This window comes from Syngnathus scovelli, chromosome 21, assembly GCF_024217435.2.
Source record: "Syngnathus scovelli strain Florida chromosome 21, RoL_Ssco_1.2, whole genome shotgun sequence".
NCBI classification, from domain to species: Eukaryota; Metazoa; Chordata; class Actinopteri; order Syngnathiformes; family Syngnathidae; genus Syngnathus; species Syngnathus scovelli.
Window position 1 is genome coordinate 2,410,141 of NC_090867.1, and position 144,179 is coordinate 2,554,319.

Sequence of the window (144,179 nt, forward strand, 5' to 3'; positions counted from 1 at the left end):
TTCAATTTCTCCTTGTAGCTCAAAGAAACGCTTGAGTACTGCACCTCTGCTTAACCACCGCATGTTAGTGTGGTATGGTAGGCCAGCATGGATGTTATTATCACTGAGAAATGTGTCAACTGATGGTGATTCAGCGCTCTGATGAAATTGACAGTTTTCACAACCACACTCATAACATGGTCCATTTGCAGTGTTTTGCAACATAACGCCTCTTGATGCAAAATACAATCTTCTTCTTATTATCGTGTCTACAAGGCAGTTAGTTACAAGGCTGTCCCTTCTCATTAAACTCTAAGTCCGATGCTGTGCAGGGATGTTCCAGCAGGGGTCATATGAGGAGGTGCTGCATGGTCTGTGGTTCAGTGCCACAGTCACACTCAGCGTTCCGATTATTCAGATGTCCCCATTTGGCGAGAGTGACTTTTGCACGTCCAACACCAGATCTTAATCTATCTAGGCATTTCCGCGTTGCATATTTGGTGTCTGCTCCTGGGGGCAGTGCCTCGCTTGCCTTAAGCTCCATTCTAGTTTCTGGTGGAAGATTGTCAAGTCTTTCTTCCCACTCTTTCACTGCTTATGCTCGGTGTTCCGAGGGGTGGGACACTTTTCAGAAAACTTTTCGTGGACTTAAGGCGGCTTTTGGCTGATACATGGCCGAAGAGAGGATGTCTTTGGTCAGTGGACTGTTGTTGCCGCTCTTCCTTGCTTGCTGCTTGTCTACGTATCTCTGGTGGGGCTATTCCTGCCAGGATGTACAGGCGCTCTGTAGGCGTTGGATTTAGACAGCCAGTAATAAGACGGCAGGTAGCATTTAGGGCGCGGTCCAGCTTCTTGGCATGGGCTGCTCGCTCCCATACTGGGCAGGCATACTCTGCAGCTGAGTAGCAGAGAGCAAGTGCAGTTGTCTTGAGAGTCTGTGGATTAGCACCCCATGTTGTGCCAGTGAGCTTGCGGACAATGTTGTTCCTCGCAGCTACTTTGCACTTAGTCTTCTCAATATGGGTCTTAAAGGAGAGGCATCTATAGGTAGACTGAGCACCCAGTCTGGGTGCTCAGTGTTCAACGGAGGTTCCTGACCAGCTGACCTTCAGTTGGCGCTTAGCTTCACGATTTCGCAGGTGGAAGGCACGCACCTGTGTCTTAGATGGGTTTGCATGTAGGTGGTTTTCCTCATAGTAAGGTGTTAGCTCTGTCAGAGCATTGGAGAGTCTTCCACGATTTTGAAATCAGTGGCTTGTGCACCTATACCAAGATCATCTGCATAGATGAAGCGACGTGTGTCTGCACTGTCGAGTTACATGGTGGATAGGATGGTAAAGGCCCAGACGAATTGGCTAAGATGAAATTCCAAATTTCAAAGCTTGATATGGAAGACCTGAAGAAGGGGGCCTGAGTAGGGGTTACTTAAAAGTTAGTTCTTCAAAATTAACTATTGTTAAATTGGTAAAGGGGAATTTGTTGGTTGAACCAGTAAACCTCCATTCCCATTCCAAATTTCACCAGAAGATGGTGCCAAAGTCAGATTGACCTAAAATAGTAAATTAATAGTTTAAAAAGTAATCGATTAGATGAAGACTTGTTCTGAAGCACAGCAACACACAATTTTGGATTATGTTATATTATTTTATTTTGCTATAATATATTTTGAAACTGCTTGAATATTTTAATTTGCTAACTAGGGAAGCTCATGCTCATCGTTAGGTAATGAGAATGAGACATGTTAATTACAGTTAGCGTAATTTGCAATATACTTTATTTTATTCTGCTTTGCAATATTTTATAGTTAGTAGCAACTTGAGCAACATCATAGCACTGATGTTTCATTTACACACGAATGTATTAAGAGTTGAGTAAGGACAAGGGGATGACAGTGATACCGTGGGTGGAAGACGGCAATCCCACACTTGAGCTTGACCGAGAGGTCACCAGCTTGTCAAACTACGTTTTGAAGATGCTTGAGTGTTTTAATCTGCTAATTAGGAGAATCCACGATCATAGTTATGATTATCTGTTAAACTGACTATTGTGAAAGCATGTGTTATTATTGTCACGATGTATAAATGTGAGCGAAGACAAGGGGGCGGAAAGGGTTAATGGTGATACTAAGTGGTGGAAGACTGAGATCCTACACATGAGCGTGACCCGAGGTCACGTTTTTCCAGTTAAGGCCCAAAGAAAATGCTGTTTGATGGAACACAAGTAAGAGAAAGAACCAATTGCAAATGTCACGTTGACACAAGTTGACAGACATTGCATGCTAAATCGAGCATCGGAAAATTTGGAAGTCGGAAACAGGATGAAGCATCCCTGAGAAAATGGTTACATCCCTGAGAACATGGTCACCTCCTGTGGTTGCATCCGTTTGAGATCGGCCGAGATGCAGGTGCAGTCTATTCTAGAAGCATTTGGGTCATCTGAGGACAATATATGACGTCATAGAAAAAAACTGGTACGTGACCAAGCTGGCATAGGACCCACGGGCTGAACTGCTATAAAAGGTTCGTTCCGACAAAGAGCGGAGCTCTCTCTCCCCCGGTGGGCTCTCCCCGTCAGGGGTTTACCCCTGCAGGCTACTGCCCGTGGGTTGAGGACGCCGATTAGACAAAGATAGATTTCATTCTTTCTGAGATTAACCCAAGGTCCCTTTAAGATAAATTTCTAGAGTCTGCGAATTGGACTTAGTCAAATTTTAAGACAGGCTAGGGGATGCAGACCTCGGTGCAGGAGAGAGGAGCCATTTGTAGGGCGTCGTCATCTCCCTTCTTTAGGCCAGCCTGTTCTTTTAAACAGAATTTGGATTTTTGGAACAAGAAGAACTGATCACTGGACTCTTCCACCAAACAGCATTTTAGACCTCTAGCCTCTTAGCCTTTTTTACTATATTTTTGAGTTTTCAATCGAGAGAACTTCGAGACGGAAACATTTTTGCTCTATTGTGATTGATGAGTGGAATTTTGGATGTGACGTCATGATGGCGCCGCGTATGGCCGCCACGGTGAGTCGCTCTGTTTCTTTGTCTTATTTTGTGTTTTCTGTGTCCTCTGCTGTCCATCCCGGATCACTTTTACCAGAGAAGCGCTGTTAAATATCGGCCATTGTGCTTCTGGTATTTTCTCTCCTGTTCTCTCTGATCCAGACTGTTTGACGGAGATTTTAGTCACTGCTATACAAGCTAGCAGAATGAAGACGACGCGGAATACGAGCTGGAGCCCTCGTAAAGCTGAGGCAGAGAGGGTTCCGTTCTGCCCTACCATCAATTCATCTGGCGAACGTCCGCTCCCTGGCGAACAAGATGGACGAACTAGTGCTCTTCACTTCAAGGAACACGGACTTCAGCAGATCCGCCGCTCTGTGTTTTGTTGAAATGTGGCTTAACGGACGCACCCCCACCACGCCGTGGAGTTAGCTGGGTTTCGGCTGATGCGTGCAGATCGTAGCGCGGAGGTCACCGGAAAATCAAAGGGAGGTGGTTTCTGTTTCTATATTAATGAACATTGGTGTACTGATGTCACGGTGTTGAAAGAGTCTTGCAGCCCTCTCCTAGAAACACTTTTCATAAACTGCCGGACGTTCTATTCACCATGGGTGTTCTCCTCGATCAGCATGGCGGCTGTTTACATTCCACCACACACATGTGCGAGTGAAGCCACGCAGATGCTGGCTGACCAGGTGACAGACATGGAGAAACTTCTACCAGATTCACTAATCATTGTTCTGGGTGATCTTAACAAGGCGAACCTCGCACACGAACTCCCCAGATACAGACAGCACATAACATGTCCCACCAGAGGGGCACAGACATTGGACCACTGATACAACGTAATTAAGGATGCATACCACTCTGTGGCTCGTGCAGCTTTAGGACTCTCGGACCACTGTCTAGTCCATCTGATTCCGGTCTACAGGCAGAAACTAAAAACTTCTAGGCCTGTGGTGAGGACAGTGAGAAAGGGGACAGTGGAGTTAAGGCAGGTCCTCCAAGCCTGCTCTGACTGCACCGATCGGGGAGTTTTTGAAGCTGCAACTTCAGACCTGCATGAACTCATTGACTGTCACATCATACATCAGTTTTTGTAAGGATCTGTGTGTGCAGACTAAGACCTTCTGCACGTACAACAACGGGAGGCTGCGCAAAGTCAAGGAGGAGGCCTACAGGAGCGGCGACCAGAACCTGTTCAAGCAGACCTGAAATACACTGAACCGAGAGGTCAGGAAAGCCAGGAGGTGTTACGGGGAGAGCCTGGAGAGACACCTCTCTGCCAATCCTGATCCCTCAACAGTATGTAAAGGTCTGCAGAGCATCACAGGCTTCAAGAAACGAACCCCCCGTCCTGTGGAGAGCCCAAGGCTTGCAAACCAGCTAAACAGGTTCTACTGCAGGTTTGATCGGTCCTCCCACACAAAAGGGCCTCCTGCAGCACAATCAACATACTCACTTCCCCCCACAACCGCTCTGTCCACACCTCCATCACCGTTGTCACCTACTCTCTCTCTTGCAGACGCCGCATCTGCACTCCAGATCTGCGAGGAGGAAGTGCGCCAGATGTTCCGGAGACAAAAGATCAGGAAGGCACCGGGCCCAGACGGCATGTCACCTTCCTGCTTGAAAGTCTGTGCTGAACAGCTGGCACCCACCTTTGCACGGATCTTCAACCATTCCCTGGAGCTGCGTGAGGTGCCCTCGTGCTTCGAGAGCTCCACCATTGTTCCGGTGGCCAAGAAGCCCGCCATCACAGGTTCGAATGACTATAGACTTGTCGCTCTGACATCTGTGGTCATGAAATCTTTTGAGAGGTTAGTGCTGAACCACCTGAAGGATGTCACGGGCCCCCTGCTTGACCCCCTCCAGTTTGCCTACCGGGCAAACAGGTCGGTGGATGATGCGGTCAACATGGGACTGCACTACTTCCTGCACCACCTGGACACCCCAGGATTGTACGCCAGGATCCTGTTTGTGGACTTCAGCTCGGCGTTCAACATCATCGCTCCTGACATCCTCCAACAGAAGCTCATCCAGCTCGCGGTGCCTGCCTCTACCTGTCAGTGGATCACCAGCTTCCTGACCAACAGGAGACAGCGTGTGAGGCTGGGGAGCATCACATCTGACACCCGGACCATCAATACAGGCGCCCCTCAGGGGGTTGTCCTCTCCCCACTGCTCTTCTCTCTCTACACCGACAATTTCTCCTCAGGTGACTCTCCTGTGAAGCTCCTGAAGGACGCAGACGACACCACTCTCATCGGACTGATCCGGGACGGTGATGAGACTGCGTACAGACAGGAGGTGGAGCGGCTGGTCCACTGGTGCAGACAAAACCACCTGGAGCTGAACCCGCTCAAGACCGTGGAGATGACAGTGGACTTCAGGCGAGACCCTTCACCACTTTCACCCTTCACCACTTTCACCCCTCACATCTGCAGTAATACTATTCTCTCCACAGACACCTTCAAGTTCCTTGGAACCACAATCTCTCGGGACCTGAAATGGACGGGCCACATAGACTCTGTCCGGAAGAAGGCCCAGCAGAGGCTGTACTTCCTGAGACAGCTCAAGAAGTTCAACCTGCCGCGGGAGCTGTTTAAGACCTTCTACACTGCCACCATCCAGTCTGTCCTCTGCACCTCCATCACTGTCTGGTTTGGATCGGTATCCAAACAAGACAAGCACAGACTGCAATGGACAATCAGGACTGCAGAAAAGATAATTGGGATCAACCTCCCATCTATCCAAGACTTGTACCTGTCCAGGACCAGGAAACATGTAACATCTCTACAGACCCCTCTCACCCAGGTTGCAGTCTGTTTGAACTACTTCCCTCTGGACGGCGTTATAGAGCTCTGTACGCTAAAACCAGCAGACACAGAGGAAGCTTCGCCCTCCAGGCTGTTGCTCTGATGAATTCACACCACTCTTAGAGTCTCAGAGTCACTGCTGTGCAATAACATCCTGGTACCCACACCCTACACTATTTGTACTATGTGTCCTCTCTTCATCCATTGCAGCCTGGTCATCCTGGAAGAGGGATCCTCCCATCTGTAGTCTCTTCTCAAGGTTTCTCATTTCCCCTAGTTGGAGTTTTTCCTTGCCCTCCTGGGATGTCTGAGAATATTTGTCATTTTTCACACGTCCTGAGTGTTGTTACTCACCTAAATGTTGAACAGAGGCTGTGATGTACCGAAGTCAAATTCCTTTTTTGGCACGCCAAAAACATGGCGAATAAACATTCTTGAATCTTTAATCTTAAATCTTGAATTATTGTTGGTTGTTCGAACAATTGAGACTTGTAATTATTTTTCTTCCTTATTCATTAAATTTCTACTTTAATAATAATAATAATAATAATACATTTTATTTGTAAGGCACCTTTCTGGTCACTCAAGGTCGCTTTATAATCATTTAATTTCAAATAATGATTATTTTGATGCTTTATATCTCTTTTGTTTCTCTATCATAGTCATACTGTAAACCGTTCTGTTCTTTTTAAAGTGACGGCAGCTTTAATGCTTGACATCAGGAAGTCTCAGATCTGGTTCCAAATAGTTATCTTAAACTCAGCTAGCGTGGGTGCACGCTTGTGGGAATAAACGAGTCCCCACGGTCTTAACAAAGACAGCTAAATCTATTCCGAGCGGTTAACAAGAGCCTCAAATCTTATAGGAAAGAGAGCCGCTGAAACGGCCGCGATCAATTTGATCCCGGGTCTCGACCAAGTAATTACTCAACACCAGGGTGTTTTTGATTTGAGAGGGACTGGCGTCCGGAAATGACGGAATTAATCTACCAATAGATTGGTTACTTGAACAGCGGTTAGACTCGGAACGAAGCTTCTTTCCGTGCCGGTTACTTACATTTGATAAGTGCACAATTTGACATGTGGCGCCTAACGTTACATAAACATTAAAGGAAGGGTGCATGTGGTGCCCAACATTTAATGGCTACGATTGATTAATTGCGAATTAAATTGCAATGTCGGATTTCATTCGTGGCTCAGAACCTGAGTGGAGTTTTTCTAGGTTTTTTTTCCCAAAACCTGTTAGAATTCCACTCTCTGATATCATGTCAGACGGCCTTGAGTTGGCATGAAAACAGTCTCTTTAAGAAATAGAGTTTTCTTGAAAAGAATCTTTTGTTAGACAGGCCTACGGTGGTCTGAGGGATAGTACTGTTGTGTGTAATTGACTAGTACCACTCATAATGTGATTTAGTAGTTTTCAAATGTACCTGTTGATTTTTCTAGCGCTGAGAATAGCAATTTGTGTTTAGCGGAGGAAGCACGAGAGCTTGCTTTCGCGAGTGTGCTAATACTTGGGGACTTTTAGTTTTTTTGCGTGATGAAGCAGAGAGAGCTTCACAGTCAGAGCCTGAATTTGCAAAAGAGGAGATCAGAGCGGGAGGCAGCTGCGCGCCTGACCCCGGAGGTCATCTCATCCGGTCGAGGCCCATGCGCTGTCCGTTGAAGGAGCAGCCGCTGAAGTTTTGAATTATTTGTCCAAAGACGAATGCCAGGGCATAGTTTTGGTTTTAATAATCTTCCTAATGACGACATTGGCTCAGAATGATCCTTGCACGTTTTTTTTGTTTGTAGTTCTTGACGGCTGCCGGTCCGCTGTGGACTGCGGTTTGCCGTAGGAGCACATCCTCCTCAGAGTGTCCTTTGAGGGAGGAAGTTTGGAAGGCTGCGCATTAAGAGGAGTCCCACCGTTGAGGGCATCAACAAAGCGAGGCGTAGAAACTCGAGTTGGTGGTCCTGTGAGTAGAGGCGACGCGAAAAGCGCCGTAGAGTAATTAGGAGCTGTGAGTATGTCCCTGAGCCCGATTCGCTAAGGGGAGGCTTCGGAAAAATGACAGCTCCGACCTACGACTAAGCATATATTGCTATTCAGAAGACAATGCCTAGCAGTAGTAGGGAAGCTGACCGGAGGGGTCTGACCCTGAGTTGTTAGAACAACGTAAGTTATCAGTTTGTATAATACCTGAATGGAGACGGCTTGGAAGAGCTGGCCTCTGTTGTTGAACAAGCATGTGAGCGGCGCCTCGTTGCAGCGAGAGTGTCGCTTTTTGGAAGGAATGAGGAGCATAGCGGAGAAAAAAACTAAAAAGGGAGAACGGAGCCGTCTGTTTTTTCGGTGGGGGCCGAGTGGAAATTAAAGGGATGGTCTGTGTTTCCCGGTGAATGTTTACAGCGAGGAAGTCCCCTGAGAGGGAAATTTAGGGACACTGCTCATTAGCGGATGAGTAAAAATGATTTAAGAATGCTTAGATTGCATTTTGGTGTGCCAGCTGGTAGGAGTTATTTGCATCGGACGCAAAAGGGCAAGAGATTGTTGGATTTTGTCCACAATTTAGGGAGCGCGTCATCTGCGCCTCACGGCAAAAGCCATTGCCAATCACCTGTTATCCAATTTACTCTGCGTCCTCGTTTGATTTCTTCAGATTTAGGAAAATGCTAAGACACTGAAGCAGAAATTAGACTTACACAGGTTGGTTGAGTTCAATCACAATTCTTGTTCAAAAAGCTCTGTTTTCAGGAAAGTACAATACAGCGCTGGGCCCTTCCAGAGCGGAAAGTCTCCATTCAGAAAAGGCAACGTTCAAGGTTCTTTGGTTAGCTTATATCAGCTGCACATGCCAGTGTGGGCCGAGTTTGATGGGTGATGAGTCTTTGGGGTGGGGCAAGTTCGCCATGGGAGTGGGTGCTGGTTATGTGCGATTCGGTGTGTGGGGGGGCTGTTGTCCTCCATCCCGTCTTTCGGCCTTGGCGATCATCTTTGGCCGAGTCCTTGGCTGGCTCCCTCTGGCACCTGCTGGTTTTATCTTCACGTGACCTTCCTGTGAACATTCTTCTCCAATTTTGGACATACACTGTCGTACCTCATTCTTTCAATTTTGTCATTTTGTACGAAATTATGTTAGCTTTTGGCTGTGACATCATTAATCTATTGCTGTTCTTTTGATACTTCATGTCTTTGCTTATTCTTAGTTTAATCATGCTTCCAACCGTATCTTTTCTTTGTTAGGCAAAATATTTCCCTCTGTGCAGAGCGTCCAGTAGTAATCAAAAACTGGCGTCTAGCATTAGTCAAAACATAAGATACAATCAAGTACTGAACGGGCAAGACGACGCTGGCCGTGTCCATGATTTAGAGAAAAAACATCAGGCATGCATTACACAGTTCCTTAAGGGTCATTAAGCTATTTAGGCAATATATCAAAAGTCATTTGTTATTTCAAAGTGTTCAGAAATATATATATCAGATCATAAAGTTATAAAAACCTTTCTCATCACCACTTATCAAAAATGTCTAGTTATGTCTTCTTTATTGATTTGGTGTGTAGGTATAATTATATGCTTAACATGTTTCTTTTATTTATTTAATATGTGAATATACTTGTCTGCTTATGTACTTTATTCAATTAGGTTTGAGCATATCTGTTTTTGTAGCTAGGCAGGACTTTTTGTATTTCGACCTCATTCCTTCAAGATCAAATTATGTGTAAACGCTTAAGTTAAAATTTGCAAAATAAGTGTAATAGAATTACAAAACAGACGATAGGACAGACATGTAAGACATGCAGGAGGCTCACTTGTTTGTGTGCGCACGGACGGTGCGCTTTCTGTGGTCTTGGGTGTTTGTGAATGTCTGTCATCCTTCTGTCCTTGTGTGCGCGGTGCGCGCGAACTTGTTTGTGTGCGCGCTGGCTTGTTTGTGCGCTATGCGCGCTGGTGCATGTCACATCAAGTCCTCATCATGCACAAGCAAATGGCAAAGCTGAAAAAGCTGTGCATATCATTAAGCAACTTCTGAAAAAATCCAGAGACAGCAAGTCAGATCCTTATTTAGCTCTCCTGAGTTATAGAGCTACTCCTCTTGAATGTGGACTGTCTCCTGAGGAACTCTTGACGAATCGGAGGCTACGTACAACTCTACCCTGTTACACAGCAATCGAAAAGAAGGAGACCAAACTACAACATCTGAAACAGAGACAAAAACAAAATTTTGACAAAGCTAAAAAAGATCTCAAACCTCTCACTCAAAATGACACGGTGAGGATTCATGATCAAAGTGCATGGAACAGAAAAGCTACTGTTCTTCATGAAATCGGTTCAAAATCTTATGTAGTGGAAACTGAAGATGGATATGTGTTCAGAAAGAATCGTCGTGACCTTCTCAAAACCAAAGCGTCTTTCCAGAAGACAACTTATGATGATGCAGCTGGAAGTAATGTATTGTCACAACAATTTGACAATATGCCTAAATATGACTCGGATGGAAATGTGCAGACTAACAACTGTGATCCTGTATCTTCCCCATTGAGAAGATCTGAACGTAGAGTTAAGAAACCTGTTAAACTTGACTTGTGAATTCCTGTTCAGTATTTTTGTGTTGGTTATAACTTCATATGTATAGACATAAGTAAAGAAAGGGGGATGTTGTGATATATGGTAAAGTGTAATACTCAATGTGACCAGCAAAGGTTTCCATGATAGTCAGTGATGTTTAAGAGCAAGAGAGAACGAACGAGGAAGAGACTTCCAGGTTGAGAGCGAGAAAGAAAAATGAAGTTGGAGCGCAAGCTCATTGTTCAAAACAAACATCTGGTCATTCTGAAAGCAGAACAAAACACCGGGAAACTCGCTACGGCCAAAATTACACAAATAACAAACCATAGATGCCTGCCGGGAAACTCGCAACAGCCAAAATTACAAAAATGACAAACCATACATGCCTGCCGGGAAACTCGCAACGGACAAAATTACACAAATGACAAACCATACATGCCTGCCGGGAAACTCACAACGGCCAAAATTACACAAATGACAAACCATACATGCCTGCCGGGAAACTCGCAACGGCCAAACTTACACAAATGACAAAGCATACATGCCTGCTGGGAAACTCGCAATGGCCAAAATTACACAAATGACAAAGCATACATGCCTGACGGGAAACTCGGCATGGCCAAAATTACACAAATGACAAACCATACATGCCTGCCGGGAAACTCACAACGGCCAAAATTACACAAATGACAAACCATACATGCCTGCCGGGAAACTCGCAACGGCCAAACTTACACAAATGACAACGCATACATGCCTGCCAGGAAACTCGCAACGGCCAAAATTACACAAATGACAAAGCATACATGCCTGCTGGGAAACTCGCAATGGCCAAAATTACACAAATGACAAAGCATACATGCCTGACGGGAAACTCGGCATGGCCAAAATTACACAAATGACAAAGCATACATGCCTGACGGGAAACTCGCAACGACCAAAATTACACAAATGACAAAGCATATATGCCTGCCGGGAAACTCGCAACGGCCAACGGCTTCCTCCTTGCAAGTATTAACACGCAAAAAAACAAACGCAAATGCTGGAAACACAACTCAGCTAAAAGTTCATAAATAAATCTCAAATGCCGGAAACATCAGCTCGGCCACCTGTAAGAAAAACACAATACAATAACACACAGTTCAACAAAGAAACAACTTCTACTGCTTTTCTTGCCTCTTCTAATGTCAATGGTAAAAAAAAAAAAAAACATATGTGTGTATGTCTCCTCCAATAGGGTTTGGCACCTGTATCATTGGGCATACAACAGCATTTTCAATATTTTGGGGCAATTTAGCAGCATTGGTCATACTTCTTGTTTGTACAGGAGTTCTAATTGACTGACCATGACCTCTTTTGCTATTATATGGGGCATGATTCAGGTCTGTTAAATTTGGATACATGTTTTGCATAGGAGCAGAAGCAGCTTCTCTTGCTCCTCTGCTTGAGACACGCCTTGAGCTGTGAACAGTGCACCTGCGCACTGGGTCCTCATTGTCTTCCGGTCTGACAAACATACTTGCGGCCTCATCAGTTTTAATCTTTCTATTCTTCGTCTTTTGAATTTGTTCTTTTCTTTCCTGTGACACATTCAACCACACTCTAGCACTTTCCAATTCTCTTATATTCTTTCCTTTCTCAGACCCTTTTCTTCCTAGCCTCACTCTCCTCCAAAACTTCTATCACTATCTTCCATATTGTAACTTTCCTTCTACTCCATTCTTTTTCTTCCACTTTGGCATATACCTCATGCAATTAAGAAATCTACCTACCATGTACTGTTCATCTCCTTCAAAAGGCCCTTTATTTTGGGATTTGCTGTTTTCATTTCCCATGTTAACTTGGTATTTTATGTTTTTTGCATTGTTTTATCATTATTATTATTTCCTTATTTTATTTATTATATATATTTAGGATCCTTAATGCAGATTTAAATTGGTTAATTTAAACAGCCATGGGTTTCCACCAGTGCTATTGCTTCAGTTAACTTATTTCAATCTTTCACATTCTCAATCACACGTTTTCTACTCTTAGCTCGGAGAGAAATGACAAAGAAGAATCTCGCCTCTCTTAAAAGGAAAAGAGGAAGCTTTGTTTTTCTTTGCCGTTTACCCCCACTGGGACTCGAACCCAAGCTTTCAGGCCTATTCAAGACGGGTGTAAACACTCCTATCAGCTTGGAAAAATGGCCAAAAAAGAATCTACACCCTTCTTTGATTAACGAAAAAGAAGTTCTGTTTTTTCTAGCCCATTCCTTCCACTGGGACTCGAACCCAAGCTGTTTCTTACCTTGGAAAAATGGACAAAGAAAAATGTACGCCCTTCTTTCATTAACAAAAATGAAGCTCTGTGTTTCTTAGCCCGTTCCTTCTACTAGGACTCGAACTTAAACTCTTAGCTAAGAAGAACAGACAAAGAAGAATCTATGCCCTTCTTCAATTAACGACAAAGAAGCTCTGTTTTTCTTAGCCCATTCGTTCCACAGGAACTCGAAACCAATCTTTTCAACTTTTGGGCTTCCTACTTACTTGTCCCCTGGTTCGTTGCACTTCCGGATCCCGTCAACCCGCTGTTGCCAGACGAAGGCAGACCTAAGATGCTGAACCAGCGAAGAATTCTGTTAGAGTGGTGCTCACTCTAACTTATTTTTGCAAGAACCACACGGGAGACAGTACGCCCTTTTTAAGCACTTGCAAGTGGAGAGTCATTCGTCGCTGTGCGTACAGCGATGGTCGAATGAGGTCTGACTCAGGCCTCTTGCAAGAGCATTTTTATTGAGAGAAACAGGGTGGGGGTGAGAGTGGGGGTGAGAGTGGAGGTGAAAGTGGACAGGATGGGGTTGAAGCCCCTGGACTTTGGTCAGAGCATAGCAGGGGGTGTTTTACGACGTTGTGAAAACAGAACAACTTTGATTGCTTCCTCTGCATCTGGTCAATCAGTTCAAAAGATCTTAGCACTTTGTTCTACTACTTTTGTTAAGACAGGACAAGCTAGGTTAATTATTACAGGTTACACTCCAACATAAGCATAGGATCAAACTAATCTATCAACCCTAACATATCCCTCCTGTTTATCATACGATGTCACCCCAATCAACAAATACAAGCAAGAAAATATAATGAAGAAAGAAGAATAGTAAAAATAATAATAAAAAAGACCAATAAAAAACACAGAAACAGTACATCATTGTATCCATCACTTGCGAGGCATTTTCGATGGTCAAATCATCAAGTTTCTGGAAAACATGCTCGGCTAAACAGCATCTACGCAATCCACGTTTCGCAGCACATTATAGTCATCACATCCGTCATGTCAGAGAAGTTGTATATGTACTTGTGCTAGGGTAGAAGATACAACCCTCGTCACAGCAGACTTCAAACATGGGATAACACAGGTCGTAAACAAGCACAACAATACCAGCACAACAAGCACAGGAACTACAAGTTTCAACAGCAACTGCTACCAAGCGCCAGAGAATAGCAATGAAAAGAAATCCCATTGATGTGGGATTTTATCCTCCTACATGGCCTGCTGTAAATTCCTCAGTGAGTTCATGGCATCCTTGATGTGCGTGTCGTTATCTCCTGGAATGTATGTGCAACAAGAAATCCCAATGATGTGGCACACACCACCTTGTTCTGCAGTCAAGTCCAGAACCATCCTGTTTTGCAAGACCATTAGTCCAATAGCCTGAATATCTCTGTTCTGTCCATTGTTGACTTGCCGTGAGATTCACAAAGGATTGATAACGATAGTTCAGTGTCTCGATGAAGAGTGATTGTTTTCCAACTCCGATCCAAGGGAAAAGCGCATGAACAATTTTGTCACCGATGGACCACACTTTGTGGCTGTCAGGGACATTCGCACCACAGACGGGGTAATGTGGTTCAAAGGTTGCAACAGCCCTGCGTCGATGTTCAGTTGTGTGCTGTCGTCAGCTGATGATGTTGTATCCTGTAGGTGTGGTCGGTCCCCCACCCGTGTCAAGTTGGCGGGCAGCATCGGACAACTCTTGTGACCACAAAGCCACGAGCCATTCATTCTGAATGAAGTAGGTCCCGTCCGATGGTGCAGCCATGTTGGTCGGTTTCCAGTTTCCTCCTGGAGAGCAGTCGTTAATGCATTCGTGGGTTTCATTTTCTTGGATAAAACACGTGTAGTCCATTCCACGTAGCCTTTTTGTTTAGGCCACTTGTGGCATCTATCGTCCTTCAACAGTCACATTGGGATTAATCCAAAAGAGTTCGATCACAGGTTTCTTTCTGTGAGTCCAGGGCGGTAGGGGTAGCATCACTGACTGTGACAGCACGGTGTTAAAATCCAACCCCTTCCACAGAGGCCATGCATTTCGCTTCAGCGACAGTCATTGTTCTCGCCTCCAGGTGAACTTGCGTGGAGGAAGGGGGGGTGGGGTGGGGGGGAGTTTGGAACACACAGCATCCCTCCTGTGTGTGTGATCTCACAGTGAACTTAACATACCGGTACCAAGTGTTGGTTTCGTATCGGTTTCTGGGGTCCCATGACCAGTCCACAAAGTTCTCATCATGTGACCATCTTTTTCCTCGGTCAACATTGTCACTTGGTCTGTTCAGATGAGTCCATAGACCATAGCACGTTCGCTCCAACCACAACGCACCAGAGGATCCACCTGGTATGTGGAGCCCCGTTGCTACTAGGATGACAGAGACACCGACATTTCCCATTGCCTAGCCAGAGTGGGGATCTTATGGATTCCATTCTTCACCAACATTGAGACGCCCCGCCCTAAACGACGAGGCCCCTTTATAGTCAGACTTCCCCCCACTCCGAAAATGGGGTACAGCACTCTCTGTAACGTCCAGCGGTTGAGTTGAAACTTTGCTGGGCCTTCCAGCAATGTTCAGTGCAGTGGGGGTAATCAGCAAGACTTGGAATGGTCCCTCCCACCATGGCTGGCCCAGTTTGTCCTTTTTGACGACCTTTATGTCGTCTCAGTCTCCTGGCTTGAAGCGGTTGTTGACCTGTGGGGAAGAAAGATCAGGCGGCAGTAAATTTGCATTTGACACATCTTTCAGTTTGAATGCTCTGATCATGCTATCTGCCAAGGACTGTTCTTCGTCTGTTCTTTGCAACTCTTGTAGTCAATTTTATTGCCCTTTTGAACTGGGCAGCTAGGAGTGTTTGCGGGAATAGTTTGAGCACTTTCTAATGATTCCTCCTAACCAAAGACCATTCATGACAGGGGCTATCCCATTTATTGCCTCTTGTTTTAAAGGAGATTCTCTGATCGTGGTTGGATTTGTACTGGGGTAATGGACGGTAAAGGTCCTACATCAGATGGACACTTTGTCCACAGTTTTTTAGGAAGCCCAGCCAATTCCCCCTCCTCCTTTTCATTCAAACAAGTGTTGATTAGCCAGGGAAGTGCATAAGCGCGTGCCCTTAACACCTACACCACTTCCTCATAGCTTATTTAGTCACTTTTCAATCATCTTCCGATTGCTTCAAGCAAAAGTTTGAAAAGCTTGAGAAAATTTTAACTTAATGGTATGTCGCCAAATGTATTAGAGAATCCATATGTCATAAAGTGTTGTATTATTACTATCTTTCACTATCTGTCTTACTCCCTCCCTCCTTCTGAGGCTTGGCAACGCCCATGCCTCACACTTTGTCAAAATTTTTTGGGAAGATGTATCCTTTACTACATATGATTGTATCATCATTTAACTTGACTTTCTTTCCAAAACGCTTCTCAATTTCCCAGTTCACACATCTGCATGTGTTACTGGTTCTCCATGTATTTTCCTTTCATTCAGGCTCATCAATGCTCATTTGCATCTCACACATGGTCTCCAAAAAGGAGTCCTTCTATCACATTGGTCCCAATATATCCAAGCTCTCCACACAACAGTCATATACCATTTTCAACCTAAGGTTCCTGATAGAACAATCCACCAATCCCCAAAAAAACTCAACACAAAAAAAAAAAATGCTGGCAAATTAATCAGAATATTTTCCTTGTTCTTAAATTTAAAGAACTCAATCTCTCAGATTTAGCTCATATATAGAAGTTTGTATAATCTTATAACACAACCAATCAATTATTCCTATTAAATGCAGCATTGCAATGTCTTAAATTCATAATTTTGCTTCTTCCAATTCCTGAAAGCATGTTCTGTCGTTTTTTTTCGAATTTCTCTTGAGGGCTCGACACTAACATGCACTAGTGTGGATCAGTTTCTGCCCGCAAACAGAGTTCTCTCTTTTCCTCTCATTTTTATTTTTCAAAATTGTTTCTGTTTTGCGGTGCAAATTGGATAGACCAAAGTCTAGCAAATTTCTTTGCCCTAAAAGTTTAGCCAATTTTCATAATTTTAACACATACGCACACACATGCGCGCAAAAGGTAGGTCCCAGCACCAATGATTCGTCACAGGCTGGCCATTTTCTGCAGTCGAGCATGAGCTGGTCCCACCCACGCACACAAGGACAGCACATTCCAATTTTTTATTAATCTTTTAGAAGCAATTTGCATTTCTTTACCACTTGATTTGCAAATTTTAACTTTAGTGTGCACACAATTTGATCTCTGGTCATTTGTCATTGGGCATACAAACAGCATTGTCATACTTCTTGTATGGACAGGAGCTCTAACAATCTAAAATCTTTGAGGATCCTCAGTGTGGGTTTAAATTGACCTTTCAACAAACTACTAGCCTGTGTTATTGCCGTGGATCAATACTAGAACGGCTTTTTAGTCAATTATCCTAGCAGTCACACTCAACCACACAACTTTCATGCAAACAGTTGTACTAAGTTCATCTTGTTTTTCCTTTTTTAATCACTTCACTGGTTTCTTTTATATCAAACAAATTCTTTTAGGTGCATTACCTGACATGTTTCGGCGGTTTCTTCCGCCTTCATCAGAGTGTCACCGATGTGGTTTTGACGCATCTTTATCAGCTTTATATGCTCTCTACAACCTGGAACAGCATTCTGGAGAGATGAATGAACAGCAGAGGGCGTGACTCACCTGTCAAATCTGACAGGTGAGCCACGCCTTCATCCATCAGCTGATAAAGACGCGTCACAACCACATCGGTTGTGACGCGTCTTTATTAAATGGATTCACAATATGTCACGCCATAAACTCACCCAGGCAGAACGCAGCATACTAGCAAAAGGACTCAACTACGCGATCACACCCTAAAACATACCCATCGATGGTTTCATTTTAGCCACGGAGTTAGCATGCGAAAAAATACATAATCCAGGACAAAAAGCAGCACTACACAATGAAGTTGCAGGTATTTTAAAAACGGCTAAATCACCACCCAGTAACATTACAAAACAGGAAGCAAACGCAATGATCACACTAGTAAAAAATAAAGACATTACAATCAATGTAACAGTTACTACAGGATGACACTTGCGAAGTAGTACAAAAAGATCCAACAGAAGACAAGAAAAATAAACTCAAAGCATTACTCAAACCACTACTCATTGAAAATAAAACAAACAAACAGGCATACAATCGCTTAATACCCACAGCAAACATCATCCCCAGAATCTATGGCACACCAAAAATCCATAAACCATCGTAGACAGCATAGGGTCAGTCACATACAACCTTTCAAAAGCACTCACAGAAATAATAAAACCACTACTAGGACTCACGGATCGACACTGCAAAAACTCAAAACAGCAGAACTCACACACATAAAGGTATAGAAGATGAAATGTTCATATCACACGACGTCATTTCACTCTTCACAAAAACACCCACACAGGCCACCATACACATAGTACATGACAGACTATCAGCAGACAGGACAAATCTAACAGCACAGGACATCACCCAACTACTCCATTTCATCGCCACCTCCACATACTTCCAATACAGAAACACAATCTACAGGCAAAAAGAGGGATTCCCATTGGGAGACCCTCTTTCTGCCATCATGTGCAATTTTTTTATGGAAGATCTAGAACAAAAGGCACTCTTAACAGGTCCGGACACATACAAACCCACACTATGGAGACGCTACGTCGATGACATTCTAGAAAAAACAAAAACAGGACATACACAACACCTCACAGAGCATCTCAACACCATAGACACCACCGGTAATATCAAATTCACCCATGAAGAAGAAACAGATCGATCCATAGCCTTTCTAGACATCAACATACACCACACAGACATCGGAGACATAAAAATAAAAGTACACAGAAAACCCACACACACCGACCAATACCTCCTCTGGACATCAGAACATCCCACTATACATAAACTGTTAGTACTCAGAACACAAAACGAGCGCACAACAATAATCACGGATCCGGAGGACATAACACAGGAAGAACAATACATACAACACGCACTCAAAAAATGTCAGTATCCACAATGGGCAATAACCAAAGGTGCAGAACAGGTAAAAAACAAAAAATACAAAACACAGGGGGAAAGAAAGAAACAAACACGGAAACAAGAACCCAGCGGAATGGTGACGTTGCCGTATGTGAGAGGAATTACGGAACGCATCAAAAGAGCCATGAAAAAATACAACATAAACACACCTATACAAACCGCATACAACACTCCGTCAAATGCTGGTCCACCCAAAAGACAAAGTTAACCTGGAAAATAAATGCAATTCTATATACAAAATTCCATGCAAATCATGCAATAAATCGTACATCGGGGCGACAGGGAGGAACTTCATCACAAGAAAAATAGAACACAAGAAAGAGTGTGAGAAGGAGACAGCCACAAGACAAACAAGAGCAATAAAGCTACAAGCATAACAGGAACACTACAAGTCAACCATTACCGATCACTGTAAAAGAGAAAACCACATCATGGACTGGGAAAAGGCCAGAGTCATCCGCACTGAAGAAAACTGTTGGGTCTAAATACGATTAGACATTAAATCACTCGCTGGAATGAAGAGGAGAAGACAACCAGAACAGGTTTACTCGCGAGGAGAACGATAGAGAAAGCAATCTCAGTTACAACCTCCATCAGTTCTGAGTCCTTCCTCCACGTGCCCCTCTTTTTAATGTTATGGTTGCCCTGGTTACAGAGGCGTTGCTACACTAAAGGGAAGGGGGATTGTGTCTGTAGCAACGCTGATTAGAAAAAGAATGTAGTGTGGTGTGAATTAGCACTTCGCTGTTGGCTCTTGACCCCCCGCAGAGGCCGTCCGCAGCTGTCTTCCTTCACAGTTGGCTGACTTGTCCTCGAGGTCAACAAATGCCCTAACGCACGTTGATTGCCGCTTTGCTGTGGAACAAATGCAACTAGACCTTTGCTAACTTTATCTACTTGGTAATTAACACACAATAGTAATAAGTAACTTGTCCTAAACATTTCAACACACATTAAGCAAACGTGAGGTAACCGGTATGCAGTTCCTTAAACAAACATTGAGTAAATATGGGATAACTTTTATGCAACTACTTCTAACTGTATGTAACCCTTAACAAAGAAGAATAGGTCTGATGAACTACAATCTATGAACCAAACCTACATCTAAATATAAAAGGAATGAAGTTCCTGTGAATCAAACAAAGAACATGTCACCTATGCAAATAAGCCCTGCTCATTGTTAGTGAAGGCCTCTTACGGGAACCAAAACACACAGACAACATAAGGACAGGAAGGATACAAATGGCTGACAGGGATCAAAAGACATCCCTATCACATAAAAGAGATAAAAGGAAAAGATAAACTCGTAAAGGCGAGGCCTCCAGGTCTGGCAGGCCAAAGCTTCACTTAAAATTATTCCAACAAAAACAAATATCAGCGTTGGATCAGGGAGGCCATTGAGATCCGCAAGCGGGGCCCGAGGACCATCAACAGGGATAAGGGAGCCTACATGCTCTCTACAACCTGGAACAGCATTCTGGAGAGATGAATGGACAGCAGAGGGCGTGACTCACCTGTCAAATCTGACAGGTGAGCCACGCCTTCATCCATCAGCTGATAAAGACGCGTCACAACCACATCGGTGACACTCTGATGAAGGCGGAAGAAACCGCCGAAACATGTCAGGTAATGCACCCAAAATAATTTGTTTGATATAAAAGAAACCAGTGAAACGGTTTCATGCAAACAGCTTGGAAAAACGGACAAAAAAGAATCTACGCCCTTCTTCAATTAAGAAAAAGAAGCTCGTTTCTTCCACTGGGAGTCGAACCCAAGCTATTCTTTGGCCGGAAAAACGGACAAAGAAAAATCTATGCTCTTCTTTGATTAACATAAAAGCTCTGTTTTTCTGCGCACGTTCCTTCCACTGGGACACTAACCCAAGCCCGATCCCTTAGCTAGGAAAAACAGACAAAGAAGAATCTACGCACTTCTTCGATGAACGAAAAAGAAGCTCTGCTTTTCTTAGCCTGTTTCTTACACTGGGACTTAAAGGGCTAGAGACATCCCTTTTTTTTTTCAATTAGAATTTGATAGAATGTATAAAGTGAACACATTTGCCGCATTGGAAATTAAAAATGGACACCGATTACTAAGAATAAAGCCGAAATGAAATGCCAGTTTATCGATCGGGTCCCGCACGAAGCCAAACTGGCGGCGCCATTACTGTGATGTCACAAGTTGTACATCTGGATGTCAACAAACCCAAACAACATGGCAGATGATAGCGACAGCTCCGTTTCTAGCGGCAATATTAGCATCATTTTATCCGATTCAGAAACCTCTTTTGACGCAGAATATGATGAATCTAGCAGTTCACTTGGGCTGAGCTGAGCACATTTTCTGAATTGTGCCCCTCCCATCACTCTGGTTAGGTTGGCATAGTAAAAAGTGCTCTTGGGGGCTTTAGAATGCCGAGTTGATCTCGGCACATGAAGACATGACCACCTGCAACGTTTGGTTTAGGTTTTATAAGCATTTTTAATTTTATTGCTTAAATCGCATTTTCTCGACGAGCTGAGCACGTTTTCTGAATTGTGCCTCTCCCGCCGTCCCTGTAGTTAGGTTGGCATAGTAAAAAGAGTAGAGTGCCGAGTTGACCACTGCGAATGAAGAAATGAACATCTGCAGCGTTTGGTTTAGGTTTTAGGCGCATTTTTAATTTTATTTCTTAAATCGCATTTTTTCGACGAGCTGAGCACGTTTTCTGAATTGTGCCCCTCCGTCACGCTTCGACATACTTTTCAAAGTCAAAGTCTCAAAGTCTCCTTTATTGTCAATTCCTCCGCATGTCAAGAGACACAAAGAGATTGAAATTACGTTTCTCACTATCCCAGGGTGACAAGACAGCGTTCACAACACACATACAAGTAAACAACACAGGAAAAATAAAACAAGAAGATGAACAATAAGAGTGATAGCACGCTAGCCGCTCCCGATGCACAGCAGAGTCCGGAAAGATGACAGTCAACCAGGCCACTGTGAACACGAGCACACAGCAGGCACGCACTGTCCGGTTCGTGGATCCTATCAGGCGAACTCAACCCATTTTGTCGTCCCGCGAACGAACGTACGCCAGGATAATGGAAGGCACGGCTAGGCGAGCTGGGTTGGCCGCAAACCTGGCCAGACGTCTCCGCGCTGGCCCCTCTTCTCTTTTTGTTTACATTCACTGAAGCTAAACGCGTACAACTTGAGACGTCATGAGACGTCACTTCCGGCTGGCGGCTCGGTGCAGTCAAACTCGTCTGTGCGGCAAATTTAAATGATATTTTTCAGAGCAACAGCTTCCTTTTCGTTGTTTCGAGCGTCAATTTATATTTATAAGCCCATAAGCTAACTAAAACCGATTTATACATATACCGGTGTCTCTAGGCCTTTAAACCCAAGCTATATCTCGTGCACCTCTATTTTTTATGCGTTTCACATCTTTTACTTTAGGGCTTTTACTTACTTGTCCCCTGGTTCGTTGCACTTCCGGACCCCGTCAATCCACTGTTGTCAGATGAAGGCAAACCTAAGATGCTGGCCCAGCGAAGATTTTTCTTCCCAGGTCTTTCTTTTCCAGGTCCTCCTAATGGACGCTGGCTTGTCGACAATGCAGCACGTCGTCCTCCGTCGATCAGCAGCGGGTATGAGGGTCCCGGGTTTCGGCACCAAAATGTTAGAGTGGTGCTCACTCTAACTTATTTTTGCAAGAACCACACGGGAGACAGTACGCCCTTTTTAAGAACTTGCAAGTGGAGAGTCATCCGTCACTGTGCGTACAGCGATGATTGAATGAGGTCTGACTCAGGCCTCTTGCAAGAGCATTTCTATTGAGAGAAACAGGGTGGGGGTGAGAGTGGGGGTGAGAGTGAAGGTGAAAGTGGACAAGATGGGGTTGAAGCCCCTGGCCTCTGGTCAAAGTATAGCAGGGGGTGTTTTACGACGTTGTGTAAACAGAACAACTTTGATTGCTACCTCTGGCAATTAGTTCAAAAGATCTTAGCACTTTGTTCTACTACTTTTGTTAAGACAGGACAAGCTAGGTTAATTATTACAGGTTACATTCCAACATAAGCATAGGATCAAACTAATCCATCAACACTAACAAATTCTCTCCCCAGTACTTTCTTTACTAGGTCCTGCTAATGGACACTGGCCCGTCGGCGGTGTGCAGCATGTCGTACTCCATCCATCAGCAGTCGGGTATGTTGGGATCCGTGTCACGGCACCAAACTGATAGTTTTCCTCGCTCTACCTTCTTTGCAAGAACCAGACTGGAGATAGTTTGCCCTTTTTAGCACTTGCAAGTGGAGAAAGCCTTCATCACCTTGTATGATACAGAGGTGCTTGAAAGCAGTCTGACTTTCACCTCTTGCAAGAGACTATTTATTGAGAGTGAATAGGTTTCGGGGGTCACCTTTGCAAACTTTTTATCAGTGCAGAGGGTCTTAGCTCTTTGTTTTACAAGGTTGTAGAAACAGATACCAGTGGAGCATTTTAGATAAATATGCAAGAATGTTTCCACATAATTTGCAACATTTCAACGACCACAGAGAATGTGGAAAGCTTCAACTGTTAACTCCCAATGCTCTGCATTGTGGGTAAGGGGGGCGGTGACGGAAGTGTTGCATGTTTTTTTTTTTGCTGTCGTGTCGCGGAGTTCGGTGGAGTGAAATAACGTGGCCGAATAAAGGTGTTTATGACAAGCTTTGTCGTATATTGGAATTTAAATGATAGCAGAGGATGGTTTCCGCCGAAGCTTGATGAAGCATGACCATACAAGTGCTGGAAAAATGAAGTTAGTATTTGGAGAATTGTTATGGAGTTGGACAAGAAAAAGCAAGCCCTCGCAGTGGCGCTCGGGCTCGTGGGAAGAGCCAGAGATACGGCGCTTGGAATACCTGCAGAAGACGTGCACAAGGATGATGGTATGGAAACTTTGCTGACAAAACTTGATGCAGTGTTTCTGAGAGAAGAAAAGGACCGTGTTTATGAAGCCTACTTGTATTTTGACTCAGTAGCTAAAGACAATGCCGTGTCCATGGCAAACTATATCATTGACTTTTGAGCAAAGATATAATAGCATGAAGAGGTACAACATGACGCTACCTGATGCAGTGCTCGCTTTCAAGCTTTTAGACACAGCTTGCCTGGAGGAGAAAGTCAGACAGCTCGCTCTGACCGCGTGCATGGAGCATACTTTTGTGTCCATGAAGTCTGCGTTAAAACTGAGTTTTGGAGGGGAGAAGGGAAGTGGAACATACAACGGGAGTGAAAGTCAAGATGCCGCGATCTTCATGGAGCAAAGACCAACAGGGCGTTTTAAGTGGAGGAGCGGCTAATTGTCCCAGCGTGATCTCCCCTGACAGCAGCCACAACAAGGAACCAACCCGCTCGACAAGTATGGTAGGTGGACCAGATGCACCATCTGTCAGAGCATGTACCACTGGGCTAAAGACTAGGACAGTCGGTGCATCTGGTCCGCCTACCATATTTGTCGAGCTGACAAAACGAAGTGAAGTTGACTGAAGTTGAGAATGTGCAAGAGTGTAACATAACTCTGTTCACTAAAGCGACAATAACAGACTCAGAAATCTTCCTAACAGAATCTTTAGGATCTGCTATCATTGACACTGCATGTACACGTATGGTCTGTGGCCAAAAGTGGCTGGACAACCATATGAAGGATCTAAGTAAGAGACAAATAGAAAAACTGATGCAGACTGAGTGTTCCAGCTCTCGGCCATTCAAATTTGGAGACGGTCAGGTTGTGTATTTGAATAGAAAAGTGAAAATTCCAGCAAAAATAGGACAAACTAAATGTCACATTGAAACTGAAGTGGTCCCAGTTGATATTCCTCTTCTTTTGAGCAAAATGTTTCTTAAAAGAGCAGGGACTGTGTTGGACATGGAGAATGACAAAGTGGAAATGTTCAAGCAACAGATGCATCTTGAGCTCACAAGTTCTGTTCACTATTGTGTGGACATTAGAGATGTACATATAGGAGAAAGCTGTGAACAAGACGATGTCCTAGTTGTAACTGCAGACATGTCCAAGAAGGGAACGGGTTAAAAGTTCTCCTGAAACTACGGTAGCAATTTGACCATGCCTCTGCAAACAGATTACAGAAGCTCCTCCAAAGTTCTGGAAATAATGATCAGGACTGTCCTGTCATCCTGCAGGAGATGATCAAAAATTGTGAAATATGCCAAAAATACAGTCGGACCAAACCCAAGCCAGCTGCAGGTTTGCCCTTGGCTTCGGAGTACAATGAGACTGTGGCAATGGATCTTCATGAGCTAGAGCCTGGTGTATGGTACCTGCACATCATTGACCACTTAACACGGTTCAGCGCAGGAAACATTGTGAGAACCAAGAAGCCATCAGAGATCGGTAACTTCATTCATTCTTGGACAAGTGTCCATGGAGCACCAAAACGGATCTACAGTGACAACGGAGGAGAGTTAAACTATGAAGAGATAAGAAACATGGCAGAAAACCTCAACATCGAGACAAAGACCACCGCAGCATACAGTCCGTGGAGTAATGGACTGTTGGAGAGACACAACATGACACTGACAGAAATCCTCTTGAAGGTCAAAAAGGAAAATGGGTGTGGTTGGCAAACTGCTTTAGACTGGGCTCTTATGGCTAAAAACAGTATGATTAATGTGCATGGTTACAGTCCAAACCAGTTTTTCTTTGGTTAAAACCCTAATCTCCCTTCTGTTTTAGTTGATCAACTACCTGCTTTGGAGGGAAATACACTGAGCACTAGAGTTGGTCAGCACATATCGGAATTACATGCAGCCAGGAGAGCTTTCGCTGAGGTAGAATGATCTGAAAGAACAAGAAGAACACTACGTAAACAGCTTAGGCCAGGGGTGGGCAAACTTTTTGACTTGCGGGCCGAATTGGGTTCTAAATTTTGACTCGGGGGGCCGAACCAGGAGTAGATGGATGTAGTGTTTGTGTGAAGTAGTATAAATGACATGTAAAGGTCATTGCATAAAAGGTTTTGGCCTTTCGTAGGTAGTAAAGCATGGATATTCGAAAAAAAAGCTTTTCGAACACAAATGCATTCATTAATAGCATTAAAAAAAATATTTCACCAAAAAACTATTATCAGTGATTCTCATTAAATATGACACTGTTATTATGAATAACAGTTTCCATCACTTCAGCGGCGGCAGGTCAGATTTATGAAAGATGTTTATAGTTATTATGAATAATTATAAAATGGCAAACATTCTGACCATCTTGGAGAATGAGTGAAATAATACATTTAAATAAATTAATGAAGAAATGAAAACGGCAACACAGTTATGGATATCTGAAAATCAGAGCAGAGCTTTAACTCACAAACACCTAGTGACAGAGGTGAGTAAACGGGAAACACTTCCTTAAAGTCGGCCTTAAAACTTTAAAAGTTAACATTCGTCGCAAACAGGTGGTGTATCAATGTCCTTGAGCATCCTGCATTGTTTGAAAATGAGAATGGTCGCTAGTTTCAATCCCTGCTGTTTGTACAAATTATTTTCAAAATGCATTTTTTTACAACAAACTCCCCTTCATTTTCAGTGGGAACAGTGTTTTTGGTCTTCCTTTTTTTGCTAGTGCATCATAGTCTGGAGTAAAATTTGTTGTGGCAATTAAAGGGAAATGTGCTTTTGGGAGTTTGCAAACATATTTTTTAAGGTTGTGTTAAACTTATAATCATATTAATATCTAGTATTAGAGTGCACGTGTGGATTGGTGGGGGGCGAAGAATGTGCAGGCAAACTGCATGAACTTGTTTTCTTGGAAGTGTTGTGTATAGGCCCAGACAGGGAGTACCGGTACGAGAGAACACCTCAAGGTCGGGAATGAGAACAACAGCACGTCTATGTGTCTTGGACTTCGCGGGAAATTCCAACCACCTGACCTCCGCGATAGCACCGACACGGGGAGGAGATGGCCATCCACCAATCATCTCACAATATTTTGCATGCTTTAATATTCATATTGTGTTTCTTTAAAACTGGGCAACCCGGAAGAATGTGTCGTCTTTTGGTGGTCACAAAAACGCACGAGTTTTAGTGTGAGGGACCCGGGACCCAGGCCTGTATTAGTGCGCTTTGTCAGGAATAAATGATTGGTAAATTTGGTCTGATTGATCTACTGGTCTTCTCTTTGACAGAACGAACTCGCAAAATTGTTAGGTGCGCCAGTGTGTGGATTAGGACATAGCAATTTATGTGTTAAGTGTTGATCGCAATTTGGAGTCAGATCAATAACTAGAATCCGTAACCTAACACAATTCTTAGGATAGAGCCGAGGTGTCCGTTTACCTAGATCTGAGACGGGGCTTTGTTGATGTTCACGTGGCTGAACGTCTGCTCATACACGTCGGTCGAGCCAAATTGTCCACTCTTTTTTAAACACTCGGCACTCAGTGTCCGCATTTCTTTTCCTTGGGCCACTCATTTTAATGGAAGGATTCCAGGGGAAGGTTTGTGGGTGGCTTTAGCGTAAAACTGTATGTGAAAGCTCAGCGCACAAATTACGAGAATGCTGACGTCACACCCCACACTAGAAATTCGGATCTGATGGAAATAGAGCGCGGAGTGCGCCGGGTCCGTACTACTTAGTACGTACACGCACTTGTGAGGGTGCACCGAGCTTTCTGACACGGCTTCCGCGAGTAAATGCGCGGACGGGCGCTTCCCCATCGATTGGGGAAACATAGTAATTGCAGGGAAAATGACCCCCCAAAAAAGTTTAATAACACACAAACCTGATGAACTTGGCTTTCCAATTGTGCAGCATCATCACACTGGGGTGGGTCAACCTTAATCCAGAGCTGTGTTCCCTGGATTTTCCCCACCAACTTCATCCACGTCGCCGTTGGCTCTCGATCGTCGCTCTTCGGACGCAAAGTATGGCAGCGGACAAAGAGGTTTGTACGGCTTCGTGCACCAACTGCACCCTTCTCTTAGAGAGGTTGTCTCTGCTAGAGGGACGTGTCCGCCAGTTAGAGCAGAATAGTGCGATAACAGTAGTTGTGGCGGACACAGACGCGGGCTGTAGTCAGCCCGCTAGCCCGGTTAGCATTAGCCCCAAGCGGCTTGCTAATCGCAATGAGCCAGGTAAAACGCATAGCCGTCCAAACTCATCTCGGTCTCCTGGCCCTCGCACTTTGGTCATAGGTGACTCCATTACCCGAAAGATTACGCTTAAAAATCCAGCCACAGTAATGTGTATTCCTGGGGGCAGAGCACCCGACATGGAAGCTAATCTTAGGGAGCTGACTCGCAATAGGCCTAGTCAACAGCGTAGTTCCACCAACACTAGCTACTCGGACATAGTGATACACGTCGGCTCCAATGATGTTAGGATGAGACAATCAGAGATCACAAAGAAAAACATAGCGAGGACTTGTGATCTTGCCAGAAAAATGAGTCGGCATCGAGTATTTGTCTCTGGCCCCCTGCCTGGGAGAGGCACTGATGAGAGGTTTAGTAGATTAGTCTCCCTTAATCGATGGATGGCTGGGTTCTGTAAAAAGCAGGGACTGTATTTTATATATAACTGGTCCTCCTTCTGGGGCCGCCCCGACCTGCTGAGGAAGGACGGCCTTCACCCTAACCGTGAAGGCGCCTTCACTCTTTCTAGGAATATAGATTACTGTCTGAGCCACTCATGACAGGTCACTTTAGAGCAGGCCAGGGCACAGGTGATTAGACCACCTGTGAGGATGGGTTTGGAGTCTGTTAAGTTAAAGTTAACTAGCGCTAGGCTAGACTTTTAGCATACACATAGCTCCTCGTGTAGACTAGAGCGCGACAGTTTGAATAGTGCTACAGTGCACATAAACACACTTTCTACTGGGGTAGTAGACAAATCCAATCACTCCGTCCCGACCGGTCTTGCTGATGAAACGGTGCCTGTTTTAGATAACTTCACGTGTAACAAATATTCACCATCAAATTCCCACGGTCGTTTCATCCCACCGCGCTAATAAACTTTTGAGAGGTGATGTTAGGCCTAGCGAACACAATTTTACTTGCATTCCGTTTAAAAATCCTTCGATAGATATGCACCCTGATCGACCGATTACACTTAAACTTGGTTTTATGAATATTAGATCGCTTCATACGAAAGCAGTTCTCGTTAATGACCTTATCACGGAACATAATCTAAACGTTTTTGGCCTTTGCGAGACCTGGTTAAAACGAAATTAACTGCTGCCACTTAACGAGGCCTCGCCTCCAAATTTTGTGAGCTCACACGTGGCGCGTCCTCAAAAAAAGGTTGGGGGTGTCGCCCTCATCTCAAATTCTGACCTTAGATTTAGGCCTCGCTCAATTCACGTATTTAAAACATTTGAAGTTCTCATTGTGCGATCCGCTGCTTTACGTCATTCTATCTTGCTGTTATTTACTGTCCACTCGGGGCTTACTCTGGCTTCCTGGATGAATTTTCAGAATTTGTGGCTGATCTAGTGACAAATGCAGATAATATAGTTATCATGGGTGATTTCAACATCCACATGAATTCACCGTCAGAACCACTGACTTTGGCATTTCAGACTTTAATCGATACGTTTGGTTTTATGCAAGCCGTACAGGCAGCAACACATAAGAATGGAAATACCTTAGATCTGGTATTATCCCGGGGACTAGCAACCTCAAATATAGCAGTACTGCCATACACTACTGTTTTGTCTGATAATTTCTTAATGAAATTTGAAATTTTAGTTCCTTGTCAAAGACAAGAGACCAATCAGAATTATAGCAGCCGTAATTTTAACTCCATGACTGCACCTGCGCTATCTGAGTTACTGTCGCCGGCAACCACCATGTTTCCCGCATACAGCGGCTCTATTGATAATCTAACAGATGAATTCAATGCGACATTATTAAAAGCCATCGACTCTGTGGCGCCGCTACGTCTGAAAACTCGCCGTAGATGGCCAACTCCGTGGTTCACAGATGAAACACGTACGCTTAAACAATTATGTAGAAAGCATGAGCGCAGATGGCGTTTAACCAAACTTGAGGTTTTCCATCAGGCATGGAAGGACAGCCTCCTGAAATATAAAGATGCGCTTATCTTAGCAAAAACTCGTTATTTTTCGCAAGTCATTAATCTCAATAAAAACAATCCTAAATACCTATTTGATACAGTGGCAAAGCTAACTCTGCGCCATAACCGTACTATCACTCAGAGTGATACTGCAACTAATCTCGGGGTAATATTTGACCAAACGCTCTCCTTTCAAAAACACATTAAGAATATAACCAGAATTGCGTTTTTTCACCTTCGTAATATTGCTAAGATTCGTCCGATCCTCTCGACCGGTGATGCGGAAACTATTATACATGCGTTCGTCACGTCGCGCCTAGACTACTGTAATGTATTATTCTCTGGTCTTCCTAAGTCCCTCATCAAACGTCTATAGTTAGTACAAAATGCTGCTGCGAGGCTGCTCTCACGGACAAGAAAATTTGATCACATTACCCCAATATTAGCCAACTTACATTGGCTCCCGGTCCATTTAAGATGTAACTTCAAGGTTCTTCTACTAACCTATAAATCACTGCATGGCTTAGCGCCTTCATATCTCGTCGACCTAGTTGTTCCTTATGTTCCGTCTCGTAACCTTCGTTCGCAAAACGCTAGTCTTTTAGTTACACCGAGGGCCAAGAAAATGTCTGCAGGTTCTAGAGCATTCTCTATTCGGGCTCCAGAGCTTTGGAATGCCCTACCAATGGATATTAGAACTACTACCTCAGTAGAAACATTAAAGACACGTTTAAAGACACATTTCTATGAGATGGCCTTTAACCAACTTGTAGTGGCCGATTCGGCCGGAGTTTGTTTTGTTCTCTCTGCCCACCCCCTCCCCAGCCAGGGCCCCTCCCTGGTGGCGTAAAAGCTGATAGCGGCTAGCTGGATTCTCGGGGACCAATTCAAGATGAGGAAACTGCAGCTCAACCTCCTTGAAGATACTGCCAGGACAATCGAGGGAACCTCCGACATCCATTTTTTCATTGATTTTCATATTATGTATTACTTGTGCCCTCTCTGCATCCATTACAACCTGGTGATCCTGAAAGGGGGATCCTTCCATCTGTGGTCCCTTCTCAACGTTTCTCATTTTCCCCTGGCAGGTTTTTTTTTTAGTTTTTCCTTGCCCTTTTGGGAGCTTAAGATCAGGGGATGCTTTGAGAATAATTGTCAATTTTTGGCTATGTGAAGCCCTTTGAGACTGTTTGTGATTTAGGGCTATACAAATAAACTTGACTTGACTTGACTTGACAATTTATTCAAGTTTGGCGTGCCGGATTAAACGGCCCCATGGGCCGGATGTGGTCCGTAGGCCATAGTTTGCCCATGTCTGGCTTAGGCCCACAGATGAAAAGTATGAGACAGGAGACAAAGTGTTCTACAAATGAGCTGACAGACCTACAGAGTGGAAAGGCCCAGCCATAGATATTGGACCGCATGGGTCTGTGGTGTTTATCAGGCATGGAGGTCTTCTGGTGAGTACACACCAGTCTCGGTTGAATAAAGTTGTTGCTCAAGATGAAAAAATAACAGAAATTCAAGATGCTTCCGAAAATAAAACAGATGCTGAGAATGACACAGGAAGTGTATCTGGCAACTATGATATTGAAAGTGCTCATGGAGACGAGGAAGTATCTGATAATCAAAATGATGCAACAGACAATTCTTGTCAAGCAGATGTGCCACCTGCTGAAATAGAAAGTAATGTAATTTGTGATTTAAAGCTTAAAAAACAGGACCCATAATCATTATTACCGTATTTTCCAAACTAAAAGTCGCTCTGGAATATACGTCGCATCAGCCATAAAATGCACAATAAAGTGAAAAAAAACAAACATACAAGTCGCACCGGAGTATAACTCGCATTTTGGGGGAAATTTATTCTACAAAATCCAAGACCTGAACAGACATGAACGAGCAACAACAGGCTAAACGATACGGTATGCTAACGTGACCTAAACACAAACGAAGAGCTGAGAACGGGCCTGACATAACATTAAGAGTTATCCAAAAAACTATAACATAAATTACACCTTTATCAAACCATCTGTGTCACTCCAAATCATTAAATCCATCGATCGTCCTTTATGTAAACAATGCCGCGTGTGCGCCGTGCCGCTGACGTCAGACTCATCGTCACTTGCAGTTCAAATTATTCCACAGGCCCATATAACGATATGTAAATTATATATCAAATACCTATTATATACACAACAATATTATCAAACCATCTGCGTCACTGCAAATCATTAAATCCATCGATCGTCCTTTATGGAATCAACGCCGCGTGTGCGCTGCGCTGCTGACGTCGGACTCGTCAGTTGCAGTTCAAATTCTACAGTCCCATATAACGATATATAAAGTATATATCAAATTCCTATTACATAAACAACAATATTATCAAACCATCGGTGTCACTCCAAATCGTTAAATCCATCGATCGTCCTTTATGGAACCAACGCGGCGTGTGCGCCGCACCGCTGACGTCGGACTCATCATTTGCAGTTCAAATTATTCCACAGGCCCATATTATGATATATAAAGTATACATCAAATTCCTATTATATAAACAACAATATTATCAAACCATCTGTGTCACTCCAAATCATTAAATCCATCGATCAAAATCTTCGTCCTTTATGTAAACAATGCCGCGTGTGCGCTGCACCGCTGACATCAGACTCCTCAGTTGCAGTTCAAATTTTTCCACAGGCCCATATAATTATAAATAACAATTTTATCAAACAATCTCTCTCACTCCAAGTCATTAAATTCCGTGATCGAATCTTTTGTCCTTTATGTAAACAACGCTGCGTGCTCGCCGCTGTCGTCAGTTGCAGTTCAAATTACAGTAATCCCTTGCGACATCGTGGTTCGTTTATCGCGGTTTCACTACATCGTGGATTTTTAAATTTTGAAAATTTGTGAATAATTTCACATATAAGTCGCTCCTGAGTATAAGTCGACCCCCCCACCCAAACTATGAAAAAAACTGCGACTTATAGTCCAAAAAATACGGTACCAGCAGTGATGGTATACAATGCAGTGCCAGAGTTTTAGACAGAGCAGGGAATGCCAAAGGGCAGTACAAAGATTGGTACAATGTACAATATTTTGAACCTAATGGTAGGATGGACAGAGACAGGCATTAGACATCTCACAAATAGACAATTTGCTCATGGAGTCAGATAATATGGATTCAGATGTTCATTTTGCCAAAGACATATCTTTTGAAAATGCCAAACAGCAGGAAGTTGAGAATTTGAAAACTAATAATGTTTTTGAGGAATTTCTAGACAAAGGTCAAACATGTGTTTCTGCAAGATGGGTCTGTACGTTGAAAGATACGGTGAATGGTATTGTACCAAAGGCACGGCTTGCTGCTAGGGTTTTTTAGAAAATGAACATTCAAGACTTACAGAAGGACTCCCCTACATGTGCATCAGAGTCACTCAGAGTGCTCCTAGCTATTTGCCAGTCAAAACAAAGTTAAAGTTAGAGACATTTAAAGTCCCAATGATCGTCACACACACATCTGGGTGTGGTGAAATGTGTCCTTTGCATTTAACCCATCCCCGTGTGATTTTGATCCATCCCCTGGGGGAGAGGGGAGCAGGTTCCCCTCTGGAAGGTTCATTCTATTGATATTAAATTTGCTGTTCTACAAGGAATGGAACTTTCAAAGATCATTTGAGTCCGTCCCCCGCGTGAGGCAGGTGTGGACAATGTACTCTTGAAACTCAAGAGATGTGTCTACGACCTTGCAGATGCCTCCCTCAACTGGTACAACAAGGTCAACGACCTAATGTTAAAAACTGGTGGTAGAGTGTCCAGAGTTGACCCAGCAATTTTCTTTTGGCCAAATGAAGATTCTTAAGTTGTGGGTGTACTAGCATGCCATTTAGATGATTTTCTCTGGGCAGGGTCAGAGCATTATGAAAAAAATGTAATTTTTGTACTCAAGGCTACTTTTCATGTTGGGCGTGAACAACATGAGAGTTTTTCTTATGTGGGCATGGACATTACAACTTTAGGTGATCAGGTGCTTCTACATCAACACAGCTACATTGAAAATCTGCAGCCAGTTCGTTTGCAGGCAGCTCGGGCTGTTCAAAAAGATGCTCCTTTGAACAAAACTGAGGCAGAGCAGCTTAGGTAAAAAATAGGACAGCTGTTATGGGTTGCCAAACAAACAAGGCCTGATGTAATGTTTGACGCGTGCAGCCTGGCATCTAACATTAAAAATGCTTCTATTCAGTCTATTCATGAAGTGAACAAGATCATCCGCAAATTGAAGTCGGAAAAGGTCACACTTGTTTCAATACTTGGGGAGGAGTGATGCTTTGAGTTTAGCTGTCTTTAGTGATGCTTCTCTTGGCTATCTCCCGGATGGAGGAACTCAGGGAGGAGCTTTAATTGCACTTATGGATGAAGAAGGAAAGTTCTCCCATTTGTTTTGGCAGTCTACAAAAAATGAGGCATGTGGTGAGAAGTACTCTAGCTGGAGAAACCCTTGCCATGTCAGATGGTATAGACAATGCAATGTTTCTGTCCAGGCTGTTTTCTGAGCTCACTCCTGGAAATGCGAGTCTTCCTGTTCTTCCTCTTATCTGTGTAACTGACAATCACTCTGTTTGATGCACTGAAGTTGACTAAGCAGGTTACAGAGAAGAGGCTTAGGGTAGAATTAAGTAGTGTTAAAGAGCTCCTACAGGCCAAAAAAATAAAACAGATATTTTGGTCAGAGACGAAGTCCCAGCTTGCAGATTGCTTGACAAAAAAAGGGAGCTTCTTCACTCATGCTTCTCAAAGCATCAGATGAAGGTTCATGGTTACTTAAATTTTTGTTTATAGATAGAAAATAAACCTTTTGTTTTGTAGTTCAAAAAGGTCTTTATTCAAGCACACTTTAAATGTTCTGTGTATTTTTTATTTTATTTTTAAGAAAGAGGGAGATTGTTAACTCCCACTGCTATGCATTGTGGGTAAGGGGCCGGTGACGGAAGTGTTGGAAGGTTTTTTTTGCTGTCGGGTCACGGAGTGCGATGGAGTGAAATAATGTGGCCGAATAAAGGTGTTTATAACAAGCTTTGTCATATATTGGAATTTACATCAACAAGTCAAGGTAAGGTGGAAGGTTTTAACAAAGTTAATGTTTCTAGTCAACAATCCAACATAATCATACGATCAATATAATGTCAACCCTAACACATCCTTTTCCTGAATTTCTTTTCCTCACGAGGGTCGCGGGCGTGCTGGAGCCTAACCCAGCTGACTTCAGGCAGTAAGCGGATGACGCCTTGAACTTCTTGGCAGTCGATCGTAGGGCACGCAAAGACGAAAAACGATTCGCACTCAACCTTATTGACAATTTGGAGTGGTCAGTCGGCCTACCATGTACGGGGAGATCATTTAAACTCCTCATAGGAAGGGGACAGAATCAAATTCACAATCATCGCATTTACCTCCTTTTTCAAACCATATATTATAAATTATGAATAATCCAATTGCAAAAACAAAGAGATGCCTAATATCCGTTTGATATGTTTGTTTGAATCCATTTTTATTTAGGTGTGCTTTTAATTCACATAGACATTAATTGCATGTGATTCATGATTTAGGGATTTTCTTCAGCCTGAGGTTATTAGAAATTCACAAATACTGTAAAATACATTTTAGAATACAAATGCTTGTGGTGCATTTGCATGTGTAACTGTTCTAACTGAAACATAACGCAATACTTAATCTATACTCGGGGGCAGCGCCATAAATCATAGAGACTCGTAAGTCTCAGTTGCTGACACAACCGTCACTCATGTTGGTAACGTAAAGCTATTTCTGAGCAATATTGAATTCAATTGTACAGGATTGATACGTTTTGCACATTTTTTGCATTTTTCATCCACACTGAAAATTACTCATATTACTGAAGTAACTTATTATTGGAGTCAGAAGTCAAACTACTGTACAGTTGGCTGAAGAGCGTTGGGTGCATAGAAAGTCGCTGGTGATCTCCTTGTAACCCCTGGCCTCAGTCAGACTGCTTCCTGTTGAACAAATGACATTCACATAATGGTTACTGTTGGGGAGGCCAAGTATTTGGCAGGATCTTTAAGTTATCTACAGTGGGCCTACTACACCTGATGGTGTATCGGTCGAAATACAGGATTGGTATTCAGTAGAGTTTAACAGAGACATGATGCAAATGATGGCTATGAAATATCAAAATATCATTAAGCTGCACAACAGTTGAAAAAACATCCGTCCGCATAGAACAGGGGTAACCAAACATTTTGCAAGGAGGGCCAGGTTTGATAAAGTGAAGGAGCCCGTGTGCCAATAGTTTTTCCGGACATTTTTTAACTACAAAAATTTCATGCAAATACACACTATTATAAAACAAATGTCATTGTCCCAATAGTCTTTATTTTTTTAAATGACAAAATAACCAAATATAAGTCCAACAATAGAACACTGCTCGGGTTCAGATTGGGTGGGGGGGGGGGGGCTTTCCTCCCAATCATGCCCTTCCAGGTCTCACTGTCATTGCCCACGTGAGCATTGAAGTCACTCTGTAGAATGATGAAGTCCCCAGAAGGAGCGCTCTCCAGCACTTCCTCTAAGGACCCCAAAAATGGTGGGTACTCTGAGCTGCTGTTCGGTGAATAGGCACAAACAACAGTCAGGACCCGTCCCCCCCACCCAAAGGCGGAGAGAGGCTACCCTATCGTTCACCAGGGTGAACCCCAATGTGCTCACAGCCGAGGGGCAATAAGTAGGCCCACACCTGCTCGACCCCTCTCACCGTGGGCAACTCCAGAGTGGAGGAGAGTCCAGCCCCTCTCAAGAGGGCTTGTACCAGAACTCAAACTGTGTGTGGAGGCAAGTCCGACTATGTCTAGTCGGAACTTTTCTGCCTCACACACCAGCTTGCGCTCCTTTCCAGCCAGAGAGGTGACATTCCATGTCCCAAGAGGCAGCTTCTGCAGCCGGGGATTGGACCGCCAAGGTTCCCGCCAGCTCACTACGCACCCGACCCCTTTGGCCCCTCCCACAGGGGTGAGCCCATGGGAAGGGGGACCCATGTTCCCTTTTCGGGCTGTGCCCGGCCGGGGGCCCCATGGGTGAAGGCCCGGCCACCAGATGCTTGCCTTCGAACCCCGCCTCCAGGCCTGGCTCCAGAGGGGGGCCCCGGTGACCCGCGTCTGAGCGAGGGAAAATTAAGTCCATATATTGTACTCTTCATAAGGGGTCTTTTGAGCCGTGGTTTGTCTGGCCCCTCTCCTCGGACCCTTTTGCCATGGGTGACCCTACCAGGGGCATGAAGCCCCAGACAACATGGCTTCTAGGATCATAGGGACACGCAAACCCCTCTACCACGATAAGGTGATGACTCAAGGAGGGGAGAAGAATTCAAATATGCCCAAAATAAAGATGTCGCCATAAACCGATTGTTAGCCTTGAAAATAACATTTTCTCGCTAAAAGCGTAAAGACAAGATGGCAGAGAGCGAACCAGTCAGACACCTACCTTCCTTGGGAATGGTCCCAGATTGATGGAGGTGTTCTCAAAAGAGAGACCAAAGTGAGGTCATAATTAGTGGTGCCCGATTCTCTAAAACCCATTGTCTACAAGCAACTACATGAGGAGATGGGACACCTGGGTGCAGATCGTATGATCTAGCATGAGCGTGCTTCTTCTGGCCTAAAATGAGACAAGAGATGGAGCACTATTGTACCCAAGTATGCCGTTGCATAAAAAGGAAGAAACCAAACAGGGTAACTAGAACACCTATTCAGAGCATTGAGACTTCTGCACCTTTTGAGATGATCTGCACTGACTACCTGCATTTGTACAAGTGTATTGGAAGAGAGGAATATATTTTTATAGTAATAGATAATCTCACTAAATATGCTTAGGTGTACGCAACAAGAGACAAGCCAGGAAAGACTGCAGCAAAGAAGATTTTTGATGACTTTATTATGTGTTTTGGTTTCCCATACAAGATAAATCACGGCCAGGGAAAAAAGTTTAAAAACAACCTCTTCCACAAGCTCCAAGGCTACTGTGGTATACATCATTCTCGCACTTCCCCGAACCACCCCCAAGCCAATCCAGTCGAGAGCTTCAACCGAACGCTGTGGGGTAGCTGCTTACATTGAAAGAGTCCTACAAATTGACATGTCCTGTCTTCCTGTCCTTGGTCTTCAAGCTCCTCAAAGGCTCCACATGTTTTATAAAATTGGAACTGAGAATGCATTTATCTGGTCCGCATCAGAGAGGGGTACGAATGGAAGATGTCTTTCAACACCGCCTTTCGGTCTCACTAACACGCCCGCTGTCTTCCAGGCACTCGTTAACAACATCCTCCAAGGTATGCTCAACCGCTTCGTATTTGTCTACCTCGACGATATCCTTATTTTCTTCCGTACTCTGTCGGAACACATTGTTAGGGTTGATAGATTAGTTTGATCCTATGCTTATGTTGGAATGTAACCTGTAATAAATAACCTAGCTAGATTAGTTTGATCCTATGCTTGTGTTGGGATGTAACCTGTAATAAATAACCTAGCTTGTCCTGTCTTCAGAGGTCAGGGGCTTCAACCCCATCCTGTCCACTCTCACCTCCACTCTCACCCGCACCCTGTTTCTCTCAATAAAAATGGTCTTGCAAGAGGCCTGAGTCAGACCTCATTCGATCATCGCTGTATGCACAGCGACGGATGACTCTCCACTTGCAGGTGTTTGAAAGGGCATACTGTCTCCCGTGTGGTTCTTGCAAAAATAAGTTAGAGTGAGCACCACTCTAACATTTTGGTGCCGTGACCCGGATTCTCTCATACCCGCCATCTGGCCGACAGAGGACGACACACTGTACACCGTCAATGGGCCAGCGTCCATTAGCCGGACCTGGTAAAGAAAGACCTGGGAAGGAAATTCTTCGCTGGGCCAGCATCTTAGGTCTGCCTTCGTCTGACAGAGGTGGATTGACGGGATCCGGCAGTGCAACGAACCAGGGGACAAGTAAGTTAAAGCCCTAAAGTTGTGTGATTTTGCTGTTGTGAAACGCGTAAAAAGTAGAAGTGCACAGGATACGGCTTTGGTTTGTCCAAGCTATGAGATACGGCTTTGGTTTGTCCAAGCTATGAGATACGGCTTTGGTTTGTCCAAGCTCTGAGTTTCGGCTTTGGTTTGTCCGGGCTATGTGATACGGCTTTGGTTTCTAGTCTCGGTGGAAGGAACAGGGCTAAGAAATAACAGAGCTTCTTTTTCTTAATTGAAGGTTCTTTTTCATCCGTTTTTCCAAGCTGTTTGCATGAAAGTTGTGTGGTTGAGAGTGTGAAAGACAATTTATTGAAAGGTCAATTTAAACCTGCATTGAGGATCCTCAAAGAAAGAAAAAATTTGAAAAAATTGTATACACCTAAAATACCAAATTAAGATGGGAAATAAAAACTGTAAATCTCTAGCTCTTGAAGGAGATGAGAAGCACATGGCGAGTAGATTTTCTAATTGTATGCAATACATGCCGATGTGGAAGAAAAAGTATGGAGTACAAGGAAAGATGAAAGTTGAAATGTAGAACGTAGTAGTAGACATTTTGGAGGAGAGTGTGGCTAGGAAGCCAAAGGGGTTGAGAAAGGAAAGAAAAGAAAGAGAAGTGCATTGTGCTAGAGTGTGGTTGAAAGCTTCACAAGAGAGAACAAATTTAAAAGACAAAAAATAGAAAGATAAAAAGTGATGAGGCCGCCATTCAATTAAGATTTGAAAAAGAATTCAGGTTGTACAGTGGCATCCCATTCAATGATGCAGCTGAGAGTGCTTATCAGCAACATCTTAAAAATGTGCTCCTCAATGGTCTCCCCCCTGAATTAGGCAACTGGGTGAGGAAACACTTGGTGGAAGCGGACACTGCTTGTGTTACAACAACCATGCAGTGGGCCAGAGACGCTGACAAAGTGACAAAAAAAAAGCGAAGGTTCTGATGTATTTCATCTAAATGAGGATGGTAATGATCTAGATATAGATACAACAGTCTTCTTCCAAAGTTCCCAAAGGGGCAGAGGAAGAGTTAGAGGTCAACAAGGTCGCAAGCCACCATTCAAATAAAACCCCCCATCAGATTCAGACAACTGTTGGAACTGTGGGAAACATAACACTGGTCAAGAAGTGTCGTCATAAAAAACAAAACCCATCAAAGGGCGGAGGAAGAGGCAGAGGAAAAGTCAAATTTTCAGCATGACAAGCTTCCTCCCCTTTGACCGCTCATGCTCATACAGAGAAAGAAATAATAGATGTCCATACAGCAAAACATGTCATTGTCAGATTATTACAACATTTTTTAGACTATTAGAGCTCCTGTCCATACAAGAAGTATGACAATGCTGTTTGTATGCCCAATGACAAATGACCAGAGATCAAATTGTGTGTGTACACTACAGTTAATATTTGCCAATCAAGTGGTAAAGAAATACAACTTGCTTTTAAAAGATAAATAAATAATTAGAATGTGCTGTCCTCGCGTGTGTGGGCAGGAACCAGCTCATGATTGACTGCAGGAAATGGCCAGCCTGTGACGAATCATTGGTGCTGGGACCTACGTTTCGCGCACGAGAGCTGTGCATGTGTGTGCGTATGTGTTAAAATGATGAAAATTGGCTAAACTTTTAGGGCAAAGAAATTTGCTAGACTTTGGTCTATCCAATTTGCACCGCAAAACAGAAACAATTTTGAAAAATAAAAATGAGAGGAAAAGAGAGAAATCTGTTTGCGGGCAGAAACTGATCCACACTAGTGCATGTTAGTGTCAAGCCCTCATGAGAAATTAAAAAAAAAACGACAGAACATGCTTTCAGGAATTGGAAGAAGCAAAATTGTGAATTTAAGACATTGCAATGCTACATTTAATAGGAATAACTGATTGGGAGATTGAGTTCTTTAAATTAAAAAACAAAGAAAAGAATTCCGATTAATTTGCCAGCAGTTTTTTTGTTTTGAGGTTTTTTTTGGACTGGTGGATTGTTCTATCAGGAACCTTGAGTTGAAAATGGTATATGAATGTGTGGAGAGCTTGGATAAATTGGGACCAATGTGATAGAAAGACTCCTTTTTGGAGACCGTGTGTGAGATGCAAATGAGCATTGATGAATGATTGCCTAAATGAAAGGAAAATACAGGTTGAATGGTTGAACTTGTTGGAGACTACTGTGGAAAATTAGTAGAGCGACTTTGAAGAAAGTGTGATTTTGAGTAAGTTGAATGCTAAGAGGAAAAAAAAAATGCTTTTGGATTGATAATTAACTAGAGAAAAAAACTGGAAAACCAGTAACACATGCAGAAGATGTGTGAACTGTGAAATTGAGAAGCGTTTTGGAAAGAAAGTCAAATTAAATGATGATAGAATCATATGTAGTAAAGAACACATCTTCCAAAAAAGTTTGACAAAGTGTGAGGCATGGGCGTTTAAAGCCTCAGAAGGAGGGAGGGAGTAGGACAGACAGTGAAATATAGTAATAATACAACACTTTACGACATATGGATTCTCTAATACCTTTGGCGTCATACCATTAAGTTAAAATTTTCTCAAGCTTTTCAAACTTTTGCTTGAAGCAATCGGAAGATGATTGAAAAGTGACTAAATAAGCTATGAGGAAGTGGTGTAGGTGCTAAGGGCACGCGCTTATGCGCTTCCCTGGCTAATCAACACTTGTTTGAATGAAAAGGAGGAGGGGGAATTGGCTGGGCTTCCTGAAAAACTGTGGACAAAGTGCCCATCTTATGTAGGACTTTTACTGTCCATTACCCCAGTACAAATCCAACCAAGATCAGAGAATCTCCTTTAAAACAGGAGGCAATAAATGGGATAGCCCCTGTCATAAATGGTCTTTGGTTAGGAGGAATCATTAGAAAGTGCTCAAACTCTTCCCGCAAACACTCCTAGCTGCCCAGTTCAAAAGGGCAATAAAATTGACTACAAGAGTTGCAAAAAGCAGACGAAGAACATTCCTTGGCAGATAGCATGATCACGGCCCTCAAACTGAAAGATATGTCAAAAGCAAATTTACTGCCGCCTGATCTTTCTTTCCCACAGGTCAACAACCGCTCCAAGCCAGGAGACTGAGACGACATACACGTCGTCAAAAAGGACAAACTGGGCAAACCCACGGTGGGAGGGACCATTCCAAGTCTTGCTGATGACCCCCACCGCAGTGAAGATCGCTGAACGGCCCAGCTGAATTCACCTCAGCCACTGCAAGCTACAGGGAGTGCTGGACCCCTCATTTCAGAGTGGTGGGGAAGTCTGACTACAAACGGGCCTCATCGTTTAGGGTGGGGCGTCTCAATGTTGGTGAAGCGAACAACGATCCCCACTCCGCTAGGCGAGGGTATGTCTCGGTGTCCCTGTCGTCCTAGTAGCAACGGGGCTCCCCCCTTCCTCCACACAAGTTCACTTGGAGGCCAGAGCAATGAATGTCACTGAAGCGAAATGTATGACATCCATGGGAGGAGTTGGATATCAACACCGCGCTGTCACAGTCAGTGATGCCGACCCTTCCCGCCCTGGACTTGCAGACGGTACCTGTGATCAGCTTTTCTGGACAAATCTCAATGTGACTGTTAAAGGACGAACATTGCCGCAAGTGGCCTACACAGAGAGACCAGCTGGAGTGAACTACACATGTTACATCCAAGGTAACAAGACCCACAAATGCATTAACGACGACTGCTCTCCAGGAGGAAACTGGATGGGAGCTTTGGACATCACCGCTGAGTGTCAGGATAAGAGAGCCATTTCAAGTGGTGAGGGCTCTCCGACCAACATGGCTGCACCATCAAACGGAACATATGTCATACAGAATGGCTAGTGGCTTTGTGGTCACAAGGTTTATCCGATGCTGCCCGCCAACTGGACAGGAGTGTGTGCACCAGTGTGGGTGACAGACCACACCTACAGGATACAACATCATCAGCTGACGACAGCACACAACTCTTCTGGACGTCGACGCTGGGCTGTTGCAACCTTGGACCCTCATGATCCTGTCTGGGGTGTGAATGTTCCAGACGACCATAAAGTATGGTCCGTCGGAAACAAAGTTGTTCATGCGCTTTTTCCTTGGATCGAAGTTGGGAAACAAGCACTCTACATCGAGACACTGAACTATCGTTTCCAATCTTTTGTGAATCTCTCGCTGCAGGTCAATGATGGACAAAACAGAGAGATTCAGGCTATTAGGCTAATGGTCTTGCAAAACAGGATGGTTCTGGACTTGTTGACGGCAGCACAAGGTGGTGTGTGCCACATCATTGGGACTTCCTGTTGCACATACATTCCAGGAGATAACGACACGCACATCAAGGATGCCATGAACTCACTGAGGAATTTACAGCAAGCCATGTCGGAGGATAAAATCCCACATCAATGGGATTTCTTTTCATGGCTATTCTCTGGCGCTTGGTGGCAGTTGCTGTTTAAACTTGTGGTTCCTGTGCTTGCTGTGCTGGTGTTGTACTTGTTTACGACCTGTGTTATCCCATGTTTGAAGTCTGCTCTGACAAGGGTTGTGTCTTCTACCGTAGCACAAGTACATATACAACTTCTCAGACATGACGGATGTGATGACTATAATGTGCTGCGAAACATGGATTCCGTTGATGCTGTTTAGCCGAGCATGTTTTCCAGAAACTTGATGATTTGACCATCGAAAATGCCTCGCAAGTGATGGATACAATGATGTACTGTTTCTGTGTTTTTTATTGATCTTTTTTATTATTATTTTTACTATTTTTCTTTCTGCATTATATTTTCTTGCTTGTATTTGTTGATTGGGGTGACATCATCGTATGATAAACAGGAGGGTACAGATATGGGGGTAGGGGCCGTCCTCTCTCAATGCTCCAGGCCGTACGACAAGCATCTTTGCACTTGCTTCTTGCGTCTGCTAACCGCGTCTTGACATTGGCAACCTCGCGCTCCTCGCTGTCAAGCTAGCCCTGGAAGAGTGGTGGCACTGGCTGGAGAGCACTGCCACTCCACTCATTGTGTGGACCGACCACCACAATCTACAATACTTACAATCGGCTAAGAGGCTGAACTCCCACCAGGCGAGGTGAGCTCTATTCTTTGGGTGCTTTAACTTTATGTTGTCTTACAGACCGGGATCCTATAACACCGAAGCGGACGTGCTTTCAAGACTGGCACAGGAAGAGGAGCACGCTTGGGGATCATTCTCAAACCATTCTCTTTGAATCCGTGGTAGTCGCGGCAGTCTCTTGGGACGTCGATGAATGTGTCAAAGGTCAGCCCGGCCCGAGTGCTTGTTCTGATGACTGCCTTTTTGTTCCCAACCAGGAGCTGGATAAGTCCCTCCGGTACATGTCCCCTAACAATCAGTGCGGTTGGGCCCAGCAACTGCCCTGGGTGGAATATGCCTACAACTTGTTCTCAGCTCGGCCACAGGCATGTCCCCATTCCGATGTGTGTTCGGCTACCAGCCGCCGCGTTTCGAACACCAGGAGCGTGACGCCACCTGCTCTTCGGTGCTGGTAAACATCTCCTCCGGACCGTCGCCGGCTATGCTCGCCAGTCCAACAAACACCGGATATCAGCACCTACAAACTGAGGAGGCCAGCGCATTTGGCTTTCTGCGCGAACTTTCCACTTCAAGTGGAGTCGCACAAGTTGGCACCACGCTTTGTGGGACCATTCCCCGTCCACAAGGTGATCAACCCATCTCAGATGCCCAAGGTTCATGAGGATCCATCCGACTTTTCGCATTTCCCAGGTGAGACCAGTACACGAGCGCACGCTGACTCCTGCGTCCACGCCTCCGCCTCGTCAACGGGGATCCTGTGTACATTGTGCGGACCTTAATCCAGTCAACACGAGCGTGGATTCTAATACCTGGTCGACTGGGAGAGGTACGATGACACCCACCGTTGGTTGAGGAGTTCCACCACCAGCATCCTGAACCAACCTGCCCGCCGGTTGTGTCGTCCACTCCAGGTGTTCTGGTGCCGCCAGTCCCAGTTTCGCCTCCTGATGTTAGGGATTCAGACTTCTCTGCAGAGTATTGATCTGCTGCGGAGTATAGATCCACTCCTGGTTCTCCCCCGCCTATCCGGCATCTGGGTCCTGCGTGATCGCCATGGATAGTGCTTACAGCCACACCCCAGCTATCAAGTCAATCGTCCACACCAGCTCTTGCCTGTCACAGATCCACTATTTAAACACCACACTCCTGCCACTCCTTTGTCAGTTCGACCTGTGCCTTGTTTTGTTGTGTTCTGTCTGATTCCCTGTTGACAACCCAGTTCCGTGCTCTGACCAACCAAGCCCGATCGCCGCCCGTCCTGACCACTTGCCTGTCTTACAACCAAGCCTGATCACCGCTCGTACTGACTGCCTTATGACCAAGCCCGAACGCTGCCTACCTCGATCAACGCCAGTGTAACAACCACGATTCATCCTCGACCCGAAGCTTCCCAAGCCCGACCCAAATGATCTCTATCCAAATGAAAGTGTGGCGCACTTGGTCGCCCTGCTCGTCTGTCAACCCTGATATTACGGCTTCACTAAAACTTTATACCGTTTGTCTCCACGGGGGTCAACGGGGGTGCTGGAGCCTATTCCAGCAGTCATCGGGCAGTAGGCGGGGGCTCACCCTGAACCGGTGTCCAGGCGATCGCAGGGCACACAGAGACAAACAACCATCCGCACTCGCACTCACACCAAGGGGCAATTTGGAGTGCTCAATCGGCCTACCAAGCATGTTTTTGGGGTGTGGGAGGAAACTGGAGTGCCCGGAGAAAACCCACATAGGCTAGGGAAGAACATGCAAACTCCATACAGAGAGGGGCGGAGGTGGAATAGAACCGGCACCCTCCTAACTTTGAGGCGGATGTGCTCACCAGTGTGCCACCAAGCTGCCCACATATTAACATATGTTTAGTTATTGTCTGCCAGGTAATATCTTATTAACACAGCCATTGTATTCCTTTGTTCCGACAAATTGAGCAGGTCTTACCTTAACAAACTTGCTGCCGAAACTGTCAGAAAAGTTTGTTAAGGTAAGACCTGCTCAATTTGTCTGAACAAAGGAATACAATGGCTATCGTCAATGGAGACATAATGAACACAATTCAACTATCTTATTAAGATATCGCTAGAATTATTTGTCATGTGTTGTTGTTATCCATTATTGTTGAAGCACTCTTTTTTGTTTTTCTGTAGGTCTATAGAAACGCACACGCACATGAACACACGCACACACACTCCCCCCCCCACACACACACACAGGCATACAACAGATCACCCATAGTGACAATTTCTTCAATAAAGAGTGGCGTAAGAGTCTAACCATTGTTTCCCTTTGTTCTGGCCTGACAACCAGGGAAGATTGAGGATACCTAAATGACCCCCTAAAACAGTCCTTCTTCAATGTCTCCAGTTGAGTTTCTGTCCCGAGTCACGCAACTGCGGGAGGCTGAGATAAAGCATGAATGGTTAGAACTGCTCTTACAGCTCTAAGCCAATCAGCAGCAAGAAAGAGATCAAGATGTTCCCATTGGTCTTGTCTTCTCTAATGGCCAATAGTGTGCTGTAAAGTCATATGAAAAAAGCATAAAGCCACGATGCACCAAATATATCCGCAACATTTGTTTTCATAAAAACCCGCGATACTGCAAGGCCACATTAGGCTATTTTTCCATTGCACTATTTTTCCATTGCACTATTTTTTCCATTGCACATTTTGGCAACAACGTCAGTTGGGTGCGTGCAGTCAAAGATCACCCACATCCACAGTATTTGGAGAAATGGAGACAAGTCATGGAGGAGGCATACGCCATTGCAAATGAAAATGCCAAGAAAGCAGCAAATTGGATTAAGAGACACTATGATACAAAGGTTTGGAATTCAGTGCTCGACCCTGGAACACGTGTTCTAATTAAAAACCGGACTTCAACGGGAAGACCAGGTAAACTCTGGGATTTCAGAGGATACAGTTTTCACACAGGGGTGAGACAAGTGGGAACCGATTTGCCAATTTATGAAGTACAGCTGGAAATGGGAAAGAGTTGTTCCAGACTCCTGCACAGAAAATTGCTTATGGCCTGTGACTATTTACCTTTCACACAGCGGTGAGACGAATCAGATCTGATTTGCTGATTTATGAAGTACAACCGTAAAAGGGAAAAGATCGTTCCAGAGTCCTGCATTGAAACTTACTTATGTCCTGTGAATTACCTTTCGATACACAACCAGACGTACGTCAAGGGAGACAAAGGATGCAAATGATGTCTTGACATCATTCTGGGGCTCAGCCTCAAGAGTCTGATAATGACAGGAGTTGAGTATGACGTTTATCACAAACCTCTTTGGGTCCCTACACCGACTGTATTAAATGAGTGCTGTTCAAGAAATGGAGTCTTAACATCGACTACAGGAGCTGAAGTTGAAGTTCCTCCTTCTGAACTAGCACAGCCACGAGGTGACTATCAACTGAGGGAAGAGGACACACCTTTTGCGCCTGGCTTATGAAGGAACAAGCATGCCTATTGCGCATCCTTCTGATGAATACTTGTCAGAAACCTTTCCATCCACTCTTGACGATGACCCCAAAAAGTTGATTTACCAGCTGCCACAAAGCGAAAGGCGCCCACCATGACGCATGACGCATGACGCATTACTTGCGACCAGCTTGTGTCCTTTCTTGTTGTAGTATCCAACTATAACCATCACTATCACCTGCTTACCTTGCACCAAGACACTGAACCCTGAATTGCTCCCAGTGGCACTTGGCAGCGCCTTTCATGACAGCAGCCCCCATAGGTAGAATATCTTAATTTCGTTGTACATCAGTTGTACAATGACAATAAATTAATTCTATTCCACCAAGCCTACGTGATGGACTGTTGACAGGGACTACGTGTTTGCTGATTACACATACAGATCCTTGAAGACTCTTTCTGAACTGTTTTTACAGTTGTCAACTAGTGGGCAGGGACTATGAGAATGGGCCGCTAACAGGTTTGAACCTATGACTCTGGCCTTTCTTATTTGACCTCTATTCGAGTAACAACTCACGGAAAGGGATTTAGATTTGAATCAATTTTTGTTCTTTATAGACTCACTATTAAAATACTTCTCATTCTGCTTGGGTGATCTTTGTCCGATATTAACATTTTTGATGATCTTGAACATTAAAATGAGGAACGTATGCCAGGATCCTGTTTGTGGACTTCAGCTCGGCGTTCAACACCATCGCTCCTAACATCCTCCAACAGAAGCTCATCCAGCTCGCGGTGCCTGCCTCCACCTGTCAGTGGATCACCAGCTTCCTGACCAACAGGAGACAGCGTGTGAGGCTGCGGAGCATCACGTCTGAAACCCAGACCACCAATACTGGAGCCCCTCAGGGGTGCGTCCTCTCCCCACTGCTCTTCTCTCTCTACACCAACGATTTCTCCTCAGGTGACTCTCCTGTGAAGCTCCTGAAGTATGCAGACGACACCACTCTCATCGGACTCATCCAGGATGGTGATGAGACTGCGTACAGACAGGAGGTGGAGCGGCTGGTCCACTGGTGCAGCCGAAACCACCTGGAGCTGAACCCGTTCAAGACCGTGGAGATAACAGTGGACTTCAGGCGAGACCCTTCACCACTTACACCCCTCACTATCCGCAGTAATACTATTCTCTCCACAGACACCTTCAAGTTCCTGGGAACCACAATCTCTTGGGACCTGAAAAGGACCGGCCACATAGACTCTGTCCGGAAGAAGGCCCAGCAGAGGCTGTACTTCCTGAGACAGCTCAAGAAGTTCAACCTGCCGCGGGAGCTGCTGAAGACCTTCTTGTTAGAGATTTGCTCACTCCAACTTATTTTGCAAGAACCACACGAGAGACAAGCAAGTCCTTTTAGACACCTGCAGGTGGAGAGCTCACACGTTGAAGGAGTGAAGTCTAAAACTCTCCCTCCTGCAAGGGCATATTTATTAAGAGAAACAGAGTGGGGGTAAGAGTAGGTTGAATAGGAAGCCCTTGTGCTCTAGTCAAAACATATCAGGGGATGTTTTACGACCTTGTGGAGGATGGGACAAGGTAGGTTATTTATTACCGGTTGCATTCCAACATAATCATACGATAAGGATAATCTGAAAAACCCTAACATCTCCCTCCTGTTTTATCATATGATTATGCCACCCCAAACAACAAAGACAAGTAAAAAAAAACATATGTACATGTATAATGAAGAAAGAAGAATAGTAAAAATAAAAAATAAAAAACAATGATAGCAACACTTTCCAGTGAAGATGAGGTATTACCTTAATACCCCAGATCAAACTTATTGTGAGAGCGAAAAACCTGCTGGCCAGATGTTATTAGTAGGAAAATTCTCACACGGTCCCTCTGCCTTAGGCGACCAGAATGCTATCAATAAAAAAATAAATAAAAAGAAAAACACAGAAACAGTACATCAGTGTATCCATTACTTGGAAGCATATTTGATGGTCAAATCAACAAGTTTCCGTAAAACATGCTCGACAGAACAGCATCTATGCAATCCACGTCTCATTATCATTATCACATCTGTCACGTCTAAGAAGTTGTATATGTGCTCGTGTTTTCGTCAGCTGATGATGTTCTAGTCTGTAGGTGTGGTCTGTCACACACACTGGCACACACACTCGTATCCAGTTGGCAGGCAGCATCGGACAACTCTTGTGACCACAAAACCACGATCCGTTCTGAACAGGCACGTGCACTCATAGGATGCAGGTGAGGCAGTGCTTCCAAACTTCTGGACGAAGTAGGTCCCGTCCGATGGTGCAACCATGTTGGTAGTAGAGCCCTTACACCTTGAAAACGGCTCTCTCATCCTGGCACACAGCGGCGATGTCCAAAGCTCCCATCCAGTCTCCTCCTGGAGAGCAGTCATCGTTAACGCAGACGTGGGTCATGTTACCTTGGATGTAACATGTGTAATTCACTCCAGCTTGTCTCTCTGTGTAGGCCACTTGCGGTATTGTTTGTCCTTTAACAGTCACATTGAGATTTGCCCAGAATAGCTGATCACAGGCCCCGTCCGCAAGTCCAGGGCGGTAAGGGTCGGCATCCTTGACTGTGACAGCACGGTGTTGATATCCAACTCTTGGATGTCGTGTCCCTGTAAAACAATGCTCTAGACTTTCTTGCTACGTTTCACACAATAATAATGATGAGTAAATCATCAGATACCTCTCGTGCATACACTCCAACAAACGTTAAGTATATGTGAGATAACTTGCATGAAGTCTACTTAACCAAACATTGAGTAAATATGGGATAACTTAAAAACTGTCCCGGTCAACAACAATTCGTAAATAGAAACTACAAGGTATAATAAAGAACTTCTCTTTAGCTAAACAAGGAACAACGGTGTCCTGTTCATAACTAGTGAGGGCCTCTCACAGATAAGACAAGGAAGGGAGTATAAGAACTCCCTAAAACCTGGCAGATGTGTTGGCCTTGAGCGAAGGTATGAGACCTCCGGTTCAGGCCGGCCAGCGCTTCTACAAAACTAATTATCCTGACATTTCCCCACTGTTTATAACATATTTGCTCAAATTCACACATCATCGTAAACAACCCCTTTTCTCGACTCTGTCATCGGATCGCATTCATGAGGACAAATATGTTTACACCAAAGGATAAACGTTGCGATGTCATCATTCAGAATCCCATGGATCTGGGAAAAGTCTGGTAACACAGATGCAGGAATTTTGCCATCAACATCATCATGTTGCCGCTCAGACATTAGGTATATCTGAGCAATCTCGTCCTCCATGGGCGATATTACTGTAGTGGCGAGACGATTAAACAGAGCACGAAGACACGGTATGCAACATCCATACAAAGTGAGCATAGCAGCAATACTGCAACTGATGGTAAAATTGAGGACACAATGGCGTTATACTTCCCAAAAGCATTCATCCACTTGTAGTGCTCTTTCATCCTCGTTTTGAGGGATCACAGGCCTGCAATCCGTCAGGCTCCCATCAGGGGCGGTGTTGTTGGGGATGAAGGTGCAGCATTGTTCTCCAAACATTGCGCAGACGCCTCCTTTCTCAGACAACATATCATGAGCATTGTGGTTCTGGATCGACATTAGGGAAGGCGTGGCTGGCTGTTCATGCACTGCCTCGAGCCCCGCTTGTGTCCGTTTGCCCAATTTCTGCATGTTGTAATGGATGTAATTTATCCTGTCTACGTTCTTGTTCATCGTTCACCAGCAGCAAATGGAGGACTCCCATCCCGCTGCAATTTGGTCACTTAATTCTTATTAATCAGGAACTCCTCTAGGGACTCCAATTGCATCAATTTCGGTCAAATCATCGTCGCCTCCCAAATTTAAAGATATTTTGGTTTTTACCAGCTTTTTCCCCAGATCTTGGCATGTTGATGTATATACAATTTCGCTTGACTACATTCTCTGAAAGTAATGGCTTCTTTTTTTTTTTTTTTTTTCTCTCAATGGATATTATATAGACTGCTCTGTCACACACTTCACAATCCAGTAGACGTGACAGATTTCACACAATCTTTGGTCAATGGCAACGGTACAACATAAATAATCGGTCGCAAATCCATACATATGACCTATTCCATTTTTTTTCTGTCTTTGCAGCTTGTTTTGCCACAAGCAATCAATTGTTTCTTTTTTCAGTTACTCTTATAGTTAGTTACCTGAAACAAATTATCCACATTCATTCTAGATATTCATTCCATTCTTTAACATCTACAGCGGTTGTTGACAAAGTACACATATAAACATAATACTTTCATGGCAGTCCAGATCCAACACAGCAGATCATCCTGCAAAGGTCAAATTGATCTTTTAAATTGAAGGCATTCAGTGTTTTTGTTTTTGTTGAAACAAGCTCTACAAAAAAAAAAAATGTTTGTTTTGTTTTGAAACTGTTTTGAATATGAATCAAATCCATATGTTGTATAAAGCTGACTGACCTGCCACACTATCCCTCCTCTTGAGCCATGTGACACGCACCATGGCTCAATATTGCTGCCCATTTGCATAGGTTCTTTGGTAGGGTAGGTCATTTATAGATGCCATTCTCTAATCTTGCCCCTTTTTTCGTCCATAATTGAATTTCACTCTATGGACTTTGTCGCTGCACATCTTTAAAAATGTTTCAGTGATTTAATCTGCTTCTTGTGTGTATAAAATTTGAAGTGTCTTTTGCGCTGCAGCTTTGTGGAATCTGTCTGCAAGCTTGTTACCTCTTGACACCTTATCAGTCTCATGTGTGTGTGTACTGCACACGTGCATATAGCTACTTTTCGTGGCAATTGGACTGTTTTGACAACTAGCTTAGCAAGTAAATGGATGGCCTCCCCGAATGGGGAGCGACTCAGCTAGCAAATGATTAGACATTTTCACTTTCTTGTAGTTTCTTTAGTTACTTTTCAATCGTTTTCTCATTGTTTATCACAAGAATCTTAGAAATTTGAATACGAATCAAAACGTATGTTTTATTTTACTCAATTGTATGATTTAGAGAATCCATATGTAGTAAAGTGTTGTATGACTACATATGATTTTATCATCATTTAATTTGACTTTCTTTCCAAAACGCTTCTTAATTTCTCAGTTCACACATCTACATGTTACTGGTTCTCCAGTTTTTTCTCGAAAAACTACGTGTTTCTTTTTAGCATTCAACCTGCTCAAAATCACTCTTTCATCAAAGTCGCTCTACTAATTTCACATAGTAGTCGCCAACGACTTCAACCATTCAACCTTTCATTCAGGCAATCATTCATCAATGCTCATCATATGCATCTCACTCAGTCTCCAAAAAGGAGTCTTCCTATCACATTGGTCCCAATTCATCCAAGCTAACCACACAACATTCATATATCATTTTCAACTCAGGTTTCCTGGTAGAACAATCCACCAATTCAAAAAAAGACTTAACTAAAACAAACAACTGGTAAATTAATCTGAATTTTTTTCTTTGTTTTTAAATTTGAAGAAGTCAATCTCTCAGATTTATCTTGCATTTAGAATTTTGTATAATCTTATAACACAACCAATCAATTATTCCTATTAAATGTAGCATTGCAAAATATTAAATTCACAATTTAGCGTCTTCCAATTCCCGAAAGCATGTTCTGTTGTTTTGTTTACTTCGATTTTCTCATGTGGGCTCGACACTTAACATGCACTGGTGTGGATTAGTTTCTGCTCGCAAACAGATATCTCTCTTTTCCTCTCATTTTTATCTGTCAAAATTGTTTCTGTTCTGCGGTGTAAATTGAATAGACAACAGTTTAGCACATTTCTTTATACTAAAATTTTAGCCAATCTTCATCAATTTAACACATACGCACACACATGCACAGCTCTCGCGTGCGGAAGGTAGGTTCCAGCACCGATGATTCGTCACAGGCTGGCCATTTCCTATGGTCGATCATGAGCTGGTCCCTCCCATGCACACAAGGACAGCACATTCTAATTTTATTTATTTATCTTCTAGAAGCAAGTTGCATTTCTTTTACCACTTGATTTGCATATTTTAACTTCAGTGTAACACAATTTGATCCCTATTCATTTGTAATTGGGCATACAAACAGCATTGTCATACTTCTTGTGTGGACAGGGGCTCTAACAATCTAAAAAGATTTTTGGTAACCTGACAATGACATGTTTTGGTGTCATATGGGAGAGGTTTCAGATTTTTTAAATTTCGAGACATGATTTGCATAGGACCGGAAACTCCTCTTGCCCCTTGCTTGAGCCGCGGCTTGAGCTGCGGCCTTGCACCTGCTCACAGGGGCCTTATTGTCTCCTGGTCTGACAAACACTTGTGACCGCATCAGTTTTCATCTTTCTAGCTTTTTTCTCTTGAATTCGTTCTCATCTCTTTGTGAAGATTCCAACCACACACTAGCACTTCTACCACTTCTTCCACATTTCAAATTTCCTTGTATTCCATACATATTCTTTCACTTCAGCATGTATTGCATACAATTAAGAAATCTACTCGCCATGAACTTCTCATTTCAAAGAAGAGCAGAGCAAGAGATTTACTGTTCTTATTTCCCATCTTAATTTTAGTAGTTTAAGGTTTTACAATTTTTTTTCAATTTTTTTTTCTTTGAGGATCCTCAATGCAGGTTTAAATTGACCTTTCAACAGATTACTAGCCTGTTTTATTGCCGTGGATCAACGATAGAACTGCTTTTTAGTCAATTTATCCTACCAGTCACACACTCAATCACAGCGCTTTTTTAGGCCTATCCAGGGATGGGTGTAAAACCCTCCCAAACAGCAGAGTGCGGTTGTGTTTCCCCGAGTTTCCGCCGATTGCGGTTCTGTCCCCGAGTCGCCGCCCGAGCGCGGTTCAGTTCCCCAAGTCGCCGCCCGAGCGCGGTTCTGTTCCCCAAGTCGCCGCCCGAGCGCGGTTCTGTTCCCCAAGTCGCCGCCCGAGCGCGGTTCTGTTCCCCGAAGTCGCCGCCCGAGTGCGGTTCTGTCCCCGAAGGCGCCGCCCGAGTGCGGTTCTGTCCCCGAAGTCGCCGCCCGAGTGCGGTTCTGTCCCCGAAGTCGCCGCCCGAGTGCGGTTCGGTTCCCCAAGTCGCCGCCCGAGTGCGGTTCTGTTCCCCAAGTCGCCGCCCGAGCGCGGTTCTGTTCCCCAAGTCGCCGCCCGAGCGCGGTTCCGTCCCCCAAGTCGCCGCCCGAGCGCGGTTCTGTCCCCCAAGTCGCCGCCAGAGCGCGGTTCTGTCCCCCAAGTCGCCGCCAGAGTGCGGTTCTGTCCCCCAAGTCGCCGCCCGAGCGCGGTTCGGTTCCCCAAGTCGCCGCCCGAGCGCGGTTCTGTCCCCCAAGTCGCCGCCAGAGTGCGGTTCTGTCCCCCAAGTCGCCGCCAGAGTGCGGTTCTGTCCCCCAAGTCGCCGCCAGAGTGCGGTTCTGTTCCCCTAGTTTTTTTTTTTTTTGGGACGTCGAGAGTCGTCCCTTGATGGGGGGGGTTGTGTCACGTCTCGTCCCCAACTGCTCCACTATGTGTCTGTTGTCTTGGTTTCTGTCTGTGTGCTCGCCCCTCCCCTCCTGTGTGTCCATGATCAGTGTGATTATGTAATACCGCTACACACACCTGCACAAGACAGTGATTCGCCACCGCAGCAGCAAACGCCATTGCCAGCTCCAACGCAGGCAGCCACATCACCTGCTGTGGTACCCCATGACTCAGCTGCAGAGACTCCTGCTCCCAGAACCAGGTCTGGGAGAGCTGTCATTAAGCCTAATAGGCTAGATTTATAAACGGACACAGATTTAGTCAATCGGAAACCCCTAATGTTATTTTTGTTTATGGACATTTTTTGGTAATTCTATGGGGGAAGTTTTGAGCACATTACGTTAAACAGTTTGAGCATTTAAGAATCTAAGAAACAGTAGTTATTTACATTATACTAATAATCACAAAGTTGTTTTTGTTTACAGTGTTTTTCTGTAAGCGGCTCGGCGGCGCACTGGGTAGCACGTCCGCCTCACAGTTAGGAGGGTGCGGGTTCGATTCCACCTCCGGCCCTCCCTGTGCGGAGTTTGCATGTTCTCCCCGAGCCCGCGTGGGTTTTCTCCGGGCACTCCGGTTTCCTCCCACATCCCAAAAACATGCTTGGTAGGCCAATTGATCACTCCAAATTGTCCCAAGGTGTGAGTGCGCGTGCGAATGGTTGTTTGTCTCTGTGTGCCCTGCGATTGGCTGGCAACCGGTTCAGGGTGTCCCCCACCTACTGCCCGATGACGGCTGGGATAGGCTCCAGCACGCCCGTGGGGACTAAGCGGTTTAGAAAATGGATGGATGGATGTTTTTCTGTAAGAGTTAGATAGGAACAGACCTTTGTCCACAAGAGGCAGAATTATCCTCTAAGGCAGGGGTCACCAACACATCGGTCATGTTGTCATCCAACTTGCTGAACAGCTTTGCTCCAGCAAGCGTTCCCAGGCTTTTTTCCACAGATGGAAGGATGTACTTTTCACGGCACACATACACATTCAAGCCGGTTAAATCCACACACAACTGCACCTTTTTTCTGTCCTTTTTGGGCATGACCACCATGCTATCACACCAATCAGTTGGCTCCTACACCCGGCTGATGATTCCCAGAGCTTCCATGCGCTGGAGCTCTCTCTTGACTTCATCCTCCAGAAGTAGTGGAATCCTCCTGGGGGTTTTCACTGAATATGGCACGGCATCTGGCTTGAGCTTTATAGTGTATATTTGTTGTAGCTTACACAGACCGCTGCGCAACTTGGGGTAACTTGCCTTGAGGGTCTCCATGTCTATGCTGTCGACTCGGATGAGCAAGCCAAGGGTTTTAATGGCTGGCAACCCAAGCAATGGCGTGCTCAGGTTTTTAACAACATAAACCTTCTCCATTGTCTGCTTGGCTCCATTCCTCAGCTGCAGTCTGGTGAACCAGTGGAATCCGTCCTGGACCAAACAAGGGCTTTTCTGGCTTTTTGAGAACAGGCTGCTGTGTGTTGGAAAAGATGTTACTAAACTCAGTCTGTGATACAGCAATAACATCCGCACCAGTATCGAGTTTGAAGGTGACATTTTTATCCATTATGGTTATATTAGCAGTCCATGTATTGCTGTCTGATGTCACCGAGCCCAGAAAGAAGCTTTCCTCCTCTTCCTCTATACCATGTACAGCTTTACCTGCACAACACACACGCTGGTAGTGACCTTTTTTTCCACACGTGTGGAACTTGGCAGAATTGGCAGGGCACTTGTGCTTAGGGTGAGGTGCGCCACCACATCTGTAGCACTGGGAGCCTTTTTGGTTTATGTTACTGAGTGGCTTAGCTCCATTACTTTTGAACTTATTGAATCTTGGCTTTTCTTTTTGCTGTTGGCCTTTAAATACTCTGTCTACAGAGCAAACATCCATCTGTTTTACACTACTGATGTCACTCCTCAGTGTGTTTTGCTGATTTTTAATCTTCTCAGATTCTCTTGCCATGTTAATAGCCTTTTCAAGATTCAAATCTTTCTCCATTTGCATGTGTTCTGAGAGTTGTGTGTCAGCCAGTCCAACCACTATCCTGTCCCTGGTTAGCTCATCATGCAAGGTCTCATAATTACAGTGTTCAGCTAATGCATGCAGAGCGATGACAAATGCATCAACTGTCTCACTTGTTTCATGTTTGCGCATAATAAAGCGTGCTTGTTTATAAACAATGTTCTTTTTCACTATAAAGAACGAGTGGAAACCATCTCTCACTTTAATGTAGTCACGCTGGTCTGCTTCAGTGAGCTTCAAGCCTCTCAAAACTCATCTACTTCGTCTCTCATAGAGTATATCAAGGTATTCACCTGATTTTCTTCGGAGCTTGCGGTGAAGTTGCTTGCCTGACGGAATCTCTCATATCTCCTTATCCATTTTGTCCACTCGTGCGGCTTGGAAAAATTACAGGGCTCTGGTCGTTGAATGCTAAACGTAGCACTGGGTGTGTTAGCCATCCTGCTAGCTCCTATCCCAATCTGCTCATCTTCTCCGTCACTCATTCGTCTTTCTCACCCGACTTGTCTTTTCCCTCCACGGTGGATGTTTCTCCGTTTGGATTACTCATTCACAGCACTTCTGACACCATGTTGTATTTATACGAAGTAGAAATGAAACGAACGCTAATTCAACTTCTTTATTCAGCAACTCTTTATTCCCCACTAATCGTGTGTACAATGCCCCTGGCGCACCACAGCGCCCCTACATGTCTCCAATAACACACTATACCAGGGGTCACCAACATGGTGCCCGTGGGCACCAGGTCGCCCGTGAGGACCGCATGAGTCGCCCGCAGGACTGTTCTAAAATTAGCCCAAATAGCGGCACTTGTCAGTGAGCTGCATCTATTTATTTTACAGTCAAACCTCGGTCTTCGAACGTCCTGGTTCTCGAACAAATCGGAATTCGAACAAAAAAATTGAGATTTTTTAGCTTCGGCTATCGAACAAAATTCGGAGGTCGAACCTCGCGAGATGAGCCGGGAGGACCCGAAAAAAACCCGACCGCGCGGCCCGGATGCCGACTGACTCCGTTGTTATTGTATTCTCGTTTATTTGAGGATTGTATTAACCCCTAATCATGCCTCTAAAGAAAGCAAGTGGGAGCAGTAAAGCCATCCTAAAACACAAAGACGCACTTAAAGCAATGCAACAGTGAGCGCCAGGCGCGCTCCGTTTGCGCGATTGGACCAAATTAAGCTCCCTGCGCACTTAGGTCCACTTAAATTTTGGAAAGTACATCAGGACTTTAAAAATATTTTCTAAATTTCAGCGACAGCTCTGTCACAATAATGCGACCAGCGCGGTGCAGTTGCACGGTGGGCGACGCGCTACGGTTGCGCGTTCGGCGGTGCTCTGCAGTTGCGTGATCGGACAAATATGCACAAATGAAAAAATGATTTAAAAAGGCGGGGTTTTTTTTGTCTTGAAACGGATTGAAAAATTTTCCATTATTTGTAATGGGAAAAATTGATTTGGAATCCGACCGATTCGCTTCTCGAACCGCCTTCTGGAACGGATTGTGGTCAAAAAACAAGGTTTGACTGTATTTTTGCTTACATGTGAACTGGAAATGACAATAATAACACATAGTGAAAGCCAAATTGAGCAAATTGGCTATTTCAGAAGTGTGTGTCAAACTGGTAGTGTCATGCGGTCGCGTTTATTTTTCCGGGTTTCTGTCTCGTCGATGTCGTAATTTTACTTCCGGTTTTATTTTGTCGTTCCTTCCGGTTCAGTTTGTGTTTCCTTCCTCGGTGTTGGTTGTCTTGTCTTCCCTGATCCCGATTGTGTGCACCTGCGTAATCGATACTAATTGTCATCACCTGTGTCCCCGCCCTTTTGTGTGTATTTAGTCTGTGTCTTCCCCTTGTCTTGTGCCAGTGTGTCTTGCCTCGTCCCGACCACCAGCGATCCCTTGATGCCTGAACTCTCTGAAAGAACCCTCCTTTTTGTCTCGCCACCGAGCGACGCTTTTGTTTGTGCCTTGGTCTCCATCGCCTTTTTGTCTCGCCCCAGTGCGACTCCTTTAGTTGGTACTTTTTGCTACGCGTTTTCCCTCGTAAGAGGCGTTTTGATTTGTACTTTTAGCCTTTTGACTCGCCTCAGTGCGACACCTTTTGTTTGTACCTTTTGCCACGTGTTTTCCCTCGCAAGAGGCGATTTGATTTGTACTTTCGCTCTGTGTGCTTGCTGGAATAAATCCAAGATAGAAACGACTCTGCATCCGAGTCCTTCGCCTTGTTCCCGGCCTGACAGTACACACTGGCCAGACATGGACTCGGCAGAGTCGGAGCACCTGTGCGCCGCAGTGCGCTCCCATGCCTCACTGCTCGCCCAGCACCAGAGGGAAGTGGGCGACTTGGGAGAAGAGATCCGAGGACTTGCTAAGAATCAAGAAGATTTCAGAGGAGCGATCGCCACCCAAGTAGCAAAGCTGGGTCAGCAAATGCAGGAAGTGCTCTCGCTCTTAAACGCGGGACCAGCAGCGACCTCCAGTACACCCGTCGCTTCCCCCGTTACTCCCCTTGCAATAGCTCCCATGACTGGCAGTGCCAGACTGGCTCCTCCAGAGCGCTACTCCGGAGAACCCGGCCTTAGCCGGGCCTTTATTACAGAATGCGAGATGCATTTTGAGAGTTCCCCAGCAGATTTCCCCACCGAGCGCTCCAAGGTGGCCTACATGGTATCATACCTGACGGGAAGGGCCCGCACGTGGGCCACCGCGGAATGGGCCAGGGATTCCATCTCCTGTCGCTCTCTCCCCGCTTTCATCCAGGCCCTGCGAACGGTGTTCGATCCAATCTCCGCTGACCGAGACAAGGCTCGCCAACTCTGTCAGATAGTCCAGGGACAAGACACCGTCGGAGACTACGCCATCCGGTTCCGCACGCTGGCCGCGGTGAGCGGGTGGAACGCGGCGGCACTATATGACATCTTCCTCCGGGGCCTGTCTGGACCCATACAGGATCAGCTAATCCCCTTAGACCTTCCCACCGACCTCGACGCCCTCATCGCTCTGGCTATCCGCACTGACAACCGGCTGCAAGAGTGGAGGAAGCACCGACGCAGCAACGCCCCCGCCTTCGTCCCAGTAGCCGGCCCTGACGTTCACCACTCCAGGCTGTACGGGGATCGGCAGCGCCAGGAGCCAGAACCGATGCAGTTGGGCAGAGCTAAGTTAACAGAGGAGGAGAAGTTACGGCGGCGCCGAGAGGGAAGATGCTACTACTGCGGCGAGCTCGGACACCTCCTTCTCTCCTGTCCAGTGAGGAGGACCCTGAAGGTAAGCGCCTTCTCTGCGGCTCTGTCCCCGGGGCGAGTGCTCCCCAAGGGCAGGATTACACAGTTGGGAAGAGAAATAGAACTCGAAGTATTAATAGACTCCGGAGCGGACGAAAGCTTGATAGACTGGGCATTTGCTCGCCGATGGGGGGTAAAGACTGAGCTACTGAACACTCCCGTGAAAGCCAAGGCACTCAATGGACAGGCACTCTTTGAGATAACTCACATAACAGAACCAGTCTCGCTGTCAATTGGTCCCCACCAGGAGAACATACGGCTACATGTCGTGACCTTTCCAATGAACCCTCTCATTCTCGGGTATCCATGGCTTCAACGCCACAACCCCGCTATAGACTGGGGATCAGGGGAAATAACGGGATGGGGGTCCGACTGTCATGATTCCTGTATCAAGTCTAACCCGCGCCCTGTGCCTCCTGCTCCAGACGCGCCAACCCCAGACCTAACCGGGGTCCCTGCGTGTTACCACCAATGGGCCGAGGTATTCAGCAAGGCCAAGGCTACCTCTCTGCCTCCCCACCGTCCGTATGATTGCGCCATTGACCTCCTGCCGGGTTCAACTATACCCAAGGGGAGGCTTTATTCTCTTTCGGGACCTGAGAAGCAAACCTTGAATGAATATATAGACTCCTCCCTGCAAGCAGGACTGATTCGACCATCGTCGTCGCCTGCGGGGGCGGGGTTCTTTTTCGTGGGCAAGAAGGACGGCACCCTACGTCCCTGCATTGATTATAGTCCCCTCAATCAGATCACCATCAAGAATCGGTATCCGCTCCCACTGATGTCGACCGTGTTCGACCAATTACAGCAAGCCCGGGTGTTCACAAAGTTAGATCTGCGCAACGCCTACCATCTGGTGCGCATCCGGGAAGGGGACGAATGGAAGACAGGGTTCAACACCCATCGAGGACATTTTGAATACCTCGTCATGCCCTTTGGCCTCACCAATGCTCCCGCTGTGTTTCAGGCCATGATAAACGATGTTTTGAGAGACTGTTTGGACCGGTTTGTGTACGTATATTTGGACGATATTTTGATTTATTCCCCAGATCTGAAGACCCATAGGGTTCACGTCGAGACGGTGTTGCAACGACTCCTTGAACACCAACTATACGTAAAGGCCGAGAAAAGTGAATTCCACAAGAGCACCGTTTCTTTTCTCGGCTTCATCGTAGCCCCGGGCAAGGTAGAGATGGACCCGGCGAAAGTAAGCGCGGTAACGGAATGGCCTACCCCTGACTCACGCAGGAAGGTGCAGCAATTCCTGGGCTTTGCCAATTTTTATCGGCGGTTCATCAAGGGCTTCAGTGCCACAGCGGCTCCCTTGCACGCGCTCACGTCTCCTAAAGTCCCCTTCCGCTGGTCAGCAGAGGCGGAGGCGGCCTTCCAGGAGCTAAAGAACCGTTTCAGCACCGCTCCCATCCTCACGCTTCCTGATCCGTCGCGGCAGTTTGTGGTGGAGGTGGACGCCTCCAATCAAGGAGTAGGTGCCATCCTTTCACAGAGGGCCAAGAGCGACAACAAGCTCCATCCGTGCGCGTTCCTGTCTCGACGGCTGACGCCCGCCGAACAGAATTATGATGTGGGGGATCGCGAACTGTTGGCAGTCAAGCTGGCATTAGAAGAATGGAGACATTGGTTAGAGGGAGCACAGCAGCCTTTTTTGGTCTGGACAGACCATAAAAATTTAGAATACATAAAGTCAGCTAAGAGACTGAATTCACGCCAAGCCCGCTGGTCACTTTTTTTCAATCGTTTTAACTTCACTCTGTCCTACAGACCGGGAACCAAGAACACCAAGCCTGACGCCCTCTCCCGTGTTTTCAACTCGGATCCAGAAATTAAGAAGCCCGAAACCATCCTGCCTTCTCATTGCCTGGTTAGAGCAGTGACCTGGCCTATCGAAGGCCGGGTACAGCGGGCCAATGGTAACAAGCCACCCCCTAGTGGTTGCCCTGAGAACCGACTATTTGTCCCTGCTCAATTACGATCCCAAGTCATCCATTGGGCTCACACCTCCAGACTCTCCTGCCATCCGGGCATGCGCCGAACGCTGTTTGTAATCCAGCAGCGATTCTGGTGGCCCTCCATGAGGGCAGACGTCAATGAATACGTTGCAGCCTGTCCCGTCTGCGCCCGGAATAAGAACTCCCACGGCGCCCGTATGGGGTTGCTGCATCCCCTACCCATTCCTTCGCGCCCATGGGCGGAGATATCCATGGACTTCGTCACCGGGCTTCCGACCTCGCATGGGCGAACCACCATACTCACAGTGGTGGATAGATTTTCAAAGATGGCTCACTTTATCGCCTTGCCCAAGCTCCCGTCCGCTAAACGAACGGCCACCGTGATGATGGACCACATATTCCGGGTTCATGGGTTCCCGAAAGACATTGTTTCCGATAGAGGGCCCCAATTCGTATCCAGGTTTTGGCGGGAGTTTTGCAGGCTCATAGGGGCGACCGTGAGTCTCACGTCAGGCTATCACCCGGAGGCAAACGGACAGACGGAACGTATTAACCAGCAGTTGGAGACAAGTCTCCGCTGCCTGGTCTCCCAGAACCCCTCCTCGTGGAGCAAGAACCTCTCCTGGGTGGAGTATGCCCACAACTCCCTGCCCACCACGGCTACAGGTATGTCCCCCTTCAAGTGTGTGTATGGCTACCAGCCCCCTGTCTTCCCTGACAGTGAGCCGGAGGTGACGGTGTCTTCAGCCCACGCCTTGGTGCGTCGTTGTCATCGCGTCTGGTCGGCGGCTCGGGCCACGCTGGTCCGACAGGGGGACCGGGTCAAGCGGATGGCTGACCGGAGGAGACGTCCGGCGCCCGTGTACCAGAGAGGTCAACGTGTCTGGCTATCCGCCAAGGATCTTCCCCACCGGGGGGACTCCAGGAAACTGGCGCCTCGCTTCGTGGGTCCGTTCCCCATCGCCAAGGTCGTGCACCCGGCCGCGGTGCGTCTCCGCTTGCCCAGGTCCCTTGCAGTCCACCCCACCTTTCACGTTGGGAAGGTCAAGCCGGTGGTGGACAGTCCGTTGGTGCCAGATCCTGCGCCCCCTCCACCTCCGCGGACTGTGGGAGGTGGGACGGCCTACACCGTTAAAGAACTATTGGATGTGCGCAGAAGAGGCCGGGGCTGGCAGTACCTGGTGGACTGGGAGGGTTATGGGCCGGAGGAGCGGCAATGGGTGCCGCCTAGTTATATTTTGGACTCGGGACTTTTTGAGGACTTTTATGCGGCTCACCCTGGGGCTCCTGGGCCGTCTGGGATCCGGCCCTAGGGGGGGGGGGTTCTGTCATGCGGTCGCGTTTATTTTTCCGGGTTTCTGTCTCGTCGATGTCGTAATTTTACTTCCGGTTTTATTTTGTCGTTCCTTCCGGTTCAGTTTGTGTTTCCTTCCTCGGTGTTGGTTGTCTTGTCTTCCCTGATCCCGATTGTGTGCACCTGCGTAATCGATACTAATTGTCATCACCTGTGTCCCCGCCCTTTTGTGTGTATTTAGTCTGTGTCTTCCCCTTGTCTTGTGCCAGTGTGTCTTGCCTCGTCCCGACCACCAGCGATCCCTTGATGCCTGAACTCTCTGAAAGAACCCTCCTTTTTGTCTCGCCACCGAGCGACGCTTTTGTTTGTGCCTTGGTCTCCATCGCCTTTTTGTCTCGCCCCAGTGCGACTCCTTTAGTTGGTACTTTTTGCTACGCGTTTTCCCTCGTAAGAGGCGTTTTGATTTGTACTTTTAGCCTTTTGACTCGCCTCAGTGCGACACCTTTTGTTTGTACCTTTTGCCACGTGTTTTCCCTCGCAAGAGGCGATTTGATTTGTACTTTCGCTCTGTGTGCTTGCTGGAATAAATCCAAGATAGAAACGACTCTGCATCCGAGTCCTTCGCCTTGTTCCCGGCCTGACAGGTAGCCCTTTGTCTTAATCAGTACCCAGAGAGTAGCTCTCGGTTTAAGAAAGGTTGGTGACCCCTGCTCTAAGGTTTTGACGAGACAAAGGCAGTCTACCCTTTGATCTCTGGAAAAAGGACGTGGTTTTATAGTATGTTGATACTATGATATTAGTTGCATAATGCAGACATGTGGGGTCGCTGTGGTGCGCCAGAGGCATTGTACTGCTATGTTACGCACGAGTAGTGGGGGATTAAGAGTTGCTGAATAAAGAAGTTGCATTAGCGTTCATTTCTACTCCGTATAAAAACATATTGCAAATTCAGCAATGTTGTCATGGTAAATTTTAATCACCTAATATTTGTACTTGCAGTAACACTCAACTCTGCAGTTTGTTAGAGTTGTGCTCACTCTAACTTATTTGCAAGAACCACACGGGAGACAGTATGCCCTTTGAGCACTTGCAAGTGGAGAAATTGTTCGTCACTGTACATACAGTGGTGTTCGAACAAAGTCTGCCTTTGGTTTCTTGCAAGAGCATATTTATTGAGAACAAGCAGGGTGGGGGTGACAGTGGACATGTTTGGTGGTCACCTCAGTAACTGGTTAATCAGTGCGGAGGGTCCCAGCTCATTGTTTTACAAGGTTGTGTAAAACAGAAACTAGTGGAGCATTTTAGATGACTAACTAAGCAAGAATGTTTCCACACCATTTGGAAAGTTTTAACAACTGAATGGTTAAACTTTCCAGAGTAAAAGAAAGCAGAAAGTTTTAAACAAAGTTAATAATTCTAGTCTACATTCCAACATAATCATACGATCAGGATAGTTTGTCAACCCCAACACTTTTGTTCTTACCGTCCATGAGGTTGTAGAGGTTGCAGTAGTTTGTACCATGGTCTTTTATGAGATACCAAGTCTCAGAGATTGACATGGCCTACGGACATCACACAAAAAATAATCACATAGGGAATAGGAAGACGGATAGAAAAACATCACATAGTCAGTGATTCAAAGTCAGCAGTTATTAATTTCAGGCATTGTAAGATAGTTTATACATGAGTGGAAACCTACCGAAACATGACAGAAGTTGTGGAAATAATAGGGAAGTAGGCGAAAATGAATAACATCCACATATCTCTTAACGGGTTGCATGTGTTTGGCAGCTATAAAGTGGACCGAGGCAGACTCCAACTGGAAGGCACAAGCACATATAGTATAAATGTTTGAGACAATCACATGACTTTTACACTGTCAGACATAGTACATTATAGTGTTACTAAAGCAGTCCTTCTCAAATTGTGGGGCGCGCCCCCGTCGGAGGGCACGGTACAATACCAAGGGGGGCGCGTGTGGCACCAGGGAACATGCTTTTCTTTTTTTCTAGATTAAAGGTAATTAGACATTCACTGCAGTAGGTGGGAGTGGCGGTATCACTGTAAGAGTGTGCGTAACGAGTAGTCGCTCTCCAGTGTAGAACGTACAGAACATATGCACACACAGCACAGAGCAGGCGATAAAATGTGCAGTGGGACACCATCGAAAAATATTTAACAGGGTTGAAAAGAACGGCGGTGAGAGACGGAGATAAGAGAATTGAGAGTCACACGAACACTAAGACAAGGAAATATGACGAAGCATACGTAGCGCTCGGCTTCAGTGTGACTACGATGGGAGACGAGGAAAGACCGGCGTGTTTACTGTACCTTACAATGTTGGCAGCGGACAGTATGAAGCCAAATAAATTAAGGCGGCACTTAAAGTCATTGCACCCTAATCACGCTGATAAGATGCTTAAGGTTTTTCAGCGAAAACGGGTTGAATATTACCAACAATCATCCCACTTTGTGAATGCTACTTCAGTCAACCAGCAAGTACTGTTAGCGTCATATAAAGTAGTGTACCAAATTGCTCCGTGCAAAAAAATAAATAACTAAAAAATTTAAAAAAAAAAAACACCATTGCAACCGTGGATATGGTCTCTGTCATGCTGCCTCATTTTAATAAAAAAAAAAACTGCACAAATTGTTTTATTCATTTTTGTTTTGTAGGTTAAAATGTTTTATATATTGTGCTCCTGAGTTAATGTTGCTGATTACTTTGAATTGAATATTATTTGTTGCTGTTATTTAATTTAATATTATGCATGTTTATTATTACTTAATCTTGAATCTTTATTGTATTTTTTTCAGCATAAAATGGCAGTTGGTCAAGAAGTCAAAGTCAAAGTCAAAGTCAGCTTTATTGTCAATTTCTCCACATGCCAAAGACACACAAAGAAACCGAAATTTCGTTCCCCCCTATCCCACGGTGACGAGACATGGCTCACAACAGACAAAAAAGTAAACAAGTATAACAAAAGCGTGCTGAATAAATAATGAATAAATAACACAACAATAAATAAATAAATAAGAGGAGCAGAAAAAAAAGGAGCAAGTGCGCGTACAGCAGACATTCCCGAGAATAGCGCAACAGTGCCGCACGCAACGCAGAAGGGGGTAGCGAGTTCGGGGCCCTAACAGCCTGGAGAAAGAAGCTGTTGGCGAGTCTGGTGGTGCGGGAGCGCAGGCTCCTGTACCTCTTCCCAGAGGGCAGAAGGTCAAACAAAGAGTGAGCCGGGTGACTCACATCTCTGGCAATCGAGGTTGCCTTGCGGGCGAGATGGGAGGTGTAAATGTCCTTCAGGGAGGGGAGCGAAGCACCAATAATCTTACCAGCCGTATTCACTATGCGCTGCAGGGCCTTCAAGTTCTGTTCAGTGCAGTTACCACCCCAGACAGCGATGCAACTGGTGAGGACGCTCTCAATGGTGCCACGGTAGAATGTAGACAGGACTGCCTGACGAGCATATGCACGCCTGAGCTTCCGCAGGAAGTACAGGCGGCGCTGAGCTTTCTTTGCCAGTGACGAGGTGTTTGCGGACCAGGAGAGGTCCTCACTGATGTGCACCCCCAGGAACTTGGTGCAGCTCACCCTCTCCACCACAGCACCGTCGATGATCAGCGGCAGGTGTGTTGTGTGACCCTTCCGGAAGTCAACAATGATTTCCTTGGTCTTATTGACGTTCAGCAGGAGGTTGTTGTCCCTGCACCATGTGGTCAGAAGGTCAACTTCCGACCTGTACCGAGTCTCGTCGCCCTTCGTGATGAGACCCACCAGAGTCGTGTCGTCAGCAAACTTCACTATGCGGTTCTCGCTGTAGGTTGCAGTGCAGTCATGCGTCAGCAGGGTGAAGAGCAATGGACTGAGCACGCAGCCCTGGGGGGCCCCCGTGCTCAGCGTGATGCTGGTGGAGATTTTGTCGCCAACACGCACCACCTGAGGCCTCTGACAGAGGAAGTCCAGTAGCCAGTTGCAGAAGGAGGTACTGAGGCCCAGCTCGTCGAGTTTGCAGATGAGTCGCTGCGGCACAATGGTGTTGAAGGCAGAGCTGAAGTCCACAAACAGCAACCTCACATATGGGTCCTTTCTCTCCAGGTGGGTGAGGGCCGAGTGGAGGGCAGAGCAGATGGCATCCTCAGAGGACCGCTTGGCACGGTATGCAAACTGGAAAGGGTCAATGGTGTGGGGGAGAACGGACTTGATGTGCTCCATGACAAGCCGCTCAAAGCACTTCATGATGATGGGCGTCAGTGCCACGGGGCGGTAGTCATTGAAGCAGGACGGTGCAGGTTTCTTCGGCACAGGAACGATGGCGGCAGCCTTGAAACACGAGGGGACGATGGCCTGCTGCAGGGAAACGTTAAAGATGTCCGTGAAGACACCCGACAGCTCCCCAGCGCAGTCCTTCAGCGCTCGACCCGGGATGTTGTCAGGGCCCGCCGCCTTACGGGTGTCAAGAGCGGCAAGCGCCCTCCTCACACCGTCGGCAGAGAGGCGCAGGGGCTGCTCGTGTGGGGGGGGAGTGGTCTTCAGTGGGCAAGTGCTGTTCTGGGCGTCGAAGCGAGCAAAGAAGCGGTTCAGATCGTTCAGCAGACGGACGTCGCCCTCACAGCTCCTCGGCGCGGGCTTGTAGTCCGTGATGGTCTGAATGCCCCGCCAAAGGCTACGTGTGTCCTTGCTGTCCTTGAAGTGGGTGAAGACCTTGCACGAGAACGCCTTCTTCGCTTCTTTGATGCCTCGGGATAGGTCGGCCCTCGCTGTCCTCAAGCCAGCCTCATCCCCCGCTCTGAAAGCCTTGTCCCTGGCCCTCAACAGTCTGAGGACAGCCCCCGTCAGCCACGGCTTCCAGTTCGCGCGAGTGCGGACGGATTTCGAGCAAGTCACATCATCGATGCACTTCGTGATGTAAGAGGTAACAGAGTCAGTATACTCCTCTATGTCCGTCCAATCGTTGTAGGTGGCTGCCTGCTTAAACAAGTCCCAGTCAGTGGTGTCGAAGCAGTCACGAAGTGCATCGGAGGCACCCTCAGGCCACACCCGAACCCTCCTCCGAACCGGCCTGGATGCCTTTACCAATTGTCTGTATGCGGGCAAAAGCAAAACGGTTAGATGGTCAGAAAGCCCCAGATGGGGGAGGGGGGTGGCTTTGAAAGCTCCCTTTTGCGCTGAGTAGACTAGGTCCAGGAAGCTGTCTCCACGTGTCGGAAAAGTAACATGCTGGTGAAGCCTCGGGAAAACAGACTTCAGGTTGGCATGATTGAAGTCTCCAGCGAAGATGGTAAAACCGTCAGGGTGCGCTGTTTGCTGTTCACTGACAGCCTGGTACAGTTCACCAAGCGCCGCGATCCTGTCGCCTTCGATGTTGGAAGGCGGGATGTATACCGCGACTAGCAGAATCGCGGTAAATTCCCTCGGCAGATAAAAAGGACGGCACTTAATGATCACAAACTCCACAAGCGGCGAGCAGTGCTTACATACCACTACAGAGTCCCGGCAGCATTCTTCTCGGATGTAGACGCATATTCCACCTCCTCGCGACTTTCCCCCTCATACAATGGCACGGTCCGCCCGATAGCACGCTAGCCGCTCCAGATGCACGGCAGAGTCCGGAATGTTATCACTCAACCAGGTCTCGGTGAACACGAGCACACAGCAGTTCCGCACCGTCCGGTTCGTAGACCTCAGCAGGCGAACGTAATCCATTTTTTTGTCCAGCGATCGAACATTCGCCAGAAGAATGGAGGGCACCGCCGGGCGCGCTGGGTTGGCCGCCAGCCTGGCCCGGACGCCTCCGCGCTTGCCCCTCTTCTGCCTCCTCGCACACCGTTTCCGACGGCTCCCAACTGGGGGAGGAATAGCGGGTGAGGTCGGCGACGTTTCAGGACGTAGCAGTCCGAGCGCCTTTAATGTCGACGCTTCAAAGTCCAGAACGCCGCAAAACCCACTTCTGCCGATGTCGAGCAGAACCTGCCTGCTGTACTTGTAGTACGATAAAGCACGACGAGACGAACACATAAGACTGTCGGACGAACACTCATTAGACGAACAAATCACCGTACTGATGGGATAGAGAGTGGCCGCTGCGTGTGCACGCGCCCCCATCTTGAAAATTTATAGTTTATAGATTTATAGTTTATAAGAATGTTTATAGTTTAAGTAATTAGAATTTATTTTTTAATTTCAGACAAAGTGATGCACTTGATCTGTTGTATTACAGACTAAAAAACAATGTTATTAATCAAGTTATTATTTATTGTAAGTTTATCTTTCTTTTTCATTTATTTTTTGTTTTTCTTTAATGTTAAGAAGGGTACAAGCATGGGGTGTGTAAAATGTTTTCTTCTCCTGGGGGGGCATCACAGGAAATAACTGAGAAGCACTGTTGTTATGTTATGTCATAGGGGTGTTTTAATACCTTCTGAATATCTGGATTATCAAATTTGCCCAAATGTACATATTATAAAATATATTTCTTTTGCAATATCCAACAAATTTACAAACGTAATACAAAAATAAAAATAGGTACACTTTTAGATATTGCTATATCTCAATCACACATACAACCTTGTACAAGCATCGTTGTCCGCCCTGCCTGCAACCAGCCATGGTTTCCCACTTTCTTATTTGTAGAACCAGGGATTTGTAAACTGTCTGACAAGGTATGCCAAAATACCTGGAAGGGGTGAAACAGTCAATGTTATTGATAGGGTACTTTCACTGACACGGTCCATACAAAAACAATGTACAGTACTTTTTAAATGAAAGTTGAATTGCAATACTCTAAAAATCCTCTTTACTACATCTCACTGGGATGGGCTAGACAGAAAAATATACTTTTAAAATGAAAGTTTAATTATCATACTTAATTCATCTTTGAGGAATGCTCTTTATCATCTTGGAGATTAGTCAGTGATGGTGTTTGTTAGGGTTTTTCAGATTATCCTTATCGTATGATTATGTTGGAATGCAACCGGTAATAAATAACCTACCTTGTCCCATCCTCCACAAGGTCGTAAAACATCCCCTGATATGTTTTGACTAGAGCACAAGGGCTTCCTATTCAACCTACTCTTACCCCCACTCTGTTTCTCTTAATAAATATGCCCTTGCAGGAGGGAGAGTTTTAGACTTCACTCCTTCAACGTGTGAGCTCTCCACCTGCAGGTGTCTAAAAGGACTTGCTTGTCTCTCGTGTGGTTCTTGCAAAATAAGTTGGAGTGAGCGAATCTCTAACAGTGTTGGTTGCCCAACTGTCGCTATGCCTCTGATTTAACAGTACATTACATTCAACGTTGAATGCCCATCCATCAATCCAACCACTCCTTCATCATTTGCTCAGGAAACAAATTGGCAGCATACTTCATGTACTGTATTAGTGAACCAACTTATATTCCCCCTCCTTTTTTGAGAAAGTGTATTTTCGAGTGACGTGTAGGCTGCAAAAGCACCTAACTTTCTTCCTGCGCTGTTGATTACGAGCAAATTTACTCAGCATATCCCCAATTCTCTCACTTTAATTCTAACACCATTTACCTCAAGTATGATCAGTGTTTCTGTCGGTCCATAATCTTAGATCATGGGTTGGCCTTAGATGTGAACATTGACGCAATTAAGGCTGTTCCCGAACAAGGTACATTTTGTTAACAACCTATATTAGCTGTGGTGCAATTTAACTAAATGATTTTTTCCTAACAACAAACAATAAAAAAAAAGCAAAAAACACCTTTATACCAACTACCGTAATTTTCGGACTATAAGTCACGTTTTTTTTCATAGTTTGGGTGGGGGGGCGACTTATACTGAGGAGCGACTTATATGTAAATTTTTTTCATACATTTTCAAAATAAAAATAAAAAGTGAAACCGCAATAAACAAACCGCGATGTAGCAAGGGATGACTGTAATTTGAATTTCAAGTGACGTCAGCAGCGCGGCGCGGCGCAGCGCAGCGCAGCGGTTGTTTACATAAAGGACAAAGATTCTATCGCGGGATGACGAAGATGACGAAGGGCCCCATGTACTACCGGCATCATTAGCGGTTTTGTTTGTAAGTAACACGGAGGACGAAGAGTTTGAAGGATTTAATGATTTGGAGTGACACAGAAGGTTTGAAAAACTATTATGGCTTTTACGCACGCCCGGTCCTACTCTACGGAGCTCTCTTTCACCTCCGTGGATGGAAGTCGGGGGCCGGCGCTCGGCCAGGTGGCTTTCCGGGGACGGTGGATGGGGCTCTGACATGGCTTTTACGCACGCCCGGTCCTATTCTATGGAGCTCTCTTCCAACTCTGTGGCTGGAAGTGCCACCTCCGGGGATGGAAGTCCACGCCGCCACACGCCTGGAAGTCCACGCCGGCGCTTGGGGCGGTTAAGTATTTTGTTAGTTATTTGATATATTTTATTTCGTGTAGCAACTTGTATATGTTTTTATCGTTACAGTTCAGTAGTTGGTGGCTTGTTGAACTCTTGTTTTGTTAAATAAAGAGCCGTTTACCAAACCCACGTCTTTCTTTGTACTTTGTTAACGCTACAATGTAGTTATATACTAGATCTGTGGAATAATGACGTGGCTGATGTCAGGGCGCACGCGCGGTGTTGTTGACAAAGGACGAAGAATTGGATGGATGGATTTAATGATTTGGAGCGACACAGATGGTTTGATAATATTATTGCTCATATAATAGTTATTTGATATATAATTCATATATCGTTATATGGGCCTGTGGGATATTTTGCGCCATCAGCGGTGCGCACCCATTGTTGACATAAAGGACGATCGATGGATTTAATGATTTGGAGTGACACAGATGGTTTTATAAACGTGTTATTTATGTAATAGTTATTTGAAAAACTCTGAATGTTACGTCAGGCCCGTTCTCAGCTCTTCGTTTCTGTTTATGTCACGTTAGCATACCTATCGTTTAGCCTGTTGTTGCTCGTTCATGTCTGTTCTTGGTGTTGGATTTTGTTGAATAAGTTCCCCCCCCAAATGCGACTTATACTCCGGAGCGACTTATATATGTTTTTTTTCACGTTATTGTGCATTTTATGGCTAATGCGACCTATATTCCGAAGCGACTTTTAGTCCGAAAAATACGGTAACATGCACACAAGAGTCAGGTTTATGTTTTGGAAGATTAAAAAAGAGACAAAAGGCAAAATTAAACTTCAAAGCATTATGGGAGAAGATATTGATACCCAGTCCTCTGGGAAGGGACTCACTCATGCGCCAAGTAATTTTTTTTTTGGGGGGGGGCAGGTCACATTTTGAGGTTTGGAGTCACAATCTCAAAGACACACCAGGCATGGTCCACAGCAGCAGGCAGCACCCGCCAACGCAAGCGGATTTGCTCCCAGTGTGCCAGATAATTTCTTGCTGTTAGTGCCCGGAAACTGCTTTGCAACAACTATAAATGGTGTAGCTACAACTTGAAGCTGGCTCCCAAAAACGGCTTCCTTCTAAGAAGGTCTGTCAAGTTTCTTGGTCATGTGATTGACAAGAGTGGTGTCGACAGACCCCAGTAATATCACGGATATGAAAACTGCCGACCTCACGTCTGATGATGTGACCCCATCCCAAAAGCGAGTGAGATCCTTTTTAGGGATGCTGAATTACTATCAGCAAGTACAGGTCGGAAGTTGACCTTCTGACCACGTGGTGCAGGGACAACAACCTCCTGCTGAACGTCAATAAGACCAAGGAAATCATTGTTGACTTCCGGAAGGGTCACACAACACACCTGCCGCTGACCATCGACGGTGCTGTGGTGGAGAGGGTGAGCTGCACCAAGTTCCTGGGGGTGCAGATCAGTGAGGACCTCTCCTGGTCCGCAAACACCTCGTCACTGGCAAAGAAAGCTCAGCGCCGCCTGTACTTCCCGCGGAAGCTCAGGCGTGCATGTGCTCCTCAGGCAGTCCTGTCTACATTCTACCGTGGCACCATTGAGAGCGTCCTCACCAGTTGCATCGCTGTCTGGGGTGGTAACTGCACTGAACAGAACTTGAAGGCCCTGCAGCGCATAGTGAATACAGCTGGTAAGATTATTGGTGCTTCGCTCCCCTCCCTGAAGGACATTTACACCTCCCATCTTGCCCGCAAGGCAACCTCGATTGCCAGAGATGTGAGTCACCCGGCTCACTCTTTGTTTGACCTTCTGCCCTCTGGGAAGAGGTACAGGAGCCTGCGCTCCCGCACCACCAGACTCGCCAACAGCTTCTTTCTCCAGGCTGTTAGGGCCCTGAACTCGCTACCCCCTTCTGCGTAGCGTGCGGCACTGTTCCCTATTCTCGGGAATGTCTGCTGTACGCGCACTTGCTCCTTTTTTTTCTGCTCCTCTTATTTATTTATTTATTGTTGTGTTATTTATTCATTATTTATTCAGCACGCTTTTGTTATACTTGTTTACTTGTTTGTCTATTGTGAGCCATGTCTTGTCACCGTGGGATAGGGGGGAACGAAATTTTGGTTTCTTTGTGTGTCTTTGGCATGTGGAGAAATTGACAATAAAGCTGAGTTTGACTTTGACTTTGAGCACTTGGTGCTCAGATATTCTTCCATTGCCTAGTTCTGTTTGATCTTTTTACGGGTGTAAACAAGAAAGGCAAACACCTAATCTTCCAAGCTGAAAGTTGCACCCCTCTAACTGGATGCTGAAGCAGGAGGCACTGTCTCCGATCTCCACGCAATGCTGTATAGGCGTGTCGGCCAGGACAGCCCCACAACATCCAGAGCATTTAAGAACTGTGGGTGGATCTCATTTCCTCGAAAGAGCATTTTAATGACCTCAGCAACTTTGACCCCAAAGGTTGGAGAGTCCACCACAGCTTCTTCAGGCCCTGCCTCCGTAATAGAAGGTGTGTTGTTGGAATTAAAGAGATCTTTGAAGTAATTTCCCCACCGACTCACGATGTCCCGAGTCGAGGTCGGCAGAACACCGTCTCCACCATAAACAGTGTTAACAATGCACTGCTTCCCCCTCCTGAGATGCCGGATAGTGGACCAGAATTACCAACATGTTATTTTCATTTACTTTTCAATGAGTGATCTGTTTATAGTTAGTTGTAATTCCTTGTTGATGTTCTTTCTCCCCAAAACCATGAATTTTGTTATGCTTAGTGAAAACCTGTTGATATGGAACCATATTTGGAGGTTTGACAATTCTTTAGTTACAGTATCAATCAAAATATGTAGACCCTTTCCAGAACAATTTATAGTAGTGTCATCTGCAAACATTACTAGTTTAAGTTTGTAACACATGGATTGTCATTTACATGTATACATTATAAACAGTTTAGGCCCCAAAACCAACCCCATTGATATTCAAACTTGATCTAGTATTATCAATTTGTAAAAATGGTTGTTTATTATTTAGATAGCTTTTTATCCATTTTTGTGATTTACCCTGTATTCCAAGCCCATTCAGCTTTTCAAATAGAATGTTATGGTTTATGGCATCAAAAGCTTTCCTTAGGTGCAAGAATATTCCTATGCTATGCCGCCCATTATCCAATGATTCTTTTATGTCTTCAGTGAATTCTGTGAGCACATGAATGATTGTTTTCTTTTTGCAAAAGCCATATTGATTATCATACAGAATATCGAATATCGTCTAATAGTCTTCTATAAATTTCTCCAGCCTTTGATTAAAAGTTTTCTCAATTATTTTAGAACACTGAAGGAGATAGTTATTTAGTTAATGCTTATTCCATGTTTATAAAGGGGAGGGTTTGTGTTGCCATATTGCTTATTAAAAATAGATGTATCTGAAGGCATTGGTAAACAAACAAACAAATGAACAAATAATATAATAAAATAATAATAATAATAATAATAATAATAATAATAATAATAATAATAATAATAATAATAATAATAATAATAAATAATGATATATTGATAAATAATAATAATAATAATAAATCTTACCATTCTACTTTGCATTGGGCATGCAAAGGTCCAGCGAGGCAAAGCTCATTAACACCAACTGCCAAGAACATTAGAATCAAGCAAGTATTCATGATACATCAAACCATTTACAAATGTACTATGTACAGCTGCTCCAACACTTCAGATGGCAAGCAAACATCCCAAGACTGTCATGTGCTTTTCTGGAAAGGAATTTAACTAAATTCAATTTACTTCAGTGGTACAAACAATGAATGCTCAAGGATTTAATGAGATGAAGGTGGAGCTCCATCAGGGGTCTCAAATTTGAGGCCTGTGGGTCAACTGCGGTGCCCAGGACAATAATTTGCAGCACCCGCCAGGGCCGGACTGGGAGCTTTTATCCGGCCAGGAGTCAGTTATGTAACCAGGCCACCATAGAGAGAATAGAAGAATGCTCCAGGCCTTGATGTCTATTCATATGCAAATGAGTTAGGGGTCATAACATTTTATGACCTTTTTATGACTTGTTATGGTATCATAAATCACCCCCTTTTGGATTGGGGCGGGGTTGGGGGCATCAAGATGGCGCTAGTCGTGACGGCGCCATCTTTGACTGTCGCCATTTTGGTTTGCCGGCGCCATTTTTAGATGTGGATATGTATGGGCATGTATTTTTATGAATCAAAACAGGTGCAGCATCTGAGCTAGCTTTGCTACCAGCCAGTACGTGTGGGTTGAAGGGGGGCCGTTTTGTTGAGAAGGAGAAGAGTAGGGGTGTTTGTGTCAGTGTGGGGGGGCGTGAGAGTCGTCAGCATGGTGCCAAAGTTATCTGAAAGAGAGTCGCATGTAATTTGACAAACAATAGTTTAGCCAAAGTTATCTGAAAGAGAGTCACATGTAATTTGACAATAGTTTAGAGGATCAAGGGGGTTTTGTTGAGAAAATCATTGAAGTTTACCCTGCAATAACTCGTCCGACTAGAATCACATCTCACAGTGCCACTATAATTGATAATATATTTACAAATGTGATTGAAAAGAAAGTAAAAACTGGACTGATAATAAATGATTCAAGTGACCATCTGCCAGTGTTTGCGGTGATCCAGAACTGTACAAGGGAAAGAAAGGATGCTATAGCTTTTAAAATGTGTAGAATGAACTCTGGTAATTCAATTAACTCATTCAAAAATGATCTTCTAAAACAAGACTGGAAAAAGGTATATGTGGGTGATGTAAATGAAGCCTACAACACATTCATGGCCATTATATCTGAACTTTATGATAAAAACTGTCCTCTTGTAAGGAAAGCGGTCAAACACAACTCAGTGGAAAAACCATGGCTGACAAAGGGAATCTTAAACGCCTGCAAGAAAAAAAACCTGTTATACAAAGATTTCCTAAAGATAAGAACAAAAGAAGCTGAATTGAAATATAAGACCTATAAAAACAAATTGATCAAAATAATGAGAAACAGTAAAAGGAACTACTATAGCAAGAAACTGGAGGAAAACAAGAGTAACACAATAACAACATGGAAAGTGTTAAATGAAATTATTAAAAACAGAACTGGAAAGCCAGGATATCCTTCTTACTTTGTAAACAGTAACAATATAACTATAAATGAACTTGCAATGATTGCAGAGGAGTTTAATGATTACTATGTTGGTATTGGGCCTACTTTGGCGGAAGAAGTACCAAAAAAAGGGAGTACAAGTGACCTAATTAAGGATGTACCCATAGCCAAAAGTATGGTTCTAAGGGGAACGGATGAGACGGAAATAATAGAAATCGTTAAGAGGATTTAAAGGTAAAAAGTCAACTGATTGTAATGGAATAGATATGTCGCTTGTTAAAAATATTATTGAAAGTGTGGTGAAACCCCTAACACATATTTGCAACCAATCACTGACAAATGGTGTTTTTCCGAGTGAAATGAAAACAGCTAAAATTATTCCGATATATAAAGCTGGGGACAAACACATATTCTCAAATTACAGGCCAATATCTTTACTCCCACAATTCTCCAAAATACTAGAAAAAATATTTTATAAAAGGCTTGATGATTTCATCACAAAACAAAATATTCTGTGTGACCAACAGTATGGATTTCGGAAAAATAGAACCACCACAATGGCTTTGTTAGATTTCGTAGCTGAAATAACAACAGCTATTGAAAATAAACGATATGCTGTAGGTGTCTTCTTAGATCTTAAGAAAGCTTTTGATACTGTAAATCATAAAATACTAACTTGAGAGATATGGCATACAAGGTATGCCACTCACTTGGTTAAACAGTTATTTATCAAACAGGAACCAATATGTGCAATTAATGGACTTCAAATCAAAGTTAAAGCAGGTAAAGTGTGGGGTTCCTCAGGGCTCAATATTAGGCCCCTTGTTATTTATTTTGTATGTTAATGATATGTGCAAGGTCTCCAGATTACTCAAGGCCGTAGTTTTTGCAGATGACACGAATCTGCTCTGTAGTGGGGACGACCTGGACCAACTACTGGATATTGTGGGTATTGAAATGGAAAAAATTACAGAGTTGGTTTGACACAAATAAACTTACATTGAATTTAAGTAAAACAAGGTATATTATATTTGGAAATCGTCCGACAAACACAGACAAAATTCTTACAATAAATAATATAGAAATAGAAAGAGTGAATGAAGTAAAATTTCTTGGAGTGCTAATAGATAAAAAATTAAGTTGGAAACCACATATAACGTATATCAAATCAAAGATCTCAAAATCACTGGCAGTATTGTATAAAGTAAAAGATCTTATAAACCAAACATCATTATATTCCTTGTACTGCTCCTTCATACTCCCATACATTATGTACTGTGTGGAGGTGTGGGGCAACACATACAAAACAAACACAGATCCAATCTACATTCTACAAAAAAAAGCTATACGACTTGTAAATAATGTTGATTACAGAGAACCATCTAACCCTCTTTTTGTAAAACTGAATGCACTGAAATACAATGATCTAGTCGATTTTAAAACCATCCAACTCATGTACAAAATAAAAAATAATCAATTACCAAACAGTATCCAGAGGTTGTTTGAGTGGAGGGAAAGTACCTATGATTTAAGAGGAACACTTATGTTTAAAAGAGATTTGGTGAGAACAACTTTAAAGTTGCATTGTATAACAGTTAAAGGTGTGGAATTATGGAACGCCAGCAGTGACGAACTAAAGAATTGTAGTTCATTACCTCAGTTTAAAAAAATGTATAAAGGCAAAATACTGATGGGATACCGTAGCATGCTGTGAGGTGTTTAAACTGCTTTTGTATTTATCTAAAGGAGGTGTATGTATGTATAAGTGTGTGTATGTATAATATCTATCTGTATGTATGTATGTATGTGTATATGTATATATATATATGTATATCTTTAACAAATCTGATAATGGACAAATCTTGACGGAATCAAGCAAACGTGGTTACAAGGGGTAGAGCTAGATAAGCCTAGGCTTCCTTCTACTCCCTTTCGAACAAATAAGATTTTTTTATGATAAAGTGAAAATTTATAACGCAATGTTTTTTTTTCTTTCTTTTTTCCTTTTCTTTCTTTTCTATTGTACTATGGAGTTATTATTTTCAGTATTGTTACTTTCTTTCTTGTATTTCTTTAAATGTTCGAAATAAACAAACAAACAAACAAGTGTCGTCAGCATGGTGCCAAAGTTATCTGAAAGAGAAAAAATCAAGGTGTTGTCGGATGTAATTTGACAAACAATAGTGGAGTCGGCATTATTGGTGCCAAAGATATCTGATGAGGTAGAGCCTGCTGGAATCGTTTCTTTTTGGAGGGAGATAGATGAAGGCCTCTGTTTTTATGAAGGTTGTCTAAGTTTAAAACATATCCTGATTAAAAAAAAACACGTGATACACAGAGGTGTGGTTTGAGAGAGGGGCTGGACCTGTTGTTGGTATATTACGCCAGAGTATTGTGCTGCTAGTTCACAGAAAAGAGCTAAGCTAAAGCTGTGGTGTTAAACTGCAAACCTGAAGCTCAAATCATGATAGCAGAAACGCCGGTCAGTATCCATCTTTGCCGTAAAGGTCCTGATGGCTTGTTAGATGCCCCTAGGAAGAAACAGATGTATCTAAAGCGTATGCAACAGAGGCCTACAGAAAAACTTGAGCGGAGCTGGCATCTAACACCGGAGACTCTATGGGGATTTAAAATTTTTTTACGAGACTGGTGAGTTGTCTTTCTTTATGAGAAATCAAGAGAGCTCTGGATCAAACAACAGCAACTATGAGCAGTGCGTATGGTACGTTGAACTCAAATGACTGGGATGTTTTAAATCAACTCCTGCCCGAGGTTTTGACTGAATTTCTCATACGGGTTAGAAGGTGAGCTGAATGTAACTTGGATTTCAAAAATTACAGCCAGCGGAAGATGTTTTTTCCGGCTTAAAGTTTCTCCTCAAACTGTTGATGGGACAGAAGTCGGAGAGCTAATCGATCTAATGTATCTAAATCTAGAAGTGTTTAATAGCGAATGTGGAGTTTTCCAGACAATACTGAATATACCATTGACTGCCTGGTATGAAAGGATGCAAGCATTTGGTGAGAGTATTACGGGACTTTTTCTATCAAGCCGTGTCTGGACAAACGTCGTAGGAATGAAACGTAAACTGACTTTAGATTAACCCTTACTAAAAAAATTAACTTTAAACTACCCCCTCCTCAGCACACTAGACTGTGCTCCTCCTAGCCCCCCTCTTTTTCTCACCTGCAGTCACAGAGAGGTGAAGCTGTAGTCATTAGCATAACTATCTGAAATGTATAGTGTATAGACCAACAGGAGACAGCGTGTGAGGCTGGGGAGCATCACATCTGACACCCTGACCACCAATACTGGAGCCGCTCAGGGGTGCGTCCTCTCCCCACTGCTCTTCTCCCTCTACACCAACGATTTCTCCGCACGTGACTCTTCTGTGAAGCTCCTGAAGTATGCAGACGACACCACTCTCATCGGACTGATCCAGAACGGTGATGAGACTGCGTACAGACAGGAGGTAGAGCGGCTGGTCCACTGGTGCAGCCAAAACCACCTGGACCTGAACCCGCTCAAGACCGTGGAGATGACAGTGGACTTCAGGCGAGGCCCTTCACCACTTTCACCCCTCACTATCCGCAGTAATACTATTCTCTCATCAGACACCTTCAAGTTCCTGGGAACCACAATCTCTCGGGACCTGAAATGGACCGGCCACATAGACTCTGTCCGGAAGAAGGCCCAGCAGAGGCTGTACTTCCTGAGACAGCTCAAGAAGTTCAACCTGCCACGGGAGCTGCTGAAGACCTTCTACACTGCCATCATCCTTTCTGTCCTCTGCACCTCCATCACTGTCTGGTTTGGATCGGCCTCCAAACAAGACAAGCACAGACTGCAACGGACAATAAGGACTGCAGAAAAGATAATTGGAATCAACCTCCCATCTATCCAAGACTTGTACCTGTCCAGGACCAGGAAACGTGCAAGTAACATCTCAACAGACCCTTCGCACCCAGGTTGCAGCCTGTTTGAACTACTCCCCTCCGGACGCCGTTATAGAGCTCTGTACACTAAAACCAGCAGACACAGAGACAGCTTCTTCCCCCAGGCTGTCGCTCTGATGAACTCACACCACTCTTAGAGTCTCAGAGTCATTACTGTGCAATAACATCCCGCTTTCCACACCTTTTTTGTCTACACTGTTTGTACTATGTGTCCTCTCTGCATCCATTGCAGCCTGGTCATCCGAAAAGAGGGGCTCTCCCATATGTGATCTCTTCTCAAGGTTTCTCATTTCCCCTAGCTGGAGTTTTGAGTTTTTCCTTGCCCTCTTGGGAGTTTAAAATCAGTTTAAGATTAGGGGATGTTTGAGAATATCTTTCATTTTTCACATGTCCTGAGTGTTGTTGTTAGTCACCTAAATGTTGAACAGAGGCTGTGATTTACCGAAGTCAAATTCTTTGTTTGGCACGCTCAAACATGGCGAATAAAAAACTCTTGAATCTTGAATCTTGAATAAGAGCGGACTTGCAGACGCCTCTTTCACACACACACACAACAGAGAAAGAAGATGGCTCAAAAAACCCTAGCCAGACGACTTTACCAAGTTTTGTACCTATGGAACATGGGCCTGGCATCACATTCTGGTCCAGCCCTGACAACTCTGATGCAGAGACAGATGATGCGGACACGGCCTTCATAGCGGCACCACGGCCAAGCACGGCGGCTGAACAACCGGGACCAACGCCAGCGACAGGGGTGGAAAGGTTTGAGATTCTTCCATTGCCTACTTCCGACCCGAGCGAACGCATGTCACCGATCTGCCTCGACGATCTGCAACCCGATTCTCTCTACGGAGCTTTGTCATCAACCTTTGACGTGTTTGAAACCCCTGAAACCTCGGGGTACAACCTAACAAGCACGATGGAGCAGCAGCAGCAGCAACAGCAGCAGCAGCAACAGCACCAGCAGCAGCAGCACCAGCAGCAGCACCAGCAGCAGCATGAACCGTGGTCCTCGTCACGAGCCATCGAGCTGTTTGACGACGCATGCGCACGCTATCCTGAAAATGGCATGGATTTGCCCTGCTTGTCTGCCGCTGACATAAGAGTCAGATGCTCAGAGAGACAGAGACAGAGGTGCCCGGTGATTTTGAAGAGGCTGACGACACGATCGTTGACAACTAACCCCCACTGGACCTTGAGTTCGGCATCGTTCCTACGGTGACGTCGACACCTGTGAGAATCAACACACAACAGGACGCAGAATATAATACGACGGTAGAGCCTCTTAAATGGCTGGTGATTGAAGATTACACACGCCTGAAATTGATGGTGGCTCATCTTTTGAATGATGCCTTAATGAAGCATGCTAAATTAACATGTGACGGATGTGCTCTTGACGATCTTAGCCAGATGCATCATACGTACTTGTATGTTGAGGATCGAAGCTTTTATTTCTACGCGAATTATGAAGCAGTGACGGCTGAGTTGTGCAATGCTGACTTCCTCCATGCGTTGTCGACAATGCTTTTCTATTTTAAAACCTCAGCATCTCTTATAAACATTCGCAATACTGTTTCTGCCATTCTACACGACCTAGCTCACGAGTGCAAGATCTTTGCGCGGCTCCGTATGATAAAACAAGAAGCTCATGACACTGTGTTGAGTAACAACGAAGTAGCGCTATTATTTAGAACGTTTGGAAAGACACAATGGGAAATATTGTGAAAAAAATGTGGGCCCAACTGGTGACTATCCTAACAGTATTTCTAGATTTAACCGGGGAGCAGCTAAAGAAGTGTAAAACTCTAATAGGGTCCAAAGTAACTATGTTATCTTCATTCATGCGTTATGTTAAACCTTAGGAGTTGTAGAAAAAATTTTTTTTTACCATGTTTTTATTTTTATCATGTTTTATACCTGTTTCTGCTTATTAGTAATGTTTTTAAGAACTAGTTGATTTTTTTTCTGTAATAAACTATTGTGACCAGAAAAGTGATTGTTTCTCTGTGTTTATTCAATTAAAAATCACAAGATGTCATACATGTTTGTTTTTTGACAGCGTCACACTCTGATATCCAGCAGAACTTACCTTACAATGGGTGGCGAGAGATGTCTTCAAAGACTCTATTATTGTGCTAAGAATCCAGCTAGTTTTGGTGGAGAGACACGCCTACACAGAACAGCGGCTGTTAGCTGTAAAAACACTAACATTAAAAAAGTGAAAGCTTTTTTGTCCGATCAAGATGCTTACACTTTACACAAACCAGCCAGAATAACTTTTCCTAGAAATAAAGTTTTTGTTCGAGGTCCTATGAGACAATTCCAAGCAGATTTATGCGATATGCAATCACTAGCACGCTACAACAATGGATATAAATATTTACTAACCGTAATCAATATTTTCTCGAAACGTGCATATGTACGCGTTTTGAAAGCTAAAACAGGTACGCAGGTCACCAAAGCATTTGAAGATATCCTATCAGTTAGCGGTTCACCATTACGCGTTCAAATAGATAAAGGGGCGGAGTTTTTTAACAAACATTTCCAGAAATTAATGAGAAAGTACAATTACATATTTTGCAACATCTTCCGATACAAAAGCGCAAACCGTTGAACGATTCAACAAAACGTTGAAAACCCGCATGTGGAGGTATTTCACAGCTAAGAACACGCAACGCTACATTGATGTAATTCAGGATTTAATTGTCAGTTATAATGACAGTTTTCACAGTAGTATAAAAATGACACCAAATGCCGTAAACGAGGATAATAAAGATATTGTTTTTACCAACCTGTATACAAACGACCCTTTTCAACGCAGGGACAAGTTCCGATTCGCTCCAGGTGAAACTGTACGGCTTTCAAAACTGAGAGGGGCTTTTGAGAAAGGTTATTTACAAAGTTATACAGATGAAATATTCAGAATAACAAAACGTCTCCATCGCGTTCCCCCCGTCTATAAAATATCGGACTTGGATGTTATGCCTATAGAAGGCAGCTTTAAAGAAGCGGAATTACAAAAAGTAAAAATAAAAAAAAAATAAAAAATTTTCGCATACAGAAAATTCTTAAATCACGCACCGTGTCAGGCAAACGCGAGTCCCTCGTCCACTGGGTTGGGTGGCCAGCCAAATTCGACAGTTGGGTACCCGCAAAGAGTATTAAAAACATTTGACGTTCGATAAAACGACCATTCTGTGAAAATTACAAGATGGGTGAAGGCCAGAGAGAATTCTACGTAACATTAGCGTCAAATGCTAGTATGCATCTTTTTAGCGAGAACAGCCTCACAGAATTTAAAACCGAACTGGTGCAAAATATCGATTTAAAAGGTTCGTGGGAGGTCGGTTTATGTGAGATTTCATACATCAACTCAATCCCTAACGTTCCTGAGAAAAAACGGAATTTCTATCTGAAACAGCCTAAGCTTCCGGTTCATAGAGGGGACGTGTTCCAAGATGAATCAGAAGTACGGACCATGCTTAAAACGCGAGGCAGGGTCTATAAAGATCATGAGTCGTTAGCTTTGGACATTCAAACTCTATTAACTAAAGCGAGTAACAAAAAGATTGATGTCCAATTTGATCAACATAAACAGAGGTTATTGTTTTCGGGCGAAGAAGGGTTGAGAATTATGTTCAAAAGCCCCCTAGCGTACATTGTTGGAATGAACCCCGAACATTGGCTCTCACTCAAGCCGGAAGGCGTAAACGCACAACATCCTGCCGACAGACGAGCCGGATCATATTTCATGTTCATCTACACTGACGTCATACATCATCAGACAGTTGGTGACGCCTACGCTCCAATGCTTAGGACCCTACCTATTGAGGGTATTTACGGCGACGTTGTAAACAAAACTTTTAATCCTGTTTACTATTTAGATGTGTGCAGAAGCCATATTGAAACCATTTCGGTTTACCTGCGAACAGACCAGAACAATCCGATAGATTTCGAATACGGGAAAGTCATTCTCATTCTGCATTTTACATCGAAATAATAAAAAATAATGATGACATCAACAATGCATCCCGACCTGTATCGTTTTGTCGATTATTATGAAACACAAGTCCGGGGGGTCATTTCAAGGATTTTCTGGTGCCCCGATTCAATACGGGCGTGGTCTGGGGTCTATTTTTGCAAAACTATTCCGCTTCGTGATACCTACGTTCAAAAACGGGTTAAACTTGGCGAAGCCGCATCTTCAAGCCGCTGCTAAAAACATAGCAACGGATGTAGCAGGGCGCGTCATTCAAAGAATCCACCGGAAACAAGACACCGATCAACAAGGTTCCGGTCTAGCTGTATTGTCACGTGGGAGACTCTATCCTGGTGGGCGGAGAAAAAGGAGCGTTAAAAGAAAAAGGCGCTCGACCGGTCTCAGAACAGTTGTCAAGAAAAAGCGGAGGAGACAGAAGACAGGTATTTCCTCTTAAAAAATGGCCCTTCTACATTTTAAATCAGTCGAGGCAACGCTATCAAGTCTCGATTTGTTTGGCCCGCCCTTGACGCAACTCTCCATAGAAGATAGTTCATATGTCGAATATCCGCAATTGTGAACCAGGGCCCCATAGAATTTTTTTATACCCAGGGACGGCTCAAAATATTTAGATTTATCCGACACTTTACTACATCTCCGTTTAAAGGTGACGCGTAGGGATGGGACAAATATTCCACCGCAAGAACAAGTTGGCATCGTGAATTTCCCTATAAACACAATTGTTAGTCAATTAGATATTTCGCTGGGCGGGCGGCTAATCTCACAATCTAGTGCCACACACGCCTACCGGTCCATCATCGAGTTACTGTTAAACTTTTCAAACGATTCTTTGGAGTCACAATTCACAGCAGGAATGTTCGCAAAAGACACTAGGGGGCGAATGGACTCCATCGCGGTCGAGGGAGCTGAAATTAATCTCGGGTTTTTGCGTCGCGCGCAGCAGATTGCAGGTTCACGTGAATTCCACCTAACGGGACTGCTTCATGGAGATATTTTCTGTTAGAGATTTGCTCACTCCAACTTATTTTGCAAGAACCACACGGGAGACAAGTAAGTCCTTTTGGACACCTGCAGGTGGAGAGTCCATTCGTCGCTGTGCGTGCAGCGATGATCGAATGGAGGTCTGACTCAGGCCTCTTGCAGGAGCATTTTTATTGAGAGAAACAGAGTGGGGGTTGAGAGTGGGCGTGAGAGCAGACAGGATGGGGCCGAAGGCCCTGGCCTGCTGATCAAAGCACAGCAGGGGGTCTGTCACGATGTTGTGTAAACAAAACAACTTTGATTGCTTCCTCTGCAGCTAGTCAATCAGTTCAAAAGATCTTAGCACTTTGTTCTACTACTTTTGTTAAGACAGGACAGGCGAGGGTAATTATTACAGGTTACATTCCAACATAATCCTACGATAAAGATAACCTGGAAAACCCTAACATTTTCTTTTCCGAACGTCATCTATTGAATAATGTGGATCTGCGTCTAAAGTTAACTAGAGCTTCTGATGATTTCTGTCTCATGAGCGCTCCAGACAGCGACTTGTGTCTCAAAATACTAGGAGCATCCCTATTTATGAAAAAAGTAACAGTCTCACCGGCCGTAGCAATAGGCCACGCCGCCGCTTTACAGAAAGGTAATGCGTTGTATCCGTTAACCAGAATAAATATGAAGACTTTCGCCATTCCTCAAAACTCAAGAATCTGCCATCAGGATAATCTCTTCCTCGGACATATCCCTAAACAAATTGTAATAGCCGTGTTAATGTTTTATAAAAATCTCTTTTAATCAATAAACATTGTTAAAGAGAGTTAGAGTCATGCGTTTTTTTTCACTAACAACAATAGAGTATCATCTACTAACTAACCCATTTTACTACCGGCGATATCCTCTTTCTTTTTCTTTTATTCATCACGCTTACATCTTCTACATAAGAAACATCCTCATCTTCACCCCTCGCGTATTTTAAACGTTTAAAATCTGCGCGAGCCAAGGGGTTGGAGATGCTTGTTTCCGGTAATATTAATCAGGCTAGCGTCCGGAGAAATTCACTCCATCCTACTGGTTGCTCGTTGATTTGTTTCCCACTCACACACAAATGTCTCAACAAATCACTCATATGGGAGCCTTTGACAGCTTTTCCTCTAAAAATAAATTCACTTAACGGCGTCCAGCTTACATCTTCTGCCGACAGTCTTTTCAGCACATAGTTGGCGTTGCGTCGGAAACGTGGACATATGGCGTCCAAAATATCCTCATAGCGTTCACTTGTCATCTCAATTGTGGTCTCAACTGTCGTCTTTCTTTCACCCCCCTCATTGGCTTCGTTGCGAATCGTAATAGGAATTTGCTCGCAGTCTTTTTGTTTGACCAACCCCATGTAACGCTGCATTAAGGTTTGATACATTTTGATCTTTTCATATTGATTTAAATTTTTATTATCCAAAACCTGTTTCATCTCTTCAGCCAAAGAATACTCTGCTGTATCACGGATGGTCGGAGCGGGTCGATTTAGCGTCTCGAGCTGATAAGGTGAAATCAGGAACATTTTCTGAGCCGTTGTCAAACTCATTTTATGATTTGTTCATAAAGCCACTAATGACACTTCCGAGAACAGGTGCGAAAGCGGCCAGTAACGGCAATATAAAACAACCTTTCTGAACTAACACAGCTCTTTTCTTCTTCAAAGTATTTTTCTTATCAGCCAAAAAGCGGATATTTTTCTTTTGCTTTTTAAGTCTCTTGTAAAGTTTTGATTTTAAGGGTACATGTCCTTTAAAGGGCTAGAGACATCCCTTTTTTTTCAATTAGAACGGAATTTGATAGAATGTATAAAGTGAACACATTTGCCGCATTGGAAATTAAAAATGGACACCGATTACTAAGAATAAAGCTGAAATGAAATGCCAGTTTATCGATCGGGTCCCGCACGAAGCCAAACTGGCGGCGCCATTACTGTGACGTCACAAGTTGTACTGGATGTCAACAAACCCAAACAACATGGCAGATGATAGCGACAGCTTCGTTTCTAGCGGCAATATTAGCATCTTTTTATCAGATTCAGAAACCTCTTTTGACGCAGAATATGATGAATCTAGCAGTTCACTTGGGCTGAGCTGAGCACATTTTCTGAATTGTGCCCCTCCCGTCACTCTGGTTAGGTTGGCATAGTAAAAAGTGCTCTTGGGGGCTTTAGAGTGCCGAGTTGATCTCGGCACATGAAGACATGACCACCTGCAACGTTTGGTTTAGGTTTTATAAGCATTTTTAATTTTATTGCTTAAATCGCATTTTCTCGACGAGCTGAGCACGTTTTCTGAATTGTGCCTCTCCCGTCACTGTGGTTAGGTTGCCATAGTAAAAAGAGTAGAGTGCCGAGTTGACCACTGCGAATGAAGAAATGAACATCTGCAGCGTTTGGTTTAGGTTTTAGGCGCATTTTTAATTTTATTTCTTAAATCGCATTTTTTCGACGAGCTGAGCACGTTTTCTGAATTGTGCCCCGCCCGTCACGCGTCGACATACTTTTCAAAGTCAAAGTCTCAAAGTCTCCTTTATTGTCAATTCCTCCGCATGTCAAGAGACACAAAGAGATCGAAATTACGTTTCTCACTATCCCAGGGTGACAAGACAGCGTTCACAACGCACATACAAGTAAACAACACAGGAAAAATAAAACAAGAAGATGAACAATAAGAGTGATAGCACGCTAGCCGCTCCCGATGCACAGCAGAGTCTGGAAAGATAAGACAGAGTTCACAACGCACATACAAGTAAACAACACAGGAAAAATAAAACAAGAAGATGAACAATAAGAGTGATAGCACGCTAGCCGCTCCCGATGCACAGCAGAGTCCGGAAAGATGACAGTCAACCAGGCCACTGTGAACACGAGCACACAGCAGGCACGCACTGTCCGGTTCGTGGATCCTATCAGGCGAACTCAACCAATCTTGTCGTCCCGCGAACGAATGTACGCCAGGATAATGGAAGGCACGGCTAGGCGAGCTGGGTTGGCCGCAAACCTGGCCCGACGTCTCCGCGCTGGCCCCTCTTCTCTTTTTGTTTACATTCAAAGTCAAAGTCAAAGTCAGCTTTGACTTTCAGCTTTCACTGAAGCTAAACGCGTACAACTTGAGACGTCATGAGACATCACTTCCGGCTGGCGGCTCGGTGCAGTCAAACTCGTCTGTGCGGCAAATTTAAATGATATTTTTCAGAGCAACAGCTTCCTTTTCGTTGTTTCGAGCGTCAATTTATATTTATAAGCCCATAAGCTAACTAAAACCGATTTATATATATACCGGTGTCTCTAGCCCTTTAAGAAGATTTAGAGCAAGCTCTCATAATGCTTTCACTAAACTACAGTCACCTCTGAGTAGCAAATGCTTACGTTTGGCCGGTTTGGATGTAAACATAGATTTGAGTAACGGAGCATTTGTTTTTAAAAGCTTCGTCATCGTTTTATTGTTTGGGGATATAAACGACAGGCCACTGGTTATGTAGTACACCTGTACGTCGTCCATATTGTTCTGGGCATGAAGGTGTCAGATCTACCAGTAAATACCCATGCGGTAGTATCTTCAAAGCATTCCAGGAAAAACCTCCGGTTGCTGGGAGAAATTTGATTCGCCAAGACATTCACCTGCAGTTTATCACGGGGGTTTTTGAACAAAATCAAATAATTACTGTTTAAACTAATAGTACGGCTGAATTTGCCCTGATGGAATACATTCTGCGTTAGCATTATAACGCTTAAATTTTTATGATGTCTATATTGGGTGAATATTCGGACCACTTCCGGATTATCCAAAGCTTTGAAGATGATGTCATCCAAAATCAGTAGATGCTGCTGCTGTGGCGGGAACAGCTTCTCGTCATCAAAAGATTCAGGCAGCCCCTTGATAAAAAGAATGTCTTTATTCAGGTTTTTGAGCTCATCGTACATTGGTTGATATGAAGTATGAACCCAGACAATATTATCAGGTTTTTTTTTCATGTTCAGGATTTTCCAATACATTTTTTACAAAGAAAGTCTTGCCACAACCTGAAGGCCCTGCTACTAGAGATGAAAAAGGAAGTTCTAATCTAGGGTCAAATTCAATCTGGTTAAAAGCCATTTCCACACACAGACACACGTATGGATAGCTAGATAGAAATATCAGTAGCCAAACAGTTCAGTGGTGCCTCGCTCGAGCAGCCTTCTTTTATCGTACACCACACGAAGCCGCTTGGAAAATGACATGTTTCTGAGATGAAACCCTCTCTTATCGCGAACGATATTATGTTGAGGAGCGTATAGCACATCTGAGGTTGCACCTATTGATGTACCCTTGGACCAAACTGAGCATGCTATCGAGATTGATGCTCTGACCGCTTTCGTGAGTCTGCGTGATCCCCTTCACTTTCATGACCGTCTGAGATGATCCTCGTGTTTTGTAAGCGTATGTTTTTGGCCCCGCTGAGACAAATTCTAAAATGCTGTCATTCGAAAGCTCATCTGTTAAATCACCCAGATAATCCCCTAGAGGGAGAACACTTTCGCCCGGTTTCACCGTGTACACGAGGCTGTCTATCGGTGTAAAGGACACGCCTCTGTAAATTTTCTAAATAGCTATAAATTTTTAGGTGTGCATAGGCTGTTGTGAAACACGCTGCAGCAACGTTTGATGTTTTTGAGGCGGGGATCTCATTGTTTATGTTGAAACAATACTGCACAATTGAAAGCTTTTCACTGATAAAATGGAAGAATTTCACAACGTACAGACCTGAAAACAGAAGTTCAAAAAAATCCTCAGATTTTGTCACAATTTTTGTTTGTCATGTTCTCACGCTGCGCAAGTTTTCCCCATAGATTGTTATGACAGAGTTTTGACACTTGCCTTTTGCCAGGGTTTACAGCAATTTTGGAAGGGTCTAGTTGGATACCCTGATGAATGGCATACCCTTCTATGTATCTTTCTCTATCCGCCTGGTTGACCACGTGAGCCGGATAACCTGAAGATTCCTGTTTACCTTTTAGAAATGTTCGCATATAATAACTGTTAGGTTACGGATTTTAGTTATTGATCTGACTCCAAATTGCGATCAATACTTAACACATAAATTGCTATGTCCTAATCCACACACTGGCGCACCTAACAATTTTGCGAGTTCGTTCTGTCAAAGAGAAGACCAGTAGATCAATCAGACCAAATTTACCAATTGTTTATTCCTGACAAAGCACACTAATACAGGCCTGGGTCCCGGGTCCCTCACACTAAAACTCGTGCGTTTTTGTGACCACCAAAAGACGACACATTCTTCCGGGTTGCCCAGTTTTAAAGAAACACAATATGAATATTAAAGCATGCAAAATATTGTGAGATGATTGGTCGATGGCCATCTCCTCCCCGTGTCGGCGTTATCGCTGAGGTCAGTTGGTTGGATTTCCCCGCGAAGCCGGGCCACATAGACGTGCTGTTGTTCTCCTTCCTCAACGACCTTGAGATGTTCTCGTCCGGTACTCCCTGTCTGGGCCTATACACAACACTTCAACGAAAACAAGTTCATGCAGTCTGCCTGCACATTCTTCGCCACCCACCAATCCACACGAGCACTCCAATACTAGATATTATATTAATATGATTATAAGTTTAACACAACCTTAAAAATATGTTTGCAAACTCCCAATAGCACATTTCCCTTTATTCCCTCTCATGACCTCATTTATGAGGTCATCACCCGTTACCCTAGCAAACAGCTACCAGCGCGCTGTCGGTCCTTCTTTCCCCCCGCTGCTCATGTTGAGTCACCAGGGCATATTGGCCCATCGGTGGCAACGGGCCAACGGTTTTCTCGATCAACCGGACAGTGAGTGACCTAATACATGGAATACTACAACAATCGCATAAAATCATAATTGTAGTAAAAATAGCTACAGCAACAAGCACAGACATGATGAGGCCTTTCCAGCTTCCGAACGTTTTCATCCAATCAGACCAAATATCGGTGTGTACGCCTGAATGATCTTTCATCTTTTTGTTCAGTGTCCTTAGTGCTTCCAACGCCCTGGTCAGTCGGCCTCCTGGTGCCGTGTTGTTTGGGATGAAAGTACAACATGCATCACCAAAGATTCTACACACACCATGTTCCTTAGCCAATAGCATGTCCAATGCAATTCTATTTTGGAACACCATTAACGACGTTGCAGCCAATTGTTCATGAACTGCGGTAAATGATTCAGCTGTATAATTACCCAGTCGTTGGACATTGTAATGAACGTAATTAATACGGTCTACATTTTTATTGGGGGTGATCCATAGGAAGATAATTTCGAATCCCGAGGACACTTGATTAACGAGTTTATACTTATCTGGCACACCCCGGGGCACTCCTATAGTGTCAATATATGTTGGATCGTCGTCGCTCAACCACGGGGGCAAAACGTCTCTTTTGGCTCGCTTCAGGAGCCCCGCCAGTGGGGACTCCAGGTTCCAATTGCGATTCTGTATTTCAATGGGGACAACCACCACAGGCATTATCAACGACACGAGGGCACAGATACCTGATGCATTCTTCGGCAAGCGATCCTATAATTTGTCATCTCCACACCACAACCAGATGTCACTGGTCTTCCTCTGCTCCTTCCATCATCGCTGGGTGAATTCTGGCATGTCCTGTTAAAGCTTGAAAGCAAGTGAATTTGGAAAAAACTTTGTATATCACAATTACAAATTGAAACCTACCCATTTCTATTTTACCACTCCCCCCCTTTGACACATTCACCCAGTGTGTCATTACGTATCAAAAGGAACCTGCAAAGCGTCCCCTCTCATCACCACACTCATTGTAGCCAGGCCCGCGGAACTTCTAGTTACCATCTGGGCCCCGGGACCATCACCCCAAGTCCTTGAAACTTGACTGTCCACCACACACACTCGGCAACACAAACAAAAATCATCGCACTCCTGTCAGTGAGCTTATAGCCCGGCTGACAGCGGACATTTGTACACACAAAAACAGACATCAAGTATCAAAATAAAAACAGTCATAAAATGAATCCTGGCGCCCGCGGATCATGTCCTGAAAACCACGTCATCAACAAGTTCATCATAAAAACCAAAAGGGCAAGGGTTAACATATTCTTGTAAATCCAACACAAACTTTCCACGAATGCAATCGACAACCTGCAAGAAGGAAAACAAGTTACGCAAGCAACGCACAATCCGCTCCTTGGCTAGTGGCTGATGCTACAAAAAAAAAAAAAAAATCAAGTCACACAGAAAAACAAAGCAGAGCGTGCTATTGTCGCAAACACGTTCAAGCGTCAAACAATTAGTCACTGTCCACCTAGTCCGTCACCCCGTCGGGTGAGCTCAAAGTCGTCACACGTCAAATCGTCCAAAGTCTTGCTGTTCGATACTAGTTCTGTCTTGTCTGACCATATCACTGAAATGGGCCTTCTCCATCACACCGTTTTGTTGTCGATGGTGTCCCTGATTGATCATTGAGCCATGGTTCCGGTCACAACTCATCACTTACCAGTTCCAGACCCTCCAGTCTGTACCACCCCTTCAGGTGAGAGGAATTTTATCCTCAATTGCAAACACATCACCCCAACTTCAGACCTCTCTGGCCAATCATACTGCGCACGCACAGTCATAGATGATCACATGCGCACACACCCATCCACACACTCGCAGACACACACATCCGTCTCTATCACTCAGCTCTCCTCCCACACTAAGCAAAGTTAGTATGTTAGTGTGCAGGCAAACATTGACTCCTAATAGTAACTCTTCACATTTGGACATACTTGTCAACATGAGCTATTGTAAAATCTCCAATTCAATTTTCCATATACTCGCCCATCAGATTCATCGCAAATTGTCATATATGTCTATCTGGGGGGCGGGGGGGGGGACGACTGTGGGACCCGCGTGTCAGGGGAGCCTCCATAACCTCAGATTGCTCCTACAAACTCGATCTCTATTAATTATCCTAATTAAATTCAATAAAAATGGGTCCGACTATTCCCTCTGGATTTTTACATCATCATTTGACTCTCCCCCCTTTTTCCTGTTGTCTAGCTCAAATATGTTTCTCAGTCTGCTTCTCTTTATTGCCCGTCTTGGCGAGTCTCACTCCCCCCTTTTTTCTCTTCCTAAAAATCCTGCCTCTCACACCATCCAGCACCTCTCCCTGCTTCCTTAAATCATCACCTATTTCCACTCCTTTCATCCACTCCCTCGCGCAGTCTGCCCCCCTCTGCAAAGCTGCAGCTCCACACAGGGAGCGCCAAGCCCTCTCCCTAGAATGGGCAGTTTTTAATGTAATTTACGTCATTGCTGTCCGGATCTTCTATCCTCAATCTCCCTTGCTGTCAATCCCTGTTAAAATGCCCAAATGCCCCTGTTCCTCTTGACTGAATCCACTTTAGTCCAAATGTCCTATTCTAAAATGTATCTAACTCGACTTCTACTTCTTAAGCCTGACGAGCCAAAATATCAGATCTCGCTCTTGTTTCTTACCGTTTTAGCCTATTTGTTTTATCCAAATCTGTTCAATCTCTGACTATGATGCTTTTCTCTGTAGCTCTACGCATTATTCAATTTTTTATCAAATCTCCTCAGTTCTGTCAAACTCAGTGCACAATGAAGCTCCTGTCCACCTTGACCCAAGCTCCACCCAGTTTGGTAACGCCACAGCAAGGAGTGCGATTTGGCCATCGGACACTTCCAACACCCCTGCGTCCCAGAGGCCACACAGAGTGTCTTCCATGCCTTGGTCCGCCTCTTTCGGCCAACGATATTGAGGCCGTTTGATAGGCTGCGTCTCATCCATTTGGAGATCAATAGGGGCCCCCGAATGACAAAACCCGACATCAAATGGACCCTGGGACCACAGTGTGTCGGGCAAGGCCGCCAGCATTACTTCAGCGTCCTCATGATCAGTTAACTCCCTACCATGTGTGCGGGACACCAACATCATCTCCAGCAATCCTGTGTCTGCCATGGGTTGTTTAATTTGGTATGCATTCTGAGACTCAGACCAGTACAAATTAGGAATGTGAGTTTTCCGCCAATCGGTCTGTTGCAACAACTGCTTGACCATTGAGCCCAATTGTCTGCCCTCGTGTCCTGGGGCAAGAGCCAGCGAAATGTGTGGCACCCCTTTCTCTGTCATTTTGAACCACTGCATTTGTTCATATGTCAATATGCAACAACTGCTCTGTCCACACCTCCATCACCGACTCTCTCTCTTGCAGAGGCCGCGCCCGCACTCCAGATTCGCGAGGAGGAAGTGCGCCAGATGTTCCGGAGACAAAAGATCAGGAAGGCACCGGGCCCAGACGGCGTGTCACCTTCCTGCTTGAAAGTCTGCGCTGAGCAGCTGGCGCCCACCTTTGCACGGATCTTCAACCGTTCCCTGGAGCTGTGTGAGGTGCCCTCGTGCTTCAAGAGCTCCACCATCGTTCCAGTGGCCAAGAAGCCCGCCATCACAGGTATGAATGACTATAGACCTGTTGCACTGACATCTGTGGTCATGAAATCTTTCGAGAGGTTAGTACTGAACCACCTGAAGGATGTCACGGGCCCCCTGCTGGACCCCCTCCAGTTTGCCTACCCGGCAAACAGGTCGGTGGATGATGCGGTCAACATGGGACTGCACTACATCCTGCAACACCTGGACACCCCAGGAAAGTACGCCAGGATCCTGTTTGTGGACTTCAGCTCGGCGTTCAACACCATCGCTCCTGACATCCTCCAACAGAAGCTCATCCAGCTTGCGGTGCCTGCCTCCACCTGTCAGTGGATCACCAGCTTCCTGACCAACAGGAGACAGCGTGTGAGGCTGGGGAGCATCACATCTGACACCCTGACCACCAACACTGGAGCCCCTCAGGGATGCGTCCTCTCCCTCTACACCAACGATTTCTCCGCAAGTGACTCTTCCGTGAAGCTCCTGAAGTATGCAGACGACACCACTCTCATCGGACTGATCCAGAACGGTGATGAGACTGCGTACAGACAGGAGGTGGAGCGGCTGGTCCACTGGTGCAGCCAAAACCACCTGGACCTGAACCCGCTCAAGACCGTGGAGATGACAGTGGACTTTAGGCGAGGCCCTTCACCACTTTCACCCCTCACTATCCGCAGTAATACTATTCTCTCATCAGACACCTTCAAGTTCCTGGGAACCACAATCTCTCGGGACCTGAAATGGACCGGCCACATAGACTCTGTCCGGAAGAAGGCCCAGCAGAGGCTGTACTTCCTGAGACAACTCAAGAAGTTCAACCTGCCACGGGAGCTGCTGAAGACCTTCTACACTGCCATCATCCAGTCTGTCCTCTGCACCTCCATCACTGTCTGGTTTGGATCGGCCTCCAAACAAGACAAGCACAGACTGCAACGGACAATAAGGACTGCAGAAAAGATAATTGGAATCAACCTCCCATCTATCCAAGACTTGTACCTGTCCAGGACCAGGAAACGTGCAAGTAACATCTCAACAGACCCTTCGCACCCAGGTTGCAGCCTGTTTGAACTACTCCCCTCCGGACGCCGTTATAGAGCTCTGTACACTAAAACCAGCAGACACAGAGACAGCTTCTTCCCCCAGGCTGTCGCTCTGATGAACTCACACCACTCTTAGAGTCTCAGAGTCATTACTGTGCAATAACATCCCGCTTGCCACACCTTTTTTGTCTACACTGTTTGTACTATGTGTCCTCTCTGCATCCATTGCAGTCTGGTCATCCTAGAAGAGGGACCCTCCCATCTGTGGTCTCTTCTCAAGGTTTCTCATTTCCCCTAGCTGGAGTTTTGAGTTTTTCCTTGCCCTCTTGGGAGTTTAAGATCAGGGGGTGTTTGAGAATATCTTTCGTTCTTCACATGTCCTGAGTGTTGTTGTTAGTCACCTAAATATTGAACAGAGGCTGTGATTTACCGAAGTCAAATTCCTTGTTTGGCACGCTCAAACATGGCGAATAAAAAAAACTCTTGAATCTTGAATCTTGAATTCAGTTGCCGCTGCGACTCCCTCTTTACCAATCAAAATGCACGATGAAGTTAAATCCCACATGTGCCCTTCAATTTCTTCAAACAAATCCCGATATACATCGTCACTTTTTCGGTCATAATATAGAGTGCAATGCAAAGGATCAACAGGTGGGTGGTATGGCGCCAGTGAGCAGATCCAGGGCTTCCACAGTAGGTAGGTCGAGAACACACCGCCACCAGCAGGGGTCTCTGGCTCCAGCCTGGCCCAGTAGATGGTTGCAGTTTCTGCTTCTGCCGGTAGGGGCGCCATCAGCCACTGACCATGTTGTTGTAGCTACTGTGAGCACTGGATGCTGACGCCATCTGGAAATTGAATAATCACTCCCTCTGGCCCACGCAGAATTCTGGCTTGAACGGCTGACACCAAGTCCCTTCCCATCAAATTGATCGGAGTGTCTGTGGAATGGGTTTATTTGTACCACAGTCTACACCCTGTCCGGGTGATCACAGTTTCAAGTGGTTTGGTAAAAGGCAGAGTACGTGGTTGTCCCAAGAAGCCGACTAAAGTTGTTGTTTTCTTTGACAGTGAGGATACAGGAAGGGCAGTGTTTATTGATGAATAAGTTGCTCCTGTGTCCACCAGCATCTTCACAGGTTTTCCTTCCACTGTCACATGAAGCATTGGCTCCGCCGGGCCACTGCTTTCCTGGCTCCCCGGGCAGCCCTATTCAAATTGTCCACACCAGAGATCATCATGTTGGTAGTACTGACCTCCGTGCGTTTGTGGGCGGGTGGCTCCGCGCGGTCGATACTGTGGGCATTCTTTTGCCCAGTGGTCGGTTTCGCCGCAGATGAAACATGCGTTGGGCGAATGGGGTTTGTATGCTGCCCTCCCCGGGTAAGCAGGTGCACTCCCTCCCCGACCTCTGTATCCGCCCCGGAACTGGCCCCTTCCGCGCCCCACCACCTGAAGAGCCTGTGACATTTGCATTTCCTTTTTCTGTGATTTAGACTGTTTAGCTTCACCATGCATTTTTGCCAACTGTAATTTCAACAACTGTTTAGATAATGCGTCTGTCTCGTTTTCAACTTTAGCTTGTGACTCAGTGAACATTCTGCAGTGATGCAAAAGATGACGTTTAAATCTTTCTTCGGCACAAACCAGAATGTCAGGATCTGACATTAGCTGCTTCTTCACATCTGGCGGAAGTCCATCCAGCAGCGCCGTTCGGAAGAGCACCTCTGCCTCGTGCGTGAGAGCCGGATGGCGACCTGTGGTTTCAATCCAACTCTCCACACATGTTACATAATGTTGTGCAGGTGACATTTTCACATCATAAGGAAACATAGTGGGGGCCAGATCGGTGGGTTGTGGGAAAGTCAATTTAATGTTTTCAAACAGGGGCGCTGCTACTTGTGGCAAGGGCAGCTCCCTCCCCAGTCTCGCTGTGCCTGCTGCTTCCTCAATTGCCTGCAATTGCACTAGGGAGCATGCTCCTGCCAACATCTGGCGCATGTCACCGAGTGTACAGCTCTGCCCACTCATCAGAGCCAAAAATTTGTTTAGCCACACCTTGCCTCCTCTGTGAAGTGGGGGCATCTTTTCCATCATCGGGGTCACATCACGGAGCACCATGGGCTCGTAGTGCTGACCGCCCGATGTGGTCACCAGCGGACACATCAATTCATTTTTCTGCACCTCGGCCTGTGTCATCTGTCCCCGACCAATCCGCAAATTATATTTTCTCCGTGTCTCTCTCTCTCTCTCTCTCTGTTGCCCATTTTAACATCTGCACTTCCTATCTACGCTGCTCATCGGCTTGATCAATTTTCTTTTTTAGCTCCTCATTCTCGGCAGTAAGTCTATGCCAGCTTTCTCCTTTCGTCACATTGGACGGTTGAGGGCTCGGACCGGGGGTGGAGGTGTCCACGCGGGATGTGTCCCCCTCCCGGGCCCGTCGCCTCTCTTTATTTACTGCTTGTTCAATCAACTGTACAATACTCTGATCCGCCCATTCGCCTTCGCCCTCGACATCTACTACCATCCTGCCACCCAACGTCACCACCAGAGCCTTTACTCCGGGGTCGCCGTACGGCGGCGGTCCAACATAGCTCACTCTGAGTGTCGGGGCACTCGGGTGTGTCACATCATGCAAAGATGGATAAATGCCCTTGTATTCATTTCTTTCCTTGTCTATTTTCACTGCTTTCTCTACCCTTCTTTCTCATGCTCTTGTTAGCCTGCAATTGTCCAAATCAAAAATGTTATTTTCTTTTAACTGTCTTTCTTTTGAACCTCTAAATCGCTCGTGTTGCTAACCTAACCTAACCTTAAAGAAAGGACAAACAGATTACTCCCAATAGCTCCTCATTATTTTCGAGTTAGCCCCCCTTTCTTGAACATTCTCTGATCCATGCCGTCTTCCTCCTCACACGCCTGAACCCACACAGGGTGTGCACATAAACGCACACACCGAGCGCGCACACAACCGCACGTACACACACACACACACACGCATCCGCACGCACGCACACACAGACAAAGGGATTCTAATCCATCTCTCATGTAGCTTCTTTGCCACTTTCTATCGGTCAATACCACTCACAATTTGCGCTTCCACATCAGCATATACATTCCTTCAATCTCACTGCTTCAAACATTCACTGAGAAACTCACACTGTCCCTGCCCCGCCCGGGCCATAGCACCCCCCGTGCGAGGGGGGTCGCGGCATCAATGTTGACTGGTTACAGGCTGGCCATTTCCTGCAACAATCATGATGCCGGCCCACCGCCCGCACGAGCATAGCACAGGCCCACGCGCACAGCCCAGACCCGCAACTACGCGCGAGTGCAGGCACGCTCATCAGTCTCAACCTCTCAAAGGGCAGGCCAACTTTGCTGTTGCGCCCTTCATCATGTTCACATTCGACATCTTTCAATGTCTTCTACACAACATTTGTTGTCTCTTATTCTCATCCTATCAAGCCACCGTTCTAGTAACTTTCTGTCACATGCCTTATTTTCTCTACTGCCACACCTTGCTCATCTTGGTTTCTCTAACCAACTTAAACACACCATTGTCCACTTCTCAATTTCCCTATTATCGCTCAAAAGCCTCCTAAACATTCTCCATTACTGATTTCTTCCATAGAAATCTCACTCACACACACTCATATACACACACACACTCTCCCCCCAATTTGGTTCATTTTGGATATTTTAGCGGTCTGATCTCTCACAGGAGGAACTGTTACCACCGGATATTTTTTGAGGAGGCCTCACTTCCCCTCGAGGATCTCTGAAAAACCCCAGGAATACGATCGTCACCGCACCCTTGTCCGCCACGACGAAGCACTAGGTCCCTGACCTATCCTTAGTACGCGTAAGTCCCTGACTTTACCGTAGCACGTTACACACGTAAGTTCCAAACTTATTCACCGTATGTATCTTAACTTCATGCACACCTTATTTGATCTGAACGACAGTCTCCTCTTAAATTTCCTCTTTCAATTTGCAGCATTTCGACTTATAGTAACAGGTATTCTGCTTACCTTATCGGTGATGAGCTCAGGGTTGAGGAGACGTCGTACCAGCTCAACGTTGTGCGCTTATTCCAAACGGTTCGCCGACCGGGAGACAGTGTCCCTGACACTGTCCGGTGTCTTGGCTAAAGACCACGAGTTGTCAATTACCCTTCTCTTGACATCACGTCCGCGGTCACCAAGAAATTGTTAGGTTACGGATTTTAGTTATGGATCTGACTCCAAATTGCGATCAACACTTAACACATAAATTGCTATGTCCTAATCCACACACTGGCGCACCTAACAATTTTGCGAGTTCGTTCTGTCAAAGAGAAGACCAGTAGATCAATCAGACCAAATTTACCAATTGTTTATTCCTGACAAAGCGCACTAATACAGGCCTGGGTCCCGGGTCCCTCACACTAAAACTCGTGCGTTTTTGTGACCACCAAAAGACGACACATTCTTCTGGGTTGCCCAGTTTTAAAGAAGCACAATATGAATATTAAAGCATGCAAAATATTGTGAGATGATTGGTCGATGGCCATCTCCTCCCCGTGTCGGCGTTATCGCTGAGGTCAGGTGGTTGGATTTCCCCGCGAAGCCGGGCCACATAGACGTGCTGTTGTTCTCGTTCCTCAACGACCTTGCGATGTTCTCGTCCGGTACTCCCTGTCTGGGCCTATACACAACACTTCAACGAAAACAAGTTCATGCAGTTTACCTGCACATTCTTCGCCACCCACCAATCCACATGAGCACTCCAATACTAGATATTATATTAATATGATTATAAGTTTAACACAACCTTAAAAATATGTTTGCAAACTCCCAAAAGCACATTTCCCTTTATAACGGAAAATTGTGTCGCTCGTTCTTGTGTAATGCCATACTTCGGTAATATCTGCAACCGTGTAGCCGAGATCAAGTGCCTTAACAAATTCAGGGGTTGTCCAAACACCTGTTAACGATCTTTGCTCATCATTATGTGTACATGCCGTCTGCTGGTAGTTACACTCAGCGCATGTACGACACAGTGTGAAGACGAGTTTACCCTTAGCTGTTTTAAAGGGTAGAACAGGAAAATACAAACCACGGGGTGGGTTGACTGTGGCGCTGATGAAACCGAAATACGACCTGGGGTCTTTAAAATCACCGTGGATAATCGTTGGATGACCGATAGGGTAGGTACCTGTACTGTTGATGAAAGGGTATAATGACGTCACATCAACATACAACACACGCTCGTTCGGCTCTGCCGTGTATCTTAAAACGAATGTGTTTGTTCTGCCCCCAAAAAGAGCCTGCCTCGGTTTGAGCGGTGTAGGAAATTTGTTTTTTTTCAGGAATTCCTTCACCTCTATGTTCATCTTTTTCATTTGCAACCATTCATGCTCCCACATAATTACAAGGTACACATCCTGTCTAAGCTGTAGGTCCTGAATTTTCTTTTCTTTTTCTCCTGAAAAGGGCGTTTTGTTGTCAGGCATATTTTAGAGAGGTCGAAGCATTCTGCACAGCCGTGGTGATAACAACCAACATACTCAAACACTATTTTTACGCCTCCAATTTCAGAATAGCCGTCTACCATGTAGTTATCTATCCTAACTTCACCCCCGTTCAATGCATGATCCATTGCATGTACTGAATAGAGTCATGCGAAAAAGCTTTGTGCTGACCCATATAGTTGTCTGAAGGTGTAATGGCTAGTGTTTGAGGGGTTAGAAAATTAGTGCGAAAAACTTTCATGCACGCAGAGGCTATTGTCACAGTGTTGAACAGGTCTATTCCTGTAGCCTCAAAAAACTCGCTCCTGAATTTTTCACACCCCTGCATTAACAGGTCAACATCATTTTCGCAGTAGGCTATCGCCTGTTTAGCTAAATCAAACACATTGTTAGCTTCGTTTGCATACCATTCGTCAAACTTTGCTCGTTGAGAGGTTGACATTCGCTCGATATCGTAGTACGTGGGGTCAGGGTGAGACCCTACGTAGTTTAGATGATCTAAAGAGCTGAATTTGTGTGGGAAATAACCCTTTGATTTGTCTTCAAACCCCAGGGCCTTAGGCATCGCACTTAGAGGCATCGTCAAGAATGAGAGAGTCTATGAATCGAGATTTTGTGTCTAAATCGACAAATGATAGAACTTTACTCCCCTGCATCAGAATGTCAAGTTTGAGACCTAATTCAAGCATTCTCCTTATCAAGATGTATGAATCAAAACCTCTCGCGTTATGTGCAACAAACGTAGTTTGTTTAAACCGAGGGTTTCGAAAAAATTTGAGAAATTCGTCAACACAATCTGTGCCAAACCACTGTTTCGTCACTTTATTCGATTTGCAACAGATGAGAAAAAGTTTGTGTAAACCATCTACATCTACATAGGTTTCGAAATCATAGTATACTACATTTTTGCAAGGTGGTTGAGGCTTGATGGGCTGAATGTAGCACATGTGGGGGGTCAGCAAGGCATCATCTTGATTTAAGATCTCATCACACACTGTGCATTTTTTAACAGGGTGTCAAACGCACCTCTTGCAATCAGGTGCCCCCGGCTTCCCAGTAACGGGTTCGTTTTAGCCGGGTTCGGAGATTCGTCCGTAATCTAACCACCCGAGTTAAATTAACTCCTCCGGAATCAATCTAATTTCTGTACGACGCCAATCCCTCTCAAGTCACCCGAAGCGCGTGCCGAGTAACTCAATTCGAGGCAGGACTTCGAAGTGACCGCATCGTATTGATGGCTCCCCGCTAATGTTTGAAGTTCTTATTCGTTACGGATATTTTTTAGATGTCTTTGTTAAGACCTCAGGGATTCGTTTGTATAGCGCACCCAAGCACTAGTTTTGCCGAAGTAAATGTTCATACGGGTCCGTTCCACTTGGTCGCTCATGCAGCGAGCCGACCAACTTTTTTATTCGAAAGAGAATCGAATTAATAAAAGTGTGACAATAATAGCATTTAAGAAGAAAATTAATGCCCTTTATATTATTAATTCTAACTTCGTATACGTAGACCTAGCACTTGACCGTCGGAGTTCTTCACCCCACTTAATTGCTTCGAAGAGAATAGCGACTTTCTTACCGAATAAAATTGTCGTGCTGTCTTTAGATTTGCCCAATAATTAATTTGGAAGGCAAGTCTATTTTTTGATCGTGTCCTATTTAACTTTTGACGCGGCCCGACAAAAGGGGAACTGGGCCGCGCCCGACAGACAATCGAAATATTTTTATTCTCCTCCAACTCCACTGATTTATTTCAGCCGTCGTCGTTAATATATTTAGAAGAAGTAAATTTCCAACAATTCACTTCTAACGAAATCCACTCCTCCTTTAAATATTTACGAAAGTTATTTAATTCTCTAACTGGCTCAGAGTTACTTTTTACACGGCCCGTCAAAAAAGGGGAACTGAGCCGCGCCCGACGGACAACTGAAATATTTTTATTCTCCTCCAACTCCACTGATTTATTTCAGCCGTCGTCGTTAATTTATTTAGAAGAAGTAAATTTCCAACAATTCACTTCTAACGAAATCCACTCCTCCTTTAAATATTTACGAAAGTTATTTAATTCTCTAACTGGCTCAGAGTTACTTTTTACACGGCCCGTCAAAAAAAGGGGAACTGAGCCGCGCCCGACGGACAACTGAAATATTTTTATTCTCCTCCAACTCCACTGATTTATTTCAGCCGTCGTCGTTAATTTATTTAGAAGAAGTAAATTTCCAACAATTCACTTCTAACGAAATCCACTCCTCCTTTAAATATTTACGAAAGTTATTTAATTCTCTAACTGGCTCAGAGTTACTTTTTACACGGCCCGTCAAAAAAGGGGAAGCGGGCCTGAGCCTTTCAAATAGTTAAATAACTTTTCGTTCTACACAAAATAATAATCCGATTTAAACACTTCCGTTGATTTATTTTATTTAAATCGGCCCCAAACCATCGGTTGCATATTCAGTACAAATCCGCGTACAACGAAGTAAGTAATATACAAAACACATTTATTGAAGAAACATGGAATAGAATTACAAATCTCAATTACCCCAGAAACTGAACAATTTCACTCACTGATACCCGTGTTAATAAAATCATTCAATCCCAGAACAATTCGATTGCAAAACACAGTTCATAAAAAAGGGAAGCGGTGATTACCAGCTGCGTGCTATTTTTGGTGAAAGCAAAGTCGAGTGATCAGTTCGATCTTGCTTCTAAATCCAAATTAAAGAAACAGGCTGGCCACGAGGAATCCGGCGGCCCGATGACTATTCCCCCCTCACGCTAAAATACATAAAAAATATAAATCCCTCTCACCTATTTCTCCTATATAGTTGTCCAGTCCAATTTTTGGGAGTAAATCCAAGTTAATTTCAGTCCAGCGATCCTGCGTCTCACACAAAGATCTTCGGGACTTTGGAAAAAATCTTGAAACTCCTCCGGGCCTCTTCACGTATAAGCGCTCTTTTGGGGAAAAAAGCCCTGAGGCTACTCCAGCAGGACCTTTTATAGACCTCTCCGTCTCCCCCCCTCCCCTTTCTTTTCTCCTGTACTTTCCCTATAGGGTAAGACTGCCCAGTTTTCTCACGCGTATAGAAGGGACTGTCCAGCATTCCCACGCCTATGGAGGGACTGGCCTTTAGCAGCTGTTTCCGCCCTGCCCACGCAGTACTTTCCACCAAATGCACAGCTAGTGGCAAAACCTTTCACTTCCCCTTTTCACCTTTGACCTACTTTCTGTTACATGAATTGATCGAATTGACAAATAATATTGCTTTAAAGCGGTTACAGAGTACATTTTTAGCCAAGCAAAAAAAAAATCAAAAAATTAAAATCACATAATAAACATTTCATTTGTGCTTCTCCAAACAATTTATGTCACGCCACTATTTTCAGTGACGGGTCCCTTGATCGAATTGACAAATAATATTGCTTAAAGCGGTTACAGAGTACATTTTTAGCCAAGCAAAAAAATCAAAAAATAAAAAACACATAATAAAAATTTCATTTGTGCTTCTCCAAACAATTTATGTCACGCCACTATTTTCAGTGACGGGTCCCTTGATCGAATTGACAAATAATATTGCTTAAAGCGGTTACAGAGTACATTTTTAGCCAAGCAAAAAAATCAAAAAATAAAAAACACATAATAAAAATTTCATTTGTGCTTCCATGCGTGACTTACACTCTGACACCGTGTTCCTCTTTTCTATTTTAACTGGTCTAGCTTATCCTGGCCCCTCTTTTGGTCTCATGTTTTGGTCTGGCGCCATCTTTTGGACAAATTTGGAATTTCAGCCCTGTCAATTTATCCCTGTGAACAATCCATATTCTACCATTTGGACCATCTCTATCCCCATGTTACATGACAAGGGCAACGATGTTTAGCACCGGTACCATCAGCTTTCACATAATACTGGAGACTACACTGCAAGCATTTTTTGTATGAAGTGCAGTTGCTCACACGATTCGTCACTCGAAACTCTTTATGTTTGGCAAAGCATTCCTCATTACGACAAGTTTTGTTACAATCGGGACAGATAACACGTTTAATCCGCCGTTGTTTACAACACGGATCGAGACAAATGTTACAGTGTTCTTCACACTGATGCTGTTGCCAATTCTCGTGCCCTTTGTAACAAAGTCTGCAAAAGAATGCAAGACCAACGAATGCCTCTATCGCTTTCACGCCGTAGTAATGACCCTTGAGGTGTAAGACAAATGCGTCGTTGTCTGTTTTGGGATAATGTGTGTCGAAAAAAGTTATGGGGCGGCAGTCCTCTTTTTGGTACATTACAGTTATTTTCCGTTTGAGGACTTTCTCAAATTTATGGACATCGCCTAGACTCACAGGTGTTTGAAGATCCAGTCCCACACTCTCGTGTAAGAGCCGTGCCTGTCTTGTGGCCTGTTTTGTTGTGAGTGTGTCATTTAGCAGATAGGTTAGTGAGAGAGCAAAGCATAGATTGTTGTCTTTATTATGAGGTATGTGTAAGTGTCGTTTTTTCAACCTCAAAATTTCTCTGTTGGTACTGTTCAGCAACCTACGACGCATTCCACCGCGCAATGGAGTGACTATTTGTACAATAAGCTCTAAGCTCTCATCAGCCAGAAGCTCTGTATTTGATTGTGCTAAACGCTCAAGCATGCCTGATACACTATCTCTGATAGAGTTCATGTAACTTGTTTGCTGGTAGATGTGAGCTCTATCATTACCACCCACTAACTCAGCCTGAATCACATCACCTGGTTGTGCTCGACTAACCACCTCTTGCAAAACATCATCTATTTTATCTTCAATCTGTGGTAGAAGGTTGCAAAATCATTGATGTTCAGTTGCGATGGTATATTTAACTGTCACCTTACCTCTACATTATTGAAATGCCGGGGCTTTCTCCCTCTAACAAAGCCGTGCTCACATTGTTGAGTAAATCTGTTATTTGACTCGTAGATGTATTGTTTGATAGCAAATCATTGTTAATGCTTGACAAATCTAGCTCTGGTGTGTCACTTCTTTGGCTGGTTTCGCTAAATGGTAACAAATCTATTTCATCAATGTTTGCTAAGAAATCTTACTCCGTTGATGTAAGGTTTGAATGATCCATTATATTTCCTTTTACAAAACACAACAGAAACAACACAGACCTATTTTGATTCGGCTAAATCTGTCAGAATACGTATTATCTTAAAACATTCTTGTAACCGTCTTTTGTAGATACAGTTACCACGGCACTTTACAGGCCCCCTGCTGGTTGAGTGGCGCGTGTTGTAGAAGGGCTGCCCCCTCCTCCTCTTCCTTTCTCTCTGTGCCTCCGTGTCACGACGCTCACCTGCAAGTTAATCCTTTATAGTACCGAAAATAGCAAGTCGGACAATAGCATACAAAGAGAGAAAAAATAGAAGGAATACCTCCAACTTTGTTTGTCGACTCTTGATGATGGTTCAAGCCCTCGTATATAGATAGAGCTTCAGCTAACTCTGTGTCTGTCGATGTTTCCTGTCGGTCGGCGTGGGATGCAATTGGATTGGTTCCAACGGTAGCACGTGACTCTGATGCGCTTGGTTTCGCGGCTCTGTCGCTGGATCTGTCTCCTCCACTGCTTCATTATGGCGTTCGAAGGCAGCTTGTGTCGGCTGATTGTTTTTCCTAGTAGCCGCGGCCACGAGATCTGTTACATACATAAAATAAAATCATCAACTACTAGCATTTATATGAACTATCTTAGATGCACGATTGACTCACCGTAGTCTGATTGTGTTAGGTAAACATCGCTAAAGTCGTTGTCAAAAGATGTGTGGACATCGGCAAGAGCGATGATGTCTGCAAGCATTATATAAACATTACATCTTGTTTTATGAAATAACCGCAGTGTATTATTATTATTATTATTATTATTTGTTATTATTATTATTTGTTATTATTATTGTCATTATTATTACGGCGACAAAGTAGTAAAATGACTTACCTTTAACCATTCTCGAAAACAGCTTTTGACGCGCTTCGACTCGGTTGCTCAGAGCGATGGCTTGTCTTCTCAAAAATGAGCGTTAGTCATTCGCACTAAACCAACTTCAAATTCGGTGGGGATAAGACCACGCCTATGGGACCACGTGTTGCGAGAAATCAGATAACTTTGGCCGCATGCTGATGACGCATCAAAGGCTCTACCTCATCAGATATCTTTGGCACCAATAATGCCGACTCCACTATTGTTTGTCAAATTACATGCGACAACACCTTGATTTTTTCTTTTTCAGATAACTTTGGCACCATGCTGATGACACTTCAATGATTTTTTTCAACAAAACCCCCTTGATCCTCTAAACTATTGTTTGTCAAATTGCATGCGACTCTCTTTCAGATAACTTTGGCACCATGCTGACGACTCTCACGACCCCCCACACTGACACAAACACCCCTCCTCTTCTCCTTATCAACTAAACGGGCCCCCCTTCAACCCACACGTACTAGCTGGTAGCAAAGCTAGCTCAGATGCTGCACCTGTTTTGATTCATAAAAATACATGCCCATACATGTCCACATCTAAAAATGGCGCCAGCAAACAAAAATGGCGACAGTTAAAGATGGCGCCGTCACGACTGGTGCCATCTTGATGCCCCCAACCCCGCCCCAATCCAAAAGGGGGTGATTTATGATACCATAACAAGTCATAAAAAGGTCATAAAATGTTATGACCCCTAACTCATTTGCATATGAATAGACATCAAGGGCTGGATTATGCTTCTATTCTCTCACCCTGGCCTTGCCAACACGTGCATGTTCACACCCACACTTAAATGCATGGGTACAAGCAAAACACATTTGTGCGCACACACATGCACACACAATTCTATGTTTTTGGCTGATTCAAAACAAATATGCACTCCAATATAAGCATAATAGTCACAACAACACTCAGGCTGGATATTTTTAGTCCTGGACAGTTCCAAGACTCAGCTGTGGAGGGGTTCACCCACCAAATATTTGGAAGCAAAATATGGGAATGGCTTTCTTTGGGTTTTGTTGTGGGTGGTAGCGGAAAAACAAATCAAAATCTCTGGAATGAGGGCGATAATAATCAAAAGGTCTCTGTGACTCTGATTCTTGCCCTATCCCTTGAACTGCTCCCTGGACTTGTCTTGCCAGTATACTCTGCATCTGCTGGGAGTGTCAGAACAACCAGCATAATAATTATATTATCGACAATAACACATTTAATCAATATCAAAAAAATTATATGGTCAAATTATGTTTTGTTTTTCAAATGTTTCATGCATAGTCATAGCCTATTCAATCCCATGCAGTGATAGATGACTGTCTCTTCTTTACCTGTGAGCTGCTCAGAGCTAGTACTGGGCTTACTGTCTGAAGCACCAAAACTGGCGATATTTCCACCTTTGCATAGGAAAAATAGACATATATTTTAATATTACCGTATTGGCCCGAATATAAGACGGCGTTTTTTGCATTGAAATAAGACTGAAAAAGTGGGGATCGTCTTACATTCGGGTTCTAGACATTACATTCACAACGCCAGACACGCCAGATATCTTTAAAGCGAATGATGAACTTAACTCCCCAGGCCAAAGCGAATCCCTGTCACAAAGAAGAAAAATAAAAATAGCTGTTAGAAAGGTTCCTATGTTGATGTTAAAATGTTGGAAACTTACGTCACCGTGCCTTAAGTCTCGCGTGAGTTACCTCAGCTTAACACTATTGTTGGAGCTTGTGCGCAGCGGTAAGTTAAAGGTTGCTGGTATCAACTGAGTATATTGCTGTGATCGTCTGCGTCTTTGACACAAAGTGAGTATATACATTTCATTGTTAGTACTGTCGAATTTGGCTCTAAATTTAGACCGGGGGGCCGAACCAGGAGCAGATGGATGTAGTGTTTGTGTGAAGTAATAGAAATGACATGTAAAGGTCATTGCATAAAAGGTTTGTACTTTTAGTAGGTAGTAAAGCATGGATATTCAAAAAAAGCTTTTTGAAAACGAATGTATTTATTAACAGCATTGAAAATATATTTCTCCAAAAAAGTACTATCAGTGATTCTCATTATATACGACACTGTTATTATGAATAATAGTTTCCATCACTTCATCGCCTGCAGGTCAGATTTATGAAATATGTTTATCTAATGAGGCGAAATCACATTTAACGGCAAATATTCTGACCAAATACATCATCTTGAACAATCAGTAAAAGAATACATCTAAATAAGGTAATAAAGAAATAAATAGGATTGTTGGTCTCCCTTTTTTACAAGTGCATCATGTTCTGGAGTAAAATTTGTTGTGGTAATTCTTAGGATAGAGCCGAGGTGTCGGTCCGTTAACCTAGATCTATGACGGGCTTTGTTGACGTTCATGTGGCTGAACGTCTGCTCACACACGTAGGTCGAGCCAAATTGTTCACTTTTTTTTTAAACACTTGGCACTCAGTGTCCACCTTTCTTTTTCTCGAGCCACTCATTTTAATGGAAGGATTCCATTAAAGTTTGTGGGTGGCATTATCTCAAGCAGCATCACGCTGAGCAAGGGGGCCCCCCAAGGCTGCTTGCTTAGTCCGCATGACTGCACTGCAACCTACAGCAACAACCGCATAGTGAAATTTGCTGACGACACGACTCTGGTGGGTCTCATCACCAAGGGCGACGAGACTCAATACAGGTCGGAGGTCGACCTTCTGACCACATGGTGCAGGGACAACAACCTCCTTGAACGTCAGCAAGACCAAGGAGATTGTGGTTGACTTCCGGAAGGTCACACCCAACACCTGCCACTGACCATCGACGGTGCTGTGGTGGAGAGAGTGAGCATCACCAGATAACCTCGTTCTACCGTGGCACCATTGAGAGCGTCCTCTCCAGTTGTATCGCTGTGTTGGGTGGTAGCTGCACTGAATACAACATGAAGGCCCTGCAGCGCATAGTGACCACAGCTGGTAAGATTATTGGTCCTTCACTCCCCTCCCTGAAGGACAGTTACACCTCCCATCTCACACGCAAGGCGACCTCGATTGTGAGTGATGTGAGTCACCCCACTCACACTTTGTTTGATCTACTGCCCTCTGGGAAGAGGTACAGAAGCCTGCGCTCCCGCACCACTAGACTCACCAACAGCTTCATACTCCAGGCTGTTAGGATCCTGAACTATTTTCCCCTTCCACTCTCGGCTACATAACGTCCCGGCCTTTTGGGCCACGTTGGCTGCCTTGCACGACTCCTCCTGTACTTTTGCACTATATTCTGACTGTCTGCTGTATGCGCAATTGCTCCATTTCAACCATGTTGCTTTTATTTATTTATTTATTGTTTATTCCTTGCTCTTATTTATTCATTGTATGTGCCTTCTTGTTTTTACTTTTTGTATTGTTTACTTGAATGTTTTGTTTGTCCGTGGACCAATATAAAAACTTTTCCTCACCCCCCGTGGGTGGTCTCTTTTTCCCTTCAAGCTCGGGTCCTCTACCAGAGGCCTGGGAGCTTGAGGGTTCTACGCAGTATCTTTGCTGTTCCTAGTACTGCACTTTTCTGGACTGAGATGTCAGATGTTTTTCCTGGGATCTGTTTCAGCCACTCCTCCAGTTTGGGGGTTACTGCCCCTAGTGCTCCAATGACCACAGGTACCACTGAAGTCTTAACTCTCCAGGTCTTCTCCAGCTCTTCTCTGAGCCCTTGATATTTCTCAAGTTTCTCATGTTCCTTTTTCCTAATGTTACCATCATTTGGGATGGCTATGTCAACCACAACGGCTTTCCTCTGCTCTTTGTCCACCACCACAATGTCCGGTTGGTTCGCCATTACCATTCTGTCTGTCTGGATCTGGAAGTCCCAGAGGATCTTGGCTTGGTCATTCTCTACCACCTTTGGAGGTGTTTCCCACTTGGATCTTGGGACTTCCAGTCCATACTCTGCACAGATGTTCCTGTACACTATTCCAGCTACTTGGTTATGGCGCTCCATGTATGCTTTACCTGCCAGCATCTTACACCCTGCAGTTATGTGCTGGATTGTCTCAGGACCTTCTTTGCACAATCTACACCTGGGGTCTTGTCTGGTGTGGTAGATTTGGGCCTCTATTGCTCTGGTGCTCAAGGCCTGTTCTTGTGCAGCCAGGATCAGTGCCTCTGTGCTGTCCTTCAGACCAGCTCTTTCTAGCCATTGGTAGGATTTCTGGATATCAGCTACTTCAGCTATGTTTCGGTGGTACATACCATGTAGGGGCTTGTCCTCCCATGATGGTCCCTCCAGCACCTCATCTTCCTTTGATGCCCATTGTCTGAGACATTCACTGAGCACGTCATCCGTTGGGGCCTTATCCCTGATGTACTTATGGATCTTGGATGTTTCATCTTGGATCGTGGCTCTCACGCTCGCTAGTCCTAGGCCTCCTTCTTTACGGCTAGTGTACAGTCTCAGGGTGCTGGACTTGGGATGGAACCCTCCATGCATGGTTAGGAGCTTCCGTGTCTTGATATCTGTGGTCTGTATATCTTCCTTTGGCCACCGTATGATTCCTGCAGGGTACCTGATTACTGGTAGGGCGTAGCTGTTAATGGCTAGGGACTTGTTCTTGCCATTGAGCTGACTTCTTAGGACTTGCCTTACTCGATGGAGGTATTTGGCTGTGGCTGCTTTCCTTGTTTCCTCGTCAAGGTTGCCATTTGCCTGTGGAATTCCAAGGTATTTGTAGCTGTCCTCAATGTCTGCTATTGTTCCTTCTGGGAGTGAGACCCCCTCTGTGTGGATTACCTTTCCTCTTTTAGTCACCATGCGGCCACATTTCTCAAGTCCGAATGACATTCCGATGTCAGAGCTGTAGATCCTGGTAGTGTGGATCAGGGAGTCAATGTCCCGCTCGTTCTTAGCGTACAGCTTTATGTCATCCATGTAGAGGAGGTGGCTGATGGTGGCCCCATTCCTGAGTTGGTATCCATAGCCCGTCTTGTTGATTATTTGGCTGAGGGGGTTCAGTCCTATACAGAACAGCATTGGGGACAGAGCGTCTCCTTGGTATATACCACATTTGATGGTCACGTGTGCAAGTGGCTTGCCATTGGCTTCAAGTGTGGTTTTCCACTGTTTCATCGAGTTGGCGATGAAGGTTCTCAGAGTCCCATTGATGTTGTACAGCCTCAAGCATTCAGTGATCCAAGTATGTGGCATTGAGTCATATGCTTTCTTGTAATCAATCCAGGCAGTGCTCAGGTTGGTACGTCTAGTTCTGCAGTCTTGGGTGACTGTTCTATCCACCAGGAGTTGATGTTTTGCTCCTCTGGTATTTTTACCAATCCCTTTCTGAGCAGTGCTCATGTATTGATCCATGTGCCTGCTGATCTTATCTGATATTATGCCCGACATCAGCTTCCATGTTGTGGAGAGGCAGGTGATTGGCCGGTAGTTGGATGGGACTGTACCCTTTGATGGATCCTTCTGGATCAGGATCGTACGCCCTTGGGTTAGCCATCCAGGGTGAGTCCCATCCCTTAGCAGCTGGTTCATTTGTGCTGCCAGGCGCTCATGGAGAGTTGTAAGTTTCTTGAGCCAGTAGCTGTGGATCATGTCAGGGCCTGGTGCTGTCCAGTTTTTCATTCCTGAGACTCTTCTCTGGATGTCTGCCACTGTGATGGTTACTGGGTTCTGTTCAGGGAGCTTGCTGTGGTCCTTTCTCAGAGCCACCAGCCACTGTGCATCCTTCTTATGTGATGCCTCCCGCTCCCATATATCCTTCCAGTACTGTTCAGTTTCCAGCCTTGGTGGGTCTGCTCTGCTATTATTCCCCTGCCACTGAGCGTATACTTTCGCTGGTTGTGTTGTGAACAACCTGTTTATTCGTCTGGCTTCATTCTCTCTTGTGTACCTCTTTAGGCGGCTGGCCAAGGCTTGGAGTCTTTGTTTGGCAGTTTCGAGTGCTTCAGGTATGGGCATATGGCTGTATTTCTTGGGAACTTGCTTTTTCATTGCACCTTTCTGGGCCTCTGTCATTTGGCTCACTTCTCTCCGTGCTATCTATCTATCTATCTATCTATCTATCTATCTATCTATCTATCTATCTATCTATCTATCTATCTATCTATCTATCTATCTATCTATCTATCTATCTATCTATCTATCTATCTATCTATCTATCTATCTATCTATCTATCTATCTATCTATATATATATATATATATATATATATATATATATATATATATATATAGTCGGACTAGCCTCCACGCACAGTTTGGGTTCCGGTACAAGCCCTCTCGAGAGGGGCTGGACCGAAGCTGTGGCCGTAAGGTCGTTGGTGCCTGTCGTGGCGGCAATCCCCGAACCCAGTGGTGGACATCGGCGGTAAGGGATGCCGTCAAGCTGAAGAAGGAGTCCTGTCGGGCCGTTTTGGCCTGCGGGACTCCGGAGGCAGCTGAAAGTTACCGGATGGCCAAGCGGAACGCGGCTTTGGCGGTTGCTGAGGCAAAAACTCGGGCGTGGGAGGAGTTTGGGGAGGCCATGGAGAATGACTTCCAGACGGCTTCGAGGAAATTCTGGTCCACCATCCGGCGTCTCAGGAGGGGGAAGCAGTGCAAAGTCAACACTGTTTACAGTGGGGATGGCGTGCTGCTGACCTCGACTCGGGACGTCGTGAGTCGGTGGGGAGAATACTTCGAAGACCTCCTCAATTCCACCTACACGCCTTCCATTGAGGAAGCAGGGCCTGGAGACTCTGAGGCGGATTCTCTAATCTCTGGGGTCGAAGTCACTGAGGTAGTTAAAAAAACTCCTCGGTGGCAAGGCCCCGGGGGTGGATGAGATCCGCCCGGAGTTCTCAAAGGCTCTGGATGTTGTGGGGCTGTCATGGCTGACACGCCTCTACAACATTGCGTGGACATCGGGGACAGTCCCTCTGGATTGGCAGACTGGGGTGGTGGTTCCCCTCTTTAAGAAGGGGTTGCTTGTACTGCCATGGTTGGCATCTTCTCCGTTTCGCTCCACTGGCTGCGACTCAATGGAATGGACATAACCAGCAGTCAGGTAGCGATATCCTTGCAAACTCTTGTAGGCTCTGAGGTCTTCCTTGGTATATGGACTTGAACAATCTATCAAATAGTTGTAAATGTCTGGATATGTTACTGGCGGAAAAGTCACCTTATCAGAGGACCAAGCGCTTGCTGTCCCAGCTCCTGCTACGCTTGAGCTGCTGGCGTTCTCACTTGGCTTCCACAGCGGATCAACACGAATGTTATATTTTATCAACTTTTCAATGTATCTCTTGCGGCTTTCTTGTTCCAACTGGACGAAAAAAATCACTCACGACACCCACCCAGGCCGACATCATCACGAGTCCAGTGGCAGCAGACGAGGCTTTTTGCCACCCAAACAAAAATGGCTGCCCCGATCTGTGACGTCAGTGCACATCCTCTATCGGCCTTCACCCACTGAAAACAAAACAAAAACCAACACCAAATAGTCATATATTCTTAACAATATTACATTTCGTTCCCCTTTCTACAACAAACGAATACTTCCACCCCTTGCCTGCTATGCTTTGTCTAAAGAACCATCATCCTGCAGCTCACTGTCCAAGACCTTGCCATCGCAAGACCATATCTCAGAGATTGCCACAACCCCATCCATCCATCCATCCATCTTCTTCCGCTTATCCGGGGTCGGGTCGCGGGGGCAACAGCTTCAGGAGGGACTCCCAGACTTCCCTCTCCCCAGCCACTTCATCCAGCTCATCCCGGGGGATCCCAAGGCGTTCCCAGGCCAGCTGAGAGACATAGTCTCTCCAGCGCGTCCTGGGTCGTCCCTGGGGTCTCCTACCGGTGGGACATGCCCGGAACACCTCCCCAGCGAGGCGTCCAGGAGGCATCCTGATAAGATGCCCGAGCCACCTCATCTGGCTCCTCTCAACGTGGAGGAATAGCGACTCTACTCCGAGTCTCTCCCGGATGACCGAGCTTCTCACCCTATCTCTAAGGGAGAGCCCGGACATCCTGCGGAGAAAACTCATTTCGGCCGCTTGTATCCGAGATCTCGTTCTTTCGGTCACGACCCATAGCTCGTGACCATAGGTGAGGGTAGGAGCGTAAATCGACCGGTAAATTGAGAGCTTTGCCTTTTGGCTCAGCTCTCTCTTCACCACAACGGACCGGTACAGGGTCCGCATTACTGCCGACGCTGCACCGATCCGCCTGTCGATCTCACGCTCCATCCTCCCCTCACTCGTGAACAAGACTCCAAGATACTTGAACTCCTCCACTTGGGGCAGGATCTCATCCCCGATCCGGAGAGGGCATTCCACCCTTTTCCGATCGAGGACCATGGACTCGGATTTGGAGGTGCTGACCCTCATCCCGACCGCTTCACACTCGGCTGCGAACCGTTCTAGCGAGAGCTGGAGATCACGGCCTGAAGAAGCCAACAGCACCACGTCATCTGCAAAAAGCAGAGACGCGATGCTGAGGTCCCCAAACCGGACCCCCTCAACGCCTCGGCTGCGCCTAGAAATTCTGTCCATAAAAATTATGAACAGAATCGGTGACAAAGGGCAGCCTTGGCGGAGTCCAACCCTCACTGGGAACGAATCCGACTTACTGCCGGAAATGCGGACCAGACTCTGGCATCGGTGATACAGGGACCGAACCGCCCTTATCAGTTGGCTCGGCACCCCGTACTCCCGAAGCACCCTCCACAGAACCTCCCGAGGGACACGGTCGAACGCCTTCTCCAAGTCCACAAAACACATGTGGACTGGTTGGGCAAACTCCCATGCACCCTCGAGGATCCTGCCGAGGGTGTAGAGCTGGTCCACTGTTCCACGGCCAGGACGAAAGCCACACTGCTCCTCCTGAATCCGAGGTTCGACCTCCCGACGGACCCTCCTCTCCAGCACCCCTGAATAGACCTTACCAGGGAGGCTGAGGAGTGTGATTCCCCTGTAATTGGAACACACCCTCCGGTCCCCCTTCTTAAAGAGGGGAACCACCACCCCAGTCTGCCAATCCAGAGGCACTGTCCCCGATGTCCACGCAACGTTGTAGAGGCGTGTCAGCCATGACAGCCCCACAACATCCAGAGCCTTTAAGAACTCTGGGCGGATCTCATCCACCCCCGGGGCCTTGCCACCGAGGAGTTTTTTAACTACCTCAGTGACTTCGACCCCAGAGATTGGAGAATCCGCCTCAGAGTCTCTAGGCCCTGCTTCCTCAATGGAAGGCGTGTAGGTGGAATTGAGGAGGTCTTCGAAGTATTCTCCCCACCGACTCACGACGTCCCGAGTCGAGGTCAGCAGCACGCCATCCCCACTGTAAACAGTGTTGACGTTGCACTGCTTCCCCCTCCTGAGACGCCGGATGGTGGACCAGAATTTCCTCGAAGCCGTCCGAAAGTCATTCTCCATGGCCTCACCGAACTCCTCCCACGCCCGGGTTTTTGCCTCAGCAACCGCCGAAGCCGCGTTCCGCTTGGCCATCCGGTACCTGTCAGCTGCCTCCGGAGTCCCGCAGGCCAAAACGGCCCGATAGGACTCCTTCTTCAGCTTGACGGCATCCCTTACCGCCGGTGTCCACCAGCGGGTTCGGGGGTTGCCGCCACGACAGGCACCAACGACCTTACGGCCACAGCTCCGGTCGGCCGCCTCAACAATGGAGGCGTGGAACATGGTCCACTCGGACTCAATGTCCCCCGCCTCCCCCGGGACGTGGGAAAAGCTCTGCCGGAGGTGGGAGTTGAAGCTCTTCCTGACAGGAGATTCTGCCAGACGTTCCCAGCAGACCCTCACAGAGCGTTTGGGTCTGCCAGGTCGGACCGGCATCTTCCCCCACCATCGGAGCCAACCCACCACCAGGTGGTGATCAGTTGACAGCTCCGCCCCTCTCTTCACCCGAGTGTCCAAAACATGCGGCCGCAAATCCGATGACACGACTACAAAGTCGATCATCGAACTGCGGCCTAGGGTGTCCTGGTGCCAAGTGCACACATGGACACCCTTATGTTTGAACATGGTGTTCATTATTGAAAATCCGTGTCGAGCACAGAAGTCCAACAATAGAACACCGCTCGGGTTCAGATCAGGGGGGCCGTTTCTCCCAATCACGCCCTTCCAGGTCTCACTGTCATTGCCCACGTGAGCATTGAAGTCACCCAGTAGAACGATAGAGTCCCCAGAAGGAGCGCTCTCCAGCACTTCCTCCAGGGACCCCAAGAAGGGTGGGTACTCTGAGCTGCTGTTTGGTGCATAGACACAAACAACAGTCAGGACCCGTCCCCCACCCGAAGGCGGAGGGAGGCTACCCTCTCGTTCACCGGGGTGAACCCCAATGTGCAGGCGCCCAGCCGGGGGGCAATAAGTATACCCACACCTGCTCGACGCCTCTCACCGTGGGCAACTCCAGAGTGGAAGAGAGTCCAGCCCCTCTCGAGAGGGCTTGTACCGGAACCCAAACTGTGTGTGGAGGCTAGTCCGACTATATCTAGTCGGAATCTTTCTGCCTCGCACACCAGCTCGGGCTCCTTTCCAGCCAGAGAGGTGACATTCCATGTCCCAAGAGCCAGCTTCTGCAGCCGGGGATCAGACCGCCAAGGTCCCCGCCTTTGGCTGCCGCCCAGCTCACATTGCACCCGACCCCTTCGGCCCCTCCCACAGGTGGTGAGCCCATGTTGCCACAACCCCAAATCTTAAAACTATAGTTGGTCATCCTCGACTTTGGCGTTCTTACTGAGAGTCATGCTATTAAAACAAACTCTCTCATTCAAAAATTCTCCCACTACCCTCAAAAGTTAAAAATATTTGTATTTAGAATTCCACAACATCTATAGTGTCAAGCACTTTTATGTATGGTGAATAAATTACCACCACTTAAACTCTTTGCATATTAGTTCCTTGTCCGAGCACAATCACTTACAAAATGAGATAATCCTGACACATAACAAACCCATAACCTCCTTTACATATCAGGTCAGCATATTCAAAAATATTACAACACTCTTGTATAACGTATGCCCCACTCTTTTCAACATTTAACGTGTTACAAATAGAATATCATGCGTAGAAAGTCACCATTTGTTTATTCCACCCAATAATATTAGAGCGCCTTTTCAAGATTCAAGATTCAAGAGTTTTTATTCACCATGTTTGAGCGTGCCAAACAAGGAATTTGATTTCGGTAAATCACAGCCTCTGTTCAACATTTAGGTGACTAACAACACTCAGGACATGTGAAAAATGGCAAATATTCTCGAACATCCCCTGATCTTAAACTCCCAAGAGGGCAAGGAAAAACTCAAAACTCCAGCTAGGGGAAATGAGAAACCTTGAGAAGAGACCACAGATGGGAGGGTCCCTCTTCTAGGATGACCAGGTTGCAATGGATGCAGAGAGGACACATAGTACAAACAGTGTAGACAATTCAGAAAGGTGTGGAGAGCAGGATGTTATTACACAGTAATAACTCTGAGACTCTAAGAGTGGTGTGAGTTCATCAGAGCAACAGCCTGGGGGAACAAGCTGTCTCTGTGTCTGCTGGTTTTGGCGTACAGAGCTCTATAATGCCGTCTGGAGGGGAGTAGTTCAAACAGACTGCAACCTGGGTGAGAAGGGTCTGTAGAGATGTTACTTGCACGTTTCCTGGTCCTGGACAGGTACAAGTCTTGGATAGATTGGAGGTTGATTCCAATTATCTTTTCTGCAGTCCTGATTGTCCGTTGCAGTCTGTGCTTGTCTTGTTTGGAGGCCGATCCAAACCAGACAGTGATGGAGGTGCAGAGGACAGACTGGATGATGGCAGTGTAGAAGGTCTTCAGCAGCTCCCGCGGCAGGTTAAACTTCTTGAGCTGTCTCAGGAAGTCCAGCCTCTGCTGGGACTTCTTGGTCCCTAATGCAACCAAGCTCCTCTAATTTCTCTTTCTAGTAGTCAACCATTGAAGCTACTCATCGCAGCTTTATAATTTAGCAAAATTTGAATATGTAATAACCCACTGTTTGTTGTCATTCCAATTCTTATATCCACCATAGGTTTCAAATCATAATGACCAAATTTGCTTTTACTCACTCATCAGGAGAGAAAGACATAAGGTGGGGATTAGTGAAGCGGTGGTGGTGGTGGTGGTGGTGGTGGTGGTGGGGGGGGGGGGGGGGGGGGGTAGAAGAAATAGAAATATGCGAATGAATCAACGAGAGAAAAGAAAAATACAAATGCTTTAAATACTTTTGAGTAGTATTAGGGCCCTGTATAATAACTGTATATGTATTGGTTTCAATAAGACAAATTAATATTAAAATGTATCAGGTCTTATCAGGAGATACAGTATATTAGTGCTCATCCATCCATCCATCCATCCATCCATCCATCCATCCATCCATCCATCCATCCATCCATCCATCCATCCATCCATCCATCCATCCATCCATCCATCCATCCATCCATCCATCCATCTTCTTCCACTTATCCGGGGTTGGGTCTCGGGGGCAGCAGCTTTAGGAGGGACTCCCAGACTTCCCTCTCCCCAGCCACTTCATCCAGCTCATCCCGGTGGATCCCAAGGCGTTCCCAGGCCAGCTGAGAGACAGTCTCTCCAGCGCGTCCTGGGTCGTCCACGGGGTCTCTCACCGGTGGGACATGCCCGGAACACCTCCCCAGGAGGCATCCTGATGAGATGCTCGAGCCACCTCATCTGGCTCCTCTCAACGTGGAGGAGCAGCGACTCTACTCCTAGTCTCTCCCGGATGACCGAGCTTCTCACCTTATCTTTAAGGGAGAGCCTGGACATCCTGCGGAGGAAACTCATTTCGGCCGCTTGTATCCGGGATCTTGTTCTTTCGGTCATGACCCATAGCTCGTAGGTGAGGGTAGGAGCGTAAATCGACCGGTAAATTGAGGCTCAGCTCTCTCTTTACCACGACAGACCGGTACAGAGTCCGCATTACTGCCGACGCTGCACCAATCCGCCTGTCGATCTCGCACTCCATCCTCCCCTCACTCGTGAACAAGACCCCAAGATACTTGAACTCCTCCATTTGGGGCAGGATCTCATCCCCGATCCAGATTTGGAGGTGCTGACCCTCATCCCGACCGCTTCACACTCGGCTGCGAACCGCTCCAGTGAGAGGTGGAGATCACGGCTTGAAGAAGCCAACAGCACCATGTCGTCTGCAAAGAGCAGAGACACGATGCTGAGGTCACCAAACTGGACACCCTCAACGCCTCGGCTGCGCCTAGAAATTCTGTCCATAAAAATTATGAACAGAATCGGTGACAAAGGGCAGCCTTGGCGGAGTCCAACCCTCACTGGGAACGAATCCGACTTACTGCCGGAAATGTGGACCAAACTCTGGCATCGGTGATACAGGGACCAAACTACCCTTATAAGTTGGCTCGGCACATCCGACTTACTGCCGGAAATGTGGACCAAACTCTGGCATCGGTGATACAGGGACCAAACTACCCTTATAAGTTGGCTCGGCACCCCTTACTCCCGAAGCACCCTCTACAGAACCTCGCGAGGGACACGGTCGAACGCCTTCTCCAAGTCCACAAAACACATGTGGACTGGGTGGGCGAACTCCCATGCCCCCTCGAGGATCCTGCCGAGGGTGTCGAGCTGGTCCACTGTTCCACGGCCAGGACAAAAGCCACACTGCTCCTCCTGAATCTGAGGTTCGACCTCCCGACGGATCCTCCTCTCCAGACCTTACCAGGGAGGCTGAGGAGTGTGATTCCCCTGTAATTGGAACACACCCTCCGGTCCCTATTCTTAAGAGGGAAACCACCACCCAAGTCTGCCAATCCAGAGGCACCTTCTCCGATGTCCACGCAATGTTGTAGAGGCGTGTCAGCCATGACAGCCCCACAACATCCAGAGTCTTTAAGAACTCCGGGCGGATCTCATCCACCCCCGGGGCTCTGCCACCGAGGAGTTTTTTTAACTACCTCAGTGACTTCGACTTCAGAGATTGGAGAGTCCGCCTCAGAGTCTCCAGGCCCTGCTTCCACAATGGAAGGCATGTAGGTGCAATTGAGGAGGTCTTAGAAGTATTCTCCCCACCGACTCACGACGTCCCGAATCGAGGTCATCAGCACGCCATCTCCACTGTCAACAGTGTTGACGTTGCACTGCTTCCCCCTCCTGAGACGCCGGATGGTGGACCAGAATTTTCTCGAAGCCAGTCATTCTCCATTGCCTCACCAAACTCCTCCTACGCCCGGGTTTTTGCCTCACCAACTGCCGAAGCCGCGTTCCACTTGGCCATCCGGTACCTGTCAGCTGCCTCCGGAGTCCTGCAGGCCAAAACGGCCCGATAGGACTCCTTCTTCAGCTTAACGGCATCCCTTACCACCGGTGTCCACCAGCAGGTTCGGGGATTGCCACCACGACAGGCACCAACAACCTTACGGCCACAGCTCCGGTTGGCTGCCGCAACAATGGAGGCGCGAAACATGGTCCACTCGGACTCAATGTCCCCTGCCTCTCCAGGGACGTGGGAAAAGCTCTGCCAGAGGTGGGAGTTGAAGCTCTTCCTGACAGGGGATTCTGCCAGATGTTCTCAGCAGACCCTCACCAGTTTGGGTCTGCCAGGTCGGACCGGCAATTTCCACCACCATCGGAACCAACCCACCACCAGGTGGTGATCAGTTGGCAGCTCCGCCCCTCTCTTCACCCGAGTGTCCAAAACATGCGGCCGCAAATCCGATGACACGACTACAAAGTCGATCATCGAACTGCAGCCTAGGGTGTCCTGGTGCCAAGTGCACACAAGGACACCCTTATGCTTGAAGATGGTGCTCATTATTGACAATCTGTGTCGAGCACAGATTTCCAATAATAGAACACCGCTCGGGTTCAGATTGGGGGGGCTGTTCCTCCCAATCACGCCCTTCCAGTTCTCACTGTTATTGCCCACGTGAGCATTGGAGTCACCCAATAGAACGATAGAGTCCCCAGAAGGAGCGCTCTCTAGCACTTCCTCCAGGGACTCCAACAAGGGTGGGTAGTCTGAGCTGCCGACACAAACAACAGTCAGGACCCGTTCCCCCACCCGAAGGCGGAGGGAGGCTACCCTCTCGTTTACTGGCTTGAACCCCAATGTGCAGGCGCCCTGCTGGGGGGCAACAAGTATACCCACACCTGCTCGACGCCTCTCACCGTGGGCAACTCCAGAGTGGAAGAGAGTCTAGCCCAGGGGTGTCAAACTCATTTTTTTCGCAGGCCGCATTGTAGTCATAGCTTCTTTCGGAGGGCCATTATGACTGTCAACCCAAATAAATGTATGAGCACCTCACATTATATACAATAAAAGCTAAAAAACAAACTGACAAATAACTTGTTTTCAAATAAGACGAGTAAAAACTGGTCAAATATTAAAAAAAAAAGTATTAAAAGTGAAGACAATTTGCAATTCTAGTAATGACACACAAATTTGATGCACAATTTGTCTTCACGGGCCACATAAAATGATGTGGCGGGCCGTATCTGGCCCCCGGGCCTTGAGTTTGACACCTGTGGTCTAGCCCCTCTCGAGAGGACTTGTACCGGAACCCAAACTGTGTGTGGAGGCAAGTCCGACTATGTCTAGTCAGAACTTTTCTGCCTCGCACACCAGCTTGGGCTCCTTTCCAGCCAGAGAGGTGACATTCCATGTACCAAAAGCTAGCTTCTGCAGCCGGGGATCGGACCGCCAAGGCCCCTGCCTTTGGCCGCCGCCCAGCTCACAATGCACCCGACCCCTTTGGCCCCTCCCACAGGTGGTGAGCCCATGGAAAGGGGGAACCACGTTTCCTTTTCGGGCTGTGCCCGTCCGGGCCCCATGGGTGAAGGCCCAGCCACCAGACGCTCGCCTTTGAGCCCCACTTCCAGGCCTGGCTCCAGAGGGGGGCCCCGGTGACCCGCGTCCGGGCGAGGGAAATCTGAATCCATATGTCTTTTTCGTCGTTTTATGTCACTAGAAAGTACTAGAAAGATTTGCTGAATGATGCCACTATGACTCAGTCCAGGGACATTGATTTCTTATGGCCATAATAATCTCCTTTATTGACCTTTATTGTCACCAATAGAATCATAACAAATGGAGTGTTATTATACCAACAGCCAGAGGAACGAAAATAAAACACAACTTGTAGACCAAACCAACCTGCCATACGTATTGGCTGAAAGTTGGAGGGTGTGTGAAAGTGGAGGGGAATGAATTTTTCAAACATATAAATCAATCAAATGAACAAATAAAAATGAGATAAAAACAAGGTGAAAATCACTTAATTTATGACTTTGTAGAAAAGGTAGGTGCAAACAGTATACAATATACTGCACAAAGTGGGCAGAGTTTGCTTGTCTAAAAAGGAGTGGGAAGAAGTAGGATTTATTTAATTCCACACCCTATTCAATTTATGACAAAAATACCAATACAATCTTTAGTTACCTGTAACAGAGTTGTTGCTTTACCTCTTATTGTCTGTGACTTTCACATGAACAAAAGGAAAGATAAAACATCAATCAAACTATGCAATTTCAATTTGGTTATAGCTCATAAGTGTCAATTCTTTAATGGTTTAAATGGATGGTTCACCCTCCTCAGTGGAGTCCCGGCATCCCTATTAGGAATATTCAACTCGATTAATTTATGGTAGACTATTCTGCGCTGAAGACAAAAAATGTGGGTTAGGTGGCTGATAATACTTTCCAAAATTTCGTTTTTCCTTCTAATTTCTATACTTTTCCACAGATTCAACCCGTTCCAACTTTCAACTGTTCATCTTTTGCCTACCTATTCCACAACTTCCCATTTACCAAATATTCCGAAATTTAAAATTTAAAATTCACACAAATTCTCCAAAATTAGCTTTTTCCCTTCTAATTTTTACATTTTTTCAACCGATTCATCCATCCATCCATCCATTTTCTGAACCGCTTAGTCCCCACGGGGGTCGCGGGCGTGCTGGAGCCTATCCCAGCCGTCATCGGGCAGTAGGCGGGGGACACCCTGAACTGGTTGCCAGCCAATCGCAGGGCACACAGAGACAGACAACCAATCGCACTCACACTCACACCTAGGGACAATTTGGAGTCTTCAATCGGCCTACCAAGCATGTTTTTGGAATGTGGGAGGAAACCGGAGTGCCCGGAGAAAACCCACGCGGGCCCGGGGAGAACATGCAAACTCCACACAGGGAGGGCCGGAGGTGGAATCGAACCCGCACCCTCCTAACTGTGAGGCGGACGTGCTACCCAGTGCGCCACCGAGCCGCTCAACCGATTCAACCCATTCTAATTTTATTCACTTTGTTCACCTTATGCTTACCATAGTCACCCCCTTCACCCCCACTTCCACTATGCTTACCAATGTGGTGGCCATCTTGGACTGACCCAGAAGTGCCCCAAAATGAACAGGAAGTGACCCGAAAAGACCAGGAAGTGAACCGGATGTGCTCTAATTGAAGTGCAAACAAAAAAAAAATATATATATAAAAATAATCACACTGATCATGGGCACACAGGAGGGGACGGGCGAGCACGCAGACAGAAACCAAGACAACAGACACATAGTGGAGCAGTTGGGGACGAGACTTGACAGAACCCCCCCCCCCACAAGGGACGGCTCCCGACGTCCCAAAAAAAAAAACTAGGGGAACCGAACCGCACTCGGGCGGCGACTTGGGGGACAGAACCGCACTCTGGCGGCGACTTGGGGAAACAGAACCGCACTCTGGCGGCGACTTGGGGGACAGAACCGCACTCTGGCGGCGACTTGGGGGGCAGAACCGCACTCTGGCGGCGACTTGGGGGGCAGAACCGCACTCTGGCAGCGGCTTGGGGGACAGAACCGCACTCGGGCGGCGACTTGGGGAACCGAACCGCGCTCGGGCGGCGACTTGGGGAACCGAACCGCGCTCGGGCGGCGACTTGGGGAACCGAACCGCGCTCGGGCGGCGACTTGGGGAACCGAACCGCGCTCGGGCGGCGACTTGGGGAAACAGAACCGCGCTCGGGCGGCGACTTAGGGGACAGAACCGCACTCTGACGGCGACTTGGGGGACAGAACCGCACTCTGGCGGCGACTTGGGGGACAGAACCGCACTCGGGCGGCGACTTGGGGGACAGAACCGCACTCGGGCGGCGACTTGGGAGACAGAACCGCACTCGGGCGGTGACTTGGGGAACCGAACCGCACTCGGGCGGCGACTTGGGGAAGCGAACCGCACTCGGGCGGCGACTTGGGGAAGCGAACGGCACTCGGGCGGCGACTTGGGGAACCGAACCGCACTCGGGCGGCGACTTGGGGAACCGAACCGCACTCGGGCGGCGACTTGGGGAACAGAACCGCACTCGGGCGGCAACTTGGGGGACAGAACTGCACTCGGGTGGCAACTTGGGGGACAGAACCGCACTCGGGCGGCGACTTGGGAGACAGAACCGCACTCGGGCGGCGACTCTGGAAGTCCCTACGACAATTGGCGGCGACTCCGGAATTCTGTACCGCGATCGGCGGCAACTCTGAAAGTCCGCACCACGATCGGCGGCATTTCAGAAGGCGTGGCTGTGCGTAGCGGCAGGAGCCATCACGCGCCGCAGCAGTGGGCGTGGAGCCAGGTGCAGCTGGCTCAAAGTCCGGCGACGACCGCGTGTCCGGCGTTGCTGGCAAGAAGTCCGACGACGGCCGTGGCTCCAGTGACGCCGGGGTGAGGCCCGATGGTGGCCGCGAGTCTGATGGCGGCCGCGGGTCCGGCGTCGCTGGAGCGAAGTCTGGGGGCGGCCGCGGGTCCGGTGTCGCGGGAGCAAGATAGACGGCAGCTGTGGAGCCCATGGCGCTGGAACCTGCTCAGACGTGGATCGTGTGTCGCAGCGGAAGCTGGTGGTGGAGGGGGGTCCAAGCGCTGGTCGTTTTGGTGGTCGGATCATTCTGTCACGGTCGGGTGGAGCATGGAGCAGGACGACCAAGTGCAGCTTGGACCAGGGTTTATTGGTGAACTCAAACTAGGCAAACTAACAGACTCGGCAACTGACATGACCTAACAAAACCTAACAACAAGACTGACCGAAAAAGACGTGAAACAAAATTACAGGGTGACATTACCAATGACAGCAACTGGAACCAAAAAGACATCATGACGTTAACACATAATGATCCGACCGGGAGTGAGGGGCAGACAGGACTTATATACATGACAGGTAACGAGAGGCAGGTGGGAATAATCACACTGATCATGGGCACACAGGAGGGGAGGGGCGAGCACACAGACAGAAACCAAGACAACAGACACATAGTGGAGCAGTTTGGGACGAGACGTGACAAGTTTTGCATTTTATAGACACAATCACCCCTGAAAACCCATGCAAAGTTTCCGAATGCCATACGTGATCGGTGTTGTAAAAAATTGCTTTAACGATTGAATTTCAAGAAAAAAAAATCTAACAGCACTTGGTATTCCCAGACTGTCTCCCATCCTAGTACTAACCAGGCCCGAACCTACTTCGCTTCCAAGATAGGACGAGAGCAGTCGCTCTCAGGGTAGTATGGCTGTAAGCCATTATAGGTGTCAAAGTTTTGCATATTATAGACACAATCGCCCCTGAAACCTGCAAAGTTTCCGAATGCCACATGTGATCAGTGTTTTGGTGTTTCATGGAAACATGGCGATCATGAAAAGTTATCGACAGCTTTTTGTGTTTTATCACGAATTTGCCGTTGCGACCTGCATTTTGCTGTGTCAAAGTAAATGTCATGAAAAGCAGAAAAACACTACATGTAGGCGCAATGTCTTGTGGTGGGTTATTTTACAAATAAAGACTGCTGCTTTGACTTCACAGGAAGCCAGGCTCTTTATTCACTAGTCAAGAAACGTGAACTGCACTGTAAAAAAAAAAAAAAAAAAAAAAGCTTACAGCACCTGCTATTCCCAGGTAGTCTCCCATTCAAGTACTAACAGGCCCAGGCCTGCTTAGTTTCCAAGATCGGACGTTCTCATGGTAGTATGGCCGTAAGCTGTCAGAGGTACCAAAGTTTTGCATTTTATTAACACAATTGCCCCTAAAAACCTGCAAAGTTTCTGAATGTCATACGTATTCAGTGTTGTAAAAAATTGCTTCAACGATTGAAGTAAAAAAAAAAAAAAAAAAACAAGAAAAAAAAACAACTTGCAGCACCTGGTATTCCGAGGCAGTCTCCCATTCATTTACTAACCAGGTCTAATCCTGCTTAGCTTCAGAGGTCAGACACATTCAGGCATTCTCAGCGTAGTATGGCCACAAGCCTTCATAGGTATCAAAGTTTTGCATTTTATAGACACAATCGTCCCTGAGAATGTGCAAAGTTTCCGAATGCCATACGTGATCGATGTAAAAAATTGCTTTAACGATTGAAGTGCAAAAAAAAAAAAAAAGCTTACAGCACCTGGTATTCCCAGGTGGTCTCTCTTCCAAGTACTAACCAGGCCCGACCCTCTTTACCTTCCGAGATTGTACGAGATCGGTTATTCTCAGGGTAGTATGGCTGTAGGCAGCCCGGGATCAGAGTATTGCATTTTATTGACACAATAGCCCCTGAAAACATGCAATGTTTCTGATGCAATACGTAATCGGTGTTGTAAAAAATTGCTTTAAATATTGAATACCGGACTTTTGATTCGCCCCCCACGCTGTTGATCATCAATTTTTTTCTTTTCTCAGGTTTTCTTTTAATGTGAATTGTGGGGGGAGGGGGGGCATCTGTAGTGCAACGCTTACTGTTGCTGTCTTTTTCTGTCATGCACACGGGATGTAGTTTGGTCAGTTAATAAACACGGCTCACATAGTCTGAATGTTCTAATTTTCGGCTCATATTCTACGCCTTTAAAGCAACTTCCACAATGTCTTAATTTTTTTCCCCAAATTTCTCACAAGATCAATAACATCGGAAAAAGCTGAAATAAAGGAACAAAACTGTCCTGAAATTTTGTCAGTAATAATAACTTGTGACATTGTAAAGGCTTCAAAAACAGACAGAAAGGCTGAGAAATTTTCCATTGTTAGAATGGAATGGCCTGTGACTGAGTTGCTTGTGTGAAGCCGTGTGCGTCTCTTTACGGATGAGCGCAAAGCATTTTGATTCGAGATGAGGATAGGGAACGATTATCTTCCTTAAAAGCAATTTCATCATTCTTTTTGATGAAAAAACAGAGCAGAAATGAGGATGATCAGATGGATGTGTGGCGTGTCAATGAGGGAGAAAAAACCCAGTGCAGAGCTGAGAAAGAAGATGGGAGTGGAGGCCATAGTGGATGTGGTGAGGAGAGGCAGACTGCGATGGTACGGACATGTAGTGAGGAAGGACGAGAACGACTGGGTGAAGAAAGTTATGTCGTATAACGTAGAGGGAACAAGACCCGGTGACCGACCTAAAAAGACCTGGCAGACGACCGTGTCAGCCGACATGAAGGCACTCGGCATCAACCACGAGATGGCCATGGACCGTTCCCGGTGGAAGAAAGCCATATCAAGAACCCAGTCCAACCCAGCGGCGCCTGGAAAACGGACTTTAAACCGATGATGATGATGATGATGATGATGATGATGATGATGATGATGATGATGATGATGAAAAGCAATCCGTCCAGTACGGCTGTTGACAGCCCATTCTCATTTTGTCTATCAAAGATTTTCACACAATTTCTGGAAACTGGTTTCCCTGACGAGCACACGATGGCTTAGGAAAGGAATCACCACTTTTTGACACAATTTTCTGAAATGGTTCATGTCTTCAGGGATCACCACCAATCAGATTATGAACGGCCACAAAATATTGTGGCAACGGAGGATAAATTTGCTAAAGCAGTACTACTTCGTGAAAGCAAACCGCTTGGCAAACAATCCAAAACAGTAGGATACAAACAATCCATTAAAAAAATCAAGTCTCAACATGAAAATTAAGGTCCAAACATCGTTTGTTTAATGGGTAAAAAATCAGTGGAAAATATTTGTATGTTCACTGGCAGCAAATGTCTTAAGTAAGACACACTGGCCTTGTAGAACTCAATGATGGCATGATGAACGGCAACACTTATTTCCACACATCTTAAAAGACACGATTTTCAAATTTCCCAATTTTCTACCCCTGTTCTATGACTTTGAATTAGAAAAAGGAACAATGAACCTTAAAGATCATGCGCACGGGATGTACTTTGGTCAGTTAATAAACACGGCTCACAAAGTCTGAATGTTCTAATTTTCGGCTCGTTTTCTACGCCTTCAAAGTTACCTCCACAATGTCTTTATTTTTTCCCCCAAAATTTCTCACAAGATCAATAACATTTGAAAAAGCTTTGTAAACGAACAAAACTGTCGTAATTTTTTTTCAGAAATAATAACTTGTGACATTGTAAAGGCTTCACAAACAGACAAAAAGGTTAAGAAATGTTCCATTATTAGAATGGAATGGCCTGTGACTGAGTTGCTTGTGTGAAGCCGTGTGCGTCTCTTTACGGATGAGCACAAAGAAAAGCATTTTGATTCGAGATGAGCATAGGGAACGATTATCTGCCATAAAAGCAAGCCCTCCAGTACGGCTGTTGAGAGCCAATTCTCATTTTGGCTATCAAAGATTTTCACACAATTTCTGGAAATTGGTTTCCCTGACGAGTCTCAAGAAAGGAATCACTATTTTTTGACACAATTTTCTGAAATGCTTCATGTCTTAAGCTACATTTTGCCATCTGTTAGATTTGTTCCCAGTTCTTTATCTTTAATGCTCGCTATGCTAACAGTAAATACCAAGAGGCCGCTTTCACAGTTTAACTATTTAATGTATGCCAGAATGGTCGATGCACAGCTGTGGATCCCTTTCTGTGAGATTCGGAAGGTCTAACTCCCAGCGCGAAGCTTCCTGCTCTTATACTACTCTCGGCTGCCTTCCTGCAAGGAGGCAACTCTGCCTTGCCTGTGTGATAATTTGTGACCTTGTAGTCTTAACTGAGAGCGACTTCTACATAGATGCATAGTGTCATAGAGAAGAGAAAGCTAATGAAGCAAGAGAAGGGTTACAGCGATATAATGGCATAGCTCAAGCTACCTAACAATCCCCCTGTTTGAGTGACCTTACAGGTTACTCAATTAAACTTGAGCTTTTGATAAAAAAAAAAAAAAATATGGCTCCCCCTGTTGAACTGGCCTAAACTGCCAGTGTGTGCAAAAATCCTACCTATAAAGGACTGTCTCAGAAAATTAGAATGTTGCGATAAAGTTCTTTATTTTCTGTAATGCAATTAAAAAAACAAAAATGTCATACATTCTGGATTCATTAGAAGTCAACTGAAAAATTGCAAGCCTTTTATTATTATAATATTGCTGATTATGGCTTACAGTTTAAGAGAACTCAAAACTCCAATCTCAAAATACTAGAATATTTCCTCAGACCAAGTAAAAAAAAAGATTTATAACAGTAAAACAAAATCAAACATTTGAAAATATCCATTAATGCACTCATACTTGGTTGGGAATCCTTTTGCACGGATTACTGCATCATTGTGTCATGGCATGTAGGGAATTAGCCTGTGGCATTGCTGAGGTGTTATGGATGCCCAGGATGCTTCAATAGCGGCCTTTAGCTCATTTGCATTGTTGGGTCTGGTGTCTTTCGCCTTCTTCTTCACAATACCCCAAAAATTCTCTATGGGGTTCAGGTCAGGAGAATCGGCAGGCCAGTCAAGGACAGTAATGCCATGATCAGTATACCATTTACTGGTGGTTTTGGCACTGTGGTCAGGTGCCGGATCATGCTGGAAAATGAAAATCATCATCTACATAGAGCTCTTGAGCAGTCGGAAGCATGTAGTGCTCTAAAATCTGCATTTACTCCGGACTTGATGAAACACAGTGGACCAACACCAGCAGCTGACATGGCTTCCAAACCATTGCTGACTGTGGGAATCTCACACTGGATTTCAAGCAACTTGGATTTTGCTCCTCTCCAGCCTTTCTCCAGACTCTGGCGCCTTGACTTCCAAATGAAATACAAAACTTGCTTTCGTCTGAAAAGAGGACTTTGGACCTCCCTGCCAGTGCTTCTTTTCCATAGCCCCTGTCAGATGCTTCTTTCCTTGTCTTGAGTTCAGAAGTGGCTTGACCATGGGAATATAGCTATTGTAGCCCAATTCCCGGACACATCTGTGAACAGTGGCTTTTGATACCTGGACTTCAGCTTCAGTGAACTGTCTTTGAAGCTCCCCCAAATTCTGGAAGCAACTATTCTTCACAATGCTGTTAAGGGTGCGGTCCTCTCTCTTGGTTGTGCAGCGTTTCCTGCCATATTTCCCCTTTCCAACAGGCTTCTTGTGGATGTGCTTTGAAACTGCACTCTTTGAGAAATTTCAAGATTCAAGATTCAAGAATTTTTATTCGCCATGTTTGAGCGTGCCAAACAAGGAATTCGACTTCGGTACATCACAGCCTCTGTTTAACAATGAGGTGACTAACAACATTCAGGACGTGTTAAAAATGACAAATATTCTCAAACATCCCATGATCTTAAACTCCCAGGAGGGAAAGGAAAAACTCAAAACTCCATTTAGGGGAAATGAGAAACCTTGAGAAGAGACCACAAATGGGAGGATCCCTCTTCCAGGATGACCAGGCTCTAATGGATGCAGAGAGGACACATAGTACAGATAGTGTAGACAATTCAAAAAAGGTGTGGAGAGCTGGATGTTATTGCACAGCAATGACTCTGAGCCTCTAAGAGTGGTGTGAGTTCATCAGAGCGACAGCCTGGGGGAAGAAGCAGTCTGTGTCTGCTGGTTTTGGCATACAGAGCTCTATAACGCCGTCCGGAGGGGAGTTGTTAGGTTCAAAGTGCTAACTGAATATCTGAATAAGAGAAAAGGGTCAGCAGACAAAAAACAAGTGAGGCAGAATATTGAGTCTTTTCTCGCGAGGAGTGCAATCAGACTTACAGCAATCCGACTACACTAAAAATCTGTTTTACACTCCTCGCTCTTTTTATTTGGAATGCCCTACCCACAGTGTGAGACGATTAGCCCTTAAGGGGGGGGGGAAAGAGATTGTGGCTTCGTCTCGTAAGAAACAAAAAGTAACGCACAAAGTGTTGCGTGCAGATATGGCTATATCAGCAAAACAGTTTAAGCGATATTCTGAGAGATAAAAAGAGAAAGTGACGTTCTTTAAGGAAGATCAGAAGGTTCGTGACGCATTGTTTGACGTGTTGTTTTCACGATCTGTTCTGGTGGACGCTGAGCTGTCAGCAGCATCTTGTTTGACACAACCGTCATCTCGCCCCTGACCCAGCCGTAATCCTTCTGTTCTGTTGTACAAGATAAGAATAAGCAAGGCAAAGCAGCAAGCATACTGAACAGTAATATTGTGAATAAGTACTCATTAGAGAACGCATGATAACATATATATACAATTTTTCTAACAATTCCCCCCTGTTTATCATAAGTTCTCGGGGACTAACCTATCACCCATATGGCCACTTCAAAAGATTTTCAGCCAAGGGATCTTTCTCAAGAACTAACTTACACTTGGGAGGAAATTGAGTCTTAATCGTCAAAGCCAGAGTCACGAAACAAATCGGACAGGTTTACCACAATGGATTCGCTGACAGAGTCGTCACTAGAGAAAGAACTCCCGTCGATCGAAAGGTCATCCCTTTGGAGTAACGGAAAAGTCTCAGCTGGTGGAGAGATAGCAGTTGTAATTAGCTTAATAATTAAGGATCGGAGACAAGGAATGCAGCAACATCCACACAGGGTTAAAATGGCAGAGAAAACGGCAATGGAGACCAGGACCGAGGAAACCAGGGTGCGGTACTTTCCGAACACGTTCAACCAGTCGGTCCAAACCTCCGTGTTCACCCCACTGTGTTCCTTCATCCTCCCATTCAAGGTCCTCAGACCCTCAAGGGCCCGGGACAGGCTTCCGTCGGCTGCAGTATTATTTGGAATAAATGTGCAACATTGCTCACCAAACATGGCGCAGACACCGCCCTCTTTTGAGAGTAGCATGTCAAGGGCCATTCGATTCTGGAAAGCCATGAGGGAAGTAGCGGCCAGTTGGGAGTGGACCGCCTTGAAACCCGCCTCGGTCCAATTTCCAAGCCTCTGCACGTTGTAGTGGATGTAGTTAATCCTGTCAACATTTTTGTTAAGAGTACACCACCAACACAGGGCGGATTCAAAACCAGCTGCTATCTGATTCACCAGCTTATACTCAGCCGGTACTCCTCTAGGAACACCAATGGCATCTATGTAAGTTGGATTAGCTGCGCCCTGCCATTCGGCGTTTCGCTTCGTTCTCGGCCAGTATTTGGGCACTACGGACTTAGCAACAGATGTTAGAGCATAAGAGGACATTGGTATCAAATGAACAGGAAACAATAGGGTTACCAAAGCGCAAATTCCAGAGCTGTTTAAAGGTAACCTATCATAAAGTTTGTTACTATTACACCAAAACCAAATATCACTACGAGCAATGGGCAAAAAAGGGGCAGTGACATTGGTCATGGACTCACACCATGGAGTAGGTAGGGCGCCGAGCTTCTCACCAGTACCAGGTAATCTAATGCATGTAAAATTACCCTTAGCTACATCGGACGAAAAAAGGGGTTTATATTTTGTCATAGAGGCAACAGGGTAAACCTTATCCCATTTAAAACAATCATGAGTGGGTGAAATGGATGAGTTTAACATTAAAACAACAGCACACTTAGGAACTATATTTGCAGGTATGATTTTCAAAAGAGGTCTTGGACCCATACATGCAATGCAACTGGTGTTAGCCATTTTTGCGGCTTGCTCAGCCATAAGAAGCCAGTTGTTGGTTTGACCGCTTATTCCTGTGGAGGCTACAAAATAGCTGTCTATATCAGTGAGGGGCATACTTGTGATTTTTGCTCCTGCTGACAAGGTGTAATTATTTGTAACGGGACGGTCTACGATCGACATTGTTTTGTTAATGCAAATAGCAATAGGAAAGTGGGGATCAATTCCAGAGGACCAAGCCCACAGTTGAAAACCCCAACAAGAAGTGTTAAACAAAGTGGCATTTGGAGGACGAATTTGACCATCAGGGAGTGTAAGAGTCAAAAGGAGGCTTGTGCCCTGATTTTTCAAAGTTACTCGTTTAGCAAAGAACACAGCCTCTTCACTGGAACCAGAGGGCCAAAAATCTTGCGTTTGTGTGGTGACAAGGGTGCCCCAGTCGGTGCTAACTGGGTGACCAGTTAAATACCACCAATATCCGAGCCATTTATCCCCAGTAGTGGGGTGACCATTTCGAAAACCTTTCAAACTTTTCATTGGTAAAATAATAGAAGAAGATGTATTAGGAGCCACAGTAAACATTAATGAGTTATTGTAAGTCCAAGACAAAAGCCATGGTACGCAAGTTGGAACGCGGACGGTTTCTGGTGTACAAACAACATGATCGAAAGGGGATTTTGTGTTGCGCTTATGTCTAGCAATTTTTCCCCATGAGCCATATTGATTAGAATCAGTGTTGGTAGTTGCCTGAGAGAAGAATGTTCGAGGCTCATGGTACTCTATCCATACGAATAAAATAACCCCCGAAAAAAATATAATGGTAACACAAATCAGCAAAAGCAACCAAAAGCGCATGGTAGACTTTGCGCAGGCTACAGCCCGATTAAAGCACTCACCAAATGACTCTCTAATGCTCATGTTTTTGGATCTCCTCAGAGTCAACACCCTGAGCTTCGGGTTGGTGTCTTGGAAATTGGCTTCTGCTAGCTTTCGTGTCAACCCTGGATCTTGGCACCAGGATCAGGCACTATTACCAGACTTTGCTCACCTTCCGTACTTAGGTTGGGTCTGCGGAGATCACCTTTTTACAATGAGATAAATGAATCCATGTGTTGCGTTCGGCTATTTTCAAAGCATTAGGTGTCGTGAGTAGTACCAAAAAGGGACCTTCCCACTTGGGTGAATGCCAATTCTTCCTCTTGATACTCTTGATCAAAACCCAGTCTCCCGGTACCACTTTGGGGTCTTCCTGCGGAGAAATGGGTTCATCATCAGTGTTATTGGTTGGATTCTTTTGACGTTCCAACATTTTTCTCATGTAATCAGCTAATGTGGCTTCCTCGGGGATCTCCCATGTGTTCTTGAACTGAGGAAGCCTGTAAGGTCTTCCAAACATAGTTTCATAGGGAGTTAGCCCTGTTGTACTTGTAATATTTATGTACATTTTGACCAGGTCTAAGCACTGAGTCCATGGTCGTTTGGTTTCCTCCATACATTTCTTTAATCTGTTTTTTATAGTCGCGTTAGATCTCTCAACAAGGCCAGCTGATTGTGGATGATAAGAACAATGGTTCTTTAAATTTATGTGGAACATTCTCCCAATGTTATGCACTACTTGATTTACAAAGTGTGGACCATTGTCGCTGTAAATTTTTTCTGGAATACCGTACCTTGGAATGATGTCTTTGCATAAGGCTTTTGCCACTGTGAGTGCATCAGCATGTTTGGTAGGAAATGTTTCTACCCATTTAGAAAATGTGTCTATTATGACCAAACAATATTCTTTCCCTTCACATTTATGTAATTGAATATAATCCATATGTATTGTCTGAAACGGATACAATGGAGTCGGGTATTTCCCTCTCTGAGGTCTTAAATTGCCTTGTGGGTTGTGTTTAGCACAGATCAGACAGGCTCTGCAAAATTGTTGTGAGAAAGCTGCAAAGCCGTATGTTGTATAAATAGCTTCAACTTGTTTCACCATACCCCCCGTCGAGACATGGGTGACCCCATGACTCGAAATAGCAGCCCATTTGAACAAGTTACGAGGCAAGATAGGTTTGCCCAAAGGTCACACAAAAAGACCATCAGTGTTTTTAGTTGCACCCCGTTTTTCCCAAGAGAGTCGTTCCTGGGAGGGGCTCTGAGACTGCATATCAAGCAACACATCAGGGGAGATGTGTGACATCGAATCATGATCAGTGAGAGACGAGAGGACATGGAGCAGGCCTTCTGCAGCGGCCTTAGCAGATTTGTCAGCAAAAGCATTACCAAGAGAAACAGGATCAGATCTTGCAGTGTGAGCAGCACATTTGCAAACAGCCACCTTTAAAGGTAGCTGGACAGCGTCCAAAAGTTGAGTTAGTAATGTGGAATGGGTGACGGGCTTCCCTGTAGAAGTTATCATGCCACGGTTGCTCCACTGCTGAGCAAAAACGTGCACTGTAGCAAAAGCATACTGACTATCAGTCCAGATAGTGACGGACTTGTTTGCAAACAATTTGCAGGCCCCAGTCAAAGCAATGAGCTCAGCGGCCTGTGCTGACATATAGGATGGCAGTTTAGCAGCCTCCAAGACTTCGTCGGCAGTAACAATGGCATACCCAGTAAGGGTCACTCCAGATTCATTTTTCTTAGAAGACCCATCAACAAAAACCACATCACCATCTGGCAGAGGCGTATCTTTCAAGTCAGGCCGAGCCTTTGCAATCTGTTGGGCAGCATCGACACAATCATGGAATTCACCGTCGTCAGGAAGGGGAATGAGAGTGGCAGGATTGAGTGTCGTGCATCTTTCAACGGTCAGGTGCGGCTGAGACAGTAACGTAGCCATGCAAGAAAGATGACGTGCAGGCGACAGAAAAGTCATATTAGTCTGTAGCAGAAGGGCCGAGACAGCATGAGGAACTTTCAGTGTTAAAGGATGAAACAACACAACACCAGCACTGCTCTCCACAGCCATGGAGGCCGCCACCACGGCCCTCACGCATGGTGGGAGAGCACATGCAACACTGTCCAGTTTAGAGGAATAAAAAGCAATAGGTCGCAACTTTGAGCCATGTGATTGGAGTAAAACAGAGGTCATGTAATGACCTTTGCAGTCAACAGTTTGGACAAATGCCTTATCATAGTTGGGTAAGGCTAGAGTGGAGCTGGATACCAAAGTCTGTTTGATCAACACAAAAGCCTCCTCAGCTTCAGGAGTCCATTTTAAGTGAGTGGACATTGAGATGTTTTCCACATACATCAATTTGGACAGAGGAGCAACAATTTGGGCATAATCAAGTATCCAGCTTCTACAATAACCTGTGAGACCCAAAAAAGACATCATTTGTTTCTTTGTGAGTGGCTTAGGAGCTTGCAAAATAGAGGCCTTTCTGCTCTCAACTATAGATCGACCTTGGGAACTTAGATTGTGGCCTAAATACTTAATTTCAGTGGACCACAGTTGAAGCTTGTCCTTGCTGACCTTGTGGCCTTCACTTGCCAAGTGATGCAGCACTGCAAGTGTGTCTTTCTGGCAAGAGGCAAAATCAGGAGATGCTATTAAAATGTCATCAACATAGAGCAAGATTTGACTTCCCATTGGCGGGACAAATTTAGCCATGCTGGCTGCCATCACCTGCGAGTAAATTGTCGGGCTTTCACAGTACCCTTGTGGTAACCTTGTAAAGGTGTACCTTGAGCCAGCATATGTAAATGCAAACCAAAACTGACTCTCTTCTGCAATAGGGACAGAGAAAAAAGCATTGCTAATGTCAATCACTGTAAAGATTTTCGCATCAGGTGTCAATGAATTCAACAAGGTATGCGGGTCAGGGACACAAGGTGCTCTCTGAATAACAGCATTGTTTACAGCTTGCAAGTCCTGCACCATTCTCCACCCCACAGAAGGGGGCGCCTTCTTTACAGGGAAAATTGGAGTATTGCAAGGAGAATCAGGGCAAGGAACAATGACACCTGCTTTTAGCAAATCAGAAATAACAGGTGCAATACCCTGTAAAGCATCAGGTTTTAAAGGATACTGCCTCACACAAGGGCGGTATTCAGTTCGAGGTCTTATGACAACAGGAAGCGCACCTTTCACTAAACCAACGTCAGAAGGACCCGTAGACCAAAGATGACTTGGGACCTCAGCGAGGATGTGCTCGTCATCAGACGTCAACACATAATCTCAAAATGAGGGTGTTTGCTCAACACCAGGATCAGCGTGAATTCCACTAATGAATGACAAGTCTTGAGTCATATTTTGTTTGAAGAGCTTGGTGGAAGGACTATAAAAGGAGTCAGGATTAACCTGAGTCCAGTCAGAAGCTGCCAAGGCCTCACCAGCCATAAATCCTAAACTTTGCCACGTTGCGGTGTGAGGCCTGTAGAGAGAGATGTGGAGCGGAGTGGGAGACACGTGTAACTTCTGCACAGCAGGGGGAGCCGTTTGTATGACTACACAAGCACGGCTCTCACCATCATGCAGAAGGAAAGATGTCGTCAAGGTGGCAGGTGTAGCAGCCTCAAGCATGTTCTCGTAGTTGTGATCAGGACCAGGCGTGTCTTTATGCCACATAGTTATGTGTAGTTCATTGGCTTCCATTGCCTGTTCAGGGCAGCGCAAAAGGGTGGCCACATGGGCCAAAAGAGGGGAACCAAATTCCATCACTTCTGCATCAGCCAAATCCAATGAATAAAAATAGTAGCAGTGAAATTGACCAAAAATCTGTAACTGGTGTCGCCTTTTGACAACAATTTGATCGTTAAGAGACACAAGGGAAAGCCCAAGGGCAGTGAGAGCATCTCTACCTAGCAAATTAATAGGGCAACCGGGCATCAGCAAAATGGGAATGCAACAACTTCCCCCTTCTGGGTCCCGTATCCAAACTGGTCGAGACTGGGGAACTGGGGTTGCCAGCCCATTTGCTGCTCTCACCCAAAAAGTTTTACCGCTTTTTTGCACATCTGGAGGTATGTCACGACATGTGGTCACACATGCCCCTGAGTCACACAAAAAAGTTATTGGAGTCCCGTTTACCATTAGAGTTATCACTGGCTTCTCAATATTGTTCATCAACAAATCTTGAATGTTCAAATCTACATCAACAGGGGGAGCTGTTGGCCAGGCAGTTGTTTCAACTGTAGTTTGACTGTCGGCTAGTCATAAGGGAGGTTTACTCTCGCCCTTGCCTGGGCAGTTTCTTGCTATATGGCCTTTTTTCCCACATGACCAGCAAATAGGAGGTTCAGCATTGTATCGTTTTGACTGACCTGAGGCGGGCTGGTCATTTGTTTTATAATTGGGAGAATCACGACTATACCCGCCGCTACCTTTGCCACGAAATTTGTTACGACCACGCCCCACTAGGCGTGGTTCGAAGGTCTTATTTTGATAGAACATTTCAGACTGCTCTCCATTGACCAAAAAAATGGTGCCTGTTTTCCCTTTCTCTTTTGCTCTTTTTGAATTGACAACTTTTTCGGCGTGTATAGCATGATCAATGAACTGTGGCAAGGTAGATGTCGGGAAAGTGATCATATGTTTAGTGATCCAGTTTTGGATTGCTGGTCGCGAATTTGCATGTAGAGCATTTTTGAGTTGTTGGTCATAAACATCAGTTCCATGCTCCAAGCCACTATTGGCTTTGAACACTTTTTCTAGTCTGTGTCTAAAGTCTTCAAACAACTCATCTTCTTTTTGTTTGGTTCGGCCAATGTCTGTGTAATTTGCTCTACGTTCGAATTTTATTTTTATCCTGCCCAATAGTTGGTCAATTTCTGTTTGTAATGGCACCCTGTTACATTCCAATGGACGGCCCCGGGAATCAAAGGGATTCCAGGTGCCTTTAACGCTTGCCCAATGTTTGGTTAAAGATGCCATGAAAGCCTGTTGTACTTCATCGCCTCTCAAATTATAGGAAGCAATGAGTTGTTTCATGTCGATACAGTATTGATCAACATCTTCAGTGGGCATTGCTATGCCCTCAATTGCTGATTTTATATCAGCTTGGGTCCATGTTCTGTATACTAAAATGGTGGGTCCTCCGTCATCATGAGGATTGGCCACTTCAATCATCGGGTATGCGTCAGCCGAGGGACCCAACTTAGCACGGCTCCGCGTCAACATACCACGAGTAGAATCACTATACTCAGGAGGATGATCTGTGTTTGGTAATTTGGGGTACAGAGACGGAAAAATTGGTTCGCTTTGGCGTGCTGCAATCTCCGTCTTTATAATTTGATCATTTTTCTCATCCTCATTCATCGCATTGTCAGCCTCGGCCTTCAAGCGAGCCCGCCCTGACACTGTCTCATCATCTTCCTGCCTGTGCAACAGCAAGTTCTTTTTTATCTTTTCTTCGTCTTCCTTATCTTTCAATTTTCCTCTCATCTGCCCACATTTTCTCTTCTCAGCTTCCAATTCCCATTGTACTATTAGATAATATCCGTCTTTATTTTTCTTTACGCCACATTTAGCATCAATTGATTGCTTTAGGTTATTCAATGAATTTGTTTTCAGCTGACCATCAAATTTGTAATCGGTTATCCATTTGTCAAGATATTTTACATTTTCGGGGTCGACCTCTTCCATCAATTTCCAATCTTTGCATTTTAATTCATGTCTGGGTAGCGGCTTTTGTTTGCTATTTGATTTTCCCATGGTTTATTTTCTAAATTTCGGAGTTGGCAATTCGAATGGCACCTACAGTGTCCTAAAGCCAACTTTGTTCACAGGACAGTGGTTAAATGTTCGATGTGTGGCGAGTCTCTTTTCACCTTCCCGGAGGAAGCAGAGAGTCCTTGCTTTCATCCACACAAAGCCACTGTTTGCAACCCTGTGTTGTTTACATAGAGGAGAGCTCAAATGAGGTCACTCTCAGTCAAACCATACACACACACACAATGCGCACTTTTATCGTCTCACAGGCAAGCAGGGGAGTCCACCCTCCCGTGGATTTTAACAAACTCTTTAACCTTCCTATTGTGTAAGAAAACTTATTTTGCCTTTTTCTTGAAGTAGATATAAAACCTATCTTTTCATGGATAAGGGAGCCAAACCAGCTAAACAAGAGTTAAGAAAAACACCACAGATGGCAGCAGAAAGCTAACACATTAGGAAGGTTAAGTTAGGAGGCCCCACGACACCTCAGTGGAATTTAACTGCTCCAAATTACCTGTACTTTTTAGAAAACAGAGGAGTCCGCCCTCCCGTGGAATTTAACTGACTTTTACGTCAGGGGACTCCACCATCCCCTGCAGAATTTAACTGTTTCTAATTGCACTTGATAGGGTCTAGAATTGTCAAGGTTTTAAGTGACCTCTTGTCACTGCACTTTCATTACTTTTAACAGAATCAAGATCCGTACTCACAGTCTGCTGGGCCTTCTCCTCGGATGATCTCGTCAACCACTCCGGCGTCCAGCCGACTGATCGAGTCAGCCCCGTGAAAAGGGTTTCCTCTATATGCCTTGGCCAAGGACTTGTCCTGGGTCGAAAAGTCAGCTGGAATCCCGAAATAGGTCTATTGAGACCCCGGAACGAGCCCCCAAAAATCTGTTAGGTTCAAAGTGCTAACTGAATATCTGAATAAGAGAAAAGGGTCAGCAGACAAAAAACAAGTGAGGCAGAATATTGAGTCTTTTCTCGCGAGGAGTGCAATCAGACTTACAGCAATCCGACTACACTAAAAATCTGTTTTACACTCCTCGCTCTTTTTATTTGGAATGCCCTACCCACAGTGTGAGACGATTAGCCCTTAAGGGGGGGGGGGGAAAGAGATTGTGGCTTCGTCTCGTAAGAAACAAAAAGTAACGCACAAAGTGTTGCGTGCAGATATGGCTATATCAGCAAAACAGTTTAAGCGATATTCTGAGAGATAAAAAGAGAAAGTGACGTTCTTTAAGGAAGATCAGAAGGTTCGTGACGCATTGTTTGACGTGTTGTTTTCACGATCTGTTCTGGTGGACGCTGAGCTGTCAGCAGCATCTTGTTTGACACAACCGTCATCTCGCCCCTGACCCAGCCGTAATCCTTCTGTTCTGTTGTACAAGATAAGAATAAGCAAGGCAAAGCAGCAAGCATACTGAACAGTAATATTGTGAATAAGTACTCATTAGAGAACGCATGATAACATATATATACAATTTTTCTAACAGGAGTAGTTTGAACAGACTGCAACCTGGGTGAGAAGGGTCTGTAGAGATGTTACTTGCACGTTTCCTGGTCCTTGACAGGTACAAGTCTTGGATAGATGGGAGGTTGATTCCCATTATCTTTTCTGCAGTCCTTATTGTCCGTTGCAGTCTGTGCTTGTCTTGTTTGGAGGCCGATCCAAACCAGACAGTGATGGAGATGCAGAGGACAGACTGGATGATGACAATGTAGAAGGTCTTCAGCAGCAGGTTGAATTTCTTGAGCTGTCTCAGGAAGTACAGCCTCTGCTGGGCCTTCTTCCGGACAGAGTCTATGTGGCCCGTCCATTTCAGGTCCCGAGAGATTGTGGTTCCCAGGAACTTGAAGGTGTCTGTGGAGAGAATAGTATTACTGCGGATAGTGAGGGGAGAAAGTGGTGAAGGGTGTCGCCTGAAGTCTACTGTCATCTCCACAGTTTTGAGCGGGTTCAGCACCAGGTGGTTTTGGCTGCACCAGTGGACCAGTCGCTCCACCTCCTGTCTGTATGCAGTCTCGTCACCGTCTTGGATCAGTCCGATGAGAGTGGTGTCGTCTGCATACTTCAGGAGCTTCACAGGAGAGTCACCTGAGTAGAAATCATTGGTGTAGAGAAAGAAGAAGTGCACTGGGGGTGCACATCAGTGAAGACCTCTCCTGGACCACCAACACTGCATCACTGGCGAAGAAAGCTCAGCGCCGCCTGTACTTCCTGCGGAAACTCAGGCAAGCAAGTGCTCCACCAGCCATCATGACTACATTCTATGGAGGCACCATTGAGAGCGTCCTCTCCAGCTGCATCGCTGTGTGGGGTGGAAGCTGCACTGAATACAACAGCTCTAGAGCACATAGTGAACACACCTGGAAGGATTATTGGTGCTTCACGCCCCTCCCTGAAGGACATTTACACCTCCCATCTCACCCGCAAGGCGACCACGATTGTGAGTGATGTGAGTCACCCCGCTCACACTTTGTTTGATCTACTGCCCTCTGGGAAGAGGTACAGAAGCCTGCGCTCCCACACCACCTGACTCACCAACAGCTTCATACTCCAGGCTGTTAGGATCCTGAACTGTCTCCCCCCTCTCCCCTCTCCACCCTCGGCTACATGACGTCCTGGCCTTTTGGGCCACGATGGCTGCCTTGCACTACTCCACTTGCACTACCCCTCCTGTACTTTTGCGCTATCATACTGACTGTCTGCTGTATGCACAATTGGACCACCAATTTGCTCTTATTTATTCCTTGCTCTTATTTATTCATTGTATGTGCCTTCTCATTTTTACTTTTTGTATTGTTTACTTGAATGTGTAATATGTCTTGTCACCGTGGGATAGTAGGAAACAATATTTCGATCTCTTTGTTCATATTTTGATGCAGCTCGCAGTACAGTACAATTTAGAGCTAGATCAGATGGATGTTAAAACAGCATATCTCCATGCTCCTATAGA

At 45.4% G+C, this 144,179-nt stretch overlaps 1 protein-coding gene, 1 long non-coding RNA gene and 1 pseudogene across 12 annotated transcripts; all 3 read right to left on the reverse strand.

Moving 5' to 3' along the window:
- Nucleotides 1–8,486: 8,486 nt before the first annotated feature.
- On the reverse strand, nt 8,487–75,516 carry LOC137839809 (uncharacterized). 10 transcript variants are annotated; one of them, XR_011086085.1, is made up of 5 exons: nt 75,357–75,516; nt 69,996–70,104; nt 65,124–65,243; nt 64,908–64,986; nt 8,487–35,841 (listed from the first exon to the last, which is right to left on the reverse strand). XR_011086085.1 is itself a non-coding variant. In XM_068649424.1 (4 exons), exons 1-4 carry the CDS (start codon nt 75,369–75,371, stop codon nt 35,750–35,752), a joined length of 306 nt encoding a protein of 101 aa, XP_068505525.1. In that variant the 5' UTR covers nt 75,372–75,516; the 3' UTR covers nt 8,487–35,749. The 10 variants fall into 10 exon arrangements, 1 of the variants encoding a protein (XP_068505525.1); XR_011086079.1 differs by lacking the exons at nt 64,908–64,986; nt 65,124–65,243; nt 69,996–70,104; nt 75,357–75,516 and adding exons at nt 54,944–56,327; nt 57,173–57,620 and having other exon boundaries at nt 8,487–15,343; nt 17,214–35,841; XM_068649424.1 differs by lacking the exon at nt 69,996–70,104.
- A 15,508-nt stretch (nt 75,517–91,024) lies between these two features.
- LOC125991000 (uncharacterized) lies at nt 91,025–108,086 on the reverse strand. Of its 2 annotated transcripts, XR_011086101.1 has the most exons (6): nt 107,810–108,086; nt 107,587–107,664; nt 107,253–107,512; nt 107,063–107,173; nt 97,983–101,537; nt 91,025–97,796 (listed from the first exon to the last, which is right to left on the reverse strand). It is a non-coding gene; the product is annotated as an uncharacterized lncRNA (long non-coding RNA). The 2 variants fall into 2 exon arrangements; XR_011086100.1 differs by having other exon boundaries at nt 91,025–101,537.
- A 20,115-nt stretch (nt 108,087–128,201) lies between these two features.
- On the reverse strand, nt 128,202–128,320 carry LOC125991804 (5S ribosomal RNA; annotated as a pseudogene).
- Nucleotides 128,321–144,179: the final 15,859 nt, after the last annotated feature.

Coding starts and splice junctions, on each gene's coding strand:
- LOC137839809 (XM_068649424.1), bottom strand. Junction 64,987..65,123: donor ACAACTTCTGTCATGTTTCG/GTAGGTTTCCAC, acceptor TGATGTCCGTAG/GCCATGTCAATCTCTGAGAC. Junction 35,842..64,907: donor CCTCTACAACCTCATGGACG/GTAAGAACAAAA, acceptor TTTGTTCAACAG/GAAGCAGTCTGACTGAGGCC.